Source organism: Hoplias malabaricus, chromosome 9, assembly GCF_029633855.1.
Source record: "Hoplias malabaricus isolate fHopMal1 chromosome 9, fHopMal1.hap1, whole genome shotgun sequence".
Classification (NCBI taxonomy): domain Eukaryota; kingdom Metazoa; phylum Chordata; class Actinopteri; order Characiformes; family Erythrinidae; genus Hoplias; species Hoplias malabaricus.
In genome coordinates, this window is record NC_089808.1 from 35,360,660 (window position 1) to 35,504,838 (window position 144,179).

General features: G+C 39.7%; 4 protein-coding genes and 2 long non-coding RNA genes across 6 annotated transcripts; 4 read left to right on the forward strand and 2 right to left on the reverse strand.

The window, feature by feature from the left end:
- The first annotated feature begins 3,445 nt into the window (after nt 1-3,445).
- LOC136707376 (uncharacterized) lies at nt 3,446-10,412 on the forward strand. Its single transcript, XR_010804214.1, has 5 exons — nt 3,446-3,586; nt 3,732-3,758; nt 6,544-6,570; nt 8,738-8,866; nt 9,150-10,412. It is a non-coding gene; the product is annotated as an uncharacterized lncRNA (long non-coding RNA).
- A 630-nt stretch (nt 10,413-11,042) lies between these two features.
- On the forward strand, nt 11,043-14,768 carry LOC136707724 (uncharacterized). Its single transcript, XR_010804237.1, has 5 exons — nt 11,043-11,228; nt 11,375-11,401; nt 13,290-13,316; nt 14,071-14,249; nt 14,636-14,768. It is a non-coding gene; the product is annotated as an uncharacterized lncRNA (long non-coding RNA).
- An 8,465-nt stretch (nt 14,769-23,233) lies between these two features.
- Nucleotides 23,234-78,218, forward strand: prkdc (protein kinase, DNA-activated, catalytic subunit). The gene is made up of 86 exons (XM_066682032.1): nt 23,234-23,453; nt 26,116-26,192; nt 26,302-26,406; nt 29,002-29,076; nt 29,527-29,635; nt 30,050-30,162; nt 30,264-30,363; nt 30,455-30,510; nt 30,912-30,942; nt 31,028-31,185; nt 31,274-31,420; nt 31,936-32,100; nt 32,387-32,555; nt 32,759-32,808; nt 33,209-33,352; nt 34,050-34,199; nt 34,326-34,438; nt 34,886-35,045; nt 35,217-35,297; nt 35,397-35,516; nt 37,378-37,534; nt 37,633-37,739; nt 37,961-38,051; nt 38,259-38,422; nt 38,516-38,668; nt 40,664-40,771; nt 41,013-41,239; nt 41,660-41,754; nt 41,851-41,950; nt 42,095-42,228; nt 42,410-42,640; nt 42,932-43,161; nt 44,255-44,463; nt 44,584-44,716; nt 45,169-45,324; nt 45,431-45,634; nt 46,102-46,290; nt 46,433-46,537; nt 47,354-47,521; nt 47,800-47,927; nt 48,007-48,214; nt 48,353-48,531; nt 48,925-49,093; nt 50,166-50,231; nt 50,328-50,391; nt 50,589-50,737; nt 50,881-51,018; nt 52,044-52,163; nt 52,275-52,418; nt 53,262-53,413; nt 54,156-54,287; nt 54,417-54,528; nt 54,613-54,740; nt 54,904-55,053; nt 55,949-56,122; nt 56,374-56,472; nt 56,616-56,826; nt 57,342-57,534; nt 57,998-58,201; nt 58,689-58,804; nt 58,893-59,024; nt 59,828-60,007; nt 60,512-60,723; nt 61,048-61,186; nt 61,353-61,541; nt 61,790-62,014; nt 63,496-63,604; nt 63,904-64,006; nt 64,080-64,242; nt 64,749-64,923; nt 65,582-65,766; nt 66,552-66,732; nt 67,036-67,193; nt 68,871-69,082; nt 69,182-69,269; nt 69,382-69,525; nt 69,630-69,837; nt 71,110-71,177; nt 71,313-71,533; nt 72,374-72,466; nt 72,599-72,679; nt 72,798-72,869; nt 73,836-74,037; nt 74,265-74,453; nt 75,740-75,879; nt 77,503-78,218. The coding sequence occupies exons 1-86, from the start codon at nt 23,297-23,299 to the stop codon at nt 77,705-77,707; spliced, it is 12,351 nt and encodes a 4,116-aa protein (XP_066538129.1). The 5' UTR covers nt 23,234-23,296; the 3' UTR covers nt 77,708-78,218.
- A 13-nt stretch (nt 78,219-78,231) lies between these two features.
- garem (GRB2 associated, regulator of MAPK1) lies at nt 78,232-89,553 on the reverse strand. The gene is made up of 6 exons (XM_066682033.1): nt 89,301-89,553; nt 86,953-87,093; nt 84,774-84,904; nt 83,140-84,336; nt 80,637-80,812; nt 78,232-80,367 (listed from the first exon to the last, which is right to left on the reverse strand). The coding sequence occupies exons 1-6, from the start codon at nt 89,419-89,421 to the stop codon at nt 79,557-79,559; spliced, it is 2,577 nt and encodes an 858-aa protein (XP_066538130.1). The 5' UTR covers nt 89,422-89,553; the 3' UTR covers nt 78,232-79,556.
- Nucleotides 89,554-91,056: 1,503 nt separating this feature from the next.
- Nucleotides 91,057-99,184, forward strand: ncf2 (neutrophil cytosolic factor 2). The gene is made up of 14 exons (XM_066681706.1): nt 91,057-91,351; nt 91,564-91,646; nt 92,023-92,131; nt 92,526-92,660; nt 93,432-93,539; nt 93,647-93,706; nt 94,200-94,243; nt 94,325-94,466; nt 94,667-94,732; nt 95,063-95,128; nt 96,116-96,267; nt 97,232-97,343; nt 97,908-98,019; nt 98,375-99,184. Exons 1-14 carry the CDS (start codon nt 91,178-91,180, stop codon nt 98,449-98,451), a joined length of 1,440 nt encoding a protein of 479 aa, XP_066537803.1. The 5' UTR covers nt 91,057-91,177; the 3' UTR covers nt 98,452-99,184.
- Nucleotides 99,185-99,351: 167 nt separating this feature from the next.
- Nucleotides 99,352-107,940, reverse strand: dph2 (diphthamide biosynthesis 2). Its single transcript, XM_066681705.1, has 7 exons — nt 107,888-107,940; nt 106,803-106,987; nt 105,416-105,528; nt 105,093-105,313; nt 103,387-104,070; nt 101,010-101,210; nt 99,352-99,955 (listed from the first exon to the last, which is right to left on the reverse strand). The coding sequence occupies exons 2-7, from the start codon at nt 106,953-106,955 to the stop codon at nt 99,813-99,815; spliced, it is 1,515 nt and encodes a 504-aa protein (XP_066537802.1). The 5' UTR covers nt 106,956-106,987; nt 107,888-107,940; the 3' UTR covers nt 99,352-99,812.
- Nucleotides 107,941-144,179: the final 36,239 nt, after the last annotated feature.

The following is a 144,179-nucleotide window of genomic DNA, read 5'->3' on the forward strand; positions in this document are numbered from 1 at the left end:
TGAGAATTCCTGTAAAATATATAGGGAAAGCTTTTATTTAATAATTACAATAATATATATATATATATATATATATATATATATATATATATATATAATTAATAATTAGGTGAAGATGTAGGGCAGTGTGTGAATTTTTCCTTCCATTAAACACCATTGTAAAAAACTAACAGCTTTAGAATAATAAAAGGAGATGTCTCAGTACACGACTGTATGATCAGATTTCAGGGAAATACAATCCAAATTAAAATGTAAACCAGCAAATACAAAGTGTCAGTCATTTATAGAAACAAATAAAACAGTGTAGGAAAAACAATGGCCTGCAAGCACCCAGGCTGCAGCCCCACTCTAAATATAAAGATGCCTATCGTTTTACACCACAGCCATTCTCTATAACAATGTAGGCATATTATATCAATGCATAATTAAAAGTACAAATAGTTTAGCATGTATAACATCACTAACATATCAATTAAGATAATGATAATTATTATAATACTAATGAATCATTATCATAATAAACAATACACGTGTATGCATATACACACATACCTACACAACACATTGATTAACATAACTAGATTCTTACCTACCTAGTTATAACTAGTTCTTGCCTCACCATGAAGTCACGAATAAACATACATGCAGCATAGAGGTGGCACAATTTAAACCCCACTAAGACCACAAACAACAGTCTACACAACAAAAGAGCTTCATAAATTTGCAGGTAGATGAAAGGCCTCTACTGGATGGACTATGCTGCTTAATTGTACGACTGCACTAGTTACTTTTCACTATTAGCCAGCATAAACAAAAAGCCAAAACCTACCAGCTGATCAGGCTAAAAGCGTTGTAACACTGCCACCCCCCCACCCCCCCACACACAGGAACCCGTATTTCCTCTACCAATGTTCCACTCTGCATAACTAACGTGTGTATCCAGTTTTTCTGTTGTAAACTCTCTTAACACTTCACTGATGTTTCTCACCCTGATGTTTCTACCATGTCAGAGTTACATTGGGAGCAATAACATTTATTTGTTTAAGCCTCAATACCCTGAATGTGCCCAACACAGTGTTTAAAAGAAATATGTAGAGCAGAAAGAATACCCATTTTTTCTTCCAGCCATAGCACATAGGCAATATAGCAACAGACAGACAACAATAAAAAAAGCATGAAAAACAAACATTCATGTTACTGGAAGATTGAATGCAAGGGAGAAAAGATGCCTTTCATGGTGAGACCTAAAATAAGACAAAGTTTCACTGCTGGATTTGTGAGGGAAGAGAGTACCAGAGACAGGGAGCCACTTTGGAGAAATCTCAGTCTCCTAAGCAGGGAAGATTAGAAGAGGGAATGGATAGTTGGCCGGTGGTGGAAGATCTAAGGGTGTGGGAGGGTCTATAGGGCTAAAGAATGTCTGAGAGGTAGGAAAGGGTAGGTTTATTTAAGGCTTTGTAGATGAGCAACATGATTTTAAACTGAATACTGTATTTAACCAGGAGCCAATGAAGATTATAAAGGACAGGTGTAATGTGTTGATGCAAGCAGGAGGTGGTAGCAAGATGGATTGCTTTGAACCATGTGGAGCTTATGGAGAGAAGAAGGATTAATTCCAGGGAGGAGACAGTAATCAAGATGGTTTGAGATGAACACATGGATGAGTTTATCAGCAGCAGACTGTGAGAGGGATGATCTGATTTTTGCTGTTTCATAGGTGGAAGAATCAGGTTTTTACAAGGGAGCTAATGTGTAGGTCATGGGCAGGATTCCGGTATAACCACATGTTTTGAACAACAACATTGCCAATTCAGAGAGACTGAAACTACTGATTCTATTTACAAACTATTCTATTTTGAACTGATGAGGATTAGTTCAGTTTTGTAAAACTTTTGTAAAAAGTCCGGGTCACGGGAAATCAGAGTAAAGAAACCCAGACCTCCCTCTCCCCAGCCACTGTTTCCAGCTCCTCTGGGGGTATACCGAGGCGTTCCCAGGCCAGACCAATGATTAACATCTACACAATGTAATTCAGTAATAACTGAAGATTTTAAAACACAAATACAGAGACTGGTGAGGTCACTGAAAATAAGGTGGCACTTTGTATCAAACCAATTTCCAAAACAATTTCCAAACATTTCCAAACATATACACATGCATCTCAATAAATTAGAATATCAAAAAGTTACTTTAATCCAGTAATTCAATTCAAAAAGTGAAACTCAAATATAGATTTATTGCAGAGTGATTTATTACAAGCATGTATTTCTTTTAATGTTGATCATTGTGGTTTACAGCCAGTGAAAACCCCAAAGTCATGTTGTCCTACTTAAAAGTATGTACAGTATATGAACTTAGTAATTGATCAGGGTTCCTTTTGCATGAATTACTGCATCATTGCCGCGTGCTATGGAGGTGATCAGCCTGTGGCACTGCTGGGGTGTTATAGAAGCCTTTGGACTTGATATAACACAGTGGACCAACAACAGCAGATGACATGTTCCTCCAAACCATCACTGATTGTGGAAAATTGTGCAACTGTCATTAATTCAGCATCAAACTTGTTTAATCCTGATTATGGCAGGTTTTTTTTTTACCTTTATGAATTCTAACCTCTTACACTGTCTAACCTAACTTCACTGACTAAAACTAGGCTGAACATTATCAGATTTCAAATTAATTTACTACAGTTTAACTAATTTTAATACCTTCTTGAGAAATCTGTAACATAGCTTTGAGATACATTCATTAGGCTGATAATGTTCAGCGTAGTTTTAGTCAGTGAAGTTAGGTTAGACAGTGTAAGAGGTTAAAATTCATAAAGGTAAAAAAAAACATGCCATAATCAGAATTAAACCAGTTTGATGCTGAATTAAACTCAGATTGGAAACATTGTAATGTGTTAAAAATGTGAAGAAGCTGTAAGATTGACAGAAAATGATTAAAATCTACACACTGTGATTCAGTAATAACTGAAGATTTTAGAACACAAATATAGAGACTGGTGAGGTCACTGAAAGTAAGGTGGCACTTTGTATCAAACCTGAGAAAAAATGTAAAGAAAATTAAAATCAAATATTAATACCTCAAAATGATATTACATTGAATTGAATGACCATAGCTGCCCCAGTGTCCCCTTCGTTTCATGGCTTATGGAGATTTTAAAAGGTTTATTTGTATGACTTAATTGCTGTCACAGGGGATGTCACTTTATTCAAAAGTTTTACAAAGTTTGACACATACAATATATATTCTTTGTTGTTGTTATTGTTGTTTCTCTTTTTGTTATCAGGATATTTTTTTCAAAGCTGCAGCTATAGATTACACAACTACATATTAGATTAGATCTTTACAGAATGAATAATGTTATTTGCTGTTTCACTGCCTCCAAAACTTCAAAAAAAAAGGATTGACACAGCAACTTACTCTCACAAGTTCCACACCATTCTCTGAACAGCATCTCAGTCACATCTCCACATTTCTACAGCACCGAGTGAGAATGAAACACAACTTACTGATGTGTTTGGCAGGAGTCATTTTCCTATGTGCTCACCTCTGCTTTGCTGCAGTAATTCCATTAAAGCAGGTATGATTATTATTCCTTTACAAAAAAAGTATTTTTCTCTTGTGCTCTTATAAATATTTGAGATTTTAAATAGAATAACTAATGATGTGATGTTTGTGGTGAGTGCTGCTCTTTACACAGTTGTTTCTTTCTCTTTGTTATGAAGAGGGATCCTCGTGCTTTAATTGATTGGGTAAGATTCTCTGTATTGTTCTTTTTAATAAAAATACAGTACAGAACAAAATATGAAGACAGCTTAGTTCTTCCTGAACTTCTATGTCTCTGTCCATCCCAATGTTAAATTATTCTAACATGAACAGGAAGGAAGTAGGTGATTTGTTTATATATAAAATACTCTGTGGTACAGTATAATTAAAAAGAAAATTAAATATTAAATTAATAGTCAAATTTTGGGACACTATCCATAATTATCGGACGAAACCTGTTTATCCAGCTGTACTATATTTAAAACATTCTTAGCTGCTCCGAGTTGAATACATTCCTTCAACAGCAGATTTTTCAGGTGAAGGTTGAAGGGACATATTTTCCAGCCACTGTAAATGAAGATGGGTTGTTCCAAGAGCATAATTTACAATGACACTAATTCATTCACGTCAAACAGTGTCTTGACATTTGGGAGATTTCTGACTGGAAACTCACTCCACAGTAACAAAGCCACTCATCAGTGGATGGAACCAAACGGCTGCAGACTAAGTTTGCTCAGGAGTATGTTGTCTGAAAGAAGGAGGACTGATCTTGTGTTCACTTTATTGATGAGAGAACATTTATCTCAGTTTTGAAAGTTGGAGAACATTATGTTTAGTGTCTAACTGTGGAAAGACTGAACTTAGTGTGAGAAAAAGTCATTTAGGTTTGGAGAAGCAAGTGTCATCATTTGTGGATTTGTTTCCTGAGAAAGAGCTGGACTTATTTTACTGCCTTTACTTATAATTCTATACCTGTGAATGTCTCCCAATCTACCAGCACTTTTTACGCAAGACAATGTCCCTCATCACACTGCAAAATTCAAATGACACTTCCACTATTAACTTTGAAATAATTTAAATGCCTGACCCTAAGTCCTGATCTGCCCCAGTAGATACACTCTGGAGGATTATTGGAGACAAAATTATGGCTAAGAAATCCATTATAGTTACCGCAGTGTGAAAAGGACCAGAAAAAGTGTGAACAAAATCAAACCGGAGATATCAGATTTGGGTGATGTACTGTGGACACAGTTGTAGTGAAGACATTCTTAGCAATAAACTCTAATGTCCATAATTAATTTTAAAACTACATCCACATTTCTAATATTGATCCCAGCTGTTTTAAATGTATATTTACTGTTTATTTACACTGTTATTACTGTTACTGTTATTACTGTGTATTTACACTGTTATTAAATTTATAATATTTGAAATTATGAAATATGCCTCACACATAGCCCTTATATTAATGTTATGAGAAATATGAACTGGGACGTGCAGTGACTTTGAAATTTAAGAAAAAGTAAGTTGTTCTCCAGTTTTTTTTTTTGTTTTTTTTTTATGTACTTTATATAGCATTTGTGATTAATTTATCTGCAGGGTGGGCCATTTATATGGATACACCTTAATAAAATGGGAATGGTTGGTGATATTAACTTCCTGTTTGTGGCACATTAGTATATGGGAGGGGGGAAAACTTTTCAAGAAGGGTGGTGACCATGGTGGCCATTTTAAAGTCGGCCATTTTGGATCCAACTTATGTTTTTTTCAATGGGAAGAGGGTCATGTGACACATCAAAAAAATTGGGAATTTCAAAAGAAAAACAATGGTGTGCTTTATTCTTTCATGAGTTATTTACAAGTTTCTGACCACTTTTAAAATGTGTTCAAAGTACTGCCTATTGTGTTGAATTGTCAATGCAACCCTCTTCTCCCACTCTTCACACACTGATAGCAACACCACAGGAGAAATGCTAGCACATGATATGATAGCTTTCAGTATCCGTAGTTTCAGGTGCTGCACATCTCGTATCTTCACAGCATAGACAATTGCCTTCAGATGACCACAAAAATAAAAGTCTAAGGGGGTCAGATCGGGAGACCTTGGGGGCCATTCAACTGGCCCACGACAACCAATCCACTTTCCAGGAAACTGTTCATCTAGGAATGCTCAGACCTGACACCCATAATGTGGTGGTGCACCATCTTGCTTTAAAAACTCAGGGAACGTGCCAGCTTCGGTGCATAAAACGGAAAACACTTTGTCATGTAGCAATTTCGCATATCCAGTGGCCTTGAGGTTTCCACTGATGAAGAATGGCCCCACTATCTTTGTACCCCATATACCACACCATACCATCAAGATGTGCAGCACCTGAAACTACAGATACTGGAAGCCTGTGCTTGCATTTCTCCTGCGGTGTTGCTATCAGTGTGTGAAGAGTGGGAGAAGAGTGTTGCATTGACAATCCAACACAATGAGCATCACTTTTAACACATTTTATAAGTGGTCAGAAACTTGTAAATAACTCATGAAATAATAAAGTTACGTTGAAGCACACCATTGTTTTTCTTGTGAAATTCCCAATAGCTTTGATGTGTCACATGACCCTCTTCCCATTTAAAAAAAAACAAAAGTTGGATCCAAAATGGCTGACTTCAACATGGCCCCCATGGTCACCACCCATCTTGAAAAGTTTCCCCCCTCCCATATACTAATGTGCCACAAACAGGAAGTTAATATCACCAACCATTCCCATTTTATTAAGGTGTATCTATATAAATGGCCTACCCTGTATATATGAATCATTGTTCAATTGTTCAATGGTTCTATTTTATAAATAGTTTATAAGTACTCTGGTGCTTGTTGGAGAAATACATTATATGCTTATGAATATATCTAAGTTTATATTTTTATAATACGTAACAAGCTTATATTACCTCTTAAACTTGAAGGTGTTGACTGTTTGCTGTTTGTCTCTGTTTCTTAAGGCTAAAGGGGGCACAGTTATGGGAGACGTAAGTATCATTGTGCATCTTTATCATTCTCTGATTTCTTTGTACAAGGAAGTAGAAGAATTCAGCAAATTTAACAAAAATTTAAGAAAAATTAGCAATACAAACCTCACTTAAATTATCCATCCATCCATCCGTCCATCCATACATTATCCACCGCTAATTATCCACTGGGTCCAGGTTGCGGGGGAAGCAGACCGAGTAAAGAAACCCAGACCTCCCTCTCCCCTGCCACTGCTTCCAGCTCCTCCGATGGTATACCGAGGCGTTCCCAGGCCAGTCGAGATATGAAGTCTCTCCAGAGTGTTCTGGGTCTTCCCGGGGCCTCCTCCCTGTTGGACATGCCCGGAACACCTCACCAGAAAGGCCTCCAGGAAGCATCAAGACCAGATGCCCGAACCACCTCAACTGGCTCCTCTCAACGTGGAGGAGTAGTGGCTCCACCCAGAGTCTCTCCCGGAGTGAGAGAGAGAAGAGTCAAGACACCCTGCGGAGAAAACTCATTTCAGCCGCTTGTACCCGCGACCTCATAATTTCGGTCACTACTCAAGCTCATGACCATGGGTTGGGACGTAGATTGAACGGATAAATTGAGAGCTTTGCTTTTCTGCTCAACTCTCTCTTTACCACAACGGACTGGTGCAGAGTCCACATTACTGTGGATGCTGCACCAATCTGCCTGTTAATCTCCCAATCCATCTTTCCCTCACTTGCAAACAAGACCCCAAGGTATTTGAACTCCTCCACATGAGACAGGATCTCACTTCCAACCCATTTCCGACTGAGTACCATGGACTCAGATTTGGAGGTGCTGATTCTCATCCCTGTCGCTTCACACTCGGCTGCAAACTGGCCCAGCAAGAGTTGGAGGTCCAGGCTCGATGAAGCCAACAAGACCACATCATCTGCAAAAAGCAGCATTGAGGTCCTCCAGCAGAACAATGGAGTCCCCAGAATGAGTACTCTCCAGCACCCCCTCTAGGGTCCCCAAGAAGGCCAGATACTCTGAACTGCTGTTCGGTGCATAAGCACAAACAACAGTCAGCACACTTTCCCCAACCCGAAGGTGCAGGTAAATTACCCTCTCGTCCACTGGAGTAAACCCCAACGTACAGGCAGTAAGCCGAGTGGCTATGAGTAAGCCCACTCCTGCCTTACACCTCTCATCCTGGGCAACTCCAGAGTGAAAGAGCATCCAGTCCCTCTCAAGAAGATTGGTTCCAGAGCCCATACTGTGTGTCGAGGTGAGCCCAACTATATCTAGCCGGTACCTTTCAACCGTGCTCACCAGCTCAGGCTCCTTTCCCACCAGAGAGGTTACATTACGCCCTCAGCTGCCACGCGATCTAAAATGCACCAGACCCAGATTACTACCGCTCCTACAGATGGTGGGCCCATGGAAGAGTGGACCCATGTTGTTCCTTCAGGCTGAGCCCAGCTGGACCACATGAGTAAATGTCTGACCACCAGGCGCTCGCCGAGAAGCCCGTCCCCCAGGCCTGGCTCCAGGGTGGGGCCCCAGTAACCCTACTCCGGCCAAGGAGTCACGTAAATGAACTAAGGCAGAAACAGAGTTGTTTTTCCTACAGTGGAGGAAAGGACAGAAAAACCTTTGTTTTTTGTTTCAGATTAGAAGAGGGACATGAGTCTGAGATGATATGTTTAAGTGCTGCTATGAATTGGCTGTAGTTTTCTTACAGCTAACTCAGGAATATTTCCTGAAAATGTATCATTTTTATATGGACCAATGGGTGGTTTCTGACTTATGAACAGTTCTCTGTATGTCATGTGAAAAAGAAGACTGTAATTTAGACTGTAATTAATTGATCTGATGTGAATGTGTGTAAAACCAAGTGCTGTTCTTTAACTTCATAATCCTAGTTTAACTGGAATCTATTGTGCTTTATTAAATGTGTTACTGAGGTCTGTCATATTTTTTTATACATTGAAAGTTGTCTTAGTCCAATATTTTTCCAAGTTCAAATCAACTGTACTGATAACACAAGGTCTTTGTGATCTCTGTAGAATTTAGGGAGAGGCTGTGACTATGTTTTGTTTGGTTAGGGTTAGTCTGTCGTTTGCATTACATCACCCTTCTTTAAAACTGAGAACTCAGGCGTTCAGCAGAAAAGCTGTGATGTATTTATTTATTTTCTGTTTTAACCAACAGTTGCCTATTCCTCCTGAAGAACAATATAATGTACTGTATGGATCTGGATCAGGATCTGAAGTTGCGTTTTGGGCAGGAGTATCTGATGAAATGTCTGGAGATTTCCAGTCACCTGAATGAAAGGAAATGGTATAAAACTGAAAAGAAACATGCATGAAGTTATTAAAAAAGACAATTTTTCAAATTTATTAATATACACAACTGTTTCTAACATTTGTGGTCACTTGCTCCTTCAGCACTATTTATAGCACTGAAATCAACTGTATTAAAAAGACATTTGTCCCCATTTGTAGTATCTGCTTTTTGTAAGACATTACATTAGATGTTTGAATATTCTTTGAATGTTAGTGAGGCCAGGTAAGAATCGGTATGAACTGGTAGGATTTCTAATATCTGGGTTTGTTTCTTATAGGAACAAGGAAAGATGCAGTTCCAAAAAGAATGAAGAGTGATAAAGCGGCATCGTCTTCAAAAGTGAATGAAAAAGTCTAACATAAAAATGTGTAAATGTTCTAAGGTTTACATATTGAAATAAAACAATGATTAGCGCATGCTTTATATACTTTCAGTAATTGTATGTAAAAATGATTTTAAAGTAGGCGGAAGCAGCTGGAATTTTCACCTGAATGGTGGGATGGAACAGAAATTCTTGTCATTAGGACAATCAATTATACAACAATAACCAAAGCCTCTTATTTAATAACACTTTCTTACATAATTGGATAAATATTAGAACAGCAGTATTTAACTTTGAGGATCGCAGCACGTAACTTAAGGAAAATCTTTATGATTGTAATATGGGGTCTTCTAATCTTCTAAATATCTTCTAAAAATCTTCTAAGATAATCCTCTGACCCCTACACCAAGCCATGAATGATTTTGAATTAACTTCACTGATGATGAAAAATGGTGAATCTTTATTACACTAAAGACCGTACTGAAGCACAAGAAGCTATAGATCCATCAGAGTCTGAACCTAGAAGATTTCCAAAACAACACAACATATACACACGCATCTCAATAAATTAGAATATCAAAAAGTTACTTTAATCCAGTAATTCAATTCAAAAAGTGAAATTAAAATATAGATTTATTAAAAACAGAGTGATTTATTACAAGCGTGTATTTCTTTTAATGTTGGTCATTGTGGTTTACAGCCAGTGAAAAACCCAAAGTCATGTTGTCCTACTTAAAAGTATGTACAGTATATGAACTTAGTAATTGATCAGGGTTCCTTTTGCATGAATTACTGCATCATTGCCGCGTGCTATGAAGGTGATCAGCCTGTGGCACTGCTGGGGTGTTATAGAAGCCTTTGGACTTGATATAACACAGTGGACCAACAACAGCAGATGACATGTTCCTCCAAACCATCACTGATTGTGGAAAATTGTGCAACTGTCATTAATTCAGCATCAAACTGGTTTAATCCTGATTATGGCATGTTTTTTTTTTTACCTTTATGAATTCTAACCTCTTACACTGTCTAACCTAACTTCACTGACTAAAACTAGGCTGAACATTATCAGATTTCAGACAGCCTCAAATTAATTTACTACAGTTTAACTAATTTTAATACCTTCTTGAGAAATCTGTAACATAGCTTTGAGATACCTTCATTAGGCTGATAATGTTCAGCGTAGTTTTAGTCACTGAAGTTAGGTTAGACAGTGTAAGAGGTTAAAATTCATAAAGGTAAAAAAAAAACATGCCATAATCAGAATTAAACCAGTTTGATGCTGAATTAAACTCAGATTGGAAAAATTGTAATGTGTTAAAAATGTGAAGAAGCTGTAAGATTGACAGAAAATGATTAAAATAAACCAACGATTAACATCTACACACTGTGATTCAGTAATAACTGAAGATTTTAGAACACAAATATAGAGACTGGTGAGGTCACTGAAAGTAAGGTGGCACTTTGTATCAAACTTGAGAATAAATGTAAACAAAATTAAAATGAAATATTAATACCTCTAAATGAAAAAGTACATTGAATTGAATGACCATAGCTGCCCCAGTGTCCCCCTTCATTTCTTGACTTATGGAGATTTTAAAATGTTTATTTGTATGACTTAATTGTTGTCACAGTGGATGTCACTTTATTCCGCTGGTCAGTGATGATAAGGCCTGTATACAAAGTTTGACACATACAATATATATTCTTTGTTGTTGTTGTTGTTCCATTTGTGTTATCAGGATATTTTTTCCAAAGCTGCAGCTATAGATTACACAACTACATATTAGATTAGATCTTTACACAATGAATGTTATTTGCTGTTTCACTGCCTCCAAAACTTCAAGAAAATGATTGACACAGCGATTTACTCTCCACACGAGTTCCACACCTTTCTCTGAACAGCATCTCAGTCTCAACTCCACATTTCTACAGCACTGAGTGAGAATGAAACACAACTTACTGATGTGTTTGGCAGGAGTCATTTTCCTGTCTGTTCACCTCTGCTTTGCTGCAGTAATTCCGTTAAAGCAGGTATGATTATTATTCCTTTACAAAAAAAAGTATTTTTCTCTTGTGCTCTTATAAATATTTGAGATTTTAAATAGAATAACTAATGATGTGATGTTTGTGGTGAGTGCTGCTCTTTACAAAGTTGTTTCTTTCTCTTTGTTATGAAGAGGGATCCTCGTGCTTTAAATGATTGGGTAAGATTCTATGTACTGTTTTATTTAATAGAAATACAGTACCGAACAAAATGTGAACAACTTAGGTCTTGCTGAACTTCCATGTCTCTGTCCATCCCAATGTTCAATTATTCTAACATGAACAGGAAGGAAGTAGGTGATTTTTTTGTATATAAAATACTCTGTGGTACAGTATAATTAAAAACAAAAATTAAATATGAAATTAATAGTCATATTTTGGGACACTATTGATAATTATTCGATGAAACCTGTTTATCCAGCTGTACTATATTTAAAACATTCTTAGCTGCTCCGAGTTGAATGCATTCCTTCAACAGCAGGTTTTTCAGGTGAAGGTTGAAGGGACATATTTTCCAGCCACTGTAAGTGAAGATGGGTTGCTCCAGGAGCATAGTTTACAATGACGCAAATTCATTCACGTCAAACAGTGTCTTGACATTTGAGAGATTTCTGACTGGAAACCCGCTCCACAGTAACAATGCCACTCATCAGCGGATGGAACCAAACAGCTACAGACTGAGTTTGCTCAGGAGTATGTTGTGTGAATGAAGGAGAACTGATCTTGTGTTCACTTTATTGATGAGAGAACATTTATCTCAGTTTTGAAAGTTGGAGAACATTATGTTTAGTGTCTAACTGTGGAAAGACTGAACTTACAGTGTGAGAATAAGTCATTTAGGTTTGGAGAAGCAAGTGTCATCATTTGTGGATTTGTTTCCTGAGAAAGAGCTGGACTTATTTTTCCGGCTTTTATCTATGGTTCTATACCTGCGAATGTCTTCCAATCTACCAGAAATTTTTACGCAAGACAATGTCCCTCATCATACTGCAAGATTCAAATGACACTTCCAATATTAACTTATTAAATAATTTAATTGCTTGATCCTAAGTCCTGGGTGGCACGGTGCCGCAGCAGGTAGTGTCGCAGTCACACAGCTCCAGGTACCTGGAGGTTGTGGGTTTGATTCCCGCTCCGGGTGACTGTCTGTGAGGAGTTGGTCTGTTCTCCCCGTGTCTGCGTGGGTTTCCTCCGGGTGCTCCGGTTTCCTCCCACAGCCCAAAAACACACGTTTTTTTTTCTACATTTGTAGATGGATTGGCAACTCAAAAGTGTCTGTAGGTGTGAATGTGTGTGTGTATCTGTGTTGCCCTGTGAATGACTGGCGCCCCCTCCAGGGTGTGTTCCTCCCTTGTGCCCAATGATTCCAGGTAGGCTCTGGACACACCGTGACCCTGAACTGGATAAGCGCTTACAGATAACGAATGAATGAATGAATGAATCCTAAGTCCTGATCTTCCCCAGTAGATACACTCTGGAAGATTACTGGAGACAAAATTATGACTACAGTTACCACAGTGTGAAAAGGACCAGAAAAAGTGTGAACAAAATCAAACCAGATCAGTGTGAGATATGGGTGATGTTCTGTGGGCACAGTTGTGGTGAAGACATTCATAGCAATAAACTCTAAAGTTCATAATGATTTTTAAAACTACATGCTACTATTTCTACATTTCTAATGTTGATCCCAGCTGTTTTTAAATTTGACATATTTCTTTTTTATTGTGATACAGAATATATGAAATTGTGAAATATGCTTCACATATACCCCTTATATTAATGTTATGACAAATTTTAACTGGGACGTGCAGTGACTTTGAAATTTAGGAAAATGTAAGTTGTTCTCCAGTTTTTATTTGTACTTTAAATAGCATTTGTGATACATTTATTTAATATATATATATGGATCACTGTTCAATAAATACTCTAGAATATATTATATGCTCATAAATATATATAAGTTTATATTTTTATAATACGTAACAAGCTTATTTTACCTCTTAAAGCTTAAAGGTGTTGACTGTTTGCTGTATGTCTCTGTTTCTTAAGAAAACAGGGGGCACAAATGTAGGATTCGTAAGTATCATTGTGCATCTTTATCATTCTCTGATTTCTTTGTACAAGGAAGAAGAGGAATTCAGGAAATATAATAAAAGGAAATAATAAAGGAAAATTAGCAAAACAAACCTCACTTAAATGAACTAAAGCAGAAACAGATTTGTTTTTCCTACAGTGGAGGAAAGGACAGAAAAACCTTTGGATTGTTTCAGATTAAAAGAGGGGCATGAGTCTGATTTTCTTATTTTTCTCAGAGATGATTTGTTTAAATGCTGCTACGAAATGGCTGTAATTTTCCTACATCTAACTCAGGAATATTTCCTGAAAATGTATCATTTTTATATGGACCAATGGCTGGTTTCTGACTTATGAACAGTTCTCTGTATGTCAGGTAAAACAGAAGACTGTAATTTAGACTGTAATTAATTGATCTTATATGAATGGGTGTAAAACCAAGTGCTGCTCTTTAACTTCATAATCCTAGTTTAACTGGAATCTATTGTGCTTTATTAAATGTGTTACTGAGGTCTGTCATATTTTTTATACATTGAAAGTTGTCTTAGTCCAATATTTTTCCAAGTTCAAATCAACTGTACTGATAACATAAGGTCTTTGTGATCTCTGTAGAATTTAGGGAGAGGCTGTGACTATGTTTTGTTTGGTTAGGGTTAGTCTGTCATTTACATCACATCTCCATTCTTTAAAACTGAGAACTCAGGCGTTCAGCAGAAAAACTGTGATGTATTTATTTATTTTCTGCTTTAACCAACAGAGGTCAATTCCTTCTGGAGTACAATATAATGTACTGTATGGATCTGGATCAGAATCTGAAGTTGAATTTTGGGCAGGAGTATCTGATGAAAGCAATACGTCTGGAGATTTCCTATCGTCTGTATGACATGAAATGTTATAAAACTGAAAACAAACATGCGTGAAGATAAATTTTCAAAGGTATTAATATACACAATTGTTTGTAACATTTGAGGTCAGTTGCTCATTCAGCAATGTTTACAGCACTAAAATCAACTGCTTTAAAAAGACATTTGTCCCCATTTGTCCCCATTTGTAGTCTCTGCTTTTTGTAAGACATTACATTAGATGTTTGAATATTGTTTGAATGTTAGTGAGGCCAGGTACTGACTGATGTTGGGCGATTCATTTTTGAACACTCATTTGTCCCAAATAACTCTTACGCTCTAACCCAAGCTTGGGCATGGAGAAGTGCTGTGACCTTTTAAGCTGACTAACTGATATTTATTAAAGGGTGTCTCTTAAATTTTGGGCAAGAATCGCTATGAAGTGGTAGGATTTCTAATATCTGGGTTTGTGTCTTATAGGAACAAGGAACGATGCAATTCCAAAAAGAATGAAGAGTGATAAAGCGGCATCGTCTTCAAAAGTGAATGAAAAAGTTTAACATAAAAATGTGTAAATGTTATAAAATTTACATATTGAAATAAAAAAATGATTAGCACATGCACACTCTTGATCTGAAGTTAAAATACACTTTCAGTAATTGTATGTTAATTTTAAAGTAGGTCGAAGCAGCTGGAATTTTCACCTGAATGGTGGGATGGAACAGAAATTCTTGTCATTAGGACAATCAATTATACAACAATAACCAAAGCCTCTTATTTAATAACACTTTCTTACAAATTTGGGTAAATGTTAGAACAGCAGTATTCAATTCTTGAGGATCTCTGCACGCAACAGAGATGCACTTCCTCTGACCCCTACACCAAGTCATGAATATGTTGATTTTGAATTAACTTCACTGATGATGAAAAATGGTGAATCTTTATTACACTAAAGACCGTACTGAAGCACAAGAAACTGTAGATCCATCAGAGTCTGAACCTAGAAGATTTCCAAAACAACACAACATATACACACGCATCTCAATAAATTAGAATATTCATTGAGTCATTCATTATCTGTAACCCTTATCCAGTTCAGGGTCGGGGTGGGTCCAGAGTCTACCTGGAATCATTGGGTGCAAGGTGGGAATACACCCTGGAGGGGGCGCCAGTCCTTCACAGGGCAATAAATTAGAATATCAAGAAGTTAATTTAATCCAGTAATTCAATTCAAAAAGTGAAAATTAAATATAGATTTATTACAAACAGAGTGATATATTACAAGCATGTATTTCTTTTAATGTTGACCTAACTTAAAAGTGTACAGTATATGAACTCAATAATTAGTCAGAGCTCCTTTTGCAAGAATTACTGTACATTGATGCGTGACGTGAAGGTGATCAGCCTGTGGCACCGCTGAGGTGTTATTGAAGCCCAGGTTGCTTTAAAAACCACCTTTAGCTTATCTGCATTGTTGGGTCTGGTGTCTCTCATCCTCCTCTTGACAATACTTCACAAATTCTCAATGGGGTTTAGGTCAGTTGAATTTGCTGGCCAATCAAGCTCAGTGATACTGTGGTTATGAATCCAGGTATTGGTATTTTAGGAAGTGTGGACAGGTGCCAAGTCCTGCTGGAAAATGAAATCCGCATCTCCATAAAGCTTGTCAGCAGAGGGAAGCATGAAGTGCTCTAAAATGTCTTGGTAGAAGGCTGCTCTGACTTTGGACTTGAAATAACACAGTGGACCAACACCCGCAGATGACATGTCTCTCCAAACCATCACTGATTGTGGAAACTTGTGCCAGTTTTTAACTGTCATTAATTCAGCATCAAACTGGTTTAATCCTGATTATGGCATGTTGCTTTTGCCTTTGTCAATTCTAACCTCTTACACTGTCTAACCTAACTGTCTAAAACCTAACCTCACTGACTAAAACTAGGCTGAAAATTATCAGATTTCAGAAAGCCACAAATTAAGTTTACTTCAGTTTAACCAACTTTAATACAGTTTTGGGAAATCTCTAAAATTTCTTTGAGATAGTCACTTCATTATGAGCATTTACTGCAGTAATCTTCATTTTAAAATGAGTGTGAAGACCACTGCTATGCTAATGCTGTATACTTTCTCAATATATTGACCTACTACCTCAAAATAATGAGATACTATCTCAAAATATTAAATTAGTATCTCAAAACAATGAGATGGTATCTCAATATATTGACTTAGTATCACAATATAATGAGATACTATCGCAATATAATGAGAAATTTTCTCAAAATAATGAGATTGCAACCTACACTCTAATAAAACGGCCTTCCATATCTTTCTGACACTGTGATTTCATAAATAAAAAGTGAATTGAAATCAAATGAGGTGCAGCAGGTAGTGTCGCAGTCACATTGGGTTGTGGGTTCAAGTCCTGCTCCGGGTGACTGTCTGTGAGGAGTGTGGTGTGTTCTCCCTGTGTCTGTGTGGGTTTCCTCCGGGTGACTGTCTGTGAGGAGTGTGGTGTGTTCTCCCTGTGTCTGTGTGGGTTTCCTCCGGGTGACTGTCTGTGAGGAGTGTGGTGTGTTCTCCCTGTGTCTGTGTGGGTTTCCTCCGGGTGACTGTCTGTGAGGAGTGTGGTGTGTTCTCCCTGTGTCTGTGTGGGTTTCCTCCGGGTGACTGTCTGTGAGGAGTGTGGTGTGTTCTCCCTGTGTCTGTGTGGGTTTACTCCGGGTGACTGTCTGTGAGGAGTGTGGTGTGTTCTCCCTGTGTCTGTGTGGGTTTCCTCCGGGTGACTGTCTGTGAGGAGTGTGGTGTGTTCTCCCTGTGTCTGTGTGGGTTTCCTCCGGGTGACTGTCATTGAGGAGTGTGGTGTGTTCTCCCTGTGTCTGTGTGGGTTTACTCTGGGTGTTCCAGTTTCCTCCCACAGTCCAAAAACACACGTTGGTAGGTGGATTGGCGACTCAAAAGTATCCACAGGTGTGAGTGTGTGTGTGAGAGTGTGTCGCCCTGTGAAGGACTTGCACCCACTCCAGCGTGTGATCCTGCCTGGTGCCCAGTGATTCCGAGTAGGCTCCAGACCCACCGCAATCTGCTAATTTACTAACTCCATACCTGCAAATAAAAATGACCTTCACAATAATTTGCGCATACAAGATCCAGACCATTCTCTGAACAACATCTCGGTCACATTTTCACAATTTCTACAGCACCGAGTGAGAATAAGACACAGGTTACTGATGTATTTGGCAGGAATCGTTTTCCTGTCTGTTCACCTCTGCTTTGCTGGTGGTACTCAAATTAAACAGTTAAAATATCACATACAGTAATCCTGTATAAACTAATGCATTTTCATAAATAGTTGGGAATTTAAGAGAAAGTTAAAAAGGGTAATTTTTACCATTAAGGACTAATTTAATTTTCTTAGTGGTGACTGTTGTCCCTATCTTTTTTTTTTTTAAGTATAATCTTCCTAATCTTTTCTATCCTTAGACTAGGCTTTTGTAGACTATAGCTATAACATTTAACTTGTATTGTGTTTTCAAATGTGTATTCTGGGCTGAAACATTCCTGCAAAATATACAGTGGATTACTGTAAGTTTAACCCACTGTAAAGTACTGTAAATGTACAGTGGCGAATTGTACTGTCATTTTACTGTCATTTTCTATCATATTACGTGAAGTTCTAGTGCCAGACTTCACTGCTGGGCCTTGTGGAGGTGTCATGGGCTTAAGTCAGCGAAACACAGTACCTATCTCATGACCCCTGTGAAGAGTTAGCGGTGCACAGGCTACGTTGGGTACACATGTGCAGGCTGGTAGCTGATCAGATCATAAATGGCCAAAGCAACCTAAGTGATTAGGTGTAAGATTTAAATGGCCAATGATAGACGATTAAAGGAATGTTATGGTTGCAGGTATAGGAAGAAAGTGGGGCAGGGCCCTATGTGAAGTTCTAATGAACTGGCATAATGCATTTTTAATCTTATACTGTATATAATTACAATTCTTGATGAATATTACAGTATTCCGTATGAACTTGAAGCCATGAAACAACCTTAAAGCAATATATTTGGTCATGTTTTCATACAACGGGTCAAATCTATGAGCATGCACATTGTCCAAGTAGTGGCATGGTGCACCATCAGTGGATGGAACCAAACAGCTACAGACTGAGTTTGCTCAGGAGTATGTTGTGTGAATGAAGGAGAACTGATCTTGTGTTCACTTTACTGATGAGAGAACATTTATCTCAGTTTTGAAAGTTGGAGAACATTGAACTTAAAGACTGAACTTAAAGTGTGAGAAGAAGTCATTTAGGTTTGGAGAAGAAAGTGTCATCATTTGTGGATTTGTTTCCTGAGAAAGAGCTGGACTTATTTTTCATGACTTTTGGATATTTTAAAGGGTTTATTTGTATGACTTAATTGTTGTCCCAGTGGATGTCACTTTATTCTGCTGGTCAGTGATGATAAGGCCTGTATACAACTTTTGACACATACAACATACATATATATTTTGTTGTTGTTGTTTCCGTTTTTGTTATCAGGACATTTTTTTTTCAAAGCTGCTGCTATAGATTACACAACTACATATTAGATTAGATCTTTACAGGATGAATGATGTTATTTGCTGTTTCACTGCCTCCAAAACTTCAAGAAAAGGATTGACACAGCAACTTACCCTCACAAGTTCCACACCATTCTCTGAACAGCATCTCAGTCTCATCTCCACATTTCTACAGCCCCGAGTGAGAATGAAACACAGCTTACTGATGTGTTTGGCAGGAGTCATTTTCCTGTCTGTTCACCTCTGCTTTGCTGCAGTAATTCCGTTAAAGCAGGTATGATTATTATTCCTTTAGAAAAAAGTATTTTTCTCTGGTGCTCTTATAAATATTTGAGATTTTAAATAGAGTAAATAATGATGTGATGTTTGTGGTGAGTGCTGCTCTTTACAAAGTTGTTTCTTTCTCTTTGTTATGAAGAGGGATCCTCGCGCTTTAAATGATTGGGTAAGATTCTCTGTATTGTTCTTTTTACTAAAAATTCAGTACCGAACAAAATGTGAACAACTTAGGTCTTCCTGAACTTCCATGTCTCTGTCCATCCCAATGTTCAATTATTCTAACATGAACAGGAAGGAAGTAGGTGAATTTTTTGTATATAAAATACTCTGTGGTACAGTATAATTAAAAACAAAAATTAAATATGAAATTAATAGTCAAATTTTGGGACACTATTGATAATTATTCGACGAAACCTGTTTATCCAGCTGTACTATATTTAAAACATTCTTAGCTGCTCCGAGTTGAATACATTCCTTCAACAGCAGGTTTTTCAGGTGAAGGTTGAAGGGACATATTTTCCAGCCACTGTAAATGAAGATGGGTTGTTCCAAGAGCATAATTTACAATGACGCAAATTCATTCACGTCAAACAGTGTCTTGACATTTGGGAGATTTCTGACTGGAAACCCACTCCACAGTAACAATGCCAATCATCAGCGGATGGAACCAAACAGCTACAGACTGAGTTTGCTCAGGAGTATGTTGTGTGAATGAAGGAGAACTGATCTTGTGTTCACTTTATTGACGAGAGAACATTTATCTCAGTTTTGAAAGTTGGAGAACATTATGTTTAGTGTCTAACTGTGGAAAGACTGAACTTAAAGTGTGAGAATAAGTCATTTAGGTTTGGAGAAGAAAGTGTCATCATTAGTGGATTTGTTTCCTGAGAAAGAGCTGGACTTACTGCCTTTACCTATGATTCTATACCTGTGAATGTCTCCCAATCTACCAGAAATTTTTACGCAAGACAACGTCCCTCATCATACTGCAAGATTCAAATGGCACTTCCACTATTAACTTTGAAATAATTTAATTGCCTGACCCTAAGTCCTGATCTGCCCCAGTAGATACACTCTACAGTAGGAACCCACTACAGTTACCGCACTGTGAAAAGGACCAGAAAAAGCGTGCACAAAATCAAGATATGAGATATGGGTGATGTCCTGTGGGCACAGTTGTGGTGAAGACATTCTTAGCAATAAACTCTAAAGTTCATAATTATTTTTAAAACTATATCCACATTTCTAATATTGATCCCAGCTGTTTTCAAATTTATATTATTAATACTGTTTTTAAATTTATAACATTTGAAATAATGAAATATGCCTGAAATAAACCGCTTATATTAATGTTATGAGAAATATTAACTGGGACGTGCAGTGACTTAGAGATTTTCCTTATTGTACTTAAAATAGCATTTGTGATTAATTTATATATATATATATGGATCACTGTTTAATAGTGTATGGATCATTTTATAAATAGTTTATAATTAGCTTGTTGGAGAAATACATTATATGCTTATAAATATATCTAAGTTTATATTTTTACAATATGTAACAAGCATATTTTTTACCTGTTAAAGCTTGAAGGTTTTGACTGTTTGCTGTTTGTCTCTGTTTCTTAAGTTTATAGAGCAAGTGGCTTCAGGAGAGGTAAGTATCATTGTGCATCTTTATCATTCTCTGATTTCTTTGTACAATGAAGTAGAGGAATTCAGGAAATATAACAACAATTAAAGGAAAATTAGCAAAACAAACCTCACTTAAATGAACTAAGGCAGAAACAGAGTTGTTTTTCCTACAGTGGAGGAAAGGACAGAAAAACTTTTGATTGTTTCAGATTAAAAGAGGGACATGAGTCTGATTTTCTTATTTTTCTCAGAGATGATATGTTTAAGTGCTGCTACGAAATGGCTATAATTTTCCTACAGCTAACTCAGGAATATTTCCTGAAAATGTATCATTTTTACTTGGACCAATGGGTGGTTTCTGACTTATGAACAGTTCTTTGTATGTCAGGTGAAACAGAAGACTGTAATTTAGACTGTAATTAATTGATCTGATATGAATGGGTGTAAAACCAAGTGCTGCTCTTTAACTTCATAATCCTAGTTTAACTGGAATCTATTGTGCTTTATTAAATGTGTTACTGGGGTCTGTCATATTTTTTATACATTGAAAGTTGTCTTAGTCCAATATTTTTCCAAGTTCAAATCAACTGTACTGATAACATAAGGTCTTTGTGATCTCTGTAGAATTTAGGGAGAGGCTGTGACTATGTTTTGTTTGGTTAGGGTTAGTCTGTCATTTACATCACATCTCCATTCTTTAAAACTGAGAACTCAGGCGTTCAGCAGAAAAACTGTGATGTATTTATTTATTTTCTGTTTCAACCAACAGTTGCCTATTCCTCCAGAAGCACAATATAATGTAATGTATGGATCTGGATCAGGATCTGAAGTGGCATTTTGGGCTGATGAAATGTCTGGAGATTACCAGTGGCCTGCATGAAGGGAAATGGTATAAAACTGAAAACAAACATGCATGAAGTTATTAAAAAAGACAATTTTTCAAATTTATTAATATACACAACTGTTTCTAACATTTGTGGTCAGTTGCTCATTCAGCACTATTTACAGCACTGAAATCAACTGTATTAAAAAGACATTTGTCCGCATTTGTAGTATCTGCTTTTTGTAAGACATTACATTAGATGTTTAAATATTGTTTGAATGTTAGTGAGGCTAGGTAAAAATCAGTATGAACCGGTAGGATTTCTAATATCTGGGTTTGTTTCTTATAGGAACAAGGAAAGATGCAGTTCCAAAACGAATGAAGAGTGATAAAGCGGCATCGCCTTCAAAAGTGAATGAAAAAGTTTAACAATAAAATGTGTAAATGTTATAAAATTTACATATTGAAATAAAAAAATGATTAGCACATGCAAACTCTTGATCTGAAGTTAAAATACACTTTCAGTAATTGAATGTTAATTTTAAAGTAGGCAGAGGCAGCTGGAATTTTCACCTGAATGGTGGGATGGAACAGAAATTCTTGTCATTAGGACAATCAATTATACAACAATAACCAAAGCCTCTTATTTAATAACACTTTCTTACATAACTGGGTAAATGTTAGAACAGCAATATTTCACTTTAAGGATCTCTGCACGTAACTTAAGGAAAATCTTTATGATTGTAATATGGGGTCTTCTAATCTTCTAAATATCTTCTAAAAATCTTCTAAAATAATTTTCTGACCCCTTCACCAAGTCATGAATATGTTGATTTTGAATTAACTTCACTGATGATGAAAAATGTTGAATCTTTATTACACTAAAGACCGTACTGAAGCACAAGAAGCTGTAGATCCATCAGAGTCTGAACCTAGAAGATTTCCAAAACAACACAACATATACACACGCATCTCAATAAATTAGAATATCAAAAAGTTAATTTAATCCAGTAATTCAATTCAAAAAGTGAAACTCAAATATAGATTTATTACAAACAGAGTGATATATTACAAGCATGTATTTCTTTTAATGTTGATCATTGTGGTTTACAGCCAATGAAAAACCCAATGTCATGTTGGCCTAACTTAAAAGTGTACAGTATATGAACTCAAAAACTGGTCGGGGCTCCTTTTGCAAGAATTACTGCACATTGATGCTTGACGTGGAGGTGATCAGCCTGTGGCGGTTTATTGTATATTTATATATATATATATATATATATGAACAAGTAATTTACCAAAGAGAATAAATTAATAAACATCCATTTCAACAAATTGTTTACTGAAGAAAATGTGCAAAAAAACTGGGACCTTAAAGGAATATTTTTTTCTACTTATTTATTTATTTATTTATTTATTTATTTATTTATTTATTTATTTATTCAACGGTTGATTCACAAATGGCTCCCTATTCGCCCTATAAATTGCACTAGGTTTAAGCAAGTTTCCTCATTAAAAAAAAACTGTTATAATAATAATAAGGAAAGATACCTAAGATTATAGATAAGGTCTGTGCCTTTGTCAGAATGATCATATCACAGCCTTTTTTAAATGTTCAGAATGACAACTTTAGCAATTCTAGTGTTAAACCTGATATAGTACACTATGTAGGGAAGCGGGTGCCGTTTGGAACGCTGCCACTCGCCAGTGAAGGGGGTGTTTGTGATGCAACAGCGCTACGAGCTGGTGATGCGGGGTAATTCGAGGAAGTGAAGCGGGGTTGGTGCTGTGTGTTTTGGCGCTTCAGCTCCACGCCGGTTTGAGTTCGGGACAGAAACAGAAACAGAAATGTCTTCCTCCAGCAGTGGAGAAATTCAGGGCTCTCTCCTCAAACTCCACGGATTTCTGTCTGACACAGAAACTAGAAATGCAGCTCTAATATGCCACGATATTATCGGAAACCTTGGGCAGGACTGTATGGTCACTAAGAATGAGAATGAACTGAGTAAGTTAAGAAAATCCAACTCCCCTAATTCAGAGTCACACAAATACACAGCGCTTATGAATGTTTATAGACTGCTGTAGACTCTATAGTACCTGAATATCTCGTGGCTCTTGGCTATTGTTTGCAAACTAGTCGAATTTATTATTTATTTGATAACCTCGTGTGTTTATGTGTTTAAGTTTATTTTGGCTTTTGTTTATGCACCGCTGATATAACACTACACACAAAACACAGCGTTAATATGATGCAAAATATGCAGACTAGCATCCACCAGAAAGTGCAAAACAGCAAAATGCAGATACAAGGTGCAAACAAGATGTGCATAACTAGCTCTAAATGTACAGTACCCATCACAAGTTTGGACACATCTCCTCATGAGTCATTGGTGGGATAGGGCTCTTCACTGTACAGAACTGTGTACCAGCCCCTACCTTTGCACAACCCAAGCTATGGTCTCAAACACACAGAAGGGGAGCAGTTCTACACATTAACTGGTATTGTACAATCACAGTGTGTGGGAAATGGGCCGGAACAAAGGAAAACCTCCTTGAGAGGGTGTATCCAAACATTTGATGTGTACTGTATATCTACAGTAATCTGAAACAGCAGAACAGTAAGAAGTAATGAGGCGGTTATGTCCATTATTGAAGAAACATACAATATTAGCTATGTACCAACTATATACATAGGATATAAATTTGAGTAAAATAATTTGATGTAGATATTATAAATGAATACAAGAAAAATCTGATTTGTTCATTTGGCTGAACTGTATTTAACTGACAAAAATACAAAAATGATAATAGACAAAATTGTACAGTAATTTTACTGACAAACATGACAGCATTTTGCAAATATGTACAAACCTAGAATTTGATGCCTCCAGCTCACTTCAGTTGAAGCTGCTAGAAATGTTGAAAGAAAGAGAGGGGGAGAAAATTGATAGGAAACTCATGTTACATCATTGTGAATCATTTCACAAATTCAAGTGAATATTTACCTAGTATCCACCAAATTCTCAGGCTTTGTGGCGAAGATGGGTCATTGCTCAGAACTTTGAGACAGATTTTTGAGAGAGTTGTCTATTTTTTCAAACAAATTCTCTCATTACCTTTCGCGACTTAACGTAGCCAAGGACCACCTGCTACTGCAGGTAAAGAAAACCTAAAGGACCCTTCATAAGTTTTCTATTTTGGCATGATGTGTAGAAGGAGGCAGAGAGCCAATCAGAACGCAGCTGGCAGAAACCTGACAGTGAGGCCACCTTAATGCATTGAAAGTGTCTGACTCTCTGTCAACTTTTGGCTGGGATTACTTCAAACTGAACATGTTTTAATGCAACACTGCAAAGTATTGTGGTCATTCTCCATCTGGTGTAAATTATTGTAAAATTATTGTCTGTTAAGGGCACGGCCAGAGACCACTGTTTATTGACCATGATCTCTGAACTCTCAGATGGCATTAATCATTTTCCTGTGATAAATGGGACATGCATTGGAAAAATGTTGTCACCCAAAATAGTTCATCACTGCATCATGAAACTCATTCACTCAAGGAGAAAGCCACAAAGCAATTCTATGCTAAAAGTCTGCAGAGTTCTCTGGGCCCCAGCTCCTTTTAAATGACCTGAAATATGGTGGAAACATGCTATGATCTGATGTGTTCATGTTTAACAATATGAAAGGGACTAGGCTCTCAGAAACCAGTAACTGTCATGGTATGGGAATGTATCAGAGCCCATGATATGGGTGAAGTATATATGTTTGAAGGTACCACTGATTGGGATTTTGTGTATTGGGATTTTAGAGAGACATATGCTGCCTTGAAGCTGATGTCTTTTCCTGTAAAGTCCATGATTATTTCAGCAAGACAGCAGCAGTATTCTTTCTGCACATAGTGCAACAGCATGGTTTTGTAGACAGAGTGCAAGGGCCCTGTCTTTTGTGGTGTATCATGAAGAGGAGAATCAGACAATAGTGAGCTGTGACTGTTAAGCAGTTGAGGGCAAAAATTCCACTTGTAAAATTGTAACAACTTGTATCCTCCGTTCCCTAATGATTGAACAGGATGATTAAAAGGAAAATCAAAGCAGTGGTAAACATGCCTCTACTCTAACTTTTGTTTTTTTTTTGAGTTGGATGATTCAAAGTAAAGATTTATTTTCAAAATGCAGTAATGTTAGTCAGTGAATTTGTAATTTCTTCCGTAATTTTAAGGAATTATGAGAAAAATATTATTATTATTAAATACTAAGACACACTAATACATCATAAATAAGAGACAATAAGTTATGACATTTATTGTTATTGTCACTTCCTGTATATTCAAGTGGTGGCACTGGGTTTACATGGTATAGGTAAATATTTGATTAATAAACAAAATTCCTGCACTGGGCATATGTTAATATTTATAAAGTTTTGTTCAGCAAGAGGAGAATATTTAGCTGGAATTCTGTGCTGAAATGTATTCATTTTTATTCATTTGTAAACTTCTATAAATGAGTACTATTCTCCTCTGTAATGCTACTCCAGGTAGATTGATTTTTGTTTTTGATAAATGTTTATGCATCGATGTCAGCTGACACTTACAAAATTTACACTTGCAAAATATTGGACATTGGCATGGGTTCACAGTTCCTATATCTGTGCATCTGTTTGATCAGTTTTTCAGACCTCCTTGTTGTTTGCTAAGGATGAAGGTCTGCTCAGCTTTCTCCGAAAATCTTTGTCCAATGAAGAGGTGAGATCTTTCCTGTGATCTTTTTCTGTGACCCAGAGCAAGTTACATCTCTTTCTGTTTTATAGAATTATATGCTTGTGTTTTATTCACCTTTGCCCTTGACTCACAGCTACGGGATGCCAGAGTGGACATTCTCAGTCTGCTGGGCACGTTCCTGCAGAAAATGGCTGATATTGTTAAAGGATGGGAGAGGAACTATGCTGTTGACCTGAAGGTTTGTTGTTTTAGACAATGATGGGTTTTTATATTAGCTGGATGCTCGCTTATCTTTTAGACATCATGGACTATTTATTGATTTATGTTAAAGTAACAGTCTGCCATTTTGTCTATGGTCATTTACTCACTTTTTAAACCTGCCCTTGTCCTGACCTGGATATGTCAGATATTATGTTCTAAACCTATTAAACATGGCCACTCCCATGTGGAGGACCTGCTCTGTGGAGCATTAATTTGTTCCTTCAGGGTCAACAAAGCAATTAGTCACATTTTTATAGAAAATATATACCAATTTTTAAAAATATTGCTTACTGATGTGTGCTGGTAAAATTACTTATTGCTCTTTTAAACACTTAATTCATTAATTCATTAAGTATCTGTAGGCGCTTGTCCAGTTCTGGGTTACGGTGGGTCCAGAGCCTACCTGGAATCATTGGGCGCAAGGTGGGAATATACCCTGGAGGGGGCACCAGTCCTTCACAGGGCAACACACACTCATTCACTCACATCTACGGACACTTTAGAGTCACCAGTCCACCTACCAACATGTGTTTTTGGACTGTGGGAGGTAACCGGAGCACCCGGAGGAAACCCACGCAGACACAGGGAGAACACACCACACTCCTCACAGACAGTCACCCGGAGAACACACCACACTCCTCACAGACAGTCACACGGAGCGGGGCTTGAACCCACAACCTCCAGGTCCATGGAGCTGTGTGACTGCGACACTACCTGCTGCTCTTCCGTTCCACCCCCTTTCATTATGTTGCACCTGCTGCTTTAAGCAGCATCGCAATATATTGTTCTTCTATTTTTTCTCATTCTTATTATTTCCTTTTCCTTTTCCGCTTAACTCATCCCGCAGTTTTCGAGCTATCGACTCCATTCCACCTGGAAATCATGCGTCTTATAGCGACGTTGTGGACTTGTATACAGCTTTCCGATACCTGCACTCGTTCGCCCGCTACAATCGTTTTTCGCTCTGTTTTGACCGAATGCTCTAACTCAGTCAATTTTCAAGCTACGGACAGGAGATTTCAGACGGTCGGACTCGGGCACACCGGGACCCGTCATGTCCGTTTTCGGACCTCTTGCACTCATCCTTCCATTTCTATCCCTCCTTCAAAATCCCTCCATTCATTTGAATGGGGGACAGCTAGAGTGTGTGATGTCACCGCACTCTAGCTTCTCTTCCTGAAAACCGTTTTTTCCCTTTTCAGCCGAACAATTCGCCATAACTTACCTAGAAACTTCATTTCAATTTTAAATGGTAGAGAAACTTGTCCTTTCTAGCACCTGTACATTTGAACATTTTTGAAAATACAGTTTTTGAGTTATGAATTTTACTTCGGCACTAGGGAGGGTTTCGGCTCCCATAGAGTTCAATGTATTTTCGGAGTGGCTCAGAGTGTGGTTTCTAAATTTTTCTCCTGTTTTTAACTCGTCATAACTCAATTCACACTCAATCTGCTGATTTTTTTTTATACCAGATCGATCCCCAGAGTTTCCTAGTCGCAACGGTATATACAGTTAAGTAATTTGGGAAAATCTTTCCAAGCTATAAGCATTTGATCGGAGGGTGGGTATGCTCCCATGGGAATGCATTGAAATGATTTTTTTTTCTTTTTCAATTTTCTGCCAAACATTTCGCCATAACTTCCTTATACTTTCACCTACAGACATTTAAATTTTAAATGGTAGAGTTAAATTTCCCCTTTCTCACACTGCTTTTGAGCTGTGAATTTTTGTTCGATACTTGGGAGAGTTTCACTCCCATAGAGCTCAATGCATTTTAAGAGCGGGTCGGAACGCAGAATTTCAAAATTTTGCTTGTTTTTTAACTCATCATTACACCATCAATTCTCGCTCATAGTGCAAAAATGTTTACACCATCTTGATTGCCAGACTTCCCTTTTCGCTACAGTATGTTTCATTCACTTTTGGACAGTTTTCGAGCTACGGGTGATTTTTTTGGAGGGTCCCCCCCAGGTCGAAATTCATTGAATCGTGAGTCTGTGAGCTCTGCGAGTGTGCGTGAGAGAAAGAGAGAGGGGGGGGGTGTGTGGGTGAAGGACACAGAAATACATAGGCAGTCTCTAACACTTTAAAGGTCATTTTTAAGGTGGACTTAAGGTGGTCTTAATTATCCAGGGTTTTTTAATGTGGTTTTTTTTTAGAATACCGCCTTCAAAATATATTAGCTGTCTTTTTAACATTTTAACCTTTATTTACAGTGGTCATTTTTAAAGGTTGACGTCTCAATACAATTGTGGGTTTCTTAAGGTGGAATTGTTTTTAAAGGTGGAATTCAAAATGTATCGTTTTCCATTCACGGCCTACGGAGCTCCATAGAGTCCAATGTAAACTGCCTGTGAGAGAGTGCTCTCTTAACATCCCACTACCAACAGCTTAGCAGTCAACTCTTTTACCATAGTGTTGCCTAGGGACCCACGCGTTTACAGTATCCACGGCCTCGCTTTAAGCGGGAAAGATGTGGATCAGGGGACGGGGGGTTTCAGCGGCGTAACATCTCGCGTTTCCTCCTGGAAATGCAGACCTCTAGTTAATATTTATTGTTTTTTGTGCACAGGATACTTGCCTTGTTGTTTATACGAAGGATAAATCTGCAAAATGTAGAGGACCTGCTTTGGAATTACTTATTAAGGTGAGTACTTTATATTCTGCTGGTGACATATGTTGAAGATCAAAGTGTATTATTGTGCATTTGTAATCCTTTAATCCTTTAATCCTTCTAATTCTTAAATTCTTTTACTCTCCATGCAAATTTTTTTACTTTGTTCTCCACTAGTTCTCTGCAAATGTTTTATTACATTCTTCTCTCCATTTATTAGTAAGCATGATCACCCAGTTTTAAATACATGTGTGTGTGTATTTTCAAAGGAGACATGTTTATACCCCTTTTCAACAAGGTAACCCAGTTTCCTGGTGTCACAATAAGTTGTCTGTGACATTCTTTGGTCAGAACCCCTCAAAGAATAAACAACACTGCACTGTCCTCCCCCTGTCTATACAGCCCTCTTCAGAATGACTGGTTTCAGCACCTGTTCATTTAAACGATGATGATAATGAGCCACTGTTTCAAAAATCTCCCCAGGTGCTCTATGTGACGAAGGACTCAAGCATCAGTCAGGACTTCAAAATAGGAGACATGTTTAATAAGTTCTATGGGGAGCTGGCTCAGAAAAACAAGCTACCTGACACAGGTAAATGAAATATACTCTGTACACACATTTTTACATTTTTCTATGTAGGGTTTTATGTACAACTCACTTAGAGAAAGAGTCCAATAGCTTTGTAGGCCCTGAATGAAGCAGTGTATGCTTCATTGAACAGGTCCACTTCATGAGGTCAACAGTGTTTAAAACAATTTTATTACAGAAACTCACGCAAGAAACGCATTCAATCCGATAGGTGTTAATATAATGACTGGAGGTAATGACATACAATCCAGACATTGTATATATATATATATATATATATATATATATATATATATATATATATGTGTATGTATGTATGTATGTGTGTGTGTATATATATATATATATATATATATATATATATATATATCCCTTAACCAGCTCCCATGTTTTTGTTTTTGTTTTTTTCCTTGTCAGTTCTGGGTAATATTTATGAACTCCTTGGAGTGTTGGGGGAAGTGCACCCCAGTGAGATGGTCAACAATTCTGACAAACTGTATAAGGCTTACTTAGGAGAACTGAAAGGACAGGTAGAGTATTTTTCAGAGCTTGTATTGGCACATTATGGCTTGTTGATATAACTCAGTAAGTTAAGGTTATTTTGGTTGCCCATCTTCCTAACCTCCTTCAGATGACATCAACAACAAAGGAACCCAAACTCCCTGTTGTAGCTGGTTGTCTCAGGGGGATCACAGCACTGATGGTGAACTTTACCAAGTCAATGGATGAAGGTATATATTTGGTTCTCTGTCTATGTTGCCTGTGTATAAGACGTAATACATGCTTAATCAAATCTGACATACACTGTCTATTCAAAAACAGACCCTGTTACCTCAAAAGAAATCTTTGACTATGCCCTTAAGGCCATCTGCCCACAGGTGAGTGCAGAATCACATAGCCTTCACCAAGATAACCATTCCTTAGGTCCAGTGCTGATGTGGGATGTGTCTCAATAGCCTCTCCAATTAATTTAATGATGCTTCACCACTCCAGGGAACACATTTGTACTCATACACATCCAAGTGCTAGGTTGCATTTTACTGCTTTAACACTTTGCATTTAGCATGGTGACCATAAGTTCATGTTGTTGTTTTTAATGAGGCTATACTGGTTCATTTTGTTTCTCTTCCAAAGTATTACACCACAGAAATAAATTTAATTAATTGCAAAAGTATCTGGAGATATCATTAGAGATTTGTGTTAAAGACTGTACCTATAACCACATATGGTTCTATTTACATTGACCCTTTTATTACCCTTTTCATGCTGGTCTCTACAGACTGAGATGAAGCGCTATGCAGTCACCTTCGGTAAGAAGCTGTTGGTGCCTTTTTTAAATAATGTCTTCAAAACGAGCTGAAAAGTCCGTTAACACTGTATTTTTACTTCCGGCAGCTGGACTTAAGCTCTTTGCGAAGCACGCTGCCCAGTTCAGCAGCTGCCTCATGGATCACTACAGGACGGTGTTTGACGTCATGTCCAAACTGTGTGGACACATAAACTCAGAGATGAAGAAGACCAGCTACTTCGCTCTAGAGGCTTTTCTTAAACAGGTGACTGTCTCTGTCTCTGTGTTCTGCCTCTGTAAGGTGGATGTTTTCTAAAATATTTTGTTTCACCTTGTTATCCATATCCTCACAGGTTGCCATCCTTGTGGCTGAAGATGTTGAGCAGCACCAAAGCAAACTGAAGTTCTTTATGCAGAAGTTTTGTTCTATAATCAGGACAATGGACTCCAGTAACAAAGAGCTCTCCATTGCCATCAGAGGATATGGATTTTTTGCTGCGGTGAGACTATTCTTTAGTCATGGTTGCTGAGTAATATTAGTTCATTGTTCTTCAAGTAGATCCTTTTTTTGGTAGAATTACTAATGATTTTGGTAGAATTTTTGACATACTTTGATTCTTATCTTAAGACAAGGATGTCTAATACAGGATGACTGATAATATCAGCCGTGTCAGCAGCCTGTATTTTTCATCTATTAAGTTGGCTACAAAATCTGAAATGAATTTCCCATCTGAGAATAATGTCTTCTAAATCACTGTATATTTCACAGTATAAATGAAAAATCAGAAAACTAATAAAAGGAATTTACAGAAACTAAAACCACAAAAAACAATTGACACTCCATTCTTAGTATATTCACTTTTACATTTTCCATTTAAGCCTTCACTCAACCCTTGTCCCCACAAAACAACCACCACAAAAATCTCTGTAGCCTAAATTATAGAAACAAATGTATTGTAGAAGGTGGAATTGTTGTATAGCCAAATCATTTGTTTTGTTCGTTATTTGGATCTAGCCCTGTAAGGTGGTGTGTCCCCAAGATGTTGATCTGATGTACACTGAGCTCCTTCAGCGCTGTAAGCAGATGTACCTGACTGAGTCGGATAGGGATGATGATAACGTCTACCAGCTGCCTAGCTTCCTCGACTCCATAGCTAGTGTTCTGATTCACCTGGACAGGGTAAGACTCTTCTGTGATTAGTTATCTCCTTTACACAGAATCCAGTGCAGTGTAGTGTAGTTTGGTATAAAACAGTCATATTGTCTGTTAAAAAAAATATTTCCATATTCTATGAAGTTAATGTAATAAAATAATCTGTTGTCATGGATCCATTGTTCATGAAATTTGCATGTAATCTAAAGGGCTGCTGTTTATTTTTTTGTCCCGTGATCAACTCTATGTTATATTATCCTTCCTCAGTGAAGTTGGTAATAATAATATAAGCACCTCTGTTTGTCTATCTCAGGTTCCTGAAGTCTACACATCTGTGCTTGAGCGCCTCCTGGTGGTTCAGATTGATACTTTCCCACAGTACAGTCAGAGGATGCAGTACTCCACATGCCGCTCCATCATCAAGGTGCTCATCGCCATGGCGGCCAAGGGCCCAGTCCTCTGGAGTTTCACCAGCTCTGTGGGTAAGACTCAGAAAATGTTTACGGTCACTGATGATTCTTTTAATGTCCTTAAGAGTTTATCACGGTAACTTTCTTTAGGAAACATCATTCAAACAATTTGCAGTTGTAGAAGATGTATTGAATTCATACACATTGTTTCAGCTCCAAGCATTTTATTTTGTTTGTTTGTATTATATCATAAACTCTCATATCTTTTCTCACAGTTCACCAAGGACTGATTCGTGTGTGCTCCAAACCAGTGGTTCAAGTCGAGGTGATTACGTTATTTTGGTGTCTGCTATAATCTGGCAGAATATTCTTCTTCACGTGTAATTTTGGATTGTAATCTGATGCCATATCTAAAGTTACACGCATCCCCTTATATATTTCACTGTAAAGGTCATGAAAATGTTGATGTGTTAAGTGTTAGATTGGGATTAATAAAGATATTACTGAATATAATATACAATGTTCTAGATATTTGTAGAAGTTGTTATTTTGTGATTAACAATGTACACTACATAAGGATTAAATAGTCATTTTAGATTTGGGAGTCTCCAGTTGTGTAATCTGACTTAATGTGGTACAGAGTTTTCTGAGATTATAGATTTTACATATCAATCTTATTCCAAATATTATGTTATCTCTAGTTCATATTTGTATTATTTGTGAAGGACGAAGGTACTGCTCAAGGCCGCGTAAACAACAGAGAGGATGCTGCAGAGCCTGCAGTGGTGCGCTCTGGGAAATGGAAGGTTCCATCATGCAAAGATTATCTGGATCTCTTTAAGGGACTTCTAGACTGTCAGAATCTGAAGGTGAGGCATTTCAGTTAAAGTTTAAGCTATTAGCTTTTTATTTAAATATTTAGATATTTATTTAGATTTGATGTATTTATTTAGATATTATTAGAAGTGTTAAGTTCACAAGCATGGCTGATCTATATAATTTGATGCTCCAGAGCAGCGTGAGTAACTTGAGCCTAAGATCTGCATGTATAAAGCCAATCTTGGGTTAGAGAGGTGTATATTATACCATATAGTCCCCTTCTTTGGAATATGAAGCAGTATAAATATATCCTTTATGATACATCTCAATTCAGTACCTTCAGGATGAGTTGGAGTGGTGTTTGTGATCAGGAACTAATCCAACATCAGTGTCTGACCTTGAAAATCAATGCAATCAGACTTTCACAGTATTTCTTTCAACCTTTAGTCTAACGCCTTCCTAATAGAGTGGTAGCTGTAACTGCAAAGGGGGACAATGTTTTTAAACACACCCTTAATTTCAGAAGAAATCTGGATGAGCAAAACTAGCAGGGTAGCAAGTTCTGCATTAAATTACAGGTTTTTTTCAGTGAACGAAGACTCCAACCAAAAACAAAATGTGCCAGATAATACCACATTGATTTGAATACACAGAAAACAGGAAGGCATCAGGCTCTATGATTTCAAGTTTAGGTTGATGTTAAATAATTATTTCTAAGCACTGCTGTATATATTGCTTTTTGTTTAGGACACTGGGTTTCTTGAGGGCTCTGTAGTAACCAAGAGCTACAGCCTGAAGGCCCTGAACAGACTTCTGTATGATGCACTGGTGCAGTCCATCATGAAGATTGTGGAGAAGCTTGATCTCTCTGTGCAGAAAGTAAACGCAGATGATGAGGTAGGGTTCAGTCAGGACCAAAGCCCTGCATTCAGTAAACCAGCCACACATGTACGTGACAAAGCAGCTGTGGAGTGTCTGTCTAAGATTAGATTCTAATTACATATCATCTTCTCTCTTTCCTAGGGACAAAGTGATCAGGTGTCTGGCCTTATTCCGTCTTCAGATCCTACCACAAATCTGATGCCTAACAAACCCAAAGATTTCACTGCCTTTATTAATCTGGTGGACTTTTGCAGGTAACACTCTGCTGATGTCTTTTGCCCTTAAAGATTGGAGCTGAAGTTTGGTTAATGCTACCTTTAGCAGTGTTGAATATCAGGATCAAAAGCATCATCAAGGATCAAACAAGTAATCATTTGTGCCACTGGAAAACACAACTAATTTTTGCTGGCATTAATTTGCCTTATAATTATATCTAATTAGTATGTTAATATAATTGTCTGTATATATATTTATTATATGCAAAGTTGCCAGATTGCCTGACTATTTGTTACATCCTGTTTATCAAAATTAAGTCAACAAGTGATATAGTTAAAGCTCAAATTAACAAACATTAGTCACTTCTGCCCTCTAAAGTTGCTGTAGCAATATCTGGAAATAATGGCACAAATAATGGCATTTGTGCAATAATGTGATAATAATAAAGTAAGGCTTAGTTGTTTAACATATGTATGTTTTCACAGTGAATTGCTTCCTGCAAAAAACCCTGAATACTTTGCTCAGTGGATGCACCCTCTGTGCCATGAGCTCATTCTTCAGTCCATACGCTTCCCTCTGGTCAGCGGTTTCTATAAGCTGCTCTCTCTCTCCATGACCATTGCCAAGAAGATCAAATACTTTCAGGTAAATCATGAAGTTGTTTTGATAACCATCCTTACACGTATACAGATGTTGATAAATATACATTGTTATGTTAGAGTTTGATCTAGTTGATCGTTTGATGATTGATCAGTCAGTGCAGACTAGTTAATGCAAGCCATTGATATTATATTTGATCCCTTTGATTCTTTGCAGGGTGAGGGCCCCAAGAGCATCAGTGAAGGCTCACCGTCTGGACGTGCTTGTTTTGCACTCGTTTCAAAGTTTGGGAAGGAGGTACCATTGTGGGATTGTTTTGTAACATTTTTTTTTGTGGCCTGAATGTTGAATCTGCTGCTACTAAGTATAAGTGTAATGAAAGATATTCCTCCGCAGGTGTGTGTCCGTATTAAACAGTATAAAGATGAGCTTCTGGCTGCGTGTCTGACATTTGTGCTGTCCCTTCATCCGGACATGGTGGCTCTAGACATCAAAGCTTACATCCCAGCGCTACAGGTGAGGGCAGATGAACTCTTACATCTTCAAACAGAAAAGGAGAGGGGGCTCTGTCTCTCTCTGGCAGCAGGAAGGGATCGCCTGTTCCATTTGCCAGTCAGTGTCTTGCCACTAACCTGCTAAGTGCCCCTAACTAGCAGACAAATACTTGACAGGTTTATTTGGGTATTTAAAAAAAACAGCATAACACATGCTGGAAAAAAATGAGCAGTTTGAATCAGATCAGAACCATGTACAGGGTGGGTCATTTATATGGATACAACTTAATAAAATGGGAATGGTTGGTGATATTAATTTCCTGTTTGTGGCACATTAGTATATGGGAGGGGGGAACCTTTCAAGATGGGTGGTGACCATGGTGGCCATTTTGGATCCAACTTTTGTTTTTTCAATGGGAAGAGGGTCATGTGACACATCAAACTTATTGGGAATTTCACAAGAAAAACAATGGTGTGCTTGGTTTTAACGTAACTTTTTTTTCTGACCACTTATAAAATGTGTTCAAAGTGCTGCCCATTGTGTTGGATTGTCAATGCAACCCTCTTCTCCCACTCTTCACACACTGATAGCAACACTGCAGGAGAAATGCTAGCACAGGCTTCCAGTATCCATAGTTTCAGGTGCTGCTCGTCTTGATGGTATGGTGTGGTATATGGGGTACAAAGATAGTGGGGCCATTCTTCATCAACGGAAACCTCAAGGCCACTGGATATGTGAAATTGCTACATGACGATGTGTTTCCCTCTTTATGCGCTGAAGCTGGCACGTTCCCTGAGTTTTTCCAGCACCATGGTGCACCACCACATTATGGGTGTCAGGTCCAAGCATTCCTAGATGAACAGTTTCCTGGAAAGTGGATTGGTCGTGGTGGGCCAGTTGAATGGCCCCCAAGGTCTCCCAATCTGACCTCCTTAGACTTTTATCTTTGTGGTCATCTGAAGGCAATTGTCTATGCTGTGAAGATACGAGATGTGCATGTTACATTAAAACCAAGCACACCATTGTTTTTCTTGTGAAATTCCCAATAAGTTTGATGTGTCACATGACCCTCTTCCCAATGAAAAAACAAAAGTTGGATCCAAATTGGCCGCCATGGTCACCACCATCTTGAAAAGTTTCCCCCCTTCCATATACTAATGTGCCACAAACAGGAAGTTAATATCACCAACCATTCCCATTTTATTAAGTTGTATCCATATAAATGGCCCACCCTGTACAAATGTGGTTTGAATCCAACTGGAGGGGGGAGGACTCACTCTGATCTAATATGCCATGTTATGATAGTTGAGTCTAAATAAGGGCTGAAACATACTTCACGTAAAGGAGCAAATGCAGACACTTTGAACCACAGGTAGGGCTTCACACATGGTTGCGTTCAAAAATGTGTCATGATGCATTTCATAACACAATGCAAGCACAAGCTGCATTGCTGCAAGGGGCACTACAGTGAGAGTCAAGTAGTCTAGCCAGCTGTCATGGCGGACCAGCTCTCAGAATGAGTTCCTCATACAAATATATATTCCATCAAGAGTGATTCAAAGGCTGCACACTCCTCTGTTGTAGATGTTTAACCCTATTCTGTTTACAGACCCTATAATCTCCTCAGTTGCTCCTCTGAGCACTATAAGTTTTAACCGCAACAGTAATGTAAGGGTGCACATAGAGTTTGCACAGCAGGACCATGCATTTACAGAGCATTGGCCAGGTGTTGGGATTTGCATCCTTGCGTGAAGAATGTTCCGGTCCTAGGATAGAAACCTAATACCCTTGATATAAAGACAAGTAATGTTTCTGTTTGAACAGAGCTTTAGTATCATGATGCGGCATTGATTGTAAGTGTGTGTGTGTGTGTGTGTTTCAGGCTGCTTTGCGACTTGGTCTAAGCCATGCTCCTCTGGCCACTGCTGCGCTGGATGCTCTGGAGTCATGGTCCTCCTACATCCCCTTTTCCATCATACAGCCCCACTATGCAGACATACTGCCACACCTGGATGGCTACCTCAAAACTACTACTACCAGTGAGATTCTCTCAGAGTAGTATCAATGACTTAAAGAGTTTTTATATGATACCTTACTTATTTAACTTTTTTTAAAATATTACTTCCTCTCTTGCCAGATAAGGATGAAAGCAGTATGAATGTTACAGTTGTGTCAACGGGCACTCAGAAAGGGTACGGAAAAATAATGACGAGGCTTCTGAAGAAGTCTAGACACCTGCCTGTGGTAAGCTTTCCATTCAACATGTACACTGTATATTCACCTCAGGTTATAATGCACAGATAGTGACCTCTCTATAGCCGTATAGCGAAAAGTTTTGTTCCTAAGTAATTTACTTCATATTTTTTTAGCCTTGAGTGAATTTGCTAAAGAGAAAGCAACATCTGTGCTGTTAACTACAGTAAACGTGAATTCTGGCCTCATTTTGTCATGTTGATTTGGATCAGGGGGATGAGTCTCCTATTGCGGCAGTGCGACGGCGAGTAGTGCAGCTTTTGGGTCACCTGGGAGGACAACTCAACAGGAGCCTCGTTACAGGTAAATTGTAATGTAGTTGAATACGCTTTGTGTAGAGCTCCAGAATACACACTTGTCTAACTTTTGGGCTTAAAATCATGAGTTCATGATGACGATGATGATGATGCTTTGATATGGAAATTACCTGTGCAGTTGAATGCCTGTAGCAAGAGTCATTATTTTTCATGTAATCCTCATGTGTCCAAACGTCATTTATATTTGTTCTAGCGATTTCGGCCGAGGATATGATGAAGCGATTTGTGGCATGGGACAGTGAGAAAAGGCTGAGTTTTGCAGTGCCGTTTAAAGATATTAAGCCTGAAATCTACCTGGACCCTTTTCTGCCAAGAATCACAGAGCTTGCACTCTCCTCCAGCGACAGGCAAACTAAGGTATGACTACTGTAGACACATCAGATCTTCAGGGGTTTAAAGGTTTGTATTTTATAATACTGATCTTCCTTTTTGGCTTTTTTGTTTGCTCAGGTGGCAGCATGTGAGCTCCTCCACAGTGTGGTGGTGTATATGGTGGGCAAAGGAGTTCAGATGGCAGAGGGGGAGACCTCAACTCCTCCCATGTACAATCTGCACAAACGTGTCTTCCCTGTGCTACTACGTTTGGCCTGTGATGTTGACCAGGTCTGTTTTTGGTTATTATCCAATAATACATATGTGTACAATGTAATAACATATGTCTGGGCTATTTTCAGCCATATACCTATGCAGTATTTACACTAGCAGTAATCTACATGTAATCTCACAGTTAGAGTTAACAGCATAAAAGAATTTTAGCTGTGCAAGCCAAAGGTGTTTGAATTTTTGGCAAATTTGTCTTTAATGCAAAAAGTGTGCAAATTTATCCTTACGCTTTAGGAGCAATACAGATTTTACAGTGCAGTTAGCAGTTATTGATCACTTCTGTGATTAACTGAAATATTTGCTTTAGTAGGACGTTTTTGTGTGTGTGTGTGTGTGTGTGTGTATATATATATATATATATATATATATATATATATATATATATATATATATATATATATATATATATATATATATATATATATATATAGTTGTGTTCTAAAATAATAGCAGTGTGTTTAAAAATATTAGTTAAGCACAAAATCTTAAATCTTAATAGTAGTTTTTATTTCCATGAATTGGGAACATTGCATAATGTTTTCCAAATCAAAACATGAAGAGAAATGTATATAATTTTTAACTACTTTACAGAAAATACCAAAAAATGAACATTGGGCTGCATTTGTCTTTACTAACTCAAAATATGTACTTATTTTTTAGGATTTAGCATTCCTGTGAATCACTAACCTAATATTTAGTTGAATAACCACAGTTTTTTAGAACTGCTTCACATCTTTGTTGCATAGGGTCAACCAACTTCTGGCACCTGTCACCTAGTATTCCAGCCCAGGATGCTTTGACTACATCCCACAATTCATTTGCATTTCTTGGTTTTGCCTCAGAAACTGCATCTTTGATGTCACCCCACAGGTTTTAAGGTCCGCGGATTGGGCTGGCCACTCCATAACCTCAATTTTGTTGGACTGGAACCAAGATTTTGCTCGTTTACTAGTGTGTTTAGGGTCGTTGTCTTGTTAAGACACCCATTTCAAGGGCATTTCCTCTTCAGCGTAAGGCAACATGACCTGTTCAGGTATTCTGATATATGAAAACCGGTCCATGATGCCTGGTATGCGGTAAATAGGCCCAGCACCATAGTAAGAGAAACATGCCCATATCATGATGCTTGCACCACCATCTTCAGAGTGTACTGTGGCTTGAATTCAGAGTTTGGGGGTCGTCTGTCGAACTGTCTTCAGCCCTTGGACCCAAAAAGAACAACTTTACTTTCATCAGTCCACAATATGGACTTCACACAGGCGTCTTCTAACTGTCACAGTACTCACAAGTAACTTGAGACTGTCTTTGATCATCCTGGAGCTGATCATTGGCTGAGCTTTTGCCATTCTGGCTCTTCTTTGATCCATTCGAATGGTAGTCTCTCTGGTTTTCCTCTCGATTTTAAAGCATTAGAGATCATTTTGGCTGAACAGCCTATTATTGTCTGCACGTCTTTACAAGTTTTACCCTCTCCAATCAACATTTTAATCAAAGTTCGCTGTTCTTCTGAACAATGTCTCGATCGACCCATTTTTCTCAGGCTTTCAAGGAAAATGCATGTAGAGCATGTGCTGGCTTCACCCTTAAATAAGGGACACCTGATTCACACCTGTTTCCTGACAGAATGATTGACCTAACTAATTGATCTCCACGCTACTATTATTTTGAACACACCCCTTTCAATTAATTATGCAAATACACAGACTCAAGAGCATGCATATCATGAATGCTGAGTCTGTTGGTTTTCTAAGAATCTACTGCACCAACTGTTATTGTCATGTGTTATTGTTATTGTCAAACCAATGGTTTGTCATGTGGTAATATAATTTATACCAAAAACAGTGATTATCTGGTTAGTCGTATTGGACTGCTATTATTTTGAACGTGTGTGTGTGTGTATATATATATATATATATATGGAACTGTGTATGTTTTTCAAATTATAACATTGTGATATAATAAAGGTGCATGTGTATGGTTGCATGCTTATTTCAGGTAGCAAGGCAACTCTTTGAGCCTCTGGTGATGCAGCTGATCCACTGGTTCACCAACAACAAAAAGTTTGAGAGTCAGGACACAGTGGCAGTACTGGAAGCCATTCTGGTAAATATTGCTGATAAACAAAGGCAAAATAGAGCTACGAAAAATTGCATATGAATAATATGTTGTAATATTAATCAATTTAGGTTCTTCTTCTTCTTCCAAGAAACTCATCATTAGTAATGTTGGGACATTTTGTAAAATACAATGAAAATAATATTTTATTTGTTCATTTAAAGTTTAAATGTCATGATATTGCTGTTGACAGTAACGGTTAAATTTAAATGTTGCATTTTAAATGTAGGATGGAGTGGTGGACCCACTGGACAGTACTTTGAGGGACTTCAGCGGCAGGTGCATCCAGGAATTTGTAAAATGGTCGATCAAACAGACCACTCCAAAACAGCAGGAGAAAAGTCCAGCCAATATCAAGTCCTTATTTAAGCGAATCTACAGCCTCGCCCTTCATCCGAATGTGTTCAAAAGACTGGGAGCTGCACTGGCCTTTAACAGCATCTACAGACACTTCAGGTCTGTGTTGACTACAGGCTTCAGTCCAGATCAGTTACTGTACTCTTATTACTGCTCTTATCTTCAACCTTTGGCAGTGAGGACTTACAGTGGGAAATGAAAAGTTCTGATATCTGAACTCCCAACGTCATGAGTCTGACTGAGACGGCAGACTTTCATGTAAACATGGGCTTGTAAAATTTGAGGGTGTGGTCAGTATATTTCTGACAGTTTTCTTCCATTTCCTGCAGAGTGCCATAATACAACAAAGTGTAAAATTATGAAAAGGAAGCAAAAAACCAAAAAACCTACGTCAGTTCTGAATGTAGCATTCTGCATGATGTGGACAGTCACGTTCCCAGTGAAGCGCCCAGTTTTAGAGCAGTAACATTTACATTTTTCTGAGAAGTTTGTCTGACCTGTGTGTTCTTTCTCTCTCAGAGAAGAAAACTCTCTTGTGGAGCAGTTTGTATTTGAGGTGCTGGTAGTGTTTGTGGAGAGCTTGGCTTTAGCACACTCAGATGAGAAATCTTTAGGTAAGAGAACATATAGCAACTTTTTTGTTTGTGGACCTGCTCATGTGTGGTCTCTGTCAAGCACTTATGCGAAAACTTTATGATCTTGATCCTCAGGAACTGTCCAACAGTGCTGCAGCACCTTAGACCACCTTAAAAGGATAATTAAACACAAGGCAGACTCCCTTAATCAGAAAGCCAAGCGACGGACCCCGAGGTATGAGAGGTTTACATGAACAAATCTTTCGTTATTTTAAAGTAGTTATTGCTATCAATGTTTCGGTTATTTGTGGAGATTATTCTACACCCTGCTGATAGACATTAATGTTTAACTTAGCCATTGCCGGTTCCTGTTCTGCAGGGGATTCCCTCCAGAGCAGATGTTGTGCTTGAGCGATGTGGTCATGTGGCTACTGACCCAGTGTGGGCGTCCACAAACTGAATGCAGACACAAGTGCATGGAGCTTTTTCATGAGTTTGTCCCTCTTTTGTCAGGTAAATTAAACAAGTTCCAGGCTACGATGTTCTAAATCATCCCTTTTGTGTTGAAAATACTGTGTATTTATTCTTCAAATAGTGTTTATTTAACCAGCAACAATTATGTTTGGGGCAGCATTGAGAACAAATTTCTCAGGAAGAGTCTTAACTGAACATGATTCCTTCTCTTTGTGACCAGATAAACGTTCACCTGCACAGTGGTTAGAAGAACAGATTAAACATGAAGGTCAGAGATTTGTAATCTCACGTTTGGAGGGAGGAGGACTGCTGTCTCAGCCCACTCTTAGAGAAGTTGAAGCCCCATTCAGTGTCAGAGCCACTCTTCAGTGGATGGACCTCCTGCTGGCTGCTCTTGACTGTTACAACACATTCACTGGCCTGCGCCTCATCCAGCCACACAGAATTCTGGGTAAGACCTACCTACATGGGTAGGTAAAGAATGTTGTCTCAGTCGTAAGAAAGTGAAAGTAGTGGCTTTATAGAAGGAACACATTCCTTAATCTCTTAAAATCCCATGCATAGTACATCCTTAGATCATAATTCAGGAATTACAGAAACTAAAATGCAGTCTTGCTACGTCATTGTGTTACTTCAAAAGGGACATATTCCACTCCTTTTTTCACAAGTGAACACAGTTCTGAGGTGACATTAAATTCCTAACTCCCTCACTGCACATACTTTCCCTATCCCAAACTTTCAGACTCCAGCGAGAAGTCCAGCTTTCTGCCTGCTATCCATTTCTTCCTGACGGAGCTGGCTATACAGGACCTGAAGGCAGCACTAACTTGTTTCAAAGTGGATGACTCTGTTTCACCTCACTTCAGCCCCAGAGAGAGAGAGCTGTATAGTTACAGCAAGTGCACCATAATTGTACGCCTGCTGGAGTTCTCCACCATGGTGCTGCACAAATGCCCACAGGACCTCTGGAAGGTATGATAATCCTCTGCTTTTTCTAAAGGAGCAGTCAGTCATTTGTGTCCCCAAAAGTAGCACACAATGTTCATGAAATTGCAAAATTTTTCCATTATTTTGACCTTATTTATATTTGACATTATTTGGCGCAGCAGGTAGTGTAGCAGTCACACAGCCCCAAGGGACCTGGAGGTTGTGGGTTCGTGTCTCGCGCCGTGTGACTGTCTGTGAGGAGTGTGGTGTGTTCTCCCTGTGTCTGCGTGGGTTTCCTCCGGGTGACTGTCTGTGAGGAGTGTGGTGTGTTCTCCCTGTGTCTTCGTGGATTCCCTCCGGGTGACTGTCTGTGAGGAGTGTGGTGTGTTCTCCCCGTGTCTGCGTGGGTTTCCTCCGGGTGACTGTCTGTGTGAAGTGTGGTGTGTTCTCCCTGTGTCTGTGTGGGTTTCCTCCAGGTGACTGTCTGTGAGGAGTGTGGTGTGTTCTCCCCGTGCCTGCTTGGGTTTCCTCCGGGTGACTGTCTGTGAGGAGTGTGGTGTGTTCTCCCTGTGTCTGCGTGGGTTTCCTCCGGGTGACTGTCTGTGAGGAGCGTGGTGTGTTCTCCCCTTGTCTGCGTGGGTTTCCTCCGGGTGATGGTCTGCGAGGAGTGTGGTGTGTTCTCCCCGTGTCTGCGTGGGTTTTCTCCGGGTTCTCCGGTGTTGGTAGATGGATTGGTGACTCAGAAGTGTCCATAAGTGTGTGTGTGTGTGTGTGTGTGTGTGTGTGTTGCCCTGTGAAGCACTGGCGCCTGCTCCAGGGTCTCTTTCTACCTTGCATCCAGTGATTACGGGTAGGCTCTGGACCCACCGCGACCCTGAACTGGATAAGTGGTTACAGATAATGAACGAATGTTTCAGTGTTTGGTAATACCTGAATTAAGTTCTTTGTTTCATAGAGTGGATCTCTCCACATTAGAGGTTTAAAGTAGTATGTCTGCTGTTCCCTAACCTGAACAAGAATCATTGGAAAAATCACTGATTGCTCCTTTAATAATTTTTAAGTATTTACTTCCTCATGGACACAGGATTGTTATATATTAGTAAGTAAATACAATTCTGATTCTGAATCTTTACACCAGCTGCTGGAAAAAGACCTTTTCAATGCTTCCTTCTTCACACTGGTCACCATGACAGTGTGTGAACCTTCGTCTGTTGGTTTCAACATGGCTGATTTGGAGGTGATCACTCGACTGCCCGAAGTGTGTGTTCCGCTTCTTAAGGCCTTGGTATCAACACCCTACAAGGCAGATCTGGAGAACAGCATTAGGAAGAAGATAACTGCACAGTGGTATAATAAAAATATTTATAACAAAAATAAAACAAAACATACCAAAAATGTACATCTCTGTAAATTCTAGATTATTCATGTCAAATTTTTCTTACCATTTAAAAAAAAAAATCTCAATAGTGTGGAAGAGTTGTGTGCTGTGGATTTGTACGACCCGGACACTCAAGACAGCCACGCCAAGATGGAACTGATACTGTCAGCTTGCAAACAGCTTCATCAGTGTGGACTTCTCAGTACCATTCTACACAGCAAGGTACTGATAACTTGAATTTAATTTCTGTGTTTATTATGCACTGAGACATACACATCTTACTATTAATAGACCTGGCCTATTTATTAGATTAGGAAAAACACAATAGGATAGAACTGGCAGCTTTCCTAGTGATGGTTTTAATGTGATATGTGCTGTGCTATTTTGTGTGTTAAGTCTGGTGTGCCAGTCCAGGTCTGATTTTAATGTGCAGATTGATATTATAGTGTGAGTATAATGCTGTGTGGCAGTCTTACAACATCTAGACCCAGAAGGGTTTTCCCCAAAAAATATTTGGGACTTTAAAGTAAGAGTTATGATATATTGATTATTGTTTAATATTTACGTTGCGGTATGATACTACGTAACTGATGCCAGGCAACTTGTTAACTGAAGTGTTTAAAGGGTCCATGTTAGTCAGTGAGGCCCTGACAGCGCTCATTCTGTTTGTACAGGATGTGGGTTACAGCTCTCTAGGATCCAAGCTCCTCACAGCAGTCTACAAAGGCATCGCACCTGGAGAGGACAGGAAGTCCCTCCCCTCCATGGATGTTAGCAGCCGGAAGTTGGCCAGTGGTTTAGTGCAGCTGGCTTTCTCACTGGGGGATCAGGTAAGTAATTAGGTTAAAAAGTAATGGAACCCTAAAAAAAACAGGTTTAGTAAAGTGTTCATTTGGTGAAGTGTGTTCTTTCATTTGGCTTGTGTCCTTTGTACAGACTGAGCAGTTGGTGGGGTTGTTGCTGAACTCTATCACTCTGTCAGTGCCCCTGTCCGGCAGCCTGAACCCTCATTTCCTTAGTTTCTCCCATGGAGAGTACTTCTACAGCCTGTTCCATACCACGGTTAATGCAGAGCTCCTGCGGTGCCTGGACTGCTCGGTCCCTCTGTTGCTCACTGCAGCCACTCAGAGTCCCAACATGGTGAGACTTCCTTCACAGAAGAATGAGAATGCTCCCAAGTTTATATTTTTTTTATGAAATGAAAAGTATTATAGATACATTATTTCCATTCTCTTCTGTAACAGTTTGCACTCTTCTGGACAGGCTTTTGAGTAGATGATGAAACCTTTCTGTTTTGGTTTGATGGTATTTAGCCACAATAATTGTAGTGAGTTCCGAAATGTATGGAGTTCAGCTGGAAAGTCCACAGTACCTGAAGGGCTGTCTCCAAACTTTAATAATGTAGCTCCAGATATTAAATAAAATATTACAGACCACATACAAACAGCAATCTTTTTTTTCCCCTCAAACTCACCATTCCACCTTAACCGATGGGAACTTCATTTCCTCACAATCGTTGACATTCCCTTTAATAGTAGCACATCAGTATAGTTTCCTACAATGTGGTCAGTTTTAGGATTAAATATTTGTATTTATTTTCTGCCCAGGTGAGTATCCTGCTCAATGGTATGTTGGACCACAGTTTCCGAGAGCGTTCAGTCAGGAAGACTCAAGGATCTCGACTGGCTGAGCAGCTTCTGAACGGGTGGGACTCTCTGAAACCTTGGTGGGGAAACCCCACCTCTTCTCCAGAGAGCAAAACCTCGATCCTTACACTGCTTTCCAAAGTTCTACAGGTATCAGAATCACATTAGCACACTTAAACCTACTAGACATTCTTAAAGGGGGATCCACAAATGTTTACTGATTTTTACATTTATTTCTTTAGATCTGTTACAAGTCTCCCCTCATATTAATGTATTTTATTTGTGCTCACAGATTGACTCTTCAGTATGTTCAGACACCAGTCATCCTGCGTTTCACGCAGTGTTTTCTACCTTCACCAGTCTCATCACAGACACATCTCTACCATTAAATCTAAAGGTAATCTGCAGTTATTTTATTTACAGTGGTGTGAAAAAGTGTTAGCCCCCTCATTTGTTCCTGAATTTCTTTGGATCTTGGAATGATGTCTAGCCTTTGAGGATATATTGGTCTAATTTGCTTTGTCAGGCAGGCCCTATTTAAATTATTTCTTGACTGAGAATAGGTGTGGCAGTATTCAGGCCTGGGTGTGGCTACAGAAATTGAACTCAGGTGATAAATCACAGTTATGATTTAACTGAGGGCGGCACGGTGGTGCAGCAGGTAATGTCGCAGTCACACAGCTTTAGGGACCTGGAGGTTGTGGGTTCGATTCCCGCTCCGGGTGACTGTCTGTGAGGAGTGTGGTGTGTTCTCTCTGTGTCTGCGTGGGTTTCCTCCGGGTGACTGTCTGTGAGGAGTGTGGTGTGTCCTACCTGTGTCCACATGGGTTTCCTCCGGGTGCGCCGGTTTCCTAGGATTTTGCACTTGTTTTTCTCTTACTGAAACATTATTTTTTGGTGGTGGTGGTGGGGTGGTTAATAAAATGTGTAAAACTGAAGTGCTGTATTTTGTCATTGCTGTATGTATGCAGATATAAGCTTTTGCTATTTTTTAACACTCTTTATACCCTAGTAATAATAAAAGTTCTCTTTGGGCTGTTCCTTTACAATTCTATTTATATGAAAGTATATATTAATTTTGTCTCAGAATAATTCAGTCTCATATGCATTCTGTATTTTCTGTATCTACCTTTTATAAGGTACAAATTTCTTTCAGTGTCTGTAGTACATTTTGACTTAATACATAATCACATAATCATAATTTTCCCCACAGAGCCAGGCCCTAATCATCCTGCCCTTCTTCACCAAGTTGCCCAGCGGTCCTCTGGAGGAGCTGCAGAGAGCTCTGGAGGCTCTAGTGGCAGCTAATTTCCCCATGCAGTCAGACGAGTTCCTGCGTGGATCTCTCCAGTGCAACAATTACATGGACTGTGTTCGGAAAGTGAGGGGCTTTACTGCTTAAATCTGATTCTGATCAAGTAGGTGTATGCCTGCTTTCCCTAAAACTGCTTGAGTAGAAGCACTAAAGCAAAGCCCCAGCAGTCTGACCATTTAAAAATCAGTTCCGATGCATGTACCAAAAAGAAAACAACATAGACAGCATTTTGTATGACCCCAACAACTAGGCTGGCCTCGATCTTCATGCATGTGCTAGAGTAACCATAACTAGTTGCTACCCACTTTTGCCTAGAGCTAACTGAATATTGATGACTGATTCAGTTTTTAGACGCCTTGGAGTTATCCCAGAGTCCTGTTCTTCTGAAGCTAATGGCAAGGGTCTTGTGTCGGGACAAAAAGCACATCATGGAGGACAATTTTCAGACGTGCTTCCAGAGAATTGCACGACAGTAAGAAAAAACTCTCACATATTCTGTATGTGTGAAAGCGCATAAGCTGCTATCTGAAATAATATCTGTTCTCCTAAAGGTCTAGCTGCGAAGGGCAAGTTCTTCTTCTCTGCACCGTCTATCAGATGTTCCACACCAAAGATGTTCCCATGAACTCTATGCTGCTAGGCTTGCTGGACAGAGTGATGCTCCCCCTGAGCTTTCACTGCAGCCCTAAAGCTTTATCACAGTTCTTCATCACCAACGTGTCTAACATCATGACTACTCTACAGGCACGCTTCATCAAAGTGAGTAACACGAATGCAGTCACAAGCAAGAGCACAACAAAATAAAAAAAAAAAAACAATGTATACATTATAAATAGCATCCTCGGTGTTGCTGCAGTTGTATTTTTTAATACAGTCTTTTATGATGTCTCTTTACAGTCTGTAGATTCTGCTTTTGAGAGCCAGATCATCATGAAGATCGGCTGCTGTAAGCTGCTGGAGTTGCTTTACTCTCGTCTGCCTAAAGAAGAGGTCTACTCTAAAGACTCGGCCATCAACCAGGCCTTCTGCGGCCCAGTTAAAGCAGAGGGAAACGAGCTGTCCAAAAACCTACTAAAGTGAATACATTCATTCATTCATTCATTCATTCATTCATTGTCTGTAACCATTTATCCAGTTCTGAGTCGCAGTGGGTCCGGAGCCTACCCGGAATTACTGAGCACAATGAGAGAACACACCCTGGAGGTGGCACCAGTCCATCGCAGGGCGACACACACTCACACATCGGGCATTCCTCCACAGCCCAATACTGGGGAGAGCTTTGCATGCCATTAGCCCACACTTGGTATTGCACATGTGCAGCCTCTTCAGAGCATTTCAGAGAACTTATGAACACATGACTGAGCATCAGCATCCAAAATTAGTATAATTTTAGTAGCTGTTATAAAAGATGGCATATTTACAGTGTATTTTGCCATCTGCCTTTTTCATTTGCCTTTCTGCCATTGCAGGTCATGCTTTGAAGGCTTCACTGAGAACATGGCAGGAGAGAGCACACTGTTGGAGCTGAGGAGACAGTATCATTGTGCTGCTTATAATTGTGCCATCGCCCTCATCAGCTGCAGCTTTAATGAGACCAAGTTCTACCAAGGTTTCCTCTTCACTGAGAAACCTGAGAAGGTGGGTACTGAGAGTTGCGTGCGGTAAACCGAGTGCCTACACTGTGTGGTTAATTGTTTGTGGATGCCTTTCTTCCAAAATCTAGGTTATTAATGGGGTTTCTTCTTTTCTAAGAAGGTTTTAGATTAGATTATTGAAGCTTTATGTGAGGATCTGATTGTATTCAGCCACAAGATGACAAGTGAAGTCAGATTCTGATATTCTTTGCTTTTGATTTGAATCACAAATACCTCTAATTCCAGAGGTATTTGGTGGAATCAGTCCAGAGATCGCAAAAGCAGTCCAAAAACGCAGAAGAAACGTTTTAGGGGTGTCTACAAACATTTGACATAGAGTGCAGTACAGTTACTCCATTTTCATAAAGGGAAAATATTTTGAGAATATAATGAGATGGGCGGCACGGTGGCGCAGCAGGTAGGTGTCGCAGTCACACAGCTCCAGGGGCCTGGAGGTTGTGGGTTCGATTCCAGCTCCGGGTGACTGTCTGTGAGGAGTTGGTGTGTTCTCCCCGTGTCCGCGTGGGTTTCCTCCGGGTGCTCCGGTTTCCTCCCACAGTCCAAAAACACACGTTGCAGGTGGATTGGCGACTCGAAAGTGTCCGTAGGTGTGAGTGAATGTGTGTGTGTCTGTGTTGCCCTGTGAAGGACTGGCGTCCCCTCCAGGGTGTATTCCCGCCTTGCGCCCGATGATTCCAGGTAGGCTCTGGACCCCCCGCGACCCTAAATTGGATAAGCGGTTACAGATAATGGATGGATGGATGAGAAGAAAGGGTACTGATTAAATATGTTGAAAGTGAGAATGGAGAAGAAAAACAACCAAGCACAAACCTCTCACACTGAACTGAGCTGTGGCGACAGGTCCTATAACCATTCATTCTGAAAAGATCTGTTGAGACGGGGCAGAAAAGGAAGTATAATAAAAAAAAGGTGTATAATATCATCTTCATCATTGTATCTGCTTAATCCATTTCAGGGCTGTGGTGGGAGTATAATGTCATCTGTATTTTGTTCTACTGTTAAATTTCTACTGCTCAGTACATGTTTGTAAATTTACTTTCAATTTCTCATTACAGAATCAATTCATTTTTGAGAACCTCATTGACACACAAAGGACATACAATTTTCCCATTGAGATTGAGGTATGTGTTTTCTTTTTTATGCTTGCTATGTTAAAGAATGTATTAGCTGTAATATTTGGTTGTTGATGCAGTTTGGTCTGTCATTTTTACTCTCAGGTTCCCATTGAAAGGAAGAAGAAATATGTCATGATAAGAAAAGAAGTGAGTGAAGAAAATGGAGGTGAGGACTTCAGTCTGAGTCTTTCCTGTACATCCCTAAATATCGCTATAAAGCAAGCCATAAATCTACAACTAGAGTAATCACCTGATTTTTAGGTTTGAATCTATGGGTTACGTATGTATATGTTCTGCTTGTATATTAAATCTGTAGACACCATTATATAATTACTGAATTTATATATTTTTTTCACTTCACAGATGTCCCAGTATACCTCTCTTCCCAGTCCTACATGGCTGACAGTAGCCTCAGTGAGGAAATGAGTCAATTTGACTTCTCTACAGGAGTCCAGAGCTTTTCCTACAATTCCCAGAATCCTGCAGGTCACCGTGGTAGCGGCAGGTCAAGGGTGGGTGTGATGCGTGTTGTCTGCTTTTCAGAACCAGAATGAGATTCTTTCCTAGTGTACTATGTTTAAGAGAGAGAGAGAGGAAAAAAGTGAAATGTCATGAAATGTTAATCCAAATCTAATATGTACCTTGTTGTCTTCAGGAGCGTGTAGAGGTTCTACATGAGGATGAAAGTGTTGAGCTGGAGATGGATGAGCTGAACCAGCACGAGTGCATGGCCACCATGACCGCCCTGTTCCGGCACATGCAGAGAAACAACATCACCCCAAAAGTTGAGGAGGTAAGTGAGACCCTAGATGGACCCAAGTCAGCAATGTCAGAGATGAAATGCCTTGTTTCCAGTTTATGTGGTGTTTCTTGATATAAGCCTTTTCCAGTTTCCTGAGTGGCACACATGTCTAAACCGTGTCTAAAAAACATGTTAGAACTGGGCATACTGTTCTCCTCCAGGTGACTTGAACTGTCCGGTCACATTGTATTAGCAGCAGTCCAAAAGAAGAATGTAGTTGCTTTACTGTGCACTGTCTGATTGGAGGAGATCAAGCAAGTGGGTGCAATTACCTGTGACTAAAATTGACGAGAAAATTAGGTCAAATTCAGTTTATCACTAAAGGCTGTGTTGAAAAATAAGCATGAAGTGCAGAAATAGATGACGGAATAAAGCATAAATCCTGCATATCAGATTATAAATACACATTTGTCTTTAATATCAAATTCAACAGATGTTTAATACTTGTCATAGTGTGTTGCTGTGCAGAGACATTGGAGATTCTTATTATTATTATTTTTTTTTGCACTCTTGATTATATATTAAACTGCACTGAATTTGAATCAAGGGGTGGCAGGGTGGCGCAGCAGGTAGTGTTGCAGTCAAACAGCTCCAGGGACCTGGAGGTTGTGGGTTCAAGTTGCGCTCCGGGTGACTGTCTGTGAGGAGTGTGGTGTGTTCTCCCTGTGTCTGCGTGGGTTTCCTCCGGGTGCTCCAGTTTCCTCCCATGGTCGGTCCAAAATCACACGTTGGTAGGTGGATTGGCTGCTCAAAAGTGTCCGTGTGTGTGTGTAGCCCTGTGGAGGACTGGCACCCCCTCCAGGGTATATTCCTGGCTTGCGCCCAATGATTCCAGGTAGGCTCTGGACCCACCGCGACTCTGAACTGGATAAACGCTTACAGATAATGAATGAATGAATCAATCAATATATATTTTATAATATATGCAGTTTTTCTTTTGCTCCTAACGCATAAAATTTGTTAATGTGGAATGTGTCTTGTTATTAATGCACACATAATCTGTCTTGTATTTGTAGGGTGTGATTCCCGGTGATCTTCCTCCCTGGATGAAATTCTTACATGGGAAGCTGGCAAATCCAGCAACTCCTCTGAACATTCGCCTGTTCATCGCCAAAGTCATCATCAATACAGAGGAGGTGACTAATGCCATTCACACACAGTCAGTTATAGATCTGGGATTTTTCATTCAGTCAATTTAATTGCTATCTGTTAAATAACTATTGAATCTTTTGTTAATTTTTGTACAGATGTTTCGTCCCTATGCCAGACATTGGCTGGGTCCACTCTTACAACTAGTTGTTTCTGGCAACAATGGGGGAGAAGGCATCCATTTTATGGTGGTGGACATAGTTGTTACTGTCCTCTCTTGGACCAGTGTAGCCACGCCAAAGGTGTGTGTGAATTTGATCTACTACACATATTTTTTATTTATTAATCAGGTTCAATATTTTATTAGCACCCTGTGACGGACTGGCCCCCTCCAGGGTGTAATCCCGCCTTGCGCCCTGCCTTCTGGGTAGGCTCCAGAACCCACTGCGACCCTGAAGAGGATAAGCGTTTACAGAAAATGAATGAATGAATTCAATAATATTTTATTTGCCCCACTAATATCTTGTTTAAATACAGCTTTTTAAATTTCAGAACATAGTTTATATTGACCTTTGGTGAATTGGTTTAAGGCGGCATGGTGGTGCAGCAGGTAGTGTCACAGTCACACAGCGCCAGGGACCTGGAGGTTGTGGGTTTGATTCCCGCTCCGAGTGACTGTCTGTGAGAAGTGTGGTGTGTTCTCCCTGTGTCTGTGTGGGTTTCCTCCCACAGTCCAAAACACACGTTGGTAGGTGGATTGGCGACTCATAAGTGTCCGTAGGTGTGTGTGTGTGTGTGTGTGTGTGTGTGTTGCCCTGTGAAGGACTGGCACCCCCTCCAGGGTGTATTCCTGCCTTGCGCCCAATGATTCCAGGTAGGCTCTGGACCCACCGTGACCCTGAAATGGATAAGCGGTTACAGATGATGGATGTATGGACGGATGAATTAGTTTATCACTGATGTACTCTAACTATAACGAAGCTATAACAAAAATTCTTGTTGGCTTCAAATCTGATCAATTGCAAATAGCCACACAAAGCAATGCTATTAATTAAAAGTGATTATTTTCATCATTTTGCCTTTATAGTGTAATGCAGAAAAGTGTATGAACATTACATTTGATAACTTGATCTTTCAATCTTTAGGGAAACACGAGAGATGAAGTCCTGGCCAATCGCCTGATAGAATTTCTGATGAAGAACTGCTTCCATGCAAAAAGAGCAGTGTTCAGGCATAACCTGGAGATTATCCGCACCCTGGTGGAATGCTGGAAAGACTGTCTGCGCATCCCATACGAGTAATTGCATTGCTATATTTAAGACAAGTGGCGTGACCTTCAAAGAAAGTAGTATAAACGGTTTCAGAATTTACAGGAATAATCAGCTCTTTTCTACAGTTATTCTTTTTCTCATAATGTTGTGACATTTTAGTGACACCGGAATTATCAGAGATTCTGGAGTAAACATATTTTAAACATGTCCTCCGTCTCTGAGCATAATAAGCCAAGTCATTCATCATCATCAACTGATTTTAGTTCAGTTTAGTTTAGATTCAGTTTAGATTTTAGTTTAAAAAATTTAGATAAAACTAAGAATAATAATGAATAATTCCCTACTTTTTGGTTGTAAATTAATGCGGTTTCCTGTCACGGCTTCGATGTGACATTTGGCAGATGCTCTTTTCCAGAGAGAATTTAACCATGTAACATTTGTAGGTGATTGTAGTATTTGGAGTTCAGCTGAAGGAATTTTACTGTTAGTAGCGTGTGTAAGTCTTGTCAGGGGATTGGGGAGAATAGTGGTGTAACCCATAACGATACACCAACAATGCTTAAATTATTAGGTATTTAAAAAAGTTTAAAGATTGTGTTTTGTGGTTCTAATTGTGTATGACGGTATTGTAGCCTACTTGTTTCCCAACCCAGGTATGTACAAGAATCCTCAGTTTAAAAAAACAAACCAAAATTCAAATTAATTTCTCTTCCAGGCTGCATTTAATGTTATTGTTGTTGTGGTGTGTTTTGTTCTTCCCCCTCACAGTCTGATATATGAGCGTTTTTCTGGAACTGACCCCAACAGCAAAGACAATTCTGTTGGGTTGCAGCTCTTGGGAATAGTGTTGGCCAACCACCTTCCTCCGTATGATGCTTCTAGTGGAATTGACCATGACAGGTATACGGTGAATTCACACAGCTGCATGTGAACTTGTTATTTGTTCGGTGTTTGTTGAAATTAAGGAATATTGAAGACAATCTTTGCTCCCTTTGATATCAATATTTCTTTAACAAACACATTTTACAGGTACTTTCAGTCTCTGGCCACCAACCTGTCATTCATCAGATATAAAGAAGTCTACTCTGCTGCAGCGGAAATTATTGGGTTGACATTGAATTACATGAAAGACAAGGAAAATGTATGTACATGAAAAAATCAACCATCAGTCTGAAAGCCCAGTGATGAGCATATTGAGGTTGTTAATATTTGATTTTTCTTACAGCAAAACCAGAGTCCTTTGTTTAATGCTACCGTCTCAAAACTGAACGAATTAAAGAATAAAGATCTGAGTGACAAATTTATCATTTGTCTGAGCAAAGTGTCCAGGCATTTCCCATCTCTGGTGTCTCGGTAAGTGACATTTATATTTAAATGAATAACCTTTGCCTGAAGCTCTTATCCAGATGTTAATAGTGTTATAGGGTAATGCAGAGAAAAGACTTTAAATGGTATAGTGTAAGGACATTTAAAATTGAACTTTCTAACTAGGAAACTGTGTTTGTGTCCACACCAGATTTATAAATGCAGTTTTTTACTTGCTGCCGAAACTACATGGCGTGTTAAAGACTCATTGCCTGGAGTGTGTTCTTAGCTGCACGGACTCTATTCCTGATGTCTTCATGCACCTCAAGACCAAGGGCTTTGCCCAGATTATGGCCCACAGGTGTGTCCAGCTAGAATTTCCATACATGAAATAAGTAAACCACTCTAATTATAACTGACAGTCATCCTCCGGGTGACTGTCTGTGGGAAGTGTGGTGTGTTCTCCCTGTGTCTGCGTGGGTTTCCTCCAGGTGACTGTCTGTGAGGAGTGTGGTGTGTTCTCCCTGCGTCTGTGTGGGTTTCCTCCGGGTGACTGTCTGTGGGAAGTGTGGTGTGTTCTCCCTGTGTCTGCGTGGGTTTCCTCCGGGTGACTGTTTGTGAGAAGTGTGGTGTGTTCTCCCTGTGTCTGTGTGGGTTTCCTCCGGGTGCTCCGGTTACCTCCCACAGTCCAAAAACACACGTTTGTAGGTGGATTGGCAACTCAAAAGTGTCAGTAGGTGTGTGTGTGTGTGTTGCCCTGTGAAGGACTGGCACCCCCTCCAGGGTGTATTCCTGCCTTGCGCCCAATGATTCCAGGTAGCCTCTGGACCCACCGTGACCCTGAAATGGATAAGCGGTTACAGATGATGGATGTATGGACGGATGAATTAGTTTATCACTGATGTACTCTAACTATAACAAAGCTATAACAAAAATTCTTGTTGGCTTCAAATCTGATCAATTGCAAATAGCCACACAAAGCAATGCTATTAATTAAAAGTGATTATTTTCATCATTTTGCCTTTATAGTGTAATGCAGAAAAGTGTATGAACATTACATTTGATAACTTGATCTTTCAATCTTTAGGGAAACACGAGAGATGAAGTCCTGCTTAGGACTTAGGACTTAATTAGAGTAAACCACTCTAATTATAACTGACATTTCATATTTTCCACTTATGCAGACCCAGATTAAGCCTGAGCTTAAACTTAATGTTGGCACAGCAAAATTAAACAATTGAAGCTGTCTTTTACAGAGATGAAGTGAGGCAGCGAGTGTCCCTGGACATTGTGCATAAAATCCTGGCCATTCTAAAACCAGAAGAGCTGAAGGAGGTTCTAGGACCTATCACTGCATTTGTTTCTCACCCCTCCCCGCTGTGCAGAGAGAGGATGTATGATATTCTCATGTGGATCCAGGACAACTACAGGTGCTCTTTGCTTTCTCCTATTTCTCTTCTGTAATTTAGTTTTGAATTATTGCTCTTTTTGTTTGTTCTGTTGCTATCTTTAGCTCTTTAGCCTGTTTTTCCTTCCTCGTGCCCTTTCCTCACTTCTAACAGATGAAACTGGATGCTAGCTAGATTTTGTCCTGTGTTCTTAAAATGTCTGCATCAAATGATAACTGTATAATAGCAGGTCTGGGGTGGACTGGGAGCTATTTTAATGATTGTGTTTACAGTGATGCTGAGAGCAGGGAGGACAGTGTGTCTGTGGAGGTGCTCAATGCAGCCAAAGAAACACTCCTCCAGGGTCTGACAGATGAAAACCAGGGCTTACAGTGAGTAATACATACACAGGTTTCTTGCCCAGTGGAATCATAAGAATTAATTTGTACTATCCACATCAGTTCTAAGCCCCAGCGAAAGTGATTGGCCTAAGTTCTGCTGTTCAGTTTTTCAGTGCCTGTGATTTTTTTTCCAGGCTTTATGTGCGTAACTTCTGGAGTCATGAGAAGCGTTTGCCCCCTGCCACGTTGGAGCGAATGTTGATGGTGCTGGGTTCACTTTACTCGGCTCGCATCGAGGAGCGCTTCCTTAGTCTGGCCACAGATTTACTGCTGGAAATGACCAGTCAGAGTCCTGACTACACTCGCAACATTTTTGAGTTTCCCCTCTCAGAGTGCAAGTTTCAGGTAAGCTCAAAGCTACTTCTGTTTCAATGGCACGAGACATTTGGGTGTTATCCATTCATACATTCATAGAATTCTAATCACATTATGGAGGCAACTTTTTGGAGTCTTGCTCAAGGACTTTTATTGGTGTAGCATGGTGTGCTCAGCCAGGGGTTCTGAAAACTGCACTGCCACATTAGTGGTGTTACCCACCACTAATTGGAAGTTAAGAAAGTCTCCTGTAAAGTTACTCTTTTGGAGATACATGCTTATATATAGGATAGGCTATAGGATATAGGAGTCACATGCACATTACGCCTCTTTAGACCAAGTCAGATTCTGAAAACAAGAAAAATGGATGAATAATGTACACATTATCACTTATGCTGCCTTCACTTCACTTCAGAGCTCATAATGGCTTTTCAATTTGACCCTTATAGCCATCATTTAAATAGTTTATTTCTAGTTAATTCTAGTTTTAGGTTCATAAAGGATTCTCATGTCTTTCCCTTACTTCTGTGGTATTGTATTTTTAGGACTACACAATCTATTCTAACTGGCGTCTTCGGAGCACAGTCCTCACACCAATGTTCATGGAAACTCAGATGACGCAGGCTGGAGGCACTCAGGGCCCAGACAGCGCAAAATCACAGATAGCCAGCATGAAGGGCCAAGTCAGAGCCACTCAGGCCTCTCTGGAATTCTCCCAGACGCAGGCTTCTGGAGCAGGTACTGTCTTTACATCACCAGTTCAGTACTAATACAGTGTTGGAAAAGTGTGTTAATATGTTTTTAATAATTTCAGCGATCTAAAAACAGACTCTCAAACAAGTGTATAAACAGATTCCAATATTCTGTTCATGTCCAGTGTTTCTACAAATTTCAGTTATGATACAGATGATTATAAAATTATTGGAGAAAATAAATGAAAATAAAATGAATTTTAATAATTTAATCAAATTAACCGTATTTCAGAATTAAAATAAATCATATGTAATGTGGCACAAAATCAATATAAAAAGTAAATTACAGTAAATTCTTGAGATACTAAATGATAAATAAAACATTCCTGTTGATGAGTACATTGTAACTTTTAAATCTACATTGTTGAAGTCATTGCATAATTAATATGGTGATGGTCCTTTTTCACATGGTACTGTAGGTGAATACACACCTTTGCATGTGTTTTCAGGTCGGCGCTCAGCGTATAACTGGCTGACGGGCAGCAGTGTGGACACTCTGGCTGATTACTCCCTATCCTCTGACTCTCTGTCCTCTCTGCTCGTGTTTGAAAAGAAGAGAACAGACCGGCCCCTCACCCTGAGAGCTGTGGGGGCAGGATTTGGCACCCGACGTCTCACAGCTTCTACTGATGAGACGGACAGTCGCACTGCAGGTTAGCTGGGGTCATTGAGGGAGTTCACTATGCCAAACACACAGTAAAGTACCACAGAAGATACTGAAGAAAAGTTGCTCTGCTGTTTTCAAAATACCCTCTTACATCTCACTCTCTTAGTGGGTAGAATGGCCCTCCCTTTCACCCATTGCTATAGTCGAAATGGGCCTGTTAATGAGCTGATTATTAGAACAGGTGTGTTGAGAAAAGGGAGAACACCAAAATGTGCTGGATAAGAGGTATCCCATGACCACGGTTAAGAACTACTGTGCTAATGCAACAGAGCTGTCCAAGTGTGTAGTTTTACCAAGTTTATCAAGAAGTGATAGCTGGCTTCATGTGTTTTGGAGGTACGCTTTCTTCGCCTCCTCAGCTTGGATCATGAGATTGAGGAGACGTATCTAATGGGTTAAATTGGGAATAAATAAATTGGACGCAAATTATGCCCAAACCTTTAAAAACAACTTGATTGTTTTTTCCTTTACAGCTGACCGGGAGAAGCGTGCCGACATCCTAAGACTGAAGCGCAGGTTCCTAAAGGACAAAGAAAAAGAAAGCATCAAGTTTGCCAAGCAGGAAATCCAGTCGCAAAAAACAGAAAGGGTAGGAGTTATAGTTTATTTACAGATTTCTGTGTTTTCATACGCTTATATTTTGTTGCAGTTGCGGCACTCACCTATTTGTTGAACAGGAGAAAAGGGCAGATCAGAAGTTACGACGTGATGCTCAGGTGACCTTGTACCGGAGCTACAGAGTGGGAGACCTGCCAGACATTCAGATCCAACACAGCAGTCTTATAGCCCCCTTACAGGCACTGGCACAAGTGAGTGATGACACACAGGTTGTGTCTTATTACATCAATCAAACCAAAACATGTTATTTAGTAACTGTAGCTGGATATTAATCAGCAGACCCACATGATAATGTTGTCAATTTATAACATTCAGCAAGAGGATTATTACAATGAAGCGAAGGGTGTTTAGTCTGTCAGCAGCACTAGATAAATTGATCATCTACAAATAAACTTCAGCCAAAAAGGGTAAACTGACAAAACTTAACTAAAATAATTAAAAATAAAATATGATTTGACACAAGTTAAGTATGTTATACTTTATAAAAATGCACGTTCATATTCTGGGCGGCACGGTGACGCAGCAGGTAGTGTCACAGTTACACAGCTCCAAGGACCTGGAGGTTGTGGGTTAAAGGCCCGCTCCGGGTGACTGTCTGTGAGGAGTTTGGTGTGTTCTCCCTGTGTCTGCGTGGGTTTCCTCCGGGTGACTGTCTGTGAGGAGTGTGGTGTGTTCTCCCTGTGTCTGTGTGGGTTTCCTCCGGGTGACTGTCTGTGAGCAGTGTGGTGTGTTCTCCCTGTGTCTGCGTGGGTTTCCTCCCACAGTCCAAAAACATGTTGGTAGGTAGATTGGCGACTCGAGAGTCCATAGGTGTGTGTGTGTGTGTGCGTGTGTCACCCTGCGAGGGACTGGCACCCCCTCCAGAGCGTGTTCCTGCCTTGCGCCCAGTGATTCTGGGTAAGCTCCGAACCCACCGCGAACCTGAACTGGATAAGCACTTACAGACAATGAATGTTTAAATTCTGCTTTTAACTCATTTCCTCTGTTAATTCAGAGAGATGCCACTCTGGCCAAGCAGCTGTTTAGCTCTCTCTTTGCTGGGGTGCTGGTTGAAATGGGGAGATCCAAGCCATCTAAAGAGAGGGAGGAAATTCTGAAGAACCTGTTGCAGGACATGAACAACTTTCTACACAAAAGCACTATATACTTCCCTCCTTTCATTTCTTGTGTCCAGGTAAGTGGACCATGTGGGTCAGGTGCTTAATTATGGGGACCAAGATATTGTGACATTTTTGTCATGCTGTGGTGGTAGAGAGAAGGTTTGATGAATGTTGGTAGTGAAAATGTTGTATATTCACTGTGTATGTTTTGAAAAAAATAAGGATTTCCATAAAGCGGAGTTCAAAATCTGTACTCATAGCAACTGATCAGGTGACTCTCAGGTTCATTTAAGCTACTCAAATGCTCATCCGTCCTTTGAGTAACTCTTATTTATTATTAGATTAAAATCTCCTTTAGAATCAGCCCTGCGAATATTCAAGTATTCAAATAATTCAAAGTTTAGTCTAATATTTCCCAATCCCAAAACTGCACCACAAGTGTATTATTTGATATTAGGGTTTAGTTTTAACATCTCTCACTGGGACCCTAATGTACATGATGCTGGGCTTTAAGGATTCTGCTGTACTTTCAGTTTTTGAGTGTACCCTCACTTTACATGCCATCACGTTCTCTGCAGGACATGTGTTACCAGCACAGGGCTTTACTGAACATTCAGCCTGCCATTGTCAGTGCCAGCTGTCTGGCCAGTCTTCAGCAACCAATGGGCATCCTGCTCCTGGAGGAAAGCCTTCTGCATTCCAGCAGCGTGTCTGAGGAGCCTCCTTCCAAACGGGCTCGGGGAAAGAGGGAGCTTCCCCCAGACACAGAGAGATGGATTCATCTAGCAAAGTGAGTTCAACTTTATCAACCGCTTCTTTGTACACCACCTGATCCATAGAGGTTGAATATCATCACCATCCAAATATCAAAATAAATAAAACATGTCCGTGTTTGTTACGGATTTTCATTGTTCTTTACACATTGTAAAAGTTAATGGATGATGATTGACTGAAGAATCAATACAAATTCTCCATATATTTGCAATAAAATCTTTTTACATTATCTTGCATTACAATGTCACCTTCTCATGTAATGATACAGTTTTTTGTTGTTTTTTTATTTATTTATTTTGCTCTAGGCCCAGGATTAAAATCTTTTTTCTCCCATCCTTAGGTTGTATAGGTCTTTGAGAGATTACGATGTTGTGAGGGGCATCTTTGGAGGAAAGATTGGCACAAAGCCAATTACATGCAGTGCTCTTCAGGCAGAAGCTAAAAGTGACTACGCCGAAGCTGTGAAACTCTACAATGAGGTACTGCAACTATTTTAGGATCACAATAAATGCACTCAGAAGTTAGAATAAAATTGGCAAGATTTAAGTTTATTAGAAGTAGTTGTTCTTTATTGTAGCTGAGGAAATATAATGCATTAATTCAGCTGAACTAAGCTCTGTGCTTTTCAATAATCCTTGGGCTCAGGCACTGAACACTGAGGAGTGGATGGATGGAGAGCCCACTGACACAGAGAAAGACTTCTGGGAGATAGCAGCTCTGGATGCCTATAATCACCTGACTGAGTGGAAGTCTCTGCAGTACTGTGCAACAGTTAATATAGACGACAGCTCCCCTGTCAACCTGAACAAGATGTGGGATGACCCCTTTTATCAGGTAAAAATGGGTCAGATCAGTTTGTCTAAGGATGAGGAATATACAGATGTTAAAGTTAAAAAAGCCCAAACAGTGAATAGCAAACATCATCTAAGCTTAAGCACCTCAAATAAGTCAGCAAAAGATATGTGTAACTACTTCACTGACTGTAGCTGTTTTATATGAAAATGCTGTCATTATTATTACTGTGGTATTTTATGAGGATATCCCAAGTCAGTAGAAAACTTATTTTATCTAATATCTCCAAGGAAACATACCTGCAGCACACGATGCGCAGTATGCTGAAGCAGCTGCAGCTGGGACAGAGGGACCAGGCTCTCCTCAGCTTTGTGGACGCTGCCATGAAAGTGGAGGAACACAAACTAGTGATGGAGACACACTACAGTCAAGAGCTGAGCCTGCTGTACATCCTGCAGGAAGACTACGATCGAGCTAAATACTATGCTAATAACTGTATGCAGGTTTTCATGCAGGTCAGTTTTGGCTTTAAGGATGCACTGAGAAGAGTTTAAAGTTGTGTTCAGACATGTACATGCACAGCTCTAACATGTGAAAGCATTACAGCTGTGAGCCTTTATTTAGAACAGCAGTCCTGACATGGATTGTGTGGTGAGTCGACATCTGGAATTTCACAGAATGTTTGCAGCACTCACAAATAACATTTGATTTGATTTTATAAAGATATGTCCATTGGCATGTACACTGGCCCTGAACTGTCTTCTGTATGCTTGCATAACAGCACAATTAGAATTACATTAAACAAACCCTGAGTGTAAGGTGCCTACCATTGACAAAATTCATTCATTCATTCATTATCTGTAAGCGCTTATCCAGTTCAGGGTTGCGGTGGGTCCAGAGCCTACCTGGAATCATTGGGCGCAAGGCAGGAATACACCCTGGAGGGGGCGCCAGTCCTTCACAGGGCAACACACACATTCAGTCACACACTCACACCTACGGACACTTTTGAGTCGCCAGTTCACCTACCAACGTGTGTTTTTGGACTGTGGGAGGAAACCGGAGCACCCGGAGGAAACCCACACAGACACAAGGAGAACACACCACACTCCTCACAGACAGTCACCTGGAGCTGGAATTGAACCCACAACGTTCAGGCCCCTGGAGCTGTGTGACTGCGACACTACCTGCTGCGCCACCGTGCCGCCCCCACTGACAAAATGTTGGCTCTAATTTAAGACCAAAAATACAGAATCTAAATGGTCCAAGACACCATGGGGCCATCATGAGCAATTATGGCTAAAGCTAAACAGCTGCCCTCACTCTAGATGGGAATTGTTAAATGGGAGCTTACGATTTTTTCATGCCATTTGAGAGATGCTCTTATGCCTCAGTGTTTTGTTATGATTTTGAAGATCTTGCTTTCATTATCATTGTCAATGTCCAACTTAAAGCACATATGTCACTTTTTGTCAATTTTCAGTTTATTACATTATTTGAACGCAGCAGCTTTCCTTCACATTGTGTGAAAAATTCACAATGAATTAACCAATGGAAACACTCCAAAATTACTCAGAACTAAATCTTTTTACCCTGACTTAACTTTCTCAACTTTCAGTGTTTTGTCTTTCTCCTGTAAAGTTACTGTTTTGGGAGAAGCATGTTTTTAATTTTTAAAGACAATGACGATAGGACGACAAGATTATGCTGACTGTTCTTTTACAGTATCTTGCTATTTTCTTGTTTTTCATCAGTAGACATTTGTGGAATGTGTTGAATGATGTTCAAGAAGAGTGTTATAGACTCCCTGAACTACTGACACGTAGTCTGAAAACTTTGGAATCTAATGTATTTTTAGTAGAGGTTTTAATAATTAGGGCACCCAACAAGTGGAGTTTTTGCTGATGTGGAATAATACAAGCAAAGCTTCTCACTCTTGAATACATGTGTAAAGACTTAAAAACCCACCATTCTTTTAAACCATTGTGTTTTACAGAACTACTCCAGCATTGACCCTCTGTTGAACCGCAGCCGTTTGACTGTACTCCAGTCGGTCCAAGCTCTGACAGAGATCCAGGACTTCCTGCAGTACATCACAGGAGAAGGTTGGCTGACTACATTTTTTATTTTTTTTTTTTAAAGTGAATCTGTAACAGTAGTTATTAAGGCTCTCCTTTCGTCTTGGCTATTTTCAGGATTGTATTATTAGACACTAAGTGTCTAGTGTAACTGCTACACCATTTTTGTGCAGGGAAGCAATTAGGAGTAAATATGTTTAACAACGACTGTTTAGCACAATCACTTTATTTTTATTTATTTTTTTTGTATGTAGGTGCAGGTTTGTATGAATGTGAATTCTTTTTATCTCTTATCTCAGCAATGACACTGTGCTGCTTTCTTCCAGTCTCTGTGGGCTCTCTGAAGCGTGTGATCAAACGGTGGACAAGTCGTTATCCTGACGCTAAAATTGATCCCATGGATGTTTGGGATGACATCATTACATCTCGGTGAGTCAGCGTAGATTTAATGCTTCATTTCAGGTATTTATGGGTTATCTAATGATCTCCTCCTCTCTCTCAGTTGCTTCTTCCTGGATAAGATCTTTGAGAAGCTGAACTCGTCTCCTGCTAACAGCATGGAGGTGGATGGAGCAGAACAGGAAAGCACAGAAGATGTAGGAGCTCTGGTGAAGCGATGCAAGTTTAATATGAAACTGAGCATGGCGGACAGTGCCTGGAAACAGGTATTTCTCCATAATGCGATAATACTTCCCTATTATCAATGTCTAAGCATGGCTGAACATGGAGGTGGAGGCTCAGTTTTGCCTTCCTTCTGATATTTAAAAATCCTCTGTGTTCATTTTACATGAGCATGAGTGAGTAAACTGTATGTCCAAAGGTTTGTGGACACCCTTTCTGATGAGAAAGATCAGCTACTGTAAGTTGGACAGCTAAATGTACCTGCAGTGCTTGTATAATCCTAATTGAAAAGCATTGCTAATAGAATGGGGGACACTGGAGCAGCTACACATGAGCCTACCAGTGTCATGCTGTTACTGCTGCAAAAAGGGGATTAATTACATGTTTATCAGTTTTATTCTCTCTGAAATGTTGAATGAGCGAGCAGGTGTCCAAAGCATGTAATGTGTATAAACAAGTCCCATTTGTCATGAGAGTTTACTGCTTGCAAATATAAAATAACATCTTTAACAAACACTGAAATGTCATGTTTCCCTGAATAATATTATAGAACAACTTCTCAGTAGCTACCAAGTTGCTGAAAGAGCTTCACCGAGAGGCGAAGATGGAGAAATCTTGGCTGCAGCGCTGGGTACACTGTTTTACCCGCTTCACTCAACGCAGGAGCCAGAGTATCGGACCAGCCGAACAGATCACCTCCCTGCTGAAGACTGTCCCGCTACTCGGTAAAAACTCACCCACATTCATCTGACAGGAGTAAGAACCTTCACACATTTTACAGATATGAAAGACACAATCAACTTTTACAGGTTTAATGCAAACTGAGCAAGTGTGATCAACTGTTGTTAAAACTGACTATAACAAGTGAACTCTGTCATTGAGGCAAAGAGCTAAAGAGAACCTCTTGTGGAGGACTGTGTGTAGAGGAAGTGTGTGAAGTGCTTCCTTGTAAAAATACAACAGTTAAAGAAATGATAGGCCAAGTCTTTATAAAAAGGTCTTTAATAGGCCTTTTTAGTTGTAGTGCTATATTTTATAGTGACAGAGTGATCATTTCTACAACTTGAGATTTTTTTTTTCCTTTCCATTTTCTTTACACATATTCAGATTGTTTTAAAATAACACATTGGGTTTTATTTGAAGGACCCATTCCATTTCAAATTGTCGTTTTTTTTCTTCATTCGAAAAAAAAAATTAATTGATGGAAATTAATTGATGTGTTTGCTTGAGAAGGGAAATCCCCAAATTGCTTTGCAGTTCAGTCACTATTTTATGTTAATGCCTTATGGTTTAGCGTCTGCTGGCCGTTGAAGGTACTGTGTGAGTGATGTGTTAAATACAGTGAGTGACTACCTCTTGGCTGTTATTTATGACGATGTGTAGAGGAGACTGAGAGGCAGGGTGAAGGCTCCGTAGGCAGTGTGTTCAGAGACCAGAGGATCCTCCTGGGTACCACATTTGATCTTTTGGCGAGTGCTGTCTACAACTGCCCCTCTACTCTGGAGACGCTTGGAGGAGAAAAGGCTCAGAGAGTGCTGGAGCTTTCCGGAGAATCTGACAGTGACAAGGTTGTGTTCCTTTATTTTAATTTTATTTATTTTACTGTTTGACAAAAACTTGTGCAACTTTATTTTGAGTGCCTTTTACTGCGGTAAATAAATGTAAGGCCTGAACATCAACACTAAAGGTTAATACACATTCGACTGAGCACAGACTGAAACGAAGGGGAGTTTTAAAATGGCGTATGTCCAAAAATTTATAGATGCCTTTATCTTTAGTTTCTTCAGTTACTTTAAGGTGGAAACACAGTGCACACACAGTTTGTTTGAGTTCCATACAAAAAGTATGAAATGAAATGGAACTCTCAGAAACACAGGGCTGTGGAGCAGTAAAACTTTTCTGGGGAATGAAGCACCATCTATAACTTTTAGAATGAGTTGGTCTTGTGTTTGAGATTCAAAACTAATAAGCCAGCATCTGTGTCTGACTTCACCAATCAAACCCTCACAGAAATGTTCCTACATCAAGTGTAAAGCCTTCTCAGAAAAATAGAGGGGGACAATTTTCTGATTGATACAGTTCATTTCATTATGACATGTTGGATGAGAATATCCACAAATTTTTGGCCATATAGTGTGTATTGGAATGTGAAGAGGAGCACCCTGGCTCTATTCGCAAGTTGTAATCTCAGCCAGTGCCCTCCAGAAACACATCAGGATCAGTTTTTTTTTTTTTTTGCCTGTTTGAATATGGTATATAAAAGTTTAATATAAAGTTCATTTACTCAGAATCCATTCTGTTTTCCTAGTTTAAATAAACTTAAGAGGTGTGGCCTCCCTTTTGTAAATTGCAGGTGGTGGAGGGGCTGCAGAAACGTGCTCTGGAGCTGTTACACAGTGCTGCTCACAGGGCAGAGGAAGAGGAGCAGTCTTTCAGCCACAAGTACACAGACAGTGCCGGCATCGTGGACGCATACATGACTCTCGCCAACTTCTGTGACAAGAGACTAAGGGAGGATGAGCAAAAAGAAGAGGGTAAATGTGGCTTTGCCGTAAACGCAGAACAGACAAAAGATTAAAATCACCTCCTTGTTTCTACAGGCATTCTGCAGTTTGTTGTTCTACAGTTATTAACTATAGTCCACCTGTTACGATGCATACTATGTTAGCTCCATTCTACCCTACACTTCAAGGGCCATGACCCCCACAGAATCACCATTGAACAAGACTAATGTACAATAACTAAATGTTGGGAGCATAAATATGCTGATTATACAAATATAAATGTAATATCAAGTTGTGAGCAGTAGGTTTAAAGCTCATCTTAATGTTTTGCAGCGAGTCCGTCAAAGCTCCAGTCTTTGCCTGCTCATGTAGTGAAGATGATGCTGAAAGCTCTGAAGCTCCACTCTGAAGAAGCCAGACTCAGGTTCCCCCGTCTACTGCAGCTGGTGGAGTTGTACTCTAAAGAATGCCTGGACCTGATGGTCAAAGAGGTGGGTAATGTTGTGGATTAGAGGTGGTATGATTTAAAATGTTCACTGGATGATAACCTAGTGAAAATGTCTCCATATTAAGTGAACTTTTCAATGAACACAATAGTTGGTGAAAATTAAGATGTGCTTTTATGGAATAGGAATGTAACCACTTGCATTTAACCATTTAAAATTTTATAAAATTTACCACTGACTGTCTGTTGGAGGATTTTTTTTGTGCATTTATCAACTGCCGTTTGTAATTTAATTTCCTATATACATGGAGAAAAGCTCCAGAAAGCTGTAGGCTGAGAAAAACTGGTTTGAGTATTTTGTAAATAATTCATTCATTCATTATCTGTAATCGCTTATCCAGTTCAGGGTTGCGGTGGGTCCAGAGCCTACCTGGAATCATTGGGCGCAAGGCAGGGACACACCCTGGAGGGGGCGCCAGTCCTTCACAGGGCAACACACACACTCACACATTCACTCACACACTCACACCTACGGACACTTTTGAGTCACCAATCACCAATTCACCTACCAACGTGTGTTTTTGGACCGTGGGAGGAAAACAGCGCACCCGGAGGAAACCCACGCAGACATAGGGAGGGACACACCAAACTCCTCACAGACAGTCACCCGGAGGAAACCCACGCAGACACAGGGAGGACACACCAAACTCCTCACAGACAGTCACCCGGAGGAAACCCACGCAGACACAGGGAGGACACACCAAACTCCTCACAGACAGTCACCCGGAGGAAACCCACGCAGACACAGGGAGAACACACCAAACCCTGAACTGGATAAGCGGTTACAGATAATGAATGAATGAATAAATTTACATTGCAAGTATTTGTTGAAGTCTCTAATTTAAAATGTATTTGTAAATTGTTGAATCTGCTTTTGTGGACCAAATCACTCACGTTCATTTGTTCATTTCCTCTCGCGGGTTTTTGGATTTGGAGACTTTCCTTTCACATTTCACCCGATCGAAATATAAATGCAGCCTGATCCACAAATGTGGCCAGCAGGCGAACAAGCCAATGCGTCTCCATTTAAGTTGGCCCCACGCGGCCTAAAACAACAGCGCCACCTAGCGGTGGCTTGTTCGCCTGCTGCCCACATTTGTTATTATATTCAACAATTTACAAATACATTTTAAAATTGAGACTTCAATTTTACAAATATTTGCAATGTAACTTTAAACAAATGTATCTATTTTCACATAAAATTGTGATATATCTGTGAAAACCAAAAACATGTATTTATGAATGTAACTCTATGTGTACAAAGTGCAGACCGTGAGACACAGATTGGGATGTGTTCATTTGTGAGTAGTGAAACACATTTGTGACTTGTGTTTAATTTGTGGTTTAACATTTACACATTTGTAAAGTATTTTGAGACTAATCTCTCTCTATATGGTGGTGCCTTTCCTGAGTTGTATTATTTTCGAGGCAGTCTACTTAGGTTTCCTTCAGGTGCTCTTGTTTCCTATAACAGTCCAAAAACAGATGTTGGTACGGGGATTGACTATTCCAAAGAGTCCATAGGTGTAAGTGTGAGTGAATTTAAAACTGGGTGCTTCCCTGTGATGGACTGGCACCTGATTCCTGGTAGGCTCCAGACCTACCATGACCCTGACCATGAATGAATGTTTTTAAGGCAAATGAGCATACTTTGTTTTAATAGATGGCGAGTGTGCCCTGCTGGCAGCTGATTGGCTGGATCAGTCAGATGATAGCCTTGTTGGACAAGCCCGAGGCGGTGGCGGTCCAGCATGTAATAAAGGAAATTGCAGAGTGCTACCCACAGGCCCTTGTCTACTCCTTCATGATCAGCAAGGAGAGCTACACCTTTGAAGATTCTGCTAATGGTCACCGGAATCAGGAATTTGTGGAGGAGTATGGGCTTCAGTAAAGTTATTTAATAATAAAGAGGAAATTATGATTGTGTAATTAATCTGTGTAATGTGTGTGTGTGTGTGTGGTATATTTTTCCAGGCTAAAGTCAAAACTGGATAAAGGAGGAGTCATTAAAGAACTTGTTGATGCCCTTCAGCAGCTCACCAACCCTGAGATGCTCTTTAAGGTAGAAAATACACTGAAAATGAACCTTTTTCTAACTACATAATATTATACATAATAGTTTACCACAGAGAAATATTCTAGAGTGAAAGTTCCATACACTGATTGCTCTGCAGGACTGGTGGGATGAGGTCAAGAATCAGTTGGAGAAGCCAGACATGGACAAAAAGATGATGAGGGAGCTGTACGGAGAAATGAGCGCCTCACTCTGCGATTCAAAAACCCAAAGATTTGGATCTTTCCGGAAAAAATTTGTTCAGGTTCACAATTTTACCACTTGTAATATGTTTTGTGTTTTATGTTCCATTTGATGACTAACTGTGTTTGATACGTTTTGTTTCCTTTGTGTGTTTTGCACTGAAAGAAATTCTCAAAAGAAATTGAGAAGCTTTTAGGCCCAGGCGGCACAAAGATATATGAAAAGCGTAAGGATAAGGCATATATCAGAAGAGTAGATGAACTGGCTGGGTCCATGAGAGGCTTCCAGAAAGAGCCGGGGAACCTGAAGGAGTACTCCCCCTGGCTCAGCAACTTCAGAGTGGAGACATTAAAAAGCGAGCTGGAGGTGCCAGGTCAGTCACTTTTGTTATACACTTAGAAATACACTTTATTTATTTAGTAGTATATTTGTGGTATTGAAATTGAATATTTGCGTTATGGGGCGGCACGGTAGTGTAACAGGTAGTTTTGCAGTAACACAGCTTTAGGGACCTGGAGGTTGTGGGTTCGAGCCCCACTCCAGGTGACTGTCTATGAGGTGTGTTCTCCTCATGCCCACAAGGGTTTCCTCTTTGTGCTCCAGTTTCCTCCCACGGTCCAAACACTCACGTTGCTGGATGGATTGGCAACTCATAAAGTGTCCCTAGGTGTGAATGTGTGAGTGTGTGTCGCCCTGTGAAGGACTGGCGCCCCCTCCAGGGTGTGTTACTGCCTTGCGCCCAGTGATTCCGGGTAGGCTCCGGACCCACCATGACCCTGAACTGGATAAGTGCTTACAGACAATGAATGAGTGAATGATTGCATTAGGAAGTCTTCAGATGAAATATTTTTTAAAAGTTATAACACTACAGTGATCCCTCGTTTTTCACGGGGGATGCGTTCTAAGACCACCTGCGAAAAACAAATTTCCGTGAAGTAGAGGAAAGATATATTTTTTTTTAATGTATTTAACAAGTATTTGGACTTTTAAAACCCTCCCGGTTACTGTTAACAACCCACACCTTGCATTAAACAGTCGGTCTATAATGATTTTCAGCTGGAACTACATGTGATATCCTACCAGTTTCTTTAATAGAGTAATTCCTAAGCTGTGATCTAGAGTAAGTAAATTTCACATGAACAATACATGTACTGTACGTAAGAAATACTTGTAAATGATATATTTTGTCACCTACAGGCCTAGTCTAATACATGTAAATAATAAAAAAAAAAAAAAACTTTTGGCTATTCATCTTTCACGGTTTTCCTAGATATTACCTCAATATCCGCGATATAGCGGCCATAAGCCCCCTTGAAAAAACCCGCGAATCTGCGAAAGATGAACCGCGAAGTAGCGAGGGATTACTGTATTGGCAACTTGGGAACTTTACAAGGGATGGAAAATATATAATGTAAATAATGTACTCGATTTGGGGATTTAACCTTTTTATTTTCACACAAACTTGGAACATTGCTGTTGGTCTATGGATTGTAAGATATAATAATAATAGTAATAATAATAGTAACATATTTATATTCATTATATATAAATGTGTTATTACTTTCATTAAAGAAAAAAAAAATAGAAATAGCAGGCATGTACAAATTTTGTCTACATTCTGGCTTGATTTTCCTGTCTCCTTTAGGGCAGTATGATGGTAGATCTAAACCTCTGCCAGAGTACCATGCAAAAATCACAGGCTTCGATGAAAGGGTACGTAAATGTGCAAGGTGTGACCCGTAGAGTGACTGGAGTTATGATTGTAGAAAAAAAAATTAATTCAGTTTTATTTTCCTCATTACACCAAGTTTCTAATTTGCAATATTCTAATGATTGTCCAATTCAAAGGTGAAGGTCATGACTTCCATCCGTCGTCCAAAGCGCTTGATTGTGCGAGGCGATGATGAGAGGGATCATCCGTTCCTGGTCAAAGGAGGAGAGGACCTTCGTCAGGACCAGCGCATTGAGCAGCTCTTCAGTGTCATGAACATCATCCTCAGCCAAGACGCAGCCTGTTCCCAACGCAGTCTGATGCTGAGAACCTACCAAGTCATCCCCATGACCAGCAGGTAGAGCATCTATATCCGGATCAGTTTTACTATTTAAAGGTTTAGAAAACATGCCGGTTTTGCTGTTTACTTTAAAGAGAGTTTGCTATACCTTTATCATCTGATGTTATTTAATCTGAAATATACAGGGGTTAGACAATGAAACTGAAACACCTGTCATTGTAGTGTGGGAGGTTTCATGGCTAAATTGGAGCAGCCTGGTGGCCAATCTTCATTAATTGCACATTGCACCAGTAAGACCCTGTGCATCCAATGGTTCAAACATTGTGTCCTGAAGGCGGTGCCGTGTATCAGGACGATAATGCACCAATACACACAGCAAGACTGGTGAAAGACTGGTTGGATGAACATGAAAGTGAGTTGAACATCTCCCATGGCCTGCACAGTCTCCAGATCTAAATATTATTGAGCCACTTTGGGGTGTTTTGGAGGAGCGAGTCAGGAAACGTTTTCCTCCACCAGCATCACGTAGAGACCTGGCCACTATCCTGCAAGAAGAATGGCTTCAAATCCCTCTGACCACTGTGCAGGACTTGTATATGTCATTCCCAAGACGAATTGACACTGTATTGGCCGCAAAAGGAGGCCCTACACCATACTAATAAATTACTGTGGTCTAAAACCAGGTGTTTCACTTTCATTGTCCAACCCCTGTATATGGAGCTTGCTTTAATTTCACCAGAGTTTCAAATCAGAGATTACTTAATAACATATTGACAAATTCCACATCCGTATGTAGCCCAGTATTTGATGTCAGAGTTTATATTCTTTAAATGATCATCAGGTAATAGTTGTCGATGGTAATACCCTGTGTGTTGATTTGTTGGCTGATACCTGCAGGGTTGGGCTGATAGAATGGATGGAAAATACCTGCACACTGAAAGACTTCCTGGCCAGCAGAAGGACTGAGAAAGAGCAGAGGACCATAACACAGTATGCTTCTTATTAACAGCCAGTGTTTATTTTAAATGTAAAAAGCATACCACACTGTCAATCATCACTTCTCACATGCTTTCTGCTTCTGTCTCTGTTACCAGTGTTTTACTGCTCTGATCTGTGTTCTAGGCCTAATGAATTGTATGATAATTGGATAAGTAAAGTTGCTGGGAAAGTGGATGGAATAATGCGATATGCTGAGGTATACAGGTATGATATTGTTGATGTTTCTGTTCACAGACTGTAATAAATCAAATTGGATCGCTGTGTCAGTGGTTAGTAGAAATGTCAGGTGTAGCATTACTGTGTCTGGTCTTTTTTCCCTCAGGAAGGCAAACTGCACAGACACTGTAAATAACTTTAAGAGGATTGAGCAGACAGTGCCAGAAGATCTGCTGAGGTATGCTTTTGTGTTTTCTTCCTATTAATGTGGGATTACTTTGTGACTGCTACTTAAGCCTTATATTGTATGACATTATACAAAACTATGGATACTGGAAGCCTGTGCTAGCATTTCTCCTGCGGTGTTGCTATCAGTGTGTGAAGAGTGGGAGAAGAGGGTTGCATTGACAATCCAACACAATGGGCAGCACTTTGAACACATTTTATAGAAACTTGTAAATAACTCATGAAAGAATAAAGTTACGTTAAAACCAAGCACACCATTGTTTTTCTTGTGAAATTCCCAATAAGTTTGATGTGTCACATGACCCTCTTCCCATTGAAAAAACAAAAGTTGGATCCAAAATGGCCAACTTCAAAATGGCCACCATGGTCACCACCCTTCTTGAAAAGTTTCCCCCCTCCCATATACTAATGTGCCACAAACATGAAGTTAATATCACCGACCATTCCCATTTTATTAAGGTGTATCCATATAAATAGCCCACCCTGTACATCAGGCTGCATCAATCCAGTAGTTATATATCCTGCATTATAATATATTTTCTTATGCTGTACTATTTCTGTCACTTGAACTGCTGCTTTAGTAGCCAGTAACAGACTGAAACTGACATGAAAACAAAAGTATAGAGCTCTGTAGTTTCTAAAGAGGGATTCTTTAACTGGTCCATTAACCAGGATATGAAGGCCGTCTACATCTTTGGTCAAACCCAATTTACAGTGCAAAATTGTGGACCTTGTAGGTGCTTTGAGAAATGGTTTGATAACCACTGATCAAGGATGAAGATTTGGGAGTCTTTGGGGATTTTATTTATTTATTTATTTATTTTGGGAGACTAGGGATCTAAATTTGTCAAATGTGTTTGAGCAATGGGCTTCCGTCATTTACTTCCTCATGAATATCCATGTGTGATATATCACTTGTGGCTGTCAATAAGATTGTGACTTTACTGTGCCCCTTTAGACGAGCTTTTGTGAAAATGAGCACCACACCGGAGGCCTTCCTCTCTCTGCGCTCTCACTTCACCAGCTCTCACGCTCTGCTCTGCGTCAGCCACTGGGTCCTGGGCATCGGAGATCGTCATCTTTCCAACTTCATGATCAACACTGAGACTGGAGGCATGGTCGGCATTGACTTCGGACATGCTTTTGGATCAGCCACTCAGGTGGGCTTCACTAATCAGATATGAGCTCACAGACATGTATTCATCTAAAAAGCAGAACAACAAATGCAGCCTGTTTAATTCTGAAGGATGAAACACGTTGAAACATGGTTCTGAAAATATAATTTAAACTCTTTTTGACACATAAGTCAACATAATCACATGGGGACTTTAGGTAAACTGTAAAGTGTTAAAATGAGGGTCTTTTATCAGTCACTTTCCTTTTGTAGTTTCTGCCAGTTCCAGAGTTGATGCCGTTCCGCCTCACTCGGCAGTTTATAAATCTAATGCGACCGATGGCTGAGTCAGGTCTGATCCGCAGTGTGATGGTTCACTCACTCCGAGCCTTTAGAGATGACCCCGACCTGCTGCTCAACACCATGGACATCTTCGTCAAAGAGCCTTCGCTGGACTGGAAGGTAGGGATTGTTTAATGTGTTAAATGACAAAAGTTGTGACTGAAACAATCCACCTACCCACATGTGTTTTTGGACCGTGAGAGGAAACCCACACGGACACGGGGAGAACACACCACACTCCTCACAGACAGTCACCCGGAGGAAACCCACACGGACACGGGGAGAACACACCACACTCCTCACAGACAGTCACTCGCAGGAAACCCACACATACACAGGGAGAACACACCACACTCCTCACAGACAGTCACCCGGAGGAAACCCACGCAGACACAGAGAGAACACACCACACTCCTCACAGGACAGTCACCCGGAGGAAACCCACGCAGACACAGAGAGAACACACCACACTCCTCACAGACAGTCACCCGGAGGAAACCCACGCAGACACAGAGAGAACACACCACACTCCTCACAGACAGTCACCCGGAGGAAACCCACGCAGACACAGAGAGAACACACCACACTCCTCACAGACAGTCACCCGGAGGAAACCCACACGGACACGGGGAGAACACACCACACTCCTCACAGACAGTCACTCGCAGGAAACCCACGCATACACAGGGAGAACACACCACACTCCTCACAGACAGTCACCCGGAGGAAACCCACGCAGACACAGAGAGAACACACCACACTCCTCACAGACAGTCACCCGGAGGAAACCCACGCAGACACAGAGAGAACACACCACACTCCTCACAGACAGTCACCCGGAGGAAACCCACGCAGACACAGAGAGAACACACCACACTCCTCACAGACAGTCATCCGGAGGAAACCCACGCAGACACAGTCACCTGGAGGAAACCCATGCCAACAGAGAGAACACACCACACTCCTCACAGACAGTCACCCAGAGCTGGATTCGAACCCACAACCTCCAGGTCCCTGGTGACTGCGACACTACCTGCTTCACCACCGTATCGCCCGTTCTTTGAATTGATTCTTTATCTAATGTGATGTGCACTTTATAGAAGAAATGAAGGAATAATAAGTAATTGCTATTTTCTTGTGGTAAAATGCTTTCTTGCTCTGTTAAAGATTACACACCCATTGAACATCATTTTTAAGGTTTTTGTGTAATACGCTCAAGAAGTTTTCAACCCTACGGATTAAACCTAGTCTGTGATTATATTCTCCATTCAATGGACAAATCACAGTCATAATGCTGTGTAGCCCAGGACTAGCCTTAATCACTGTCTGTGTGTCTAAGGAGTGTATAAATAAACATTTTAACCTGCAACTGCTTTTTTAATTTGCTCCTTCATTTTTTTTTTTAGAACTTTGCAGTGAAGCAGCTGAAGAAAGGAGGAACCTGGACTGAAAGTGTTGATATTCAAGAGATCAACTGGTACCCTCTACAGAAGGTCAACTTTGCTCGGAGGAAGCTAGAGGGAGCCAATCCTTCAGTTATAATAAGGTGAGTCCAACTATTTACTAATGAGCTGTTTTTCCTCAGAACTGGGTCCAGACAGTTGCCCTTTTAAATGTACCACACAACAGGAGAACACTTTCAAACACTGAAAACACTGTTTGAATTAGGTGTGTGGTGGGTCCTGGGAAGAGCATGAAGGAGCCCAGTGAATACAAACTGCACAGACAGAAATGTTCATTATTGAACAAAAATTATTCCTTAAAAATATATTTTAGGGTCAGTCTAATTTTCGTCTGCAGTTTCTCTGAATTTCTAAAACATTTCCTGAAATCTACACCCCTTTTCTCAAAACAGTAAACACAGAACCCAAATGTCAAGCTCATTCTGCCAATATTGACTGATTTTACAAAATTAAACAAGACTCGAAACTATTTTGTCTTTGTTCAAAACCAAACACTGCTGTCAAATGACACTCCAATTCAGTCAAACACTGCACACAAAAAACCACTGCTCTCCACGCAGAAGGAAGAAATTCTAAATTCAAGAATTTATCATATTTTTGAAAACTTTTTTTAAGTATTTATTTGTATACTACAAAACCAGCATAAAATACAAAACACATGAACTGTAATATCTTTAATTGTATTTACAATACACAGTGTCAGTTAATCATTCTTTATGAGACTGAATCCAGCTTCATCCAAATAGATACTTATGGACTCTCCGTGGATTCCAGTTCTTCTTTCTACAAATAGAAGTCGTTTTTTATTATTAGAGGTTTGCATACAGTAAAGCTGAAATAGCAAGTTTTCTCAAATACTTTATCCTGTCTTCTGTCTAGAGTATTAGTCGAGTAATGCACTGAGCCGTGTTACTCTATATTTAAACCGTACCTTACTGTAACATTCGGGTACCAAACACATTACAGCACCTGCTTTTTTTGTTGTCTGAATGTCCTGAATATCAAGGTCATCATGAATCTCTTTATAGGCTGCACATGTCCTGCTTCCCTCAGTCCTGTCCGTTACTGAAAGGACAGACAGAAGTGTGCAGTTTTACCTGTAGTGTTTAACTTTCTTGACATTTGTTTGCCATTTAGGGTGAAGGTATAGCAAGGTGCAGAATTTGTTTTTGTAAATGAGAATGTGTTCAGAGATTTAAAAAAAAAAACGCTGTATTCAAGTTTTGTGAAACAAGATTTTTCCTGGGAACTTCAGAACAGAAATGTCATCATCACACCCACAGGCCATCTGTGAAATCTCAGTTGGACAAAACCTGGACTTTGTCCTAGTGATTTAGCAGGATAAAGTCCATTCAATGTCCGGTTCAACAGATTTGGACATTGGCATTCTCACGTACAGTTTTCCATGTAATGTGTGGAAAAGTTCAGGGTTGCGGTGCATGTCTGAAAATGGCCATAGATTCATTCATCTCCATGTGATGTTTATAGGCTTCTTTTTGTATTTTCTTTCCTCATCCATGACAACTTTGGGATAAGAATCTAGTAAATAACAGTATGGATTTTATTATTCGCTAGTGCAGTTTTCAAGTTTGTAGATTTTGTGCTGAAGCTGTTTCATAAATTAAAAATAAAAGCAATCTGCAAAGTAGTGACAGTAGTTGTAATTGATATTCAAGGTTGTAATTATGTTGAATTTACTCTTTCAGTGAAGAGCTGCGTCTAGGCTTTGAGAAAACTTCTGCGTTTAAGGGGATGCTGGCTGTGGCCCGAGGAAGTGAGGAGAACAACATACGCGCCCGGCTTGGAGAGAAGGATCTGAGCGTGGAGGAGCAGGTGGACTGTCTTATTGACCAAGCAACTGACGCCAATTTACTGGGCAGAGTGTGGATAGGTTGGGAACCCTGGATATAAGTAATGCATTTATCCATATTTCTCAGAACATGTTTCAGCTCATTAAGCTTTGACTGTAATGTACCTTAATATTAACTCAAAATGAAGTCTCACTGTTAGCATATAATCTTGTTCTGACACAGCTGTACTCTGTGCTTTTTTGAAATAGTGCTCAATGTTTGAGAGCTCTTCGATTTATAGATGAATCCGTATCAAATTACTGTTTGTGATGTAAGACTTTAGTCGTGATGTGGCTCTTCACCCTTCGTTGGGCCGATATTGATGTTTTTGACAGAACAAATCCATCTGTGCCTATCCTGGGTCAATGTGGGGACGTGGAAAAGAGAGCTTTAGGTATTTGCCAAAGCATGTGAGACCAGGTGAGAGGCCTGGGGCAGTAATTGTTTCCACACTTGTAATTTAATACCCGTAGTCAAATGACATGCTTACTAATTTTCACAGTGAATATAAACATCCTCTCTACAGGGAAGTAAATAAGATGTTCTGCAATGATCTTTGTAACAGCCATATATCTTTTATTTTTCCAATTCCTTAAGGCAAACCTTTAACTGCATCAAACGGTATAGGTGTTTGCTCTCTGCAGAGGATGTGTAAACTCCGTTTTTGAGTCAAAATTGAAAGAACAAGACTGGCCAGGTGAACATAAACCTTTCCATGACTGGGGACCTTGGGGTCATACTCATTAACTAGGCACCAATATATAATTGCACTTAAATGTTATCTATGTAAGCTCAAATACTTTGTCATACTGATTCATCACGTATTAAAATAATTTGAGAACATTTGTATCCATTGCTAATCGTGTGGGGTTTAAAGACTTATACAATTGGAAATTCCCTGCCTTTAACAGCAGTTGCTTAGGTCATGAAAACACACAGGGTTTGGGAGCGTGGGTGTTTTATAGTAGTACTGATTATACATCCAATGCTTCCACACACTAGTGATATGAAAATTAATATGACAAGACCACTGACAACTGCACGTCCCACAAACCTGTGATACACACTCTCAGTCTTAATAAGCTCTTACACATTTCTGATAAACTAGTCAGGGAAAACTCCAAACCACAAATATGGACTTTGAGACAGGCCAATTGTGTGGGTTTTATTCTGAGTTTTCTGAAAATGTTGAGACAGAGTTGGCCAATAAATAACTGACACATTAGCTGTATTCCTCCTTTTAGTTCCAGAAAGTAGGGGGATCATGTTTAAACTGGACTATAATTACAACCCCATTCCCCAGATGTGCACATCGATGCTGTTTATTAAAGCTGTGCACTTGATTCCTATTAAATGTAACAGTTGGACTACTGAGCCAAATATAACAAATCATCCCTGACCATATATTTATGGACATAGGACAGGAGGACATGTGAACATCAGGCAGGTTGATGAGTACGGATACAATTGAGCTTAAATTAAATGTTCAAATTGATCAGAGGTCCTTAAAAATCTACATATGGCAGATAAATGGTTTGTAATATTGACTGATCACCGACCAAGAAACGTGAAGGCATAACTAAGTTGGGTCCAAGTGTTCGTGTTTCTCAAGGCTTTGGGTTTGAGCAAAGTGTTAAGTTCATTGTGCAGGTACCATAACGTCACATAGAAAGATTACACAAAGACAAGGGTACAGGTCAAGACATGGACATTAATACACAAAGCACCCTTATATATATTTTTTTCATTTTTTTTACAAACTAGTAAAATCATTACAAGGCTTTGGACTGTGCATAGCATATAGAAACAAAACAGTCTAGCGCAATACTGAAGGCCAAGGTGTTATGGGCAGTTATTTTTTGCAGTACACTGCACGTTTTGCCTTAGACTAGCTTTGTGTTTGTTCGAGCTTACATTTTGGGCCTCCAGCCACTTATAAACTGCATAAGTTTCTTCACTTGCAGTTTGCTTAACTTAAAGTCCTCAGACAGAATCTCCTCTGTTAGCTGCAGAAGCAAATTACCATCGATTTTCTCTCGGACAAACAAAGCAACCACGTCGTCCAACATCCCAATGAATCGTAGTGACTTGGAGACCTCTTCAATGGAAAGGCCTGAAAGGTTTTTTGGAGGTTGCCATGGCAACTCCGTGGTGCCTTGAGGTGGTCTCTCGACCGAGCAGCTTGCTACCTGTAGTTCTGTAGCATCGACACAGGTGACCGTTGTCGAAATACATTCCCTGTCTTTCTTTTCTTCACTGGATTTAGGGGTTCTGGGTGGCAATATAGGGCAGGACTGGCTTTGCTTAGTGTTACATTCCTCAAAGGATTTGTCTCTGTACATTTCCAAGGTATAACTTGTAGATTTAGTACAAAACGGAGCAGAATATTGGCTCTTTGTGGCTGCAGTACTCCCCTCCAACCTCTCTCCTTTGTCAAAGTCAAAGAGGCCAGAGGAGCAAGCCTTTGGGGTACCAGGGGTCCTTTTCCTCGGGTAGCTGGAGTAGCTGCGACAATGGACTGAGGAGAAGTCCTCTCCCTTGTGTAGATCGCCTCCACAGAAGTCGTTAGGCCAAGACAGACGAGACAGTGTGGCATCCATGGAGGGGCTGAGGCACTGTTGCACTTTGGTGCTCTCATTGGTGTCTGGTCGAATCCAGTTGCATGGGTAACACACGTGGTTCTGTTCGTCCATTTCTTTTGAAGATTCGCTCTCTCCTCCTCTGCAGAGAGACAGAAGTATGCAAAACACTAAATACAATACAGTTGTGGAGGCTACTCAGTTTAACTGAGGAGTTACCATTTAGGTTCTTGAATAGTGACCATTTTGTAATTTCCTTCATTGAGTTCTTGAATTCTAAATCTTTCCTAATCCAAAGTGGATCCAAAGGATTATTGTTCACAAAAATAGTGCCAATTGTATACATTTGAAAACAGCACATCCTGTTTAGCCTGTCTCTTGTTTGTTGTAAAACAATTACAGGGAACTTACATGTTGTGCAGGCCGGAGGAGTAGTAGGACAGCGTTGGGCTGGGGGAGCGAGTGTCTGTCTGCCGTGGCTTGGTTGGTGGGTATGGCACTGTGGCACTGCTGGAGCTTAGGACTGTCTGTTTGGAAATTCGTGGCGGAATTGGAGGAGCATTTAACAATCGACACTCCTCTTTCACCTGCAAAGGTCAGGAGTAAAGCTTTAGGCTAGAGATATACTTGCTGTTTGGCCATGCATTCATATAGACAACCGTCTGCGTCATAAAAGTAGCAGTTCACATGTTTGACTATGTGCTATGCTTGTAACTGGAGGCTTCCACTAGAGGGCAAACCAGAGAAAGACGTGGATAATTGTGGACAAGTCTCTGACACAGCCTTCTTTATATCTTTCTGCCATTGTGATGCTGTTGATCGCCTGCACTGCCCCCACTGTTTACACGTGTACTGCATCTTGCATTCGCTTTATGTTTATTCTCTGAGGACCTGCACTACTTACACACCAAAGGGACACAGGATAGGTGAGGCAGCCATGATGTGTATGTGAACACATAGTTAACAGCAAGTATCTCTCTACATTTAGGGATACACCATGGTGTTGGAATCAAAGATATTGGCATAAGATTTCGTTACAAAAATTGCCATTTGGTCAATATTTCAAACTGATTTAATGATGAACATACTGAACTGTCAAACAGTGTAATGTAAGCAGTTGAAACTGACTGATTTCAAACATCAGAAGCAGCACATGCCTTCGCCTGTCCAGCTTGGTAGATTTGGTAATGGTCAATGGGGGGAGAACTTTGAATAAAAAAAATACTGTTAAACAATAGAGCAGAATGTTTAAGTGACTCAGGGCTACAGTTCTAATACCTGTATATTAATAATTGTATTGGAATATAATGAATATTAATGTACTAATAATAATTAATGCTAATTTTGCTGTGAACATGTTTACTTTTGTGGCCTCTGTAAGGAAAACCGTACAATTATTGCAACTGAAGTTTTGGATCCTAAAGCTCAAATTTAATTAGGCCATGAGGAATATTTCCAACAAAGTCAAGGTGGTGTATCAATATATATTGATGGACATAAACCATCATTATTTTTCTAAATATTTTCTGAGGAAGAAAACCTCACTGTGTTGTACAAACAGGTAAATGTGTGTCTAAATGGCTTAACACAACTAGGTTAATTCAAATTCTAAAGTGACTCAACAGTTGGAGGAAACAAATGATGCACAAATGGATGACTCTGGCGGTCACAAATTTACATGTGACACAGTGTGACATTGATCACACATCTTTGATCATACAGAGTGGAAAACACTTCTGTTGGAGTTGTTACACAATCTACAGGAGGAGTTAAAACACAGATGAAAATGAGTGTTTTTACAAGGAAATCATAAACTAAAAAAAATAATAAAAAAATGCAATCAATCTAAATGTTCCTGGCCTTAAAAATAATCTTTAACTTTGAATTTCAGCACTGAATTCTCCTGTTTGCCCCCATGCTGTGATATTACCCAAAGTAACCAAGTAAAATATTTCCTCAAACTTCACAAGGCAGCAAACAGCACTTTTGCCTAGTTACTGGAAAGCACGCCCCCAATCAACATGTATACGTTTAAACGTATAAGTTAAAAGATGACATTTGGGGCTTACACTATGCAACTGTGAATCATATTTTACTCATAAAAAATTTAACATTTTTAAATAAACTGTAATAACTTTCTTAGCTTTTTGAAAGCACTTAAAGTACTGGACCAGCGGGTATACGCGCTCCAGAAAATGTTTGTATCATCAAAAGGTTGAGTGCAACTGACAAGTCAAAGCTTTTTAAATAGATTTTATTTCATTTTCAAATTTAAGACTAATTTATTGAGCGTTACAGTGCTTTTCCTAGACATGTAAAGCACTAAAATTTTCCATCTCTCCAGGTCTGTCCCAAAAGCTAGTGAGCTGGCTACATAGGCTCTCCCGGTTCTTTGATACCTCATTGTGCTGCTCATGAAGATACCTTAATCTGCCTGAATTTTAAGGCAGTATTGAACCGTTCCTCAGCCACAAAAGCAATCCCAACACAACTTCCATCTACTTCGCTCATATCTCAGAGCAAAAATAATTAAAATAACAATAAAAACAGGAAGACTAGACTCCACCGTGCTGAAATGCTGAGACAACACTAGCAGTAAACACTGATTGCGTGAAGCGGGCGAGAAGCCGTGACTCAATCCCTCTGTAACTAGAGCGTCTCAAAAATCTGCCTCATGAAAACAGGCGATCGTTAGAACGCTGCCGACTTAAACAGGTGTCTACATAGATAGTGCCTACTTAGACAGCTCACTGGCTTTTGGGACAGGCCTTACATCACAAAGTTGCCTTAACCACCTCCAACATGTAACATTCACCTGGATGATACTACTCCAGAAATATTTGATCAGGGCATCAACTGCATTTTAGCTAATTACAGTGTGAAAAGGTGTTTGATGTCTGTCTGATATACTCACAGCTTCAGATTTTGGAGGCACAGGGGGTGGAGGTAAACTGATATCTGTGCTGAGAAGAGCACTTGTTGAACCTGCACTGGGGTAGTGGACAGGAGGGCAGTTGGAGAGGCTTGCATTTACTCTGACAGCTTCTGTGTGCTCATGTACAGTTCCACGGTTCTTGGCGTGGTCCAGCCACAGTTCCTCATACGGCAGATCAGGTTTGTACAAGCTGCCTGGGCCCGAAGATGCGTCAAGCAGCTCCGGAAGCAGATAATCGGCATCTGATGGTTCGGGAGGCACATAGTCGCCGTACAGGCTCACGCAACCTTGTAGGTTCACCTCACTGTTGCCATGAAGATTGTTACCGTAGACGCAGACGGAAAGCCGATGAAAGGACTGCGTGAGTTCGTCTCGTGCTGCACTGAGGGAGCTTGGCAAATGAACATGAGAGGGGCAGCCATTTGTACCGACGTTACTACTGCTGTTTCCTGTCCCACTGCTGCTCCCTGTTCCTCCAGTACCACTCTTTTTTGGACTCTTCCCGTCCTCTAACCAGTCTACTCGTACATCGCGTACGGCCCTGGAGTAGTCATCAATGTCAAACTGTTCCTGGCAATAGGCAAACCATCGGTGGACCACTGTTTCCAGCCAGGCTTCTCCCTGCAGCAGTCCCTCAGGTACAAGCAACCGTGGCAAGGCTCCAGCTACATGCAAAGGAAAATGCACAGGCAACACCTTGTTGGATCTCAGCACGCAGCACACTACCACTGTCTTGGTCTGAATGTTGACGAGCTTGTAGCGATGACCCTCGCGGATCAGGTGCAGATCGTGTGGGTTGCGCGGTGGGCTGATGGGGACAGTTACGTTCACAGGCAGCCGGGTCTTCTCCACAATGGTGCGGATGGTGTGCTCTCCCTCCTGCATCTGCAGCTCGAGTGGGGAGCAGGTACTGAAGCGGCCACGGCACTGGAAAGGCAGGCTAATGCTCTCGTTGGTGCGGTGGTTCATGCAGATGAGGCATGGCATCTTTCCTCTGCCGAGCTTTCCGATGGAGTTGAGCTTCCCGATGCGTTTGAAGATGGTGTTGAAGCGAGACTTCTCCCTTGACGTTTTGGCATAGAGGATCTCCGCCTGGCCCATGAGGGTTAACTCATCGCCAGTGCTCAGAGTAATGTTGTATACCTCTGTGTCCTCGTTACATTCGCCCGAGGCCATCTGCAGGGGAAAGGTCAGCAAACTCCACTTATTAAATTAATCAATAGATTTTTTTTTTAACCCACAGAATTTTACAGTCAACAAAAAATAACAAAGACTCTAGGAGTTTCAAAGACAATGGGACTTTGCATTTTGGTGCAGGCCATTGTGAATTCAGTTCACAAAACAATGAAAAGTCTGTTTCGGTTTCAGCAGCCTTTCAGCGATGTTACAAAGGAGAGCACACATTGCTAATCAGAGTTGGGAAGTAACAAAATACACAATGAAATTACGTATTACACACAAATAATAAAAAACAGACAAAAAGAGTACAGACAAATTCTTCAAAAACTTAAGGTGATCAATTATAGAATTAGATAATGGGGTGAAAAATGCACTCTGATGGGGGAAGCTCTATATGGAAGGTTCAAGGGTCACGTGCACATAGAAAACCAGACCTTAACATTGAACGTTATTTCTTCCATGACATAGACTCTCTCAGGGAATGCTTTGGCCACTTCTTCCACACTGTTAAAGTACTGCACAGGCTCTTTAATGTCCCTGTCCTGCTCCAGCAGTTTGAACTGACCTGTCCAACAGAGGGAAAAAAGTGTGAGTATCACGGCATTATTCAGTTATCATTTGCTTTAGACATTCTTAAAAATTCTACATATAAATAATACTACATATGGTGGTGCAGCAGGTAGTGTCGCAGTCACACAGCTCCAGGGACCTGGAGGTTGTAGGTTCAAGTCCCGCTCCAGGTGATTGTAAGGACTTTGGTGTGTTCTCCCTGTGTCTGCGTGGGTTTCCTCCGGGTGACTGTGAGGAGTGTGGTGTGTTCTCCCTGTGTCTGTGTGGGTTTCCTTCGGGTGACTATCTGTGTGGTGTGTTCTCCCTGTGTCTGTGTGGGTTTCCTCTGGGTGCTCCAGTTTCCTTCCACAGTCCAAAAACACACGTTGGTAGGTAAATTGGTGACTCAAAAGTGTCCATAGGTGTGAGTGAGTGTGTGTGTTCCCCTGTGAAGGACTGGCCCCCCCCTCCAGGGTGTATTCCTGCTTTGCACCCAGACCCACCGTGACCCTGAACTGGATAAGCAATTACAGGTAATGAATGAATGAATGTATAATAATCATGATGTTTCTTCTACAGCAGCCTTTACATTAATAGCACTTATAAGAATGTGATGATACAAGCTTTTTGTCTTCATCAACGAATGTCACTTTGCGCTTATGTTCCCACTTCCTGATTTAAGCCTAACCAGAATTTAGTTCCAAACCCTGGTGTCACAATCAAATCATAATTAAATACCAATAATATTTATAGAGAAATTATAAGCTATAAGACAGAGCATTTAGATGAAGGGTAACCAAGTATTTAGAAATACATGCCCACTACATCAAATTAAATATTACTGACAAAACTTGCTACAGATTCCTATAAAGTGTACAAAATAAATGAAAACTCAGGGACACACTACACTCAAAATGAAAAAACTGCATCCACAATAAGTAATGGACTGCACCACATTCACCCCACATACATCTCTTATGATGCTCACATGAACACTATAGTATGGTAGACATGTCATTAAAATAAAATGAAGTACCAGAATGAATTGGCAGGGAAATGTTCAATGTGAAAAGCTGGAAAAGTAAACTACTGTTAATAATTAATTACACACAGCAGATTTGAAACAGGGCAGCACAGTAACACAACAGATGTCACTGTCACACAACTTGAGTGTCCTGTGGTGTGTTCTCCCTGTGTCTGGGTTTTTTTCATGTGTGCTCCAGTTTACTCCCAAAAATTCAATTAAAAGTTTCCCTAGGTTTGAGTGAATGTGAGAATGTGGGGGGCCCTACGATGGACTGGTGCTCTGTCCAGGTTGTTTCTGCCTTGAGCCCAGTGAGTCCGGTTGGGGTACAGACCCACAGCGACCCTGAACTGGTTAAACGTTTACTGACATTGAATGAATAAAAGACTATATTTGTAACAATTGAAAAATATTAATTAGGAAAAACAATAAGAATATTCAGTTCCCCTTTATTTTAGAGAATGAAAAGCCTTGGCAGTGTTTGTGTGGTAATAAATTATACTAAATATGTACTTTTTACACATATTTAACTTTTCCAAATGGACATGAAAATATTTCTTTATCAGAACATTTTAGGAGCTGTATGTATAGTCCCAGTGACGCTGCACCAAAACTATATTGCTCGACTGCTATTCTGTTTCCTCCTGAAAAACACCCATGCTACAATATCATCACAATTTACTGGCACTTACTGTTATTGAACATCAATTTTTGGAACGAAAGAGAATGACCTCCCCTCTGTTCAGCATTTATGCAGTCAAACATCCTTCTCAAGAGTGACGTCAATACGGAGAGGTCAATTAGATAATTGCCCACCAGCGTAAAACTGATGGAAAATGCTGCAGCCTAGACAGCCGATGCAGGACCTACACTGAAAATACCTTGGCTGATTCAGTTTATGCTTTACTCATTTAATTCTTGTCTCTGAATTTGTCTTATACACCACACCTTCCTTACATAGCAAATGTATGGAGAGGCTCCAGAAAACTGGAAAACGAGCTACATACAGTGCATCCACAACACTGCAAAAGTGGCCTCACCCTCATAATGGACAGGAATCTCGATTTTCGGTCCGATGACATAATGGCCCTCCTCCAGGCTATGGGCGGTAATCGTGGTCCACTGGCGGCACGAATGAATCAAGAGGTAGTCGTTTTCTCTTAGCCCTTCCACCGATTCCCCTGGAGAGAAAGACACTTATCTACATCAGCATGGAAATAAGACAATATAGTATCAGCACAGGATGTTACTTAAGGACACAGAACATGGGGCGCTTCTATTAACCTTATTTTAACACAAAGGGTGTATATTTTCTGAGGTATAATATTGCCACAACTCTGGTACAGAGGGAAAGGTGCATGTCTATTAATTAAACTATCACAAAGCCAGTTTTCTCAACTCGAGGATGCTTAGGGAAGTAATTTACATGCGATCTACTGATGTGTCCCTTCCGGACTAAATCTCCATGCAAATCCAACTCATTCATTAATTCCCAGCCAGACAGGTTAGTCACAATTTCAGCAGTCCCAACCTGACTAATGTGGACTGAATGTCATAGACAGTGGGGTGCCATTTAAAGGGCTCGTCTGGGTTCCTTATTAATGATTCAGGCTTCTGGTGCATGCAAGCGTAAGACAGTGTGTTGCCATTGCTCTGCCTTTATGTTTTGTCCCAAATTCCATGAAACAGAATTTGTAAAATCTACACATATAAATTCAACAGAATGCTCCTACAAATGGTGACGAGCATCTCTAATAGCAACGCATTACTCTTAATGTAGACCAAAATAAGCACACTGAATCTCAAATGGCTCCCTACTCACAATGTAATCCATTATGAAGGTCATGAATTCACAGGTTCTACACCCAAATACTGCACTCTGCACATTCATGGGTATGTTGACCTTCACTCTCACCATGCTTCTTCTGAAACTGAAAACGTTAATAGGCCGTTTGTAACCTAATTCTGAGAAGGCTTCATTTGAACACTCAATAGTGTGAGGCTAGCCTTCAGCCGCATAAATATTAGTGAGGTCAGACACTGATGTATAATCATTAATTCTAAATCTCAAACAGCACTCCAACTCATCCCAAAGGTATTGGCTAGAGCCCATCTGGAGTTCATCGCCCTAGAGAACACAGTTCCACTGCCCACAGCCTTATATGAGGTTTATACTCCTCTGTCGAACACTTGACACTGGGCATGGGGAACTTAGGCTAATGCACAGCTGCTCCACAGCATCCTGTTCTGTTGGCTATATTTTCCTATGGAGACTGTATAGTTTTGGGCTCATACACTGTCCAAACTAAAAGGATTTTTTTTATATTCAGACAAAGTTTTATAAACCTCATCTATCTTTTAGGTCACCATTAGGATGTAGACGCCATTGTTTTATGAGCTACATAATGCTTTACAGAAGTAGCAGGGTGTCATTTGAGATGCAGCCATAAACTTCTAAGAGGCAACCTCTGTAACATAAATCAGATCTCAGGAGTCTGTTCCTTCACCGGCACAATGGATGAGCGGCACTGTCTTTATGCAGGTTCTCTGATCCATTATCTCATACACAAGGAAATGTTTCAGAAAGCAGTAGTTTGGAGATTAACAAATGTCTACCATGAGTTCAGTGTGACACTTAATTCTGGACTTTACCGTAATTTAGGAACATTTTTTCTAAAATTAACACTCAAGATCATCTCCAACTTCTGAAGTCTTCTGCAGGTACATTGCTAAAATAGTTTTTAATCATGTTCTTCATACCTAGCTTGTTTTACTAGTTAGAAAATGGCACAAAACCAGGTACTGCACCTTTAAGGAAACAGTATATATTTATGTATGTACAATACAAGTAACGCGTTTAATGAAACGTTTGAGGTGGAAATGAACACTTGAATAAATAGCTAACTTCGGCTTCTTTTATTTAGTGTTATTCTCCAGCTGCTCATTCCAACAGGGCTTCCATCCCCGAGTTTTAAACAGCACTATAATAAACGGCGGACCTCGAGAAAGTTCATATTTCTATGTTTTGTGCATTCAGTTACATACTTCACCGTTTAAGGTGCAAGTGAACATTAAATAGCTAGTGAATGACGCGGAGATTTGGATAATTAGGCGGCAGTAAATAGCAGGTACAAGTCGGATAACAACAATAAACAGCTAACCTCAGCCCCGCGGCTAAAACGAGGACTACTTGCTAACCTTAGCCGCGGAGCTAACGGCTGGAATTCCAGGCAGTAACACCGCCCACGCTCCCTGAGTCCGGGCGAGATTTCCCGTGGAAAAGTACAAAACTGGACGAATAAAACACATCGAGACCGACCCGAGGAGGAGCGGCCGGGTGTGTAGAGTGTGTAAAAGTGCTCAGGAGCCTGTTTAATGTGAACCTTACCGCCGTCCAGCCGGACGATCTGCGGGAGTCTGTAGGCGCTGACGAGCCGATCGAGCGGCAGAGCTGAGGAGCTCCAGCTCACATCCTTCAGATTTTTATACAGCATCGAACACACGTCCATGTTCCCCCCGCTAGCGCAGGCGCCTCATAGTCCCGGTGGAGAGCGGCGGGGTGACCGGGAGAAGCGCTCGGAGGGCCGCGGTTCTCCGCTCGCTGCGAGACCGAGGCCGTGGAGCCCGACTCCAATGTTTACACTCACAGGAAATACCATGGCTCCGTCCAGCGCTCAGCCCCGCTTCCTCCTCTCCGCGAGCCCGCGTCACCACGGCAACCGCCGCCATGTTGGATCCCCATTCAGTTCGGTTCAGTCTGTTTACATTATCCAAGCGGTTATTTCGGATTCGGTTTTGTGTGTTGAGCTGTTTAATCTGTTTGTTCAGTTTGTTTACATTTTCCAAGCGGTACATTCGGATAAAGTTCAGGCTTTGTACACTATTTGAGCTATTCAAGCCGATTCACTTAATTCATTTTACATTATCCAAGCGATTTTATCCGAGTGTGTCGCTCCAGTTCAGTGTACTGTGTTTACATTGTCTGAGCAAGTCATTTGAATGTATTCTGTCGGTTTATATTATCAGAATGAGAGTCCTTTTAGCTACATTCTGTGCGTTTGCAATGTCTGAGCTGTTTAATTAGAACATGGCTTTTCTGTACTTACGTACTTAAGGTAAACTACTGGAACCATTCAATGTAACTAATTCATATATTAAAGTAACCATTTATTAACTTGAGAAATTTTGTTTTGACTGGAGTTATGTAATAACATTTTGGTAGTGGGATCTTGCTTGAACTCCTCCCCTCTGCCCTATACATATCATCAAAATTTAAACTTCTAGGGAAAAATTATTCATATTAATACAGAAATGTGAGGGGGTGTTATAAAAGTACTTTTAAATGTAAATGCACCTGACATTTAAATGTGCAGCATCAGTATGCAGTGCACTACTATGGATATGAGGAAGTAAACTACCTGTTACAGAGTTATGCAAGATCAAATTATACAAGTTCAGTCTTACCCCAGCAAATCTATTCCAAGAACCCATCTGACAAAACAGCTTTACACAGATAACTCCTCACAGCTCATACAAAACACCATCTGAAATGTGATTTATTTTTCTTAGTAGGGAAAAACACATTAATATTTCCACTTGAATTATTCTCTACATTGCTCCTCTTATCTTCCAATTCTTATTAGTTTTTGCTAATACTGTACTTTTATAAGATCACATACACTATAGGACAAGCTATATAGACTATTGGACCCCATTCTAGCACATATTCAGAATAGAAGGCTGTTAATGGCTTGCTTATCTCACCTTGCCGCAACACCAGCTTCTCTAAAATCTTTAGATGACTAGAATTTGGAATATTTCTTTGAAAGTTTGGTGGCATTTGGCCTCAAGAACTTTAGTGAGGTCATGCAGGGATGTTGGATGATTAGTTCTGGATCTGAAATTCTAGTCCCACTTATTATAAAAATAACACAGTTCAATCCACAGCTTGAGCAATGTCAACTACAGTATTTTGAAGCCCCTAGCACTAGCCGTTGTGTTATTAGGCTTTTGTTCAGTGTCCTGTTTTGTTTCAAGCTGGACATCTTTCTTTATCCACAGTTAATTAGATTTGAAAGGCTCATTTACAAACTTGTGCTGTAATTTAAAAAGTAAATGTCTTTTCAAGGGTATAAACGAGTGAGCTGTAAACTCTGATTTAACCACTTCCTCTCTAACATTGAGAAGTAGTTGTGAGTAGAGTTGTTTCACATCTTGAAAGGGAAGAGTAGTAGTCAGAGGGATTTTAGCAGCAGTCAAGAAAACATGTCGTTTGTGAGCACTTTGCGGCAGTGGGACGAAGCGGTGTCTTTTGCTGAGAAAGGAGACACAGCCTCTGCTCTCAGAACATTCCAGGATATTCAGGAGAAGACGTCTAAAATCAACTACAACATTGGATGCCTCTATCTGAACAACAATGACCTCGACGCTGCTGAAAAGGTAAAACCTGAGCTGTTAATCTCAGAATCATTGCCTAAAGGTTTTAGGTAATTATGTATGAGTCATTCACTCTCTCTTACTGTGTGATGTTAGAATGTCAAATACAATACACTCTTATACTATAGTTAGTTCATTAAAAATACTGCAATTAAAAGGGGAAGTCGGATTATTTCAGTCTCTGAAGAGGAAGTCCACTCTTCTCTTTTTTTAAGGCATTTGACAGCAGTATTGGCAAAGATGAGCATATGGCTGTTGCCTTCTTTCAAAGAGGAGTTGCATTCTACAAAAAGGAGAAGTGAGTATCTCACTCATTAACTTAAGCCTTAATAATAGCCAGTGAAATATTACTCACAAAACCTTGTTTTGCAAAGGTAAAAAAAAAACTCTTTGCTTCAACTGTTAGTCAAAGTAAGGATATTAATGTGGATCATTGGTCTACAGTGAAATTTCCAGACAGTGATGAGCTGATCAAATGATTCAGAAAAAACACACACACACACAAGGAGATATATTATTATCTCTCAACACCAGCATGTCATAGTGTTGTAATATCCAGATTTTGTGCTAACAGGAAGCAAAGTAACCACTGTGTCTCTCAGTAAAGCCATGTGCCCTAGCCTTTATTTTACCCAGAATACTTAGCGGAACTCATTATATCAATATATCTCCAGGTTTGAGGAGTCATTACTGGATTTCCAGCAAACATTTAAAGAGCTGAGAGGAAATCAGCTGATAGACTACAAACCTCTTGGCCTGAGGTATAAACTTTATGCTTGTGAGGTAAGTCTTGTGTGGTTTGGATTAATGTGCTGGTTGTTTAACATGTGCACAATCAATCAGTATCATTATATTTATACCTAAAGAGTTACTTTTTGAGAATGTTTTGAAAAAAAAAATTGTAATTTCACGATAATGGCCCTTAGCCATGTACCGTAACCCATTACATTTTCCCAAACATATTACAATTCTTAAATAAAACAAGACACTAGCAGATATATATATATATTTAAATTATTTAAATTATTTATAAATTGATAATAATAATTTAATATAATTTTAAAATACCCTATTAATACGTAATATATTTGATATTAAACTAAATGATAAGTAATAACGAACACTGAGTGTTATTTCAGAACTAGATTATAGTATTTGTATTGTTCTGTACATTTAGGTCCTGCACAATATTGGACTAGTTTATGCCCACTTGGAGAAATGGGAGAAGGCCCAAGAAAACCTGCTCGCAGCTCTCAACCTTCGCACTGAAGCCAAGTTCAGTCACATCGACCAGGCTCTGGAGTCCATTCTGGTCAGTTAATACCCAAGAGCTTAGCATGACTCACATTCTGAAATGTATTTTAAAAATGTGATACTTCTTACTGTAATCAAAGGAAGTAAAACTATACTGTGTATTAAGGACATGGAGATGACATCATTGGTTCTGTTTGGAAACTGTGGGAAGGTTACGTTCGTTACAGAAGGGAATTTCACATGATAATGATATTCACTCTCACAGAAGCATAATAAAAATGATACTTTTAGACTTTTAGAACCATGTGCAAGGAAAAAATGTTGCAGTTTAATGAATGAGAACTTCAGCTAGTTGTTTTCAGTTTCTTATGGCTGTTGTAATCAGAAGCAACCAAAACTCATTTTAAGGCTGTATATAAACACAGTTTGAATTTAATAAATAATAGAAATTGCAGTTGCAATAATGGTCTGAATAATTGCAATAATATATTTTACCCAAATCATTCAATGTTATTCATATTATATTTAATGCTATTCTTAGCATACCATCAGTACCTAAACATTATTGACATATTCCACATGTTGCTACTACTCGTTCTTTTAGTTTGTTCCACACAATCACACCTCAGACAATGGAATATTGTACTGCATAGAGGTTTATGACATTTTTACCACATGAACTACCTCTAGTGATGTGTCTTTGCTGTATCATCAAAGCAATTTTTGCCTTCACAATTATTCTTTATAGTAGCTATAGTAATGTTTGGTTTGCAGTTTATGAATGGCATGTTAAATATATTTTGCAGTTATCAACTTTTTATGCATACAGAAGCAGAAGCTCTTTTCCTTGGTGGTGATTAAACCTGGCATTCTGTTCAAACCTAATAAGAATTATGTGGCAGAGCTGGAAAAAAAGGACTACCTAGGAAAGGCCAAGGTACCCAAAACCTTCATTTGACAGCTCACTATTATCAGTAACTTCTAGAAGACAACAGTGTTTTTAACCTTGGAGCTGTGTTAAACGTGTTAATGTTCTGTCCACAGGTTCTGTCCTCTGTTGTTCCGGCTGATAGCTTCTCTGGATTCGCCCCACTGCAGCCACAAGTGAGTCAAGATATATTTTTGTATCGTAGTCTTCTAGTTTTATGCCTTTGTTAGTATTCATTATTCCAGCCCCTGGTCCCGGTTCTTGGTTATGGAGCTCTTATTGAGCTTGATCATGTGCAGTGCAACAGAGAATAATAAAACAGTGCAGTGCAGGAATTATTAAAAAACACCATCCTAAATTAAAAGTACAGTGGGAAATAACTAAAGTCTCTGTTGGAATTTTTTTTCCAACTCCCAGGAAGCCACTCCCAGGCAGTTATGTCATTTAAGACCAATCTCTTGCTTTTACATGGGAGAGACTTATAAAACACAGAAACTGCATAAAGGGTTTGTAGTATTCACTACAAATAAACATGTTCTTATACCTCTATGTGTGTTATATGATTAGGAACACCACATTAAAGATGGAGTCCTATGAGTGTTCTCTCTCTTTACGCTTTATGCACTTTGGTGACCATGATCATCCTTTGTCATATTTTTCTTTGCACAGGTTGAAGACGTACCTGCTACACCAAAGGGTCCTGAGGTATTGAGGTAAACTCAGAGCTTGTTCTCTGTAGTGTCTTTTACCCCAGTCATTTGGAGCTTTATTTATAGCTGTGTGGTAATCTGCAGGGCACTTGAAGGTGAGCCACACACTGTTCTGTATGAGTTTGTTCCTGAGACCAGCGAGGAGTTGGCTGTGTTGCCAGGCAACATCGTTTTTGTTCTTCAGAGAGGGACCGACAACTGGGCATCTGTTATCTTCAACGAAAGGGTGTGTTGTGTGTGTCTTCTGAATTCACAACAATAATGTTACCCATTAAATATTGTGGTTATTTTTTCCTTTTCTGCCAGACGTTTTCAGTGTGTACTAGACTGGAGTCTTTATTATGAATATTTATTCTTTACAAAGAGTGAAATATGAGTTTAAAGACAGATAATCATATGCTCTTATTGCTTTCTCATCATTTCCAGAGAGGGCTGGTACCATATAATTTCCTGGAACCACTGGATATTACAGTGGCATTAAAAGTTGAGCAGGTAAGAGGCCTTTATAAAAAAGTGTTCACAAGAGCGTAGCATCTACAAGGAGCCAGTATTTTGTTCAGGCCTCAGTTTCATTTTCTAATCTTATTTTCTTTTTCCCATCCTTCATTTCTTTTAACTTCTCCTAAGCTGACAAACATCCTTTTGATTTTTAATCACTGCAGTGATGTTTAGTATAGTACACAAAAAATGAGGATATTTTCAGCTTCTGTCTTATTTATGAAGGTTTTTCCACATGAAAGAGCCATTCAGTTTGTTTTATCTGTAAAAATTCCAAAGCATTGTACCAGTATTTATATTTATGAGTGTCTCTGTTATCTGTAGGTTGCACCATTTATCAGCAATGAAGCCATACCTGCCCCACCTAGAAGAGAAGCCCCCAGTAGGCCAGTGAGTAAACCCAGACAGAACAACATTACCCAGACATTCATTCATTCATTATATGTAAGCGCTTATCCAGTTCAGGGTCGCGGTGGGTCCAGGGCCTACCTGGAATCATTGGGCACAAGGCGGGAACACACATTGGAGGGGGCGCCAGTCCTTCACAGGGCAACACACACACACACATTCACTCACACACACACACCTACGGACACTTTTGAGTCGCCAATCCACCTGCAACGTGTGTTTTTGGACTGTGGGAGGAAACCGAAGCACCCGGAGGAAACCCATGCGGACACAGGGAGAACACACCAACTCCTCACAGACAGTCACCCGGAGCGGGAATCGAACCCACATCGATCCCACATCGATCCCTGGAGCTGTGTGACTGCGACACTACCTGCTGCACCACCGTGCCGCCCATTACCCAGACAATATTTAATATATACACTTTGTGTGCACTTTAAGGACATTAAAAGGTAGTTTGTCCCCTCTGTGCTACAGTAGCAGTCTCTATTCTTCTTAACCTTAGTCCTTACTCTAGAAGTTGAAACATTGTTAGAATACAAGACCCTTAGTGAGGAATTTTTCAAGATGCACCTAAAAAGGAATTGAATCTAGCCCTATTTTCGATAGAGGACACTCTTCTATTGCTCTATAGCCCAGTGCTTGAGGGCTTTACACTCTCAATACACATTTCCCATCATTGTATACACTTCACCCAGTACTTTTTATGGCATTAACCAATGATAACTTTAAGGTCATTTGCAACTGCTGCAGAATATCCAACTTTATTAAACATTTTTCTACGATGATTTTTAAGGAGATTTTGTGCACATTTCAACACCTTTGTCAACAGTGGGTGCACCTTAAACGAGACAATCACCCGATATCATGGGCTGAGCATATCATTACACCCTGAGTTCATACATCGAACTTCACTACTGATCAGTCAAAGAACTGCAATAATTTTAAATCATGTATGTTTCCTCCTAGAGCACAGACACTGGAGTGTTCCCTGGGTGTATTGTGAAAGTGCATTTCGTGTTTACAATAGCGATCTGCATTACACCAGGAAAGCCTTATTCAGCTGTGCTTCAGATGATCAGCACCAAACTGAAACTACCTGCTTCTGCACTTACTCTGAGGTAACAGCACATACCACATGAAACACATTATGGAGAACACAAGGGTATGGCTTAAATTCTAAAAGATCTATGAGAGAATATAAAAATCTACCCGTTTTACACACCTAAGAAAAACACTTCAAATATTTGTGTATCATATACTGTAGTAGTTGGTTACTAAGGTGTCCACAGGCCTCCACAGGGCAGACTAGAGTTGTGGGGCTGGAACGCCCAGCTATGATAATAAGAGTGTATTTGCACCTACATCTGTAACATATTTAACACTGAAAATCACATTGGATAAGAGCAAGTACCATATGCAATGAATGTATTAAATGAATGGTTTTGCAGCAGCTTTTAACATAATCTAGAGTCTGGTGAATACTACATTGCTCATTATTTTTCTTTATTACAGTCATCACCTAACAACCCTATTAAAATGACATAGGAACACCTCTAAACCAAAAAACAATAAAAATGCAGAGATTTATGGGCATGCATGACTAGGCAAGTTATAAACACCCCTTGCTTCTGACTTACAATTCTCACCCCTGCCTCAGAACTCACACCGAGCATCAGTTATATACTGGTTACTTATTCAAATTTTCCATTCCACCCAAATGGTGCAGCAGTTAAATTCTGGCTCCTGTGAAGTTTGTTATCAGGATGTTGAATGTAAATTTTACCTCATAGTAATTTTACATATTAACATCATTTTTCATTTTATTAATGTATTTTTCAAAGCTGTTTTCAGAGGAAAAATGTGAACTTCACATCATGAATATCATTGTATATAATCATAATAAATAATCAAAGGAATATAAGTATTTATACATTTGTGAGTGCTGTGAGTCATTAAACAGTTTGCTTAGGAGCCTGATACTTAATGAACACTTATTTTGTCCATTTACAAAGAATGCAGTACAGACAGAGCTATTACTTTTAAAGTTAGATTGCCAGATAATTGTCTCCATGTTTCTGATAGCTATGTGAAGCCTGGGTCTAATGAGAGAGTTACTGTAGAGGAGTCAGAGATGGACGTGTTGTGGAGCTGTGTAAAGGACAACCGCCTAACACTGTGGTGCTCAGCTACTGAGGTATCGTAAACACTTCCAACACTGAACATAAGCATTAAGTCAAACGTTCATGACTACAGACGTCCAGAGAAGCCATGGGTTAATATTTGTCTGTACTGCTATCTTGAGATCACACAAAAACATATATAACAACTGTTATCTTTCTCAAAGCAACAAAAGTTGCCTTCTGTAGTTCAAAACTTGTTTTTCCAGTGATTGTACGATAACAATATGTTATCTTCAAGCATATTTGTTGCACATTAGCACATTATCTATCAGTTGCTTTTTTGACACAGCAGTAAGAAATCCCTGTATTGAAGACCTTAATGAAGGCTATACCTTAAAACCCTCCATGGAAAAGGAGTACTGATATAGGATTAACTCATATCCTCACTCGAAGTCTGTATATAACAATAGAAAATGTTTTGATATGATACCTGTAACAAGACTACATTAATTTCTCATTCTATAAAAATTATCTCTGAAAATCTTTCTTTGCCCACATTTCAAATGGTCATTTCTAAACTATGTGACTATGCAATTAATGTATTATCATGAAATGGTGAACTATGCTGCCTTTTTCAGGGAAAAATCAGTGCAACTCGGAAGAAAATGGTGGCTCTGTACTCTTACAAATCCACCACGCCAGAGGATTTGGAGTTTAGCAAAGGCGAACTCATCACCATCCTCTCAAACGGTAAACAGTACAGCTTCTGTATATCAGAAAAGTACATTAAAGGATCACTCAGTTGTTTTCTCTAATGATTACTCTTCACGTTATGAAACAGCCATTATACTGCCTCCTAGTGGCTAAGCGGTATCAGAAGCCCACTCTTTGGAGCATAAATACATTAGTTTCTCTCAGGGACTATAAATGTTTAATTCTTCAACGCTTGAGAGTTGCACCAATAAAAATGAATGGTTTGCTGCTTGTTAGTTGAACTGAAGTGTTGCTCCTTTAATGTAGATATTTATAGAAAGCTTTGGACTATATTACAGTATTTCTACTGAGGCAATCGCATTTTAATCATGTTTTTGATTTTCCACTCTAGTCAATGAAGAGTGGCTTGAAGGAGAGTGCAATGGGAAGATCGGTATATTTCCATCATCTTTTGTTGCAGAGACATAGACTCGTCACTGGAAGATGACATCAAAATAAATCTATAACAGTATTGCATTTCAGCAAGTGTGCTTTAAAGGGCCCATATCAAGAAAAACAAGATTTTATATGTATTATGATAAAGTATTAAATTATACTGTTCCCATGCCACTGCCTACCACTTTACACTACCAAATTTAGAGTGTTTCAACCTGGGCTGCATTTTTCTTATAAACTAGGCACAATAAAGCGCAGCCAATCAGAATAGAAGTCATTTAAAAGGAAGTCTTAAAGGCACAGTAACAAAAACCGGACACAAACGTTAAGGGATAAAATGAGGTTGGCATATTGCTTTGTAAAATGAATGAATGAATGAATGAATGAATGAATGGCACATGGTAATACAACAGGCAGTGTCACCCCACCGGTAGTTCAAGCCCCACCCTGGTTCGCCCTGTGACTGTGCAGGTTCCCTCCAAGTGCTCCAGCTCCCTCCCACAGTCCCAACTGTGCACCTAGTGACAAACTGTGAGCCTGAACAGGACGAAGTGGTTACAGAAAGTAAATATTCTCACCGCTAAAGCCTGCAAAAAGTAGCCCATAAGAAAAAAAGAAAAATGAAAGCACTAAGTGGTCTGTGGTCTTAAAGTGTAGCCAACAGTGTTTAGCTGCAGTAATGAGTAATATATGTGTAGCAATTATTTAATTATAGATAAACCTAAGTTTATAAATGAAAATTGAAATAATATATTAATGTAACATCAGGGTATGAAATAATCACAATGTACAAGTGACCAGATTTATGCTCATGTTGTCGATGGTTTGTTGACTTATTTTTCTGCTTGAAATGATGTTTTCTTAAAGTTAAAAAAAAAAAAAGATGTTAACTATTAATAGTTTCTGTTCTTTATTTAAATAACTCATTTCTTAAGTATTCTTGGTCAGTTCTGATTCAAATGTTGGTATGCTTTTTGTTTTAAAAACATAATATTGTTTTTAAGTTGATTTATGTCCATGAAATTCAGTTATACAAGGTTATCTGTCCATCTGTTCAACAACTGTTCATCAGCTGTTTTACATCCATGTGCTTTTTTTTTTTAAACTAATGTAACCACTGAAATGTAAGGTTCAAAATTAATTTTGCCAATACCATACCTTAACCTTTTAGCAGCTGGACACTTTAGCTCCAGAAATCATAATTGCCTTAAACGGGGTATATACTATAAAACAACCATGGTTTTGTAAAGAGTATGACATGTTGGATCAATGTCTGGATTACGTCTAGTGTACAGTGATCCTGTTACACAGATATGACTTGATATGACATAATATACTGCAGCTGAGCGCTTGCTCATTCCCAGTTGGACTCGAGAGCCTAAGATGTGTTATGGTCAGGTGAAGCAGTCTTTACTGTCCGTGCCCTCCTCTTCATAAGCAATAGCAATTCCTCGTCTTCCATCCACAGCCTTTACGACTGGAGTCTCTCCCAACTTTGGCTCCAAACCCTGCCAACTGCGGCCAGCAAGATACGACGCTGCCAACAGAAAAAAACAAATGCTTTATTACTGAAATATATATATATATATATATATATATATATATATATATATATATATATATATATATATATGAGTATCTCAAAGACATAACTACACACAATATAAAGAACAGTTTGTAACGTAGCCTGCTGTTGATTAATACTGTGCTCATATCTTGTGTTGATTTTGCATTCAAGTGTGTCTCAAATCCTTGCATTCCCAGTCCATCCAGCTAGAGCTTTGTGAACTGTATGTATAATTGTGATAAACATAGGGCTGTCGCAATAACCGCAATACATTAATACTGCGCTATTAACCAGCCAACCGCAAGTAATTGCAAGAACTGTCACCATCGCAATGTATGCATGTTTTCCCTTTCATTGCATGGTCTTTCTTGTTTTACACTTAGGTGTGTGTGTAATAAATGTTTACCCAACTGTTGGCATCTGAACGGCTGAGTGTCAGTCTTCGTTTTATAAAACGGACACAATGGCAGCAAACCTAGTCACAAAACCAAATGCAGCTTGGGAGGCAGTTTGGGAGCATTTCAGCTTTCAACCTAATTTTTGAGATCTCATCTAGCTACCTATAATCCAGCTATCGATGCCCAACTGCCTCCACCAGCACAGAGTCATGGAGAAGCCTCTAAAGGAACAGTTCAGGCTGGTACCATGTGACTATTAGGAGTGTATAAGTAGTCTAGAATCAGGATGAATTAAGTATTTGGGGCGGTAATATCGCATTTTTTAACTCTATTAAACAACTACATGAGAAATTCTTTCACCGCGACAGCCCTAGATAAACATGACTTCATTGTCATTGTATGCATTTCTTCTGCATTTAACCTGTTTTCCACAAACTCCCTGCAGCTGTGCAACTGTGACACTAATTGCTGCGCCACTGAGCCGCCCACCCCATTTTCATGTCAGAAGATAAATTACTAACAGTTACAAATGCTCAAATTTAATATACAGTAAAGTAGGTGCATAAAGACTTTCAGAAGATATTAGAGTAATTATCTGTTATGTGGCAAGTTCTCTAGCAGTTTACCTGCAGTGCTAGTGTTAGCCACAGTTAGAGTCTGATTCCTAATGACCAGTGATGAAGATGAGGCTGATGGACCATTAGTGGTCTCTGTGGAGGAGCGTAAACAGGAAGTGCGCAGGGCTCCAGTGATCAGGGACACATCTGTGGTGTCTTCTTCTTTAGTAGACTCATCCAGCTCGGGGAAATCCACATGACTGCTCCCCCCTGTAACACAATTCAAATTAGATACTTCCTGAGCCACTTAGCACACACAGGCACACATTATGTGTTTTTGCCAGTAAAAACAGACCTTAGCGTCATTCTGTCATATGCAAATGTTTATAGAGCACAGATAAAACTATGTTTGGTTGACTGAAAATGAGCTAGCTACAGCGAACATGAACTAATTATTTATGGATGTTATAACTTTTTTGTATTTAATGTAGAATTTGTGTCGCAATATATTATTTTATCAGTGTTGTGCTAAATCATACACTGGAATAAATACCAAAAAACACTTCACATTTTTCAGTTTCATTAAAAATAATCATTCATTCATTATCTGTAACCTCTTATCCAATTCAGGGTCACGGTGGGTCCAGAGCCTACCTGGAATCATTGGGCGCAAGGCAGGAATACACCCTGGAGGGAGCATTAAAAATAATAAAATACTATATTAATTCCAGATATAAGGACTTACAGAATTGCTACCATAGAGGCTGGTTTTTAATTTTGACCCTGTGTGTATAACCCAAAATGAACTGAGTTTTGTGCAACAAATCTGTGACTGTTTTAGTAATAAAGATGTGTGGTGTCCAATCATTCTGCCACAGACAGAAAACAGCTGCAGAAATCATTCAAAGCCCAATGCTGCTGTGACACATACATATGACTGTTTCACCACAACTGTGTATAATTGAACATGCAGTCAGTTATGCTTGAGTTCATAAAATACTAAAACTGCAGATAGACTATAAAAACATTTGTAGTAAAATGTTTGTTCTCTGACCTGAGGAACAGCCTGTGTGTGAACCCAGGTCCAACTTTTAATTACAATATTCTTTCTCTATCTCTTGAATGAAGGCACTGTCTAGTGTCCTTGAAACTCTCAGACAAAACAAAGGGCTCAGGAGAACCCTACTCTAGATAAAGAGGACTAATATGTCTTTTCGCTCTCTCCCTCTCTCACACACAGATACACACAACTGAAACTTGAAAAAAAATTTACCATGCCAATAAATACTGAGAGCTTTATCTTGCTATGTGTTCACTGAAGCCAAAATATATATCTCATATTTTTATAGTTGATGTATTTATTGTATTTTAGGAATTTTTTATATAGGACATTAAAAAAATGTTTTAAAAAATAATACATTTAGAGAAAATAGTTAAAGATTTGTTGAACAACAAATATTTCAGGAAAAATATGTTTTAAGAAAAAAAAAGTTGTATTTGGAATATATATTTTTTACATATATGAGAATACAGTGCCAAATTTTCCAGTAAATTTCACTTCATTAATTAATACAAGGTAGGGGTAAGCAATATGGCTCTAAAATCATACCACAATATTTCTGGATATTTTGGCGATAACAATATTCTTGGTAATATGACAAATCACTGAAAAATACTTAATTTAAAAAACAGACAAAATCAATATTATATTAATATAATTTATATAAAATTATATATATATTTAATGGTGAAACAGCAGCGCCACAGGCATAACAAGGCCAGTGGCTTCGATGGGACAATCTAGAGAAGCGGAAGATTTCCTGGCAAGAGCTGTGGGCGATGGAGGAAAGTTGTACTACGTTTTTACACCTCCTATTTTATAACCAAACCACCTCCACAAGCCACTCTACTTTTTTGGACAAGTCTAATAACACGATACTGATTTTTTTTATCGTTTAAAAAAATTATGACGATATAATTGCGAACGATACGATATGGCACAGCCCTAATACAAGGGCACAGCTAGAGTAGTGTCACAATCACACAGCTCCAGGGACCTCCAGGTGAGTGACTGTGAGGAGTTTGGTTTGTTCTCCCCATGTGGGTTTCCTCCGGGTGCTTTTTTGGGTGTTTTGTCACATTTAGCCCCACTCTAATTTTACTGGAAATATTGGCGCTGTAGCCCTGTGAAGGACTGGCGTCCCCTCCAGGGTGTATTCCCGCCTTGCGCCCGATGATTCCAGGTAGGCTCTGGACCCCCCGCGACCCTAAAATTGGATAAGCGGTTACAGATAATGGATGGATTGGCGCTGTATCTGAGGTAAGTAAAGGGTGGATATAAGGTGAATCTAGCAGCTTAGGTTAAAGTGTAATCTTTTCACCTGACACACTGATAAAACCAGGTGAAGTAAAAAGAAGGATGTAGAGTCCACAGGGAAGTACATACCAGGAAGGAGGTCTCTGAAGTCTGTGACGTATTCCCCACTCCACTCTCGCTGTTTATTGCAGGCCACTTCCATCTCGAATGGAGTGACCACTGGTCTGTAGAACTCACTGGAGTCCAGCAGCGAATTCTCTGGACAGGCCACTAACACATACACATCTATCTCTAGGAAGTTGGCCAACTTTGCCACGTTGATCTTGCCCACTGCAAACATGTAGCTTTTCTTGCCAGCTTTCCGCGTGCTCTCCTTCAGCTGCTCAATGATGCTCAGGTAGTTGGCCACTCCCAGTGTACCCACCAGGATGCCCACGACACTAGCATCCTTTGCCCTCTCAATGGCGTAGTAGCGTTTCATCAGGGCTTTGTTAATGTTGACAGATTCCACTCTGGCTGTGGACGTCTCTGGGTCAAATGAACTGAAGGATGAACGGTTCCAGGTCATCATGAAGTTCGTCAGAGTTAGACCCTCATGACCTATAAAGAATATGCTGTAGTCCTCCATACTCTTTCCCTCTTCCAAACAAAACCATCTGCCGAATTTATGAACCGCCCTCTCGTCCACAGAGTCTGAATTAACATCATATGTATGAAGTCCAAAAACACGTTCCTGACCATCAGAATCATCTGCTCTCAGAAGAGAGAACACCGCTCTGGGGTGTGAGACATTCAAGAGCTTCCTGATGTCGTCTGAAGAGAGAAAACATTAGGTTAGGGTGTTAAAACGCAGAAAAACACCTGATTAAAAATCAAGAAGCTACACTTAGAAGAAAATCTGGTCAATCAGGTTTTGATGATGTTAATTGAAAAGTAAGTCAACACATCGCATCGCATCTTTTAATATGGCCCTGTGCACAATGTCTGTTTGTTAAAAGTAACATTAAATCATCCATCATCCCTAGTCAGTTCATCCCGGAGTCTTGGACAGGACAGTGCATCACTCCATCTCACAACATCACACACACCATCAACCAGTCAAACACACACACAGTTTTGCACAGTCGACCAACCTGAAAACATACGCTTGTGGATGGTGGCAGGAAACCATAGAACTCAAAAGAAACCCAGAAATAATTGCTGCCACCTGCTACAGCGCCACCTGGCTGCACCATGAGGGGGAAAAGATATATAAAGTATCCCAAGTAAATGTGATGGCACATTAAAGACAGCACCGCATAACTTATTGCAACGATTTCAACATGTATGCGCCAGACATTTGCTTAGACCACCTTATATTTTTCACCCGATACATTAAATTTAGCAAATAAAGAGTAATTACAATGTGCAGATGTGTATACGCTGGATATTAGAACATTGCACTATGACGATTTGGTAATAATCAACCATTAGAGCATTAGAAAAGTAACACCAGTCTAGCTCATCCCAAGGTACTGGATGAAGCCTTCTCTCCAGAGAACACAAATCCACAGCCCACATTGTTGGTTAGCTTTACACCCTTCTAGCCATTGCTTGGCATGGAGCCTTTTACATTAAATGCTTGTCTATGGAGATTATATAATCTTAGTATGGAAAAAGTAATATTGTCAACCACAATGGATGTACCTTAAATGAACAGTGTTCACTGATTATAAAGGTGTTGACCAGTGTTTGAACCCATAGTGAAGACCACAGTGCCTGTTGTAGGTGTCAACTGTAGCTATATTATTGCAGTAAGCAAGTAGTAAATGTATGAAGACAGAAATAAATCTCACCTATGGCATGGGAGTAGGTGACATCATACAAAACGATAACATGACTCTCACTGCTGGGATGCAGCTCTCTGAAGGCTTCCACACATTTCTGGACATCGATGGGTCTCTTCCCAAACACATACATAAGGGGCAGCCTCCTAGACGGACTAAGACATGACCGGCCATAGTGGATGATGCAATCAGCCCCCACATGTTCCGCGGCTACTTCATCCACACAGCAACTGAGCAGGAAAACAAACGAACGCATACACATTTCCGTCAGCTCTAACAGCAAAGTTCTCAAGCCATCAACACTGAAGCTGAGCAATGAGAGCAGCTCTTACCTGCCGTACGAGGTGTCCCCTAATATATATGTCTTTACATTGGTTTCCTTCACGATCGCTGCAGAGACTGCAATAGAATCTGCCAACAGCTCATCCGGAAACTGCAAAGCAACCTGTGTCCAAAAAAAGAGACAACGATTATTAAGATGTATGCAATATGAGCAAAGTCTGACACCTGTTCATTCAAACCTTCTTCCAAAGTGAAGGGTGTTTACAGGTAGGTTCTCCACCTTTGCCTCTTCTGGGAAGGCTTTACTAATTTCTGTGATTATCTGACAACATTCAGCCACTAAAAAATTATCGTGCCTATCCACTGCATGGAATATACATGACTCTGCTCGACTCTGCTCTTTGGCTTTTCCACTGGCCAAATCTGGTACTTTCCCAGTACTTGCTCATGCCAGGTTCCAGCCGTGTCGAGTAGCTACTAAATTGTGACATGTAAATCCAACAGAGCTCTGATTGGCCAGAGAGAAAACCACCAAGGAATGCAGAGCTCATTCAAACCCAGCACAAAACACTGCTTGTAAAATCTCTTAAGTTAAAGCAGCTTTCACATTTATTTTTAATCAGATTCACAAAAGAAGCTCAGAATTTTCCCTCGAGGTGTTTTGAAGAGGTTTATATACTCCGTGTGCCAACGGCTGATGAAAATCTCCAGCGAAAGCCGAACGTGCAACAAAGAAAACTGATCTGTGAGGACTGGGGTGCAGAGCTGTGTTCAATCCAAAAACCAAAAACAACACGCGAATACACGATGAGTAACTAGTGCCTAAATTTACCACCACTGTTGTTGTGGTTTTCAAAGTCTGCAATTCCTGGTAGAGACAGGGTTTTTCAACACAATGGCTACACTTTGTGGGGGGAGCTGTGCTAGTGGGAAAGCAATCAGCTTTAAGCGAGCCGAGCCGTGCTAAGTCGAGTAGAGCCAGACCCATGCAGTGGAAAAGCACCATTAGTAAGCTCAGGTCCTGAAATCAAATTTTTGATGACATGATCAAAAATCCCTCTCCAAATCATCCCAAAGATATATAATGCTGCTTCATCAATCCAGTGAACAGTCAGATTGCTACACAGCCAAGTGCTATGGGGTGTAATACCATTCTAGCCCACAATGAACACAGGGACTTTATTTTCCTTCAAAATAAATAAATAAATGAAAACAAATTTAAAAAATTCCCATTCCTGTGTGGTCCAGGCCTAGTTTTAACCCTGGTGCAGGATGCTAGCGCATAGTCACTGAGTGTACTATTGAATTGTCAGACATTGTTTAAGATAAGATAATTGTTTAAGATTGTTGAAGACAGGTAGCATTGCATACTTTTCTTGAATCACAACACAGTTTGTCGATGAAAGTTTAATAGCGATTACAAAGAAGAAACTTTACCTTTTTGAACTCTTTACTCTGAATAAAGTGGCAGGTGTCTCTGATTTGATAAACCTCCTCTAGATCTCCAGCTTGGCTCCTGGACCCAGCAGCGGTAACCTCCAAAGAGCGATGCAGGACTGCCTCACTGTTACTGCTGAAAACTTCACTCATGATCTGTACACGGGTCTGAATACATTCAGAGCCTAGGGCATCAAAAATGAAATGGAATTAGTGTAAAAGCAGAATGTTTAGGTGATGATCTGCTGATGTACTGAAACATATCATCGCTGCCATCTCCATTTTTGTTGATATTTAGTTACCTATATAATAAGAACACAGCAGCTGTCCTGTAAATCACATGAAAATTTGATGATGATGAACGAACCAATAGAGATGTTCCAAAATTATTCAGAATAAAATCTTTTTACACTGACTTCCACTGAACGTTAAGAAAGTTTGTTCCCCGTCTCCTGTAAAAGTTACATGTTTTTAAAATGCACAGTGACAATATACAATTTAGTCATTGGAGTACAAACCCCTAAATAATGGGAAAGAGACCATACAAGACCTCAGATTATCATTAAGAGAGTATGAATATATCGTTTTAAAATAAATTCCATTGGAAGTGTGTGTCAGTGTTACTGATATTGATTATACAAATATGGGAAAATGTATCGATTACTTCCCATTGTAAAGACTTTAAGAAATTACTTTAGGAGGAAATACTTAAGCACTTAGAGCTGAGGGACTTTAAGGCACAGAACATACATTATATCCATTTGGGGTCACATTACTATAAGAAGCTCTGTGTTTGGTCAGACACTAAACCTACTGTAATATAGTCTTGTTAAATAACGTTGAGTTTAGACTGCTACGTTTCCGGATATTTCCAGAAGTTGTTTAATACATTTAGCCTCTTCTCCCTTGTAACGGCACACACTGAGAAACTCATCCACAATAAGCGACATTTGAGCGGGTTTATTGAATTACTGTAAGGAAAAACAGTTTCCCTGCTCCACAGACACGAGCCTCGGAGGGACAAAGGTTAGTGTGTTAAATGTGTGTAAATGAGAACTAATAAAGGAAGAGTTTTGTTTACATACTGAAACTGAAGTGTATCCACGTGAAAGCAGCGTCTCTTCCTCTTCAGTAAACCCTTCTCTCTCCTTCTCTCTCTCTGCTCTTCTGCCCTCTAGTGAAAGACGGAGTCAGGGCCGCTGCCCAAACCGCGCACTCCACACACACTCGGTCCCTCCACACGCACTCGGTCCCTACACATTCCACGCGCACTCGGTCCCTACACATTCCACGCGCACTCGGTCCCTACACACTCCACACGCACTCGGTCCCTACACATTCCACACGCACTCGGTCCCTACACATTCCACACGCACTCGGTCCCTACACATTCCACACGCACTCGGTCCCTACACATTCCACACGCACTCGGTCCCTACACATTCCACACGCACTCGGTCCCTACACATTCCACACGCACTCGGTCCCTACACACTCCACGCACATTCGGTCCCTACACATTCCACACGCACTCGGTCCCTACACACTCCACGCGCACTCGGTCCCTACACACTCCACGCGCACTCGGTCCCTACACACTCCACGCGCACTCGGTCCCTACACACTCCACACGCACTCGGTCCCTACACACTCCACACGCACTCGGTGCTGTTTGCTGGTTTTATTACTAAATATTATATATATATATATATATATATATATATATATATATATATATATTATATTTATTTATTTTTTTCAAAACACACAAAACAACGTAGAGTCATTGATGTTAGGAAAAAAAAAATAATTTTTCTACTGAGCAATTTTTTTCTAGTTTATATAAACTTTGCATTTTATAACCCCTACTAGAAAAAAATTGCTCAGTAGAAATTTTTTTTTCCTAACATCAATGACTCTACGTTGTTTTGTGTGTGCAATATATAATAATATGTTTATATATATATAAATTTTGCATTTTATAACCCCTACTAGAAAAAAATTGTTCAGTAGGTTAGTGATGAAGTGATGCAATCAATATAAAACATGGAACACAGACTAAAATGAAAAAATATTCAAAATGGAAGAATATAAAAAAATAACTTTTTAGGAATAAATGCTGATATTTATTACTGCACATTAAGAAATATACAAGCACACAGTTTTACTATTACTACTTTATACTGGTGTTTGGTGTTTGAGTAAAATTAATCTCACACTCCTGCAAGTGCGGTATTACATTCTGTTCTTTTCTGTGTGGGGTGTTTTTTGGTTTAAATTAAATAAACAATCAGAGAAAACAGAATTACAACAACACAAAATAAAAAACAGAATAAAGATTTAACATTCATTCATTCATTCATTCATTCATTATCTGTAACTTATACAGTTCAGGGTCGCAGTGGGTCCAGAGCCTACCTGGAATTATTGGGCGCAAGGCAGGAATACACCCTGGAGGGGGCGCCAGTTCTTCACAGGGCAACACAGACACACACACACACATTCACTTTTGAGTCGCCAATCCACCAACCAACGTGTGTTTTTGGACTGTGGGAGGAAACCGGAGCACCCGAAGGAAACCCACGCGGACAACACACCAACTCCTCACAGACAGTCACCCGGAGAAAACCCACGCTGACACGGGGAGAACACACCAACTCCTCACAGACAGTCACCCGGAGGAAACCCACGCAGACACGGGGAGAACACATCAACTCCTCACAGACAGTCACCCGGAGGAAACCCACGCAGACACGGGGAGAACACACCAACTCCTCACAGACAGTCACCCGGAGGAAACCCACGCAGACACAGGGAGAACACACCAACTCCTCACAGACAGTCACCCGGAGGAAACCCACGCAGACACGGGGAGAACACACCAACTCCTCACAGACAGTCACCCGGAGGAAACCCACGCAGACACGGGGAGAACACACCAACTCCTCACAGACAGTCACCCGGAGGAAACCCACGCGGACAACACACCAACTCCTCACAGACAGTCACCCGGAGGAAACCCACGCAGACACGGGGAGAACACACCAACTCCTCACAGACAGTCACCCGGAGGAAACCCACGCAGACACAGGGAGAACACACCAACTCCTCACAGACAGTCACCCGGAGGAAACCCACGCAGACACGGGGAGAACACACCAACTCCTCACAGACAGTCACCCGGAGGAAACCCACGCAGACACGGGGAAAACACACCAACTCCTCACAGACAGTCACCCGGAGGAAACCCACGCAGACACGGGGAGAACACACCAACTCCTCACAGACAGTCACCCGGAGCGGGAATCAAACCCACAACCTCCAGGTCCCTGGAGCTGTGTGATTGCGACACTACCTGCTGCGCCACTGTGCCGCCCCATAAAGATTTAGAAGCTGTAAATTAAAACATTATCTAAGTACAACAAAATTTAAATATTGTGAATAAAATATATGTTTATTTCATGGGGAAATATGTAACTAGTAAATCTAACTAATACCCCTTCACATAGTTGAGAGCTTGGTTTTTTTTCTATTGTACAGATGTTATACAGTACACAGGCAAAAGTTTGTGCTACTTGGACACTTATTCATCAAAATGTTCTTTTGAAAAAAGGGTAGGAATATATTGATGTTATGCATGTTAATGTCAGACCCTCGTGCAGCTGCTTCAGAGTTAGATGTTTTTCTCCTGAGAATAAACTTTGTGCAGCTGAATATCTGTGTCAGCCATGGGTAAGTGTAAAGGAGCCTGATTAATTAATTATAAGGGCAATCATAAGGGTGTATACAAATCTAGGACATCGCTTAAAGTTACAAATTATACCATAAAAGACACCAGGCCCATCACTAGAGAAGAATGGTGGGGGGGGGGGGGGGGTAAACTGTAACCAGGGGGGTCTAGGGGTAATTGCCTCACAGCAGCAAATGTATTTGACAAGGTACAGATTAAGCAAGGGGACTGACATCTTTACAAAACAAAAAACATATATCCATCTACAAAAAAAAAAAAAAACATAGAAAAACAAAACTGAGTTGTGAACAATTATTAATTTATTATTTACAGGTATCTGTAAAATACACAGTCATTACATCAGGAAAGAACATAAACATCAGTTCAGTGTGCTCTAAATACTGCAGTGTAAAAACTGGCTTTTTCAGCAGGTTTACTTTACCTCCATCAGTAATCAGGTTTCCTCTGCTGCATAATACTAGTTTAACTAGTGCATCAGTGGCTTTTGGATGGCACGGTGGCGAAGCAGGTAGTGTCACAGTCACACAGTCCAAAAACACACATTGGTAGGTGGATTGGTGACTCCAAAGTGTCTGAGTGTGTGAGTGAATGTGTGTGTCTGTGTTGCCCTGTGAAGGACTGGCACCCCCTCCAGGGTGTATTCCTACCTTGTGCCCAATGATTCCAGGTAGGCTCTGGACACACCGTGACCCTGAACTGGGAATAGGGTATTTGCAAAATACATGGACAGATTCTTCTTTGCCATTGTTCAAAAAGGCTACGGAAAGGCGCTGAGAGTCCTAATGGCAATTGGCTCAATAAATGTCTGACAACAAATATGTTTTATCTGATTCAACTGCGGTCGAAAAGGGTTTACAAGTGCATGCTGGTCCCCCACCTCAGTGTTCCTTATTTTGATTTCATAAAGTTTGCAACCCTACGTACATGGTGTATGCGGGGAGAAGGTGTAGTGAGTTTCCTGACAGTGAGTGTAATTTCAAGACAAAAGTAAAGAAAAAAACATTAATGGAATGCCTGTTGCAATCTTTAATTAACCAAATTGAAAAGCCACTGATCCATCCATCATCTGTAACCCTTATCCCAGTTTAAAATAACTATGACTTTAAATTGTTCATTAATTACAGTAAGATCTGAAGTGAAAGAATCTTATTGGCCTAAGAGTCTAATATCTCCTCCATCACATTATCATATGTCCAGTCAAAGTGTCGTAGAATTAACTGTTTATTTAGGACTCATATTTGACTTACATTCTAATAATAGTTTGTTAATGTTATTGTTAATCTATATGAAATTATCTAATGTGATTTTAACGTATAAAGAATTACTTTGATTCAAAAATTATTCTCTGATGTGCTGAGGGAGAATGAAATGTACTTTCTCCAGGGCATAGTGCTAACATTATTTCTAACTGAAAGCAGAGCTGTAGTTCCCAGTGTTTCAGCACTGACCTGAGAACCGCTGCAAAACAACCCACTCCCAGCAAACACACAACACTGTCACAACGTTGTCAAAAAGTGGAACTGATTACGTTGTCTGAACAATGTTGTCACAACGTTGTCACAAGGTTATTAAATAACGTTACTGTATGGTAAAATAACGACTTATTGGCCACTTTGAAAAAATTCCACAGTTCCATACCGACATAATTGTATTATTATTTTTTATTATTACTATTATTTCAGACAGAAGTTGACTTCGGTTGAAAAAGGGGTATTTGGTCGCTTTTACAGATTGGATTAAGTTTTTATATGTTTGTTACCCAACAAACATGGTTACGTTATGACAACTTGTGACAACATATTTTTTGGTGCCCAAAACGTTGTCTTTTTTGTTGTCACTATGTTGTCACAACGTTGAAATGAAATTCCTCAGAAAGTTGTGACAACGTTGTCTGACAACTGTCTAAGAGGTAACTTTCTGACTGGCTAAATAAAAGTGACGACCAATGAAAAGCGCATTCTTTTTTTGAAGCCGTGGAGAAGCTGCCCCTGCATGTTTCCACCTCAAAACAAAGCCATAAAAGCGTGACCTTAAAAATACGGAACAAAATGAGTCCTGTATCAGTTCAAAATGGAACGCATCTTTTATTGCACAAATACGAGATGGTTCCGTATTTTACAGGACGGTTGGAAACACTACGTGTGCGTATTTTCTCAAGAAAGCAATACAGACCGATAGCCAACGGCGTCAAATGGACATGCAGTAACAGCAGCAGCTCCCCCAGGTTCGAGTGCGCCCATTCATTACATTGTTAATAAGGAGACAGTGAGAGCCGTTGTTGACATTGAAAGAATTGGGTCGGCTGTGCATTGAGTGCATCACTTGGCCTTGGAGTAATGTCATCCTCTAATGAAAATATAAATAAGGATTTAGAAATCAGATTTGTGTTATTAGAGTGATGCAGTTCTTACCATTTTCTCTCATTTTCTTTTTAGTCATTACAGCCTGTGTGAAAGTTACTGTTATGGCAATTGTCTAAGTGCAATCAGGAAGGAAGACCGATTCTAATGCCTAAGGAGAAATCAGAGGAACAAAGACACAGAGTCAAGTATTCACTCCAATCTCTAGTTTATTCAAACATTTGATGCAGTATATATAGGACCCCAGTCACGTACACCCCACTGTCATGTGCCCCTTCGGCACATACACCAAGCATCATGTGTACCGTCCAGTCGTTATTACATCATGTCTCATTTCACAAACCCAGACATTCCCTTAATTGGCATCTTATGATATGCATATTTCTGTTGTCTTATTTTTGTCACGATTAACGGAGGGGACTGACGGAGGCGGACGCACTTGCTAAAACACATACTTTATAAACAAAACCAAGAAACTGTAACAAAGATAACACAGGGAGCTAACAGAGACAGACACAGGGAGGTAAGCAGACTAAACTAAAATGCAAAGAGCTAGACAGACTAAACCTAAAACAAAGAACTAAAGCAAACAGGAAAAACAGACAGACTAAAGACCTTAACAGAGATACTTAACAGTGACCTAGACAGAGATACTACACAAAGACCTAGAAAGCTAATTAAACACAGAAAGCTGAAGATAAACCTAAACACAGAGCTAATTATGAAACTTAACACAGAGGGCTAGAGAAAACACAGATAGACTTACTAACATGACACAGGAAATGATTGAGATAGACAGACCAGACTGGGAAACATGACACGGCAACAATGGAAGAGGAACATGACTAGAGGAAAGAAACGAAACAACAAGACTAGGAAACACAACAAAACGACTTGACTGGGAGTGGGAAAGAAACAACACGAATGACCAATACACGGAAGTGACACAAGGGAGCTTAAATACATGAACAGACGAGACACACCTGAAACAGATAACGAGGCTTAAGGACAAGGAGGTGGAACAAAGGCGGGACATGGGCGGAGACATGGACAACAACAAACAGAGCCATGTGCTGAGAGAGCACATGGCGGGGAAAACAGACATGACAGGATGAGGGCGTGACAGTTAGGTAACGTTTTCCACTCAGGATGTTCTTTAACATATTTATTAGACTTCTTCAATCTATCTAGAGATGTTACTTCTCTAATTTAACTACAGAAGTGCATTCTTAAGCACTTTCCCTCTCCACTCCAGGATCATGTCCTGATTACATCATGTAATAAACACTTTAAGGTCATGAGCTTAAGCACAATATGTTCTATACCTCACTCAGGATGTATGTGTCTATAACAATCATTATAGAATATATTCGTGGATTATTATCATTATTAGCTCATTACAATATTATATTGCATTTTCCCATCACATTTACCTCACTACACTGAAAAAAATCTTGAACTAAAAATAACAAAACTCAGCTGAGAAGGCATTCTGAAATCAGTCTATCAGTCAAAAAATGATTCTCTGACTGCTACACAATGTTCTCCTCAATGTAGTTGGAAGAAGAAGAAGAAGAAGAAGAAGACAACGAAGAAGAAGAAGAAGAAACGCCTTTGTTGATCCCCTTAGGGAAATTACTTCTCTGCATTTGACACATCCATGATAGTGAACACACAAACACACAGTAGTGAGCAATTCTTCACAAACACTAGGAGCAGTGAACACACATACAACCGGAGCAGGAAGCTACCAATCACCTCAGCGCCCGGGGAGCAGTTTGGGTGTTAGGTGCCTTGCTCAAGCACACTTCAACTGTGAATGCATAGTTTCCTTGCTGGTCCTGGGAATTGAAACCGACGACCCTCCGGCCTCAAGTTCACTTCTCTAACCTCAGGGTCAGGGCTGCCCCCACTAATGGAGTGTGGTTGAAAAATGGAGGCAATGCAGATGTTAACAGGCTAAGAGTTGTTTCACAATCCAATGACCCTCTGCCTGTGTCTTTAAGAAAGAAAACTGATGTGAACTCTGATGAAGCTTGACTTGGGGTTAAGAAACTGGTGGGTTTCATAAAGGTGTAAACTGACCTGCTGCTGATTCTGAGAGAGAGTTTGCAGATCCTGACACACTCTGATCCATGTTCTGCTAGTTTTCTGCTGGAGTAGGGTTCAGATACACAGCCAATCTTAGTCTTTCATTGCTGTTCCCAAATAGAATAATCTCTGTTTTATTTTTATTTAGTTGCAGAAAGTTGTGTCCCATCCTGTTAGTGATGTGTTCAAGGCACTTGCTTAATGAGTCAACTGGACCTGAGTTGTTTGGGGACAGGGCCATGTAAATCTGAATATCATCTGCATAGCTGTAATAGGAACAGCCCAGAAGCAGAAACCGAGGCAAAGGACCAGCAGAAACGAACCAGAAGAGGAGGAGCTAGCTCACATATGAGAAACAGTCCAGTAAAAGTCCGTCTCTTGTGCCAAGTGCAGCAAGTTTTTCAGACACGGAAATTATGTGAGTTTGCAGGGTATACGGCTGAGGGGAGGAGTTTGGGCGCAGTCCTACTCCTAAAATTATATTACAAAACTTCAGTTAAATACATGGGAGGGGAGTGCAATGATTCTTATGTGAAAAAAATAACATTGACCATAAGGACTACAGAACCTGTACAATATGCTCTTCACAATTTAACATCTGTCCTTTTTTTGTTTTTTGATTTTTCTCCATAATAAAAGTGCTGAGTTTCTCCAGTCTAGTTTCTGACATTCCTCTAAATTTTAATGTCTTCCTGCATTTTGCTGGTTTTGTTCCTAAATGTTATTATACATTGTTTCTAAACACACAAAACAAAGTAGAGGTTAGAAAATGTCTATATTTATTTGTGTTGATCCAGGTATTAAAGATTAAATATTTTTATTACATAAATCGGTTATAATATAAAACTACACACACTATGTTAATTTCAGACTCCTGTGCAGCTGCTCCAGAGTTGGATGCTTTTCTTCTGGGATTTTACAAGTGTGCAGCTGAATATCAGTGTCAACAATGGGTGAAGTGTAAAGGAGCCTGGTTCATTGAATATAAGGAGGGTGTCTACAAAGATTACTCTCTGAATCAAACACTCGGAGCTCCAGGGAACTCATCTGGAGGAACACTGGAGGAATAATAATTATTATAAAATACCCACTTAAAATGGTGGTTCTTTGTGAAGGGTGGCTTCAGATTGATGGAGAATGTATTATAGATGATTTTATACAGCACGTTTTAGAAAAGAGTTTTATACGGCACCAAAAAACACGTCAAGCTTTAATCATAAAAAATATTCTTCACGTGTTCAGGGTTCTGTACAGAACAATTTCCTTTCATAAAGAGCCCTTGTAGAACTATAATTTTTAAGTGTTTACCCTTCAAGATTTCCAAGGCTATACAGGCAATGATGAGTAAAAGTTAAAATTATAAGTAAAAGCACATTACATTTATACATTTCCCTTAGTAAAAGTTTATGCATGTTCAGTTGCTGTCTCTTCTCTCTGTTCCCGTAAAGTCACAGTCAGGAGCCACTACAGATGATCACAGCTGAGTTCAGCATCAACAAAGGCCTTCTTCAGGGATCTGTTAAGAGAAATGCCCTTAGTAAATGGGATTTGATTTGTACAAGTAACAAAGTAAAGGTTTTGGTCGTAGTAAGTGTAAAGAAACAAGCAACTAAGCAACACCAGAGTTCGATTCCTGAACTTATTTCTAACTTTGTACAAACATGAATAAGGTATAACTGCATCCCTCAGTCTTGTCCTAATGATGACTGCAGATTGATTAACACACGAATCATGGTTTAGAGGAAGCCAGGAGAATATCACAATTCGCTCAAATGCCTAGTGCTGATCATAGCAGAAAAGTAATAATGAACTGTGTTGGTGTGTCATGGTTTGTGCTTTTCTTTGTTCAGAGAAAGGAAATCTCAAAGCTACAGCTGTGTTGTTTGACCAGTCCCTGAGCAAGATTGAAAAAGAAATGGTTTTGTAAAGGCATTGAGTTCTGACCTCAGTCGTATGGAACATCTTTAGAATGAATTACAATGTGATTTTCAAAGTGTAATAAAATAAAATACATTTTCCTTTCAACAAAACACATTCAACTAAAAACACAAAACTAAATGAACTAAAATGAGGCCAAATAAAAACTGACAACATGTAAAGCATGCCTTTTCTGTTCCTGTGCATTTAGCGTGATGATCCAAACCAAGGGAATAGGGTGCTATTTAATGTCCACTGTAAATTATTCTGGGTAAAAATAACTTGGTGAAACCCCTAAAAAGATTATGTGGTTTAGTCAGAAATAAGATTTAAAAAGTGCACACTTCATTAGACAGAAAGATTTCTGCAGAAATAATGTCATACATTTTATCTTCATTTGTCAAATTGCAATTAACAGTACATCAAACATTTAAGGCACAAGAGACGATCAAAGTGAATGAGCCACTGACTGCAGCTAAAAGCTTTAGAGAAACATCAAGGGACAGGTCAGAAGGGGTTTGGTCTGATGTAAGAAAAAGTGAAGGGGAACTCAAGGCATAAACTTAAGGGTTTTTTCCAAATTACAAGCACATAGTGCAGCACTGAGTGGGAGCTCAGGACTAAATCCAAGAATCAGCTTAAGTACAGTCTGCCCAGCTGTTTTAGTTTGTCCCAATTGTGGTGGAGATGCTGCTCTCTGCCTCCCTCTAGTGTTGTAGCAGAGCAGATAACATCACTGCCCTTCACATGGCAGACTAGTGTTCTATTCCCTGCTCAGGGAGAAACACGTAATACCTTCCAGTGTACTCAGGATTGTCCAATCAGTTCTGAGTTTGAAATTTAATCAACCACCAAACCCCAGCCACCCCACACAGTTAGGCTCATGAGCTTAATATCCCCATTGAACATTTATGAAACTGAGCTGTGTTGTTTGACCAGGTAGAGCTTAATCTTACATTAAGGTGCACTGTACTTCAGTTTTGAGTAAACAATGTCAGCGTCTGCAGTGGCCTTTCCTAATAATGGACAAGAGACACAGAGTCCACAGTGAACAAGAAAAACTGGTGTTTGAAAACAAAGTGTTGAACATTTCAGTTCTGGCACTACACCATATAATAGCCAAAAGTTTTTGGACACCTGCTCATACAGCACATGCACTTATAGTACTATAGTACACAGCTCAAATCTGATGCCTTAAGAACACCATCTGTCACTACAGAAAAACATGAAGTAAATGTGGAGCAGCTGCACATGAGCCTAAGGTTCTCCATGCTCAGTGCTAAACATCAGCTAATGGGCATAACACCCTCAGCACTGGTCTGCGGTGTAACGAGGAAGGTCACCCAGTAGGTGAACCTCCCCCTGAGTCAGTAGATTAGACAATGACCCAGCCCTGAACTCCATGTTTTTTGCCAGATGTGGGCTTTTGAGCCTGATATGCTCTGGGTTTGGAGAGGCATCTGGTCAGAGATGGCCCAGCACCAGAGCCAACCATTGTATAATTGTTTTCTAAGGAGAGATGGAGCTCCGTCCAATACAATTTAATTTGGCATTAACTGGATTTGACCTTTGTGACCCAGAACTAATCATCCAGCATCAGAACCTGATTTCACTCTACAGAAGAAATGTTGGATAAACAAGTTTCCAAAATACAATGGACATTTCTCTGTAAATATGGAAAGTATTATCATTAGTTTCTTTTTACCTTTGCCATTAGCCTTCTTTTTATTAATCTGTGCATAGAGTGCACCACTTGGCCCTGGAACAGCATCATCCTCTAATGAAAATATAAATAAGGATTTAACCAATAAATGTGTTCATAGATTCATTAATGAGTTTGTTTTACAGAGTGAGTATTGATTTTATGTGTCACCACAGTGTTGTGTGTTCTTTCGAGTGTGTGTAGTAGACACTGCTTACCTTGGGAGTGGTTTATCTGGGAATATATCACATCGTCTGCTTTTGTCTGAGGAGCATCTATCACAGAAATCAGTTTAGATTTTTATGCTGAGTCAGTTACATAGAAAACAGATTTGTGTTATTACAGAGACACAGTTCTTACCATTTCCTCTCATTTTAGCCGTTAAAGTTACCTCACTACAATGATGGACTACCGCTAATGGAGTGTGAACGTGGTTGATAAATGGAAGAAATGCAGATGTTAACAGGCTAAGAGTTGTTTCACAATCCAATGACCTCCTGCCTGTGTCTTTAAGAAAGAAAACTGATGTGAACTCTGATGTAGCCTGACTTGGGGTTAAGAAACTGGTGGGTTTCATAAAGGTGTAAACTGACCTGCTGCTGATTCTGAGAGAGAGTTTGCAGGTCCTGACACACTCTGATCCATGTTTTGCTGGTTTTCATTTGAGGAGAGAACAGATCCTGCACCTGCACCATGAACCAGTGATGAAAAGAGAAGAGATCCACTTAAAAGAATTAACTTTTACAACCTTTTGTTAAAAAATGAAAATGGCAGGAATCAACAGGTGTAAAACTGCAATAACAAAAATAAACAAAGGTGATCCAAGAATATATCAAAGTTATATTTCTTAAAATGGATCAACATTGTGTGGAACAATTTTTGAAGTTTCATTTACATACATTTGAATGTACCACATTAACTGTTTACACTGTGTCATTATTTTTCATGAAGCAGAGCAATAAAACTAGCCTTTAATGAACTTACTAAAATATTGTAACTAACTTACACTGAAAGTTAGAAGTGGTCTGTCTTTCTGTAATGTTGCTTTACTATTGGAGATACAAGTTTTGTACCTACAGTGATGCTATACTGATAGAATTGTACGATTAACAAACCTTTTCTCTTCTTGTAACAGCAGATCAGGACCAGGGTCATACAGAGAAAAAAGCTTAAACCCAGTCCCACTGCCAGTCCCACTGCCGCACGACTCAACCCAGACTCTGAGAATAAAGAGAGGAACCTGAACTGGTTTCTAAACAAGTATTATAGAATTATACTTATTATATTATTTATTACATTAAGTATTGTATAAAGAATCAAATAGCAAATATAAGATAAATGCATATCGTACGATGTCAGAAAATATCTACTCTCTGAAATAACAGTTATTCTGTGTGGTTTAACACAGGTGTGTGACACTGATGTAGATAGTTTACACTTAAAAATTTCCTGCACTTGTTAGATACATTATCTTCATAGCTCTGTTCATAATTTATTATCCTTAAACCACTCGTAATTCCACACATCTCCACTTTCTACATCACACTTCAGAGTGACTCTGTCTCCAATGGAAACATGCTCAGCGGCTTCACTCACACTTTAGCCTGTGAAAGGATGAAAAATTCTGCATAGGAGAGAGTGAACGGGACCTACTCCTGGAGCCAGACCTGGGGTAGTCTCTAACGGTGAGCGCCTGATGGTTGGACAGAACACAGAAACTGTCTGGTCTCAGCCCAAAAGAGCAGTGTGTGAAGATTGTGTGAGCTCACCACCCACAAGATCTATATTAAGGGTGTGGTGTGATGTCACCAGACACAGGGTAGAGGTGAAGTGGACCCTGCTGACATGGACCTTGGTGACTACTGCAGAACAACAGTTCCTAAGTTCATAATCTTAAATCCAGAAAATATAAGAGTATCACAGAAGAATCCCAACTTGAGAAAATGTCATACGTCCTCTCTCACACTTTAAGAGTTTGTTGTCAGAAACATAGTGAGAAACATGGGGAACTCACCTACAGTCAGTGTAACAGCATCACTGGTCTCTGAGTAGCGTGGCTGTGTTGACTGTGTTCCCCTACAGCTATAAACACCTGTATGAGACTCATCAACAGCAGAGATTTCATATTCCTTCTTCCTCTGAGCATCACTGAGAGGTTTATTATCCTTAAACCACTCGTAATTCCACACATCTCCACTTTCTACATCACACGTGAGAGTGACTCTGTCTCCGATGGAAACACGCTCAGCCGGCTGCACCCTCACTTTAGCCTTTGGTCTCACTTTTAAAAAAATCACACAAACAAGAAACATGATGATACTTACACACCGTAAACCATTTTAGTATATTTTCAGTCAACCGTTTGTGAAGAAACTGAATCTGTAACACACCTCTCACTGTAATCTTCACTGGATCACTGTACTCTGAGTGATAGTATTGTCTTATGAGTGCTACACATTGATATTCTTCTGTTCCTGTGTTGGACACTGTTACACTGACTCTGTCTCCATCTGGATCCTTCAGTTTTACTAATGGAGTGCCTTTGAACCAGAGGAACTTCCAAGATCCAGTGAGTGGTCTCTGCAGTTCACAGATCAGAGTAACTGTGTCTCCAGTGTAGACAGTGCTCTGAGGCTCCACTCTTGCTGTTGGCTTAGGTTTCACTGATGATATGAAATGATGTAGAGATCAGAGCTGATTTCCCTTTACAATGTGAGTGGAATTATGACCTGATCCCAGAATTCAACTAGTTTTTAAAACCTTTACAAACAGGATTAGTTTTAAATGTGGAGGTAAGGTAATGTAATTTTAGCTCAGGATCTCTCTAATATTTATGGCTGATTCTCATGAAATAACTGACCTTTCTATGAAGGACAGAGGTAGGAGGAGCTACATGGTTTACACACCGCCTTCCCACCACAGAAATGCAGAGTCATTCACTTAGAGGCTTTGCTGGGATTTTTAGAAGCTCTGATAATAATAACATTATCACACCTCCTCATGTAAAACTAATCACACGTGAATAGAAATGATGGTCATAGGATTGTTTAAAGGATGCTGTTTCTGCAGCAGTAATGCAGCTCTAATAGTAGAAATACAGTGAGAAACATGAGGAACTCACCTACTAAAATCAGTGTAACTGCATCACTGGTCTCTGAGTAGAGTGGCTGTGTTGACTGTGTTCCCCTACAGCTATAAACACCTGTATGAGACTCATCAACAGCAGAGATTTCATATTCCTTCTTCCTCTGAGCATCACTGAGAGGTTTATTATCCTTAAACCACTCGTAATTCCACACATCTCCACTTTCTACATCACACGTGAGAGTGACTCTGTCTCCGATGGAAACACGTTCAGCCGGCTGCACCCTCACTTTAGCCTTTGGTCTCACTCCGTCTTAAAATTAAGGAGAAACGCATATAAAATGAGAATGGTTTGACAGACAATGATCCAGTCTCAGGAGAAAGCTGTAAAACCTGTTAAAGCATGTCACTAATGCGGCGGACATCTTAAATGCTGCTGTCCTGGATTTACCTTCAGTTTTATAAATGGGAGGTAGGTGTGTGACACATCAAACTGGTGGAGGATTTCACCACAGAACAGTGCTGTGCTTCATGTCGTCATCACTTTATTCATTCTCATGTTCAATCAGTGACCAATTCAAGTGTTTCTTACTGCCATTTAAACCATTTACAGTGTGTACAATGCACAGAGAAATGAAACATTGTTCCTCCAGCACCAAACCACTCACTCACACAGCACTACTTAAGGTGCAGGGTTCAAATGTGTAACAATGAGAGACAAGTGCAATAAAAAATAAACATTAAATACAGGGGAGGGGAGACAGTGCAGTGATTTTTATGTGAAACCAGAACATTGACCATAAAGACTACAGAATGTGTACGATATGCTCTTCACCATGTTCAAGTGTTACGTCTGGAACAGCTTTTCATCAGGAACAGGAGAAAAGGACAGCCTCAACACTCAAACACAGTCGACAGTTTATCAAACACATCCTGAAGGTCTTATGGTCAATGTTATGGTTTCACATAGAATAAGTTTTAACATGAGAATGAGTGAAATTACACTGACATCAAACACACCACTGTTCTGTGGTGAAATCCTCTCCCAGTTTGATGTGTCACACACCTGATAGCGGTGTTGAAGTTAGTGTCATGTTGGGGACCTGGACTAACAGGATTCCCCCTTCCCCCACAGTTTGTTCTAAAGCTGGATCACAATCTGACAAACCATTTTTATTTTTAGGGTGTTTCTTTATGTCTGAGACACACTGTAAAATAGAAATGATATTCTCACAGAACTGCTTTCAAAAGCATGGAATAATGTGGAAATTAACTGTCCTCAAATCAAGTCATTTGGATGAACCCACCTCTCACTGTAATCTTGACTGAATCACTGTAATCTGAGACGTAGTCTTGTCCATCTTTGGCTACACATTGATACTCTTCTGTTCCTGTGTTGGACGCTGTTACATTGACTCTGTCTCCAACTACATCTTTCAGTTTTACTGATGGAGGACCTTTGAACCAGTGAAAATTCAGGGATCCAGTGAGTGCTGTCTGCATTTCACAGATCAGAGTAACAGTGTCTCCAGTGTATACAGTGCTCTGAGGCTCCACTCTCAATGTTGGCTTAGGTCTCGGTACTGATAAGAAACAATGAACAGATCAGAGGTGTTTTTACTTTAATTTGTTCATTTAAGGAATTTGTAAATTTTTTGTTCAACGTTGATAATCTTTTCTCTTTTCTACTTTGGTTTGGTAGAACCTTCTACTACCAATAAACCGACCAAAAGTACACACAACCCCACTAAATTAAACACTCAGACATCCCCTGCTCACAGGAAATGTTGGTAAGAGCAAGAGTAACACACCCAACATTCTCAGTAAACTGTTCATTTTAAAAACGCAATTTATGAATCTCTCAGTTCTAGACGATGTGATATTACATTAGGAACTGCAGAAAGTATCTAATTACACAGTTCTCTCACATTTCAGTGAACCCCAGGTGTAAATATGTCAGATGAATGTGGATGAGTTTTGGAAAATCGAGTAAAACTGGGGAAACTTACGCAATTTCTGTTTTTTTTTTTTTTTGTTGAAGGGAGTGCACATAAAAACATGGACCCTGTGTGTGCCCCAGTACAACAAGTACGCTAATCTAGAAATGCCCCTGGTGTGCAGGGCAGGATTAGGCTGATTACTATTGGTTTTACCAGTTCAACCAGCTAAAGTCCAGATCCAAACACAATGCAGCATAAAGCACTTCAAATCCAAGAGCTCCACCCTAAACCTCACCTCATCTCAACCATACCAAAATGTTTCTGTAAATAACTGACCCACTGATCTCTAACACACAGCAGCCTCATCCAGCTCTGCTGACCACAGTCATATCACATCATGCTGCATTATGATGTTCACACAGCCACTGAAGGGGAGTGGCCCAATATTCCACAGTCCACTATCAACAACCTGATCAACTCTATGTGAAGGAGATGTGTTGCACTGCGTAAGGTAAATGGTGGTCACATCAGATACTGTATCTATTATTGTATTACACTGTTACTGTGGTATTCAGAGCAGCCCCAGGATCCCCACATGGTTCAGAGAGATACATGATCCTCTGTAAAATGCAGAAAACAGGAATAGATTTGTACAGTCTTGGGTTCTCTCAGGAGCAGTTGGAGAACCTCTGAATGCCAATAAAAGAATAAATGAAGATGTAACAATTCACCTTCAGCTTGTCCACAGTGGAGGAGAACAGTCAGCACTAAAGCAGGGAGAAGAACAGAAGATGCATTAATATAAAATATTGAAGTTATGTAATAACATAATTTTGGAAGTAGGACCACACCCAAGCTCCTACTATCATCCCTTTATATACCCCACAAATTCACACCATTTCCATGTAGGACAAACTTGCTTTACATCTCCACTATCCTTGAGTCAACTTTCTACTTTGACACCTTGCATGAGCTCCTCAGCACCTTTTGGATTTGTCTATTTCAGAGTTTTCTCCTGTGTGACAAACTGCCTTCTCTCTATCTCACCGTTCCATTTGTGCTAATCCTTTTGGGCTTCTTATTTGTCCTCATCTGTCATCCCCCTAGATCACCCTTCCATTTCTCAATTCCATCTATACCATTGGAAAGGCACCATTATGGCACACCTGCCAACAAAGGACATCTTGCTTTATTAATGCTGCCCCTCTGTAGTACTTGACTTCAAGGCGGCTACTAATCCACTTTCCACCAATTGTTGCCAGCCTCAGACCCCTCACCATTTCCCAACCATCACCAAATACGCTAAAGTAGAAATTGGACTAGCAACACTCTGTCCAATGCATGCAGTCTGAGGCAGGATGGTGGCCTCAGATTAATGTCACTATTATTGTTACACTGTAGCTTAATGACATTCAGTTGGTGATACTTTAAAATTCTATCAGTAGTTGATCAATTTGATTTCCGCTGGCGTGATGATCTTGGTTATCTTAAGAACAACTCAGACCCTATCGCATTTTGTAATCAATCCCCCTTTACCGCTGCGACATTTAAATACTTAAATTACCAATCACGCTAGAATTTATGTCATTATCATAATCAATAAAGGACATTAATGTACTCAACCTAATGCTATTCCTCTACCGTCTCTCACGGAGCTCAGTCATGCACCTGTTTATTAAAGACAGTTCATTCATGGATTCACTAACAACTTTCATTCACCTACACATGATCCAGGACATTAATCAAACCCTCGACCAGAGTACCTGAACCTGTCCATTCTGTAGCACTTAATGACCAGCAATCCTGTACATTTTTGGGGGTCTGACTTCATACGCATTCATAAGCCGCCCTGAACTCCTCCCCAAACACTTCTGAGTTCACCTCCCCATTTCAGCCTCTACGGGCGTGGTCTGTACTAGCAAATTAGCTGTTACTGTGTGTAAAATGACTGAAGGAGAAAGAACCATGTCATTTATAAACTTTCACAACTCTGTACCAGCAGCTTTCACAAACAGCAAGAAAAAGAAGATCATTATAAAGTTACAGCAATGAGATCCCCACCTACATTTAAACTATGACACAATGATCACACAAACAGGTGACACAATGAGAGACGCCACACTCAGTGATATGATCCTGAATGAGATTTATGATGGGCTAAGGTTTACATTAGAGACAGCACTAGGACATTTCAGACAGATTTATTATCACTGTTTATGTAAAGGGTCATACAAAGGTCTCCCAGTGCAGGCCTGATACCACCTTAAAACACCACACACTGCTCAATGCACAGAACACAGTAAAATAAGGCAGAAAGGAAAATATATGATAAATGTTACTCAGGGCAGCCCTACTTTACTGGAGAGATGAGAAAATCAGTGGAGTCTGAGTTAGAAATGACCCCAGAATCATTAACTGGGAACAGGTTTGTAATGAGTCAGTTTGAACTGTGACCAGAAAACAATAAAAGTAACACAATTTCTACAGAGTACAGCCAACTTGTTTGTCTGATGTTTGTCTGTGGGAGTACTTCCTTTTTAACACAATTATTTAAAACTTCCTTTGGCTTTTTAAAAAACTGTACATTAATATTTTCATATGAGGATGTTGTATAAAATATGTTAATGTAAAGCAATAATGATTCAATACTGATTTATTTATGAATTAAAGTTATGGCAAATTTTTACACAGCTCTCAAAAATTCACTCTAATTAAGATATAAAGTAAATCATTTAAACATATTTACTCACAGAGCATCACTGAGAGTGAACTGAGCACCATACTGTCCCAGTAATTACTGACTGACTGAAGAACTAACGGTCTGAGTTCAGCACTCAGCACTTCCTCTGTTCTCTCTCTCTCACACACGCACACCCACACACACACACACACACACACACACACACACACACACATACACACACACACACACACACACACACATATGCACACAGTGGATTTAAATACAAACCGGATTCCAAAAAAGTTGGGACTCTAAACAAATTGTGAATAAAAACTGAATGCAATGATGTGGAGATGGCAAATGTCAATATTTTATTTGTTATAGAACATAGATCAGAGATCAAAAGTTTAATCTGAGTAAATGTAACATTTTAAAGGAAAAATATGTTGATTCAAAATTTCACAGTGTCAACAAATCCCAAAAAACTTGGGACAAGTAGAAATAAGTGGCTGGAAAAAGGAAATTGAGCCTATAACAAACAGCTGGAAGACCAATTAACACTAATTAGGTCAATTGACAACATGATTGGGTATAAAAAGAGCTTCTTAAAGTGTCAGTGTCTCTCTGAAGCCAAGATGGTAAGAGGATCACCAATTCCACCATTGTTGTGCAGAAAGATAGTGCAGCGATACCAGAATGGTGTTACCCAGCGTAAAATAGCAAAGACTTTTAAGTTATCATCATCAACCGTGCATAACATCATCAAAAGATTCAAAGAATCTGGAACAATTGCTGTGCGTAAGGGTCAAGGCCGTAAAACTCTACTGGATGCTTGTGATCTCCGGGCCCTTAAACGTCACTGCACCTCAAACAGGAACGCCACTGTCAAGGAAATAACAGAATGGGCTTAGGAATACTTCCAGAAAGCATTGTCAGTGAACACAATCCACCGTGCCATCCGCCGTTGCCAGCTGAAACTCTACAATGCAAAGAGGAAGCCATTTCTAAGCAAGCTCCACAAGCTCAGACATTTGCACTGGGCCAGGGGTCTTTTAAAATGGTGTGTGGCAAAATGGAAGACTGTTCTGTGGTCAGATAAGTCACGATTTGAAGTTCTTTATGGAACCCTGGGACGCCATGTCATCCGGACCAGAGAGGACAACGATAACCCAAGTTGTTATCAATGCTCCGTACAGAAGCCTGCATCACTGATGGTATGGGGTTGCATGAGTACTTGTGTCATGGGCAGCTTGCATGTCTGGAAAGGCACCATTAATGCAGAGAACTATGTTCAGGTTCTAGAACAACATATGCTCCCGTCTAGACGTCATCTCTTTCAGGGAAGACCCTGCATTTTTCAACAAGATAATGCCAGACCACATTCTGCAGCAATCACATCATCATGGCTACGTAGGAGAAGGATCCGGGTACTGAAATGGCCAGCCTGCAGTCCAGATCTTTCACCTATAGAGAACATTTGGCACATCATAAAGAGGAAGGTGTGACAAAGAAGGCCCAAGACGATTGAACAGTTAGAGGCCTGAATTAGACATGAATGGGAGAGCATTCCTATTTCTAAACTTGAGAAACTGGACTCAGACGTCTGTTGAGTGTTGTAAGAAGAAGGGGGGATGCCACACAGTGGTAAAAAAATGGCCTTGTCCCAACTTTTTAGGGATTTGTTGACGCCATGAAGTTTTGAAACGACATATTTTTCCCTTAAAATGATACATTCTCTCAGTTTAAACTTTTGATCTGTGATATGTGTTCTATTCTGAATAAAATATTAGATGTTGGCACCTCCACATCATTGCATTCAGTTTTTATTCACAATTTGTTTAGTGTCCCAACTTTTTTGAAAACCGGATTGTATCATAAAGGTCATGTTGGTGTCACAGCAGTAACAGAAGATTTAATCTGATCGTCCAAAATAAACCAAATTTTACTCCTTTAATGTATTTTTATATTTTGTAATTTTTCCTCCTCAGATTAGATAATTCCTCCTGTTCGCTCAGGCTCCCTCAGTCTCACACTGTCTCTAATCTGGGAGAAAGAGGAGCACAGCCTTCCTCTGAGACACTTCAGGACAACTACTGCTTCTTTTCAAACTGCTGCAAACACAGCTGAACTGAGCACATCAACACACTTGGAGGAGAATATTAAATATCCAGATCATTTATATCAGCTGTTGTGTCACCCACAGTGATTAGCATTATGCTAGGAGCTAGGGGAGAAGAAGGGTCATCCTACCCACCCAGAGGCCAGTAGTGTTCTCTTGGACACCCAACCTCGGACATCTGAGGCCTCACTGGTCATCTCTCTGTTACAGCACCAACCCTCAGACCACTGCACTTTTATTTTCAAATACTATTGTTTATTATTTTATTAGCTGTTTTATTTACAGGTTTATTTTCACCAAGGTATTGATACTTGTTTGTGTTTATTTATTTATGTTTCTCATGTCCTGTCATCTACTGCAATGCTTCATTAAGATTATCAAAGCTACAATGTCAATAAAGATCATTAATATTATTTATATAATGATATGAATCAATAGTACCTTCCTCATAGGGAGAGCAGCTACTGATGTTGAATGAACACTGTTTCACTGCTCCACAGTCCAGTGCTTGGGAGGTTTATACCCCTCTAACCCACGTCTACTCCTACAGTGTGTGAGTGTGTGCTTTAAACAGATTAATTTAATGATTATTAAATATGTGTACAAGCTTTTGGATTTACAGTGTACAGTTATTTTACAGGTTCCTGCTCAGAACTGTGAGATAAATGTGAAATGATGCTGTTTTGAGGATCGTTCCTCATTTCCGTTCCATTTGGTCATTACCACAGTTTAAAACAGACACCAGAAGTCAGACCGAAGACACTAACATAACTTCTGTATTCTCTGAGACAGACACATGTTTGACTTGTCATGTTCACTGAACTCTAACATATTGTCGCTGTCAGAGCTCGTATCTCCTAAAATGGTTCTCAGACTGTGGAACACACACCATTAGTGATATGTGAAGCAGCAAGAGGAGGTATGTCAGATGAGTTCAAAAATACTAATTTATTAATAACTGAAAATCTAAAGATTGTGTGAATTACTCTTCCTCTGCTCTTTTCCAGGGAGCGAATGTAATCCCCCAGTCATTTACAAAATCATTGTAAAGAAAGCCCAGTTTCAGCTGCTTACTGGATGCAAGCAAAGGCTAGAGACAAACGTGAGCAATTTGGACTTCATTACAAAAATGGCAAAGTGAAAACAAGAGAAAAAAAAGGCTGAAACCAAGCCTGAGAAACAATGAAGGACAAAAGCAGAGAGAAACAATGTGAGACCTCTGTACACGTGAAGACAAAATAAAAGAATATATTCAGCTGAAGGAAATCTACATGGTCTTTTTCCCATCAAGAATCTTAAAACACTGTTTAACACAGGCACCGCACCTCCTTGATCTTCTGATACGAGCCCCGAGATCCACTGTGAACACCTGCCCCAAGAACTGTGCTGTTTTCACCTATAGCCTTTAAAACTCACAACTGATGTTAAATGGACTTCTCCTTGTTTCTGATTCATTCAAAATGCTTATTTCCCATATTTTCTCATAAATATATAAATGTGTTTAAAACATTCAGTTTAGGCCGAGTCATGTGTTCTCTCTGTAATATTTAGTAATTATTGTAGAATCATTTTGTGTCAATCTGTTAAAAGGCAACAAAAACATGTAAAAATTCAAGACAAGAATCTGCCCTACACCCCTCACCTGCCCCTGGAACAGAGGAAGAAGCAGGAGGGCACATGGTTTTGTGACAAGACTCACAGTTGGTACGTGGAGAGTTTGGTCTGAATTTGAGTGACCCTTGGCTGATAAAGTCTGAGAACCTCTGTCCTAAAGTAATTTTACAGCAGAAGGTAAATGTATATTTCATATTATTGTAAAAACATTTAATTCAAATTATTTTATACAGTTTCTACTGCTCAGTTCATAAAACTCCTACACAATGCAAACACCAGCTGGTATTTTAATGAACAGCTTCCAAATCCAAACCCAGGTCTGTGTCCAGTACCCAACTGAGTGAGCTATCAGCTGTTATGAGATCAGACCCATACGCTAAGCAGTCAGACGTTTCTGTAACTGTTTAGAAGAAGCTCTTTTGCTTGCCCTGGTTTTCCTGTTACTTGTTTCTACAGTTATTTCTGGACTTATTTCTATTTTTACCACTTACTAACCATCCATAGATCTCTGTTATAGATTGTCTCCACAGGATTATTCATTACAGAGGCACTAAAACTGCCACCTGCTCCTGCAGTAACGTTTCTGGTGTAAGTTCCTAAATCAACTAAAAGCGGAACGTTTGGGTGAATTTTGGGTGAATGGGTGAGGTCTTGGCATCATAGTCAGAAAGCTAAGGAAAGCTAGCCCACTGGGACACCATGTTCCTCCAAAACGCATGTCAAACAGGTTTTCCCCGCTTAGCAAAGCACCTGCTGAGGATTAGCTAATTTCGACACATGAGATTAGCTACTCCTTAGGGGCACCAGCAGTAACAGGTAGCTGTTTACAGGGAGCCAGAGTGCCGGACATTAGTGGCAACCTTAGACTGTTAGCTAACAGGAGATATTCGAGGATAGTCATTCATGTAGGTGCCAATGACATTCATCTGTGGCAGTCTGAGGCAAGTAAAGGTAATATTAGATAGGTGATTAAACTGGCCCAGACGATGTCCGATGCCATAATCTTTTCTGGTCCCATCCCAATGCTGCGCAGCGCTGAAGTCTACAACAGACTTTCGGCGTTAAACTGCTGGATGTCCAAGTGATGTTCCGAAAATTAAGTGGTTTTTATAGATAATTGGTTACATTTTGAGGGCAAGCCTGGTCTTAGAGGTAGGGATGTATCCAGCCCACGCGGGAGGGTGCTGTCTTACTTTCTTGCAGAATAGTACATAATCTTGTAGTTAGACAGCAGAGTACTGTACACAGCTGCTGACAATCCAGAGGTAGGACCAGGCCGCAGACAGAAAGGCTAAACCCACCATCTGCGAACTGTGAACAGACAACACACAATTGTATATTTCAGCCAAGCACGATGACAAACACAGATTAAAGAAAATAGAGGACTGTGTAAAAGATGTGAAATGCTGGATGTTGCATAACTTCCTCCTCCTAAACCACAACAAAACAGAGGTCCTGCTTTTGGGTCCAAAGGTGGCAAGAAATAAATTATCAGATTTAATTTTAAGTTTTGCTGACTTTCCAGTTAAACCTCGGCCAGCAGCAAAAAATCTTGAAAAAGCTCTTGCAGCTTAAAAATAATCTCATACACGTAATGAATGATCGTTATATGATGTTTAGGACTGACCCCTGGAACCCTCCTGTAGGAACGTGGGCCAAAAAGATCCAATACAGAGCTAGCTACTCTCCAACCACTGTTGTTTCCATAAAAAAAAAAAAAAAAACATTTTTGCTAATAACTTTACATGGGTAAAGAAACTTAAGATCGACTGATGGATTTTTAAACCTTTAAAAGGTTCTTCACACTCTTAAAGAAACATGGTTCTTTGTGGAACCCAAAGCGGTTCTTCTTTGACATTGTAGTTTATTTTCAGTATTGTGAAGAAGACGCTGAAAAAGACCTCTATGCTGACACCGTTCTTTCATTGCAAAATTATCAGGTTTATTACAATGAAAAAACTGCATCTTAACAAACCCCTATAGACAGCTTGCCGAGAAGTTAGCCAATATCTTCTGACATGTTATAACTGCAGGTTTAGTTTATAAAAGTTGGTCAGTGTCAACATATGGTTAAGACTATGGCTTTTGTTTACTTCATTTCCTGTCCTGGTAAAAAGAGATCACTTGTAAGGACATGCTGTCTTGCTACCTCCAGGAAAGCTTACCCAACATCCCATTCACACAGAGACAAAAATTTAAGAACAATGGGTCATCCTATGTACTGCACCCACTTAATAATATGCTTATGTAGATATTAAATTCTACTTCATTTTAATATACTTCATTGACATTTTTTGTCTTCCTGCATTCTGCTGGTTTTGTTCCTAAATGTTATTTTACATTGTTTCTAAAAACACAAAACAAAGTAGAGCTGTTGAGGTTAGACAATGTATATATTTATTTATTTGTATTGATCCAGGTATTAAAGATTAAACTATGTTTTTATTACATAAATCAGTTATGATATAAAACTACACACACTATGTTAATTTCAGACTCCTGTGCAGCTGCTCCAGAGTTGGATGCTTTTCTTCTGGGATTTTACAAGTGTGCAGCTGAATATCAAAGTCAACAATGGGTGAAGTGTAAAGGAGCCTGGTTCATTGAATATAAGGGTGTCTACAAACCTAGGATATAGCTTAAAGGTTCAAATTATACCATAAAAGACACCAGATTACTCTCTGAATTAAACACTCAGAGCTCCAGGGAACTCATCACACCAGCACACATCATCACTGACATTACTGACTCTTCAGTACAGTGAGTTCAGAACTTCTGAAAACTCTTAAACTCTGCAGTAATCAGTGTTTAAACAGTAGAGCTACAAAATGAGTCAAAACCATTTTCACTTTGTAAGTATGGCACACTGAAGGAATAATTATTATTATAAAATAATAACATTTTATTTATAAGTACACACTTAAAAATGGTGGTTCTTTGTGAAGGGGGCTTCAGATTGTTGGAGAATGTACTATAGATGATTTTATACAGCACCTTTTAGAAAAGAGTTCTATATGGCACCAAAAAAAGCTTTAATCATAAAAAATATTCTTCACGTGTTCAGGGTTCTGTACAGAACAATCTCCTTTCATAAAGAGCCCTTGTAGAACCATCATTTTTAAGTGTTTACCTTTCAAGATTTCCAAGGCTGTACAGGCAATGATGAGTAAAAGTTAATATTATAAGTAAAAGCTCATTACATTTATAAATTTCCCTCAGTAAAAGTTTCTGCATGTTCAGTTGCTGTCTCTTCTCTCTGTTCCCGTAAAGTCACAGTCAGGAGCCACTACAGATGATCACAGCTGAGTTCAGCATCAACAAAGGTCTTCTTTAGGGATCTGTTAAGAGAAATGCCCTTAGTAAATGGGATTTGATTTGTACAACTAACAAAGCAAAGGTTTTGGTCGTAGTAAGTGTAAAGAAACAAACAACTAAGCAACACCAGAGTTAGATTTCCTGAACTTATTTCTAACTTTGTACAAACATGAATAAGGTATAACTGTATCCCTCAGTCTTGTCCTAATGATGACTGCAGATTGATTAACACATGAATCATGGTTTGGGGGAAGCCAGGAGAATATCACAATTCGCTCAAATGCCTAGTGCTGATCAAAGCAGAAAAGGAATAATGAACTGTGATGGTGTGTCATGGTTTGTGCTTTTCTTTGTTCAGAAAAAGGAAATCTCAAGACTACAGCGTAGTATCAGAGTAGAACAATTTGGTGAAGCTCTATGCCACTGTCCCCAAGTCCCTGAGCAAGATTGAAAATGAAATGGTTTTGTAAAAGCATTGAGTTCTGACCTCAGTCGTATGGAACATCTTTAGAATGAATTACAATGTGATTTTCAAAGTGTAAATAAAATAAAATACATTTTCCTTTCAACAAAACACATTCAACCAAAAAACACAAAACTAAATGAACTAAAATGAGGCCAAATAAAAACTGAGAACATGTAAAGCATGCCTTTTCTGTTACTGAGCATTTAGTGTGATGATCCAAACCAAGGGAATAGGGTGCTATTTAATGTCCACTGTAAATTACTCTGGGTATAAATAACTGGCGAAACCCCTAAAAAGATTATGTGGTTTAGTCAGAGATTTAAAAAGTGTACACTTCATTAGACAGAAAGATTTCTGGAGAAATAATGTCTTAATGAAATAAGTCATAAATGTTATATTCATTTGTCAAATTGCAATAAACAGTACATCAAACATTTAAGGCACAAGAGACGATCAAAGTGAATGAGCCACTGACCGCAGCTAAAACCTTTAGAGAGACTTCAGATGACAGGTCAGAAGAGGTTTGGTCTGATGTAAGAAAAAGTGAAGGGGAACTCAAGGCATAAACTTAAGGGTTTTTTCCAAATTACAAGCACATAGTGCAGCACTGAGTGGGAGCTCAGGACTAAATCCAGGAAGCAGCTTAAGTTCCAGCGGTTTTGGTTTGTCCCAATTGTGGTGGAGATGCTGCTCTCTGCCTCCCTCTAGTGTTGTAGCAGAGCAGATAACATCACTGCCCTTCACATGGCAGACTACTGTTCTATTCCCTGCTCAGGCAGGAACACGTAATACCTTCCAGTGTACTCAGGATTGTCCAATCAGTTCTGAGTTTGAAATTTAATCAACCCCCAAACCCCAGCCACCCCCCACACAGTTAGGCTCATGTGCTTAATATCATCATTGAACATTTATGAAACTGAGCTGTGTTGTTTGACCAGGTAGAGCTTAATCTTACATTAAGGTGCACTGTACTTCAGTTTTGAGTAAACAATGTCAGCGTCTGCAGTGGCCTTTCCTAATAATGGACAAGAGACACAGAGTCAGCAGTGAACAAGAACAACTGGTGTTTGAAAACAAAGTGTTGAACATTTCAGTTCTGATACTACAACATATAATAGCCAAAAGTTTTTGGACATCTGCTCATACAGCACATGCACTTATAGTGAGTCTTTGTTAGAGTAGGTGTTGGAAAAAATCTCAACACTGAATGATGCTCCAATGCTCCAAAGAACAGTTCCTCTGTTACACAGCTCAGATCTCCTGCCTTAAGTAAATGTGGAGCAGCTGCACATGAACCTAAGGTTCTCCATGCTCAGTGCTAAATATCAGCTAATGGGCATAACACCCTCAGCACTGGTCTGGGGTGTAACGAGGAAGGTCACTCAGTAGGTGAACCACCCCCTGAGTCAGTAGATTAGACAATGACCCAGCCCTGAACTCCATGTTTTTCGCCAGATGTGGGCTTTTGAGCCTGATATGCTCTGGGTTTGGAGAGGTATCTCCCTCTGGTGGTCAGAGATGGCCCAGCACCAGAGCCAACCATTGCATGATGAGCAGAAGAATTGTTTTCTAAGGAGAGATGGAGCTCCGTCCAATACAATTTAATTTGGCATTAACTGGATTTGACCCAGAACTAATCATCATCCAGCATCAGAACCTGATTTCACTCTACAGAAGAAATGTTGGATAAACAGGTTTCCAAAATACAATGGACATTTCTCTGTAAATATGTAAAGTATTATCATTAGTTTCTTTTTACCTTCGCCCTTAGCCTTCTTTTTATTAATCTGTGCATAGAGTGCACCACTTGGCCCTGGAACAGCATCATCCTCTAATGAAAATATAAATAAGGATTTAACCAATAAATGTGTTCATAGATTCATTAATAAGTTTGTTTTACAGAGTGAGTATTGATTTTATGTGTCACCACAGTGTTGTGTGTTCTTTCGAGTGTGTGTAGTAGACACTGCTTACCTTGGGAGTGGTTTATCTGGGAATATATCACATCGTCTGCTTTTGTCTGGGGAGCATCTATCACAGAAACCAGTTGAGATTTTTATGCTGAGTCAGTTACATAGAAAACAGATTTGTGTTATTACAGAGACACAGTTCTTACCATTTCCTCTCATTTTCTTTTTAGCCGTTAAAGTTACCTCACTACACTGATGGACTACCGCTAATGGAGTGTGAACGTGGTTGATAAATGGAAGAAATGCAGATGTTAACAGGCTAAGAGTTGTTTCACTTTACCTTCACATTTTAAAAAAATGTAACACCCTCTTTTCACAATCCAATGTCCCCCTGCCTCTGTCTTTAAGAAAGAAAACTGATGTGAACTCTGATGAAGCTTGACTTGGGGTTAAGAAACTGGTGTGTTTCATAAAGGTGTAAACTGACCTGCTGCTGATTCTGAGAGAGAGTTTGCAGGTCCTGACACACTCTGATCCATGTTCTGCTGGTTTTCATTTGAGGAGAAAACAGATCCTGCACCTGCACCATGAACCAGTGATGAAAAGAAAAGAGATCCACTTAAAAGAACTTTTACAAACTTTTCTTAAACCATGAATATGGCAGGAAGCAACAGGTGTAAAACAGGTGTAAAACTGCAATAACAGAAATAAACAAAGGTGATCCAAGAATATATTTAAGTTCTTAAAATGGATCAGCATTGTGTGGCACAATTTTTGAAGTTTCATTTACATACATTTGAATGTACCACATTAACTGTTTACACTGTGTCATTATTTTTCATGAAGCAGAGCAATAAAACTAGCCTTTAATGAACTTACTAAAATATTGTAACTAACTTACACTGAAAGTTAGAAGTGGTCTGTCCTTCTGCAATGTTGCTTTATTATTGGAGATACAAAGTTTTTACACCTACAGTGATGCTATACTGATAGAATGGTACGATTAACAAACCTTTTCTCTTCTTGTAACAGCAGATCAGGACCAGGGTCAAACAGAGAAAAAAGCTTAAACCCAGTCCCACTGCCAGTCCCACTGCCGCACGACTCAACCCAGACTCTGAGGATAAAGAGAGGAACCTGGTTTCTAACAAGTATTATAGAATTATACTTATTATATTATATATTATATTAAGTATTATAGAAGGAATCAAATAGCACAAAAATATAAGATAAAAGCATATCATACGACGTCAGAAAATATCTACTCTCTGAGATTATTCTGTGTGGTTTAACACAGGTGTGTGACACTGACGTAGATAGTTTACACTTTAAGTTTCCTGCACTTGTTAGATACATTATCTTCATAGATCTGTTCATAATTTATTATCCTTAAACCACTAGTTATTCCACACATATCCACTTTCTACATCACATTTGAGAGTGACTCTGTCTCTAATGGAAACACGCTCAGTCAGCTGCACCCTCATTTTAGCCTGTGAAAGAATGAAAAATTCTGCATAGGAGAGAGTGAACGGGACCTACTCCTGGAGCCAGACCTGGGTTAGTCTCTAACGGTGAGCGCCTGATGGTTGGACAGACCACATAAACTGGCTGATCTCAGCCCAAAAGAGCAGCGTGTGAAGATTGTTTGAGCTCACCACCCACAAGATCCACATTAATGGTGTGGTGTGTTGCCACCAGACACAGGGTAGAGGTGAAGTGGACTCTGCTGACATGGACCTTGGTGACTACTGCAGAACAACAGTTCCTAAGTTCATAATCTTACCTTAAATCCAGAAAATATAAGAGTATCACAGAATAAACCCATCTTGACAAAACGTCCTACATCCCCTCTCACATTTTAAGAGTTTGTTGTCAGAAATAGAACGAGAAACATGAGACACTCACCTACAGTCAGTGTAACTGCATCACTGGCCTCTGAGTAGCGTGGCTGTGTTGACTGTGTCCCCCTACAGCTATAAACACCTGTATGAGACTCATCAACAGCAGAGATTTCATATTCCTTCTTCCTCTGAGCATCACTGAGAGGTTTATTATCCTTAAACCACTCGTAATTCCACACATCTCCACTTTCTACATCACACGTGAGAGTGACTCTGTCTCCGATGGAAACACGCTCAGCCGGCTGCACCCTCACTTTAGCCTTTGGTCTCACTTTTAAAAAATCACACAAACAAGAGACATGATGATACTTACACATCGTAAACCATTTTAGTATATTTTCAGTCATCCATTTGTGAAGAAACTGAATCTGTAACACACCTCTCACTGAAATCTTGACTGGATCACTGTACTCTGATTGATAGTATTGTCTTATGAGTGCTACACATCGATACTCTTCTGTTCCTGTGTTGGACACTGTTACACTGACTCTGTCTCCATCTGCATCTTTCAGTTCTACTAATGGAGTACCTTTGAACCAGAGAAACCTCCATCCAGTGAGTGCTGTCTGCAGTTCACAGATCAGAGTAACTGTGTCTCCAGTGTAGACAGTGCTCTGAGGCTCCACTCTTGCTGTTGGCTTAGGTTTTACTGTTGATATGAAATGATGTAGAGATCAGAGCTGATTTCCCTTTACAATGTGAGTGGAATTATGACCCGATCCCAGAATTCAACTGGTTTTTAAAACCTTTACAAACAGAATTAGTGTTAAATGTGGAGGTGAGGCTAATGTAATTTTAGCTCAGGATCTCTCTAATATTTATGGCTGATTCTCATGAAATAACTGACCTTTCTATGAAGGACAGAGGTGGGAGGGGCTACAAAGTTTAGACACTGCCTTCCCACCACAGAAATACAGAGTCATTCACTTAGAGGCTTTGCTGGGATTTTTAGAAACTCTGATAATAATAACATCACCACACCTCCTCATGTAAAACTAATCACACGTGAATAGAAATGATGGTCACAGGACTATGTAAAGGATGCTATTTCTGCAGCAGTAATGCAGCTCTAATGGTAGAAACACAGTAAGAAATATGAGACACTCACCTACAGTCAGTGTAACTGCATCACTGGTCTCTGAGTAGAGTGAATGTGTTGACTGTGTTCCCCTACAGCTATAATCACCTGTATGAGACTCATCAACAGCAGAGATTTCATATTCCTTCTTCCTCTGAGCATCACTGAGAGGTGTATTATCCTTAAACCACTCGTAACTCCACACATCTCCACTTTCTACATCACACGTGAGAGTGACTCTGTCTCTGATGGAAACACGCTCAGCCGGCTGCACCCTCACTTTGGCCTTTGGTCTCACTGCGTCTTAAAATGAAGAAGAAAAGCATATAAAATGAGAATGGTTTGACAGACGGTGATCCAGTTTCAGGAGAAAGCTGTAAAACCTGTTAAAGCATGTCACTAATGCGGCGGACATCTTAAATGCTGCTGTCCTGGATTCACCTTCAGTTTTACAAATGGGATGTAGGTGTGTGACACATGAAACTGGTGGAGGATTTCACCACAGAACAGTGCTGTGCTTCATGTCGTCATCACTTTATTCACTCTCACGTTCAAACAGTGATCAATTCAAGTGTTTCTTACTGTCATTTAAACCATTTACAGTGTGTACAATGCACAGAGAAATGAAACATTGTTCCTCCAGCACCAAACCACTCACTCACACAGCACTACTTAAGGTGCAGGGTTCAAATGTGTAACAATGAGAGACAAGTGCAATAAAAAATAAACATTAAATACAGGGGAGGGGAGACAGTGCAGTGACTTTTATGTGAAACCAGAACATTGACCATAAGGACTACAGAATGTGTACGATATGCTCTTCACCGTGTTCAAGTGTTATGTCTGTCCTTTTCACCCCATTCCTGATGAACTTTCACTAAAACATCTGTCTGAATGTGAGGCAAAGGAAAACAAGGCAGGTTTATTTATGGAGTACCTTTTGTACATACCAGAATCAGTTTTAACATGAGTGAAGTTACACTGACATCAAACACACTACTGTTCTGTGGTGAAATCCTCTCCCAGTTTGATGTGTCACACACCTGTTAGCGGTGCTGAAGTTAGTGTCACGTTGGGGACCTGGACTAACAGGATTCCCCCTTCCCCCACAGTTTGTTCTAAAGCTGGATCACAATCTGACAAACCATTTTTATTTTTTAGGGTGTTTCTTTATGTCTGAGACACACTGTAAAATAGAAATGATATTCTCACAGAACTGCTTTCAAAAGCATGGAATAATGTGGAAAATAACTGTCCTCAAATCAAGTCATTTGGATGAACCCACCTCTCACTGAAATCTTGACTGAATCACTGTAATCTGAGACGTAGTATTCTTCATCTTTGGCTACACATTGATATTCTTCTGTTCCTGTGTTGGACGCTGTTACATTGACTCTGTCTCCAACTACATCTTTCAGTTCTACTGAAGTACTCAATGTAGGGCCTTTGAACCAGTGAAATTTCTGGGATCCAGTGAGTGCTGTCTGTAGTTCACAGATCAGAGTAACAGTGTCTCCAGTGTAGACAGTGCTCTCAGGCTCCACTCTCACTGTTGGTTTAAGTTTCGCTGCTGATAAGAAACAATGAACAGATCAGAGGTGTTTTTACTTTACAGTGGAAGTGTCGCCCTGATAAACACTCAGTGATAAGGCTTTGTTCATTTAAGGAGTTTGTAAATTTGTTGTTCATCGTTGATAATCTTTTCGCTTTTCTACTTTAGTTTAGTTTCAGGATATAAACTTACTCTCTGAAAACAGGAAGAACCTTCTACTACCAATAAACCGACCAGAAGTACACACAACCCCACTAAATTAAACACTCACAAATCGCCTGCTCACAGGAAATGTTGGTAAGGGCATCTAACACACCCAACATTCTCATTAAACTGTTAATTTTAAAAACGTCATTTATTAATCTCTCAGTTCTAGACAAAGTGATATTACATTAGATAAATTTACTGCAGAAAGTATCTAATTACACAGTTCTCTCACATTTCAGTGAACCCCAGGTAACATATATGTCAGAGGACTGTGGATGAGTTTTGTAAAACTGGGGAAACTTACACAATTTCTGTTTTTATTTGTTGAAGGGAGTGCACATAAAAAACATGGACCCTGTGTGTGCCCCAGTACAACAAGTACACTAGTCTAGAAATGCCCCTGGTGTGCAGGGCAGGATTAGTCTGATTACTATTGGTTTTACCAATTCAACCAGCTAAAGTCCAGATCCAACCACATTGCAGCACAAAGCACTTCAAATCCAAGAGCTCCACTCTAAACCTCACCTCACCTCAACCATACCAAAATGTTTCTGTAAATAACTGACCCACTGATCTCTAACACAGAGCAGCCTCATCCAGCTCTGCTGACCACAGTCAAATCACATCATGCTGCATCATGATGTTCACACAGCCACTGAAGAGGAGTGGACCAATATTCCACAGTCCACTATCAACAACCTGATCAACTCTATGTGAAGGAGATGTGTCGCACTGCATAAGGCAAATTGTGGTCACACCAGATACTGTATCTATTATTGTATTACACTGTTACTGTGGTATTCAGAGCAGCCCCAGGATCCCCACATGGTTCAGAGAGATACATGATCCTCTTAAAATGCAGAAAACAGGAATAGATTTGTACAGTCTCTGGTTCTCTCAGGAGCAGTTGGAAAACCTCTGATTAAATGGAAAGAACAAGTGATACATGAAAATATCTCTGAATGCCAATGAAAGAATAAATGTAATGGATGTAATGATTCACCTTGAGCTTGTCCACAGTGGAGGAGAAAAGTCAGCACTAAAGCAGGGAGAAGAACAGAAGATGCATTAATATAAAATATTGAAGTTATGTAATAATATAATTTTGGAAGTAGGACCACACCCAAACTCCTCCTCTCAGTCCTATATATACACCCCACAAATTCATGTAATTTCCACTTTGGACAAACTTGTTTTCAACATCTAGGCATCTCCGCTATCCTTGAGTCAACTATCTACCTTGACACCTTGCTTGAGCTCCTCAGCACCTTTTGGATCTGTTTGTTTCAGAGTTTGCTCCCGTGTGACAAACTGCCTTCTTTCTGTCTCGCGGTTCCTGCGGTGCTGACCCTTTTGGGCTTCTTATTTGGCCTCATCTGTCATCCCTCTAGATCACCCTTCCATTTCTCAATTCCCTCTATGCCATTGGAAAGACACCATTATGGCACACCTGCCAACGAAGGACATCTCATTAATGCTGCCCCTCTGTAGTACTTGACTTCAAGGCTGCTACTAATCCACTTTCAACATTTTGTTGCCAGCCTCAGACCCCTCACCATTAACCAACCACCACCAATTACACTGAAGTAGAAAAGGACTTAGCAACCCTCTGTCCAATGCATCCAGTCTGATGTACTGTCATTGTGGCCCCAGATTAATGTCACTATTATTGTTACACTGTAGCTTAATGACATTTAGCTGGTGATACTTTAAAATTCTATCAGCAGTTGATTAATTTGATTTCTGTCGACGCGATGATCTTAGCCATTTTCAGACCAACTCTTGACTCTATCGCATTTCGCAATCATTACCCCTTTACTGCTGCGGCATTTGAATACTCAAATTACCAATCACGCTAAAATATCTGTCATTATCATAATCAATAAACGACATTCAACCTAATGCAATTTCTCTATCGTCAGAACAGTTCAGAACTGTGAGAGATAAGTGTGAAATGATGCTGTTTTGATGATCGTTCCTCATTTCCGTTCCATTTCGTCATTACCACAGTTTAAACAGACACCAGAAGTCAGACTGCAGCAGACACTAACATAACTCCTGTGTTCTCTGAGACAGACACTTGCTTGACTTGTGACGTTCACTGAACTCTAACATATTGTCGCTGTCAGAGCTTGTATCTCCTAAAATGGTTCTCAGACTGTGGAACACACACCACATGTGATAAGTGAAGCAGCAAGAGGAGGTACATCAGATGACCTCAAAAATACTTACTAATTTTTCAATAACTTAAGATCTAAAGTTTGTGTGAATTACATAATATTTCACAGTTTTCATAATTAATGTTTAATGAAATTCATTTGTGTTAAAACTTTCAATAAAATAAAATGACAACATGGGCTTACACCATAGTTCAGTAGAGACAGGGTTCCTCTGCTCTTTTCCAGGGAAGGAATGTAGTCCCCCAGTAATTTACAAAATCATTGTAAAGAAAGCCCAGTTTCAGCTGCTTACTGGATGCAAACAGAGGCTAGAGACAGACGTGAGCAATTTGGACTTTATTACAAAAAGGGCAAAGTGAAAACAAGAGAGAAAAAAAAGGCTGAAACCAAGCCTGAAAAACACTGAAGGACAAAAACAGAGAGAGACAAAGTGAGACCTCTGTACACGTGAAGACAAAATAAAAGAATATATTCAGCTGAAGGAAAACTACATGGTCTTTTTCTCATCAAGAATCTTAAAACACTGTTTAACACAGGCACCGCACCTCCTTGATCTTCTGATACGAGCCCCGAGAGCCACTGTGAACACCTGCCCCAAGAACTGTGCTGTTTTCACCTATAGCCTTTAAAACTCACAACTGATGTTAAATTGACCTCTCCTTCTTTTTGATTCGTTCAAAATGCTTATTTCCCACATTTTCTCATTAATATATAACTGTGTTTAAAACATTCAGTTTAGGTCGAGTCATGTGTTCTCTCTGTAATATTTAGTAATTATTGTAGAATCATTTTGTGTAAATCATTCAAATTCCAGTTAAAAGGCAACAAAAACATGTAGAAATTCAAGACAAGACTCTGCCTTATGCCCCTCACCTGCCCCTGGAACAGAAGAAGAAGCAGGAGGGCACATGTTTCTGTGACAAGACTCACAGTTGGTACGTGGAGAGTTTGTTTTGAATTTGAGTGATACTTGGTCAATAAAGTCTGAGAACCTCTGTCCTAAAAAGTCATTTTACAGCAGAAAGTAATAATACATCTCATATTATTGTGAAAATGTTTGATTAAAAATATTTTATACTGTTTCTATTGCTGAGTTCATAAAGCCCCTACACAATGCAAAAACCAGCCGCTATTTTAATGGACAGCTTCCAAACCCAACTGAGTGAACTATCAGCTGTTATGAGATCAGACCCATACACTAAGCAGACGTTCCTGTACCTGTTTAGAAAAAGCTGTTTTGCTTGCCCTGGTTTTCCTGTTACTTGTTTCTACTGTTATTTCTGTACTTATTTCTGTTTTTACCACTTACTAACCATCCATAGATCTCTTTTATAGACGGTCTCCACAGGATTATTCATTACAGAGGCCCTAAAACTGCCACCTGCTCCTGCAGTAACGTTTCTGGTGTAAGTTCCTAAATCAACTAAAAGCGGTAAGTACCTGAAATGCCATGGCTACTGCAGGCTGTTTTGGGTGAATAGGTGACATCTTGGCAACATAGTCG

Excerpts from the sequence above, each read along its gene's own strand:
- prkdc (XM_066682032.1), top strand. The coding sequence starts at position 23,297 with ATGTCTTCCTCCAGCAGTGGAGAAATTCAGGGCTCTCTCCTCAAACTC. Across the intron at positions 32,101-32,386 it reads TTCTGATTCACCTGGACAGG|GTTCCTGAAGTCTACACATC; the intron begins GTAAGACTCTTC and ends TGTCTATCTCAG. Across the intron at positions 64,007-64,079 it reads GATGACATCATTACATCTCG|TTGCTTCTTCCTGGATAAGA; the intron begins GTGAGTCAGCGT and ends CCTCTCTCTCAG.
- garem (XM_066682033.1), bottom strand. The coding sequence starts at position 89,421 with ATGGACGTGTGTTCGATGCTGTATAAAAATCTGAAGGATGTGAGCTGG. Across the intron at positions 80,813-83,139 it reads TGCCTCCAAAATCTGAAGCT|GTGAAAGAGGAGTGTCGATT; the intron begins GTGAGTATATCA and ends TGACCTTTGCAG. Across the intron at positions 80,368-80,636 it reads TCCTCCGGCCTGCACAACAT|AGGAGGAGAGAGCGAATCTT; the intron begins GTAAGTTCCCTG and ends GTCTCTCTGCAG.
- ncf2 (XM_066681706.1), top strand. The coding sequence starts at position 91,178 with ATGTCGTTTGTGAGCACTTTGCGGCAGTGGGACGAAGCGGTGTCTTTT. Across the intron at positions 91,352-91,563 it reads ACCTCGACGCTGCTGAAAAG|GCATTTGACAGCAGTATTGG; the intron begins GTAAAACCTGAG and ends TCTTTTTTTAAG. Across the intron at positions 93,540-93,646 it reads ACTACCTAGGAAAGGCCAAG|GTTCTGTCCTCTGTTGTTCC; the intron begins GTACCCAAAACC and ends TTCTGTCCACAG.
- dph2 (XM_066681705.1), bottom strand. The coding sequence starts at position 106,955 with ATGAGTGAAGTTTTCAGCAGTAACAGTGAGGCAGTCCTGCATCGCTCT. Across the intron at positions 101,211-103,386 it reads CTTCAGAGACCTCCTTCCTG|GGGGGAGCAGTCATGTGGAT; the intron begins GTATGTACTTCC and ends ATTGTGTTACAG. Across the intron at positions 99,956-101,009 it reads GGCTAACACTAGCACTGCAG|CGTCGTATCTTGCTGGCCGC; the intron begins GTAAACTGCTAG and ends TTCTGTTGGCAG.